Raw genomic sequence first — 139,634 nt, 5'->3', positions numbered from 1 at the left:
GCAGCAGGGGAGAAAGCCACAGCCAGGAAGAGTGGGCATCAAGTCATTAAGATTACAGTCCCTAAGGCACCAGGCCACGGGGGAACCCGGGAAGCTGGGCTGGAGGTCACGTGTCAGGGTGAGGGCTGAGTCACACCCGGGAACCCCAGCCTTCAGCGGTCGGAGGTCTTCCCCACTGCAGATATCTTCTAGGTGTCTGAGGAGAAGGGCCTCAGGGCAATACCTGGATACGCGAGGCTACAGAGGGTGAGGCGGAGGTGGCCAGGGAGACGCAATCTGCGTGTGCTACCCAGGAATGCCAGCAGCCAGGGAAGCGGGCCAGCCAAGAGAAGATGCTTCTTTCCCACTCCGCTTCCCCAAGCCAGGCTTGCCATCCACTTTTAGACCCTTGTGTACACACAGCACGGCAGAGAATTCAGAGGAGAAGGAGCTTGAGGGGTGGTAGGTGTCTCCTTTCCTTTGAGATCCTCAGCAAGTGAGTGGTGAGTTCAAATAAAGATCTAGGAGCCCCGCTGGTCCTGACAGTTGGGACCTCCACTGAAGGGTGGTATGCCATCTCCCGCCACTCCTATCCCTCAAAAGGCTGACCAGAAAGGGGGAGTGAGAGGGCCTGCAGCAGCTTGATACTTGCTAATGATTAACTCAGAGAAACCCAGCACCTTCAGAAAGCTCCACACGCCTTACTGCACATCTGAAACTACTACCTGGAAACAAGATTTTAATTCTCTCTCTGATGGGGAGTTTCCGGGCGAGTCCTACCGCAGAATACACTAACAGCACGTCCCTGGCTCTTAGCTTCCACTGCCTGCCAATTCTTATCCTTAATTCTGCCCAGTAGCCTCACAGAGTTCTCTTTGCCCAGGGCAGGTTCATGAAAGACAGGAGAAGAACAAAGAGGAGAGACAGTTCTGCCCAGTCCTGGTTACATTTTGTCCCCATTTAGGTCACATAATTAGTACTTTAAGGTCGTATCATGCCACCCCCCTCCCAAATCATGCCTCAGCTAGCATGTGCCACCTCTATTCCCCAAGGAGATTGTGTGAAGGTTACAGGCGGGTAAGGAACACAAAATGCCTTTAAGAACCTTCCCACTTAATTTGAGACCCTCCTGGCAGAAGGACAAATTCCTGCCCCGCAGGGGGATGGAGGGGAGACTTGAAACTGAGCTTTCTACTGGGGGAGAAAGCTTGAAACTGCATGTGAAGGAAAAAGAAAGCACAAAGAGGAAACCCATCTAACGTCTCCTACTGAGCTGGGCTCAGCAGGAATGTCCAGGAGGGATGGCAGGCAACATCCCTGTCTCATCTCTCTTCTTCCCAGCCTCCACTCTGGAACCGATTCTGCTTCTGTTAAGCAATACTGCCCTGACCACCTCCCTGGGGCTACTGGGCTTCCTCAAGGCTTCTGTGGAAAGTAACTAGACCAAGAAGAAACTGAACACATGTTCCAAAGGGAACCCGTATTCTAGGGAGCAGCAGCTGCTTCTGACAGGTGGGTGGAGAGAAAGCTCCAAGAGTCTGTTTCCCAGGAGGAAAAGGCGACCGACCCTGGCCTCATGGTCAAGAGCTGCCCTACCCGGGTCCTACCTGCACGATGTCCAGCACCATGCCGGCAGCCACAGTCCCAAACCCTGCCAGGAGGAAGGGAAACAGCACTTGCAGCCCGATGGAAAAGGAGGTCTCCTTGAGCGGGGAGGGTGGTGCGGGGCCCCGGTCCGTGCTGACATCATCACTTTCATTGCTCTGGCTCCCGTTCTCCAGAAGGGCGTCCTCCTCCCGAATCCCCTTGGCATTAGCCCGAGACTCAGTCACCACCACCTCCACCCCAGCTCCATCGGGCCCCAGGAACTCTGAGGTCCCAGCCAAAGGCTCTCGCCCAGGGCCATCCAAAGAGCCAGGGCCAGTCCCATTTAGCTGGTGGACGTCCTTCGGCTCTGGCTTAGAGGACATGACGGGAAGGGAGGAGTTGATGGGGAAGTTTTCCTCTTTTTCTTTTCTATGCTTTCTCTCTAACTTGGGAAAGAACTTAGTCTTGGGGTGCACCCAGGCTTGGGTGCCACAGGACCTCTTCCCACGGCTCTCCTCTCCTACCAGGCGCTGCAAAAACTGATCGGCCAACAGGCAGCCCCATCAAGCACCGAAGCCACAAGCTATAGGGACACAGGAATGTCCTCCCCAGACTCCACACCCAGCACTAGCGGGACGGACGCCTGATTCCAGCCGGCCAGCGCTGCTTAGGGAAATTTGAGCTCGCCTCTTCTCTTCTTTGGTTCTCAACAGCAGGCTCCTCAGAGCAGGGGGGCATCCAAAGTAGAAGAGCCCAGCCAAGTGTGGGGTGCCCTCTGAGATAGCCCGTCTTTCATGAAAAGTAAGCTGGAGTTTAAGTCTTTCAGAAGGCGGCCCTGTCCTGGGCCTGCAGCTCCTTCAGCCTCCCATAGCCCCTCAGGCTCTGCTGGCTCACAGGCAGTGTCTGCTGTCTTTCACCTTTCCAAGAGAGATTTCCTTCTTTCTTGGGAAGACCTCGTACCTCCCCAAATTCCTGGTCCTTAAAGTCACAAGAATCTGTGTGGAACACCTTATGTGGGAAGAAGACAAGAAAAAGAGAAAGTTATGACACGGCAAAGGACAGCTCATACTGGGAGAATTCTCCCACAAGGCAGGCATAAAGAGTCTGCTATTTGCTTCCTTTGTTCCACTAACATGGCCCACTCCTGTACTGGGACGCCCGGAGGCCGGCAGGTCCCCATCATTCTCCCAACCGGTGACCCACCAGCCCACAGAGCTCACCACCGTCGTCAACAGTGATGAGATGTGGCCGGCCTGGGATGGGATGGGAGATCTCAGCATTGTGGTCTCAGCAACTGGTTGGGGGCAGGGATGGACTGAGTAGATCCCTTCTTTAAATGCCCATTAAGAACTCAGGAGTATTTAGGTGTGGTCTCCCAGTGGGGTCAGTTACAAATTCAGTCACAAGTCCCCTGCCACACAGCCACCCTGCTACAGAAAGTGATTGTTTACAGTCACAAGACAGCTGCATAAGGCGTATCAACAGGGAGAATCTGATCACTGAGTGAAGGTCCCCAGACCCCTAAGGGCCTAGCCCCCGAAAAAGAAAACTAGGAAGACTCCCTGGGCACTGGGGCAAGCCTGCCAGACCAAGGCTAACAGCCAGAGGCCTACCCACTCCTGCCCTTGAGAGTCGACAGTGTTACAAAAAGCTCAGACGCCGACTGGCTGACTGACTCAGACCCAGGCCTCCGTCGCTCCTTCTCTCCCTCTGCTCTTGGCCCGTGAGTTTGTCCGATAGGACAAGGGAGTGATCTCAGTTTGAGGGGAAAAGAGGGTAAAACTATTGGTTATTAGGCGCACATTTCAGTCCCCTCATTCACCCTGTTCCCCAGGGTTACTGAGAGTTGGACATGTTGGCATTCTTAAAAAACAAAAACAATAAACAAAAGCGGCGACTAAAAAATAAAAAAGTAAAACAAAGCAAAACTTAGCCACATAAGCCAAAATGCACTTGCTCCCAAGTGATTGTTTCTTTAGCTGCAATGGCCTGCCCCCACTTTTCTTGCCGAAAAGAATCCCAGGCCTCGATCCTCCCCTATTCCATTGAACCAAAAAAGCTCTTACAAGTAAAAAATAAATTTAAAGAGAATTTTCCTAGGTACGATGAGCAGGTCCTTAAGTATGCCAAACACACAATTAGTCAACTCGTTTGGGAAAGGGTAGATCAAACTCCAGTAACTGGCCCACGGGAATTGTTTTCTCTTTCTATGACTCAAGTCACTCACCAGGACTCCCTTTTCCAATCTCCTTGAACAGTCTTGCGGTTCTTTCAAAGACCCTCACTAGAGATCCAGTAGGAAACCTCTGAACAGGAAAGTCCGTTGCCCTACGCCAGAAAAGTTTCTGAGTCTGCTAAAACATGGCCCTCCCTCCTCCTCCTGTCTCCCTGGCAGGCCACCTAACCTGAAAGGGGGCTCGCAGGACAAGAAGCCAGTCCCTCCCCCCACTCGTTCCAGTGGAGAGACGTCAGACGGGCCTAAGGCCCTGGGGTGGAAGTAAAAGTGAACCAGGATGCCCCGAGGAGGGGACAAATAAGACCCGTTTCAGGATCTCCAAACCCAGGGAAGGGGAGAGGTAACTGGCCTCCCCCGCGTCTCCCCGAATCAGACCCAGCAAAGGCGCTGCCCGCTAGGGCTCCAGCCCTCCGCCACCCACCCCAAGACCCAACAGGACTGACCTGCCCTTCTCTCGGGAGGAAGGGGGGCACCTGGCGATTGGCAGCGGGGACCCGTGCTCTCGGGGGGTGCAGGGTTCCCCCTCTTCTCATCACTCCTCTTCCTCGGCAGTCCCTCTTGGCCCCCGGCGTGCCCCCCCACACCCCAAACCGAGGCAAGCGTCCAGCCGCGACACCCGGCCGGCTACATTTCGCCTCTGCGTTGCAGCGAGGCCGCCGCTCCGCTTCCACGAAGGGTGGGTGGCCGGGGAGGGCAGGATACACCGCCTCGGGCCCGGGCGGTGGGGGGGGACCCGGACGGGGTACCGCGGGGCCGAGCTCACGCGCCCCCAATCGCGTCTTGCTCGCGGACTCGGGCCCGACTGGTTGGCTGCTAGCGGCAAACGTGATCTGGGGCAGACTGGGAGGGAACCCCCCTCCATCAAAAATAGATCCCGGATGGACGGCCGCCGCGGCCAATCGAGACCCGGGCTGGGGGCGGACTCGGCCTCGGCCCGGCCCCTTTCCTTCGCTTTGTGCCCCGGAGGCGGGGCGCCGGGGAAACGCAGTGCGAGGCGTGACGGGAGCCCGGAGCCGGCCGCGGATGCTGCGCGCTCGCGGTGCCCAGCGCCCCTCCGCCAGCGCCCGAGGTTCCCGCCGCCCGGAGTCCGCCGCAGCGCCGTCTCCCCCGGGCCGCCCCGCCGCGCGCGCATCCTCCCCGGCGCCTCAAAGGCGTGCGCGCCTGCAGCTGCTCCTGCCTTCGGGATGTTTCCTTGCGCCTCCGGCCTTGCGGCCGACCGGGAAGCCCCCCTGTGGAGCCAGCCAGCCAGCGGAGACCCCGGGGGCCCAACGGACATCCCCGCGCTCCTTCCCGCGCTCGGGGCCGGGACAGAACCGTCCCTACCTTGTTCTCGGAATGGCTCGTCGCCTCGCGCTTCCGCCAGATTCTGCGTCCTTCTAAGCAAATGGCTGAGCCCTGGCGGAACCGGCCTTAATATGAAGTCCCAGCCTTGAAAGGGGTGGGGATGGGCGGGCTGGAGGGAAAACAGGTCGGACTCACCGCCCGGTCCCCCGCGCACCACCTGAGGTGGGGGCGGAGGGGAGCGGGCTGTCTCTGCCCCACCGATCCTGGTGGCAGCCTGGGGAGAGATGTCTCCAGCCCCGGCTAAACGGAACCCAACTTTCCCTGACGCACCCTGTGGGACCAGAGAGGGGTGTTCCCAGCTCGCTGTTGGCCTCTTCCTCCCTGGGGTATCCGCCTCTCCAATGCAAACGCAGTACCAGTCCTCTTTGGGATGTTTTTGTGCAGGGGGTGTGCCTACCCTCGTAAAGGAACCGCCACCCCCACGTTTTCCCCTCTTGTCAGTGGAACCTGTGACCGGTGGTTCCTTCCTGCCCTTTCCTCCCGGAAAATGGCTTACTGGGCATTAAAGCATGGCCCTAGACCCCCGGATCGGGTGTGGGTGTGTCTGGGGAGAGGAGAGCACCGTGCTGGGTATGAAGCTCTTGGCTGCCCCTTCCTCCTTCCAAGACATACACACACACAGCAGACGGTGCAGGTAGTTCCTTTGGACAAGAATGACACAAGCCAGCCCCCAGCTCCCACCCCAGTACTCAGGATTAGTCCAGTGTCGCGGCTGGGGCTTTCGCATCAAGGGCCTACAGTCTCACAGGACCTAACAGAGGAAATGTCAGGGTCTCAGAACCCCAGTTTTGGCTTCAAATACTGGCTTTCTCTGCCTGGAGACAGGAGTTGCTACTAGACTAGGAAATGCTGGGCTCTGTCTGAAAGGATCTTTTTTTTTGAACAGGAGGGTGTAGGGTTGGTAGGGAATCAAGGCTCATGTATCTGGAGACTTTTCAGTTGGGCTGGAGACAATTCCTGCCCTGCTCTATTTGTCTGCCCTGCCCCCCTTTTAATCTTGTCACAGCTCAGCCGCTTGTGTGGAAAATCTCAGTTTACCTCCTGTTCCATTTTTTACCCGCCTCGAAACAGTTCCCCTCTTCTGTGTGTGTGTGTTTAAGTCTAAGTATTACCAGCTATAGGGGGAAAGTGCACAGAACCTAAATATAAGGTCAACAAATTATGACACAGTGAACATACTTATATAACCGCCACCCAGATCAAGAAGTAGATCATTACCAGCAACCCCAGAATCCCTCCTCATATCCCCCCCTGTCATTATTTCACCTTCCTTCCCAAAGGCAACCTCTGTGTAATCCCATAGATTTCGATTTTCCTGGTTTTGAACTTTATGAATAAGTGAAACCATTCAGTAGGTATTATTTTGTGTCTGGCCTCTCTCAGTATTATATCTGTGAAATTAATGGCAGTAGCACACACATTTTCATTGCTGTACAGTATGCCAATAATGAATATACCATGATTTATTCATTATTCTGTTGGACATTTGGGTTGTTTCCGGCTTAGGGTTACTGTAGATAATGCTGCTATAAAAGTTTTGTTTGTGTCCTCTGGTACACTTATGTTCCTATTTCTGTTGGATATGTACCTAGGTACAGAATTACTGGATCATAGAGTCAGTGTTAGTAAATGCTGCTAAATAATTGCCCAAAGTGGGTGTGTGAATTTACACTCCTGCCATCAGTGTCTTAAGAGTTCCAGTTGCTCCACATACTCATCAACACTTTGTATTGTAAATCTATAAAGATTAAAAAATTTTAGCCAATCTGGTGGATGGGTAGTAGATCTCACTGTGGTTTAAATATGAATTTCCCTGATAACCAATAAGGTTAAGCACCTTTTCATGTATTTATTTGCCATTTGGATATCTGTTCAAGTATTTTGTCCATTTTCTTTTTTTAGTGCATTTTCTATTAGGCTCTCTGTCCTATCGCATTGTAGGATTTCTTTAAATACTTAAAACATGAGTCTAGTCTAACTCCAGGTCCTGGGCAGAAACCAATACTTCTCTCTGTTCAATATGAGTTCAAATATGAGTGCAGTATAAATACAAAAGAGCTAGGTTTGGGGGCCTTCTGAAGCCTCAGGGCCACTGCAACAAGACTATGAGCTTTACGTCTGTTTTGATCACTACTGTATTCCCTACTCTTGGCACTTCGTAGCTACTCAGTAAATATGTTGTGTGAATGATGGATGAGATGCGTGAGATGCATCCAGGTAGTTTTTGCCCTGTGGTGTGCTGATCCCTAGGGTGAAACACCGTGAGGAGCTGGAGGGAATAGATTTCCTTCCGGCTCAGCCAGCTGTGACCTTGGGAAGGGGAAGACACCCAGCCCATCCCTGCTGAAATAGCTACAGTCTGTGAAGAGAGAAGCACGGATGTGAGGAGCGGAGGTCACAGATGAAAAGACAGGAACTAGCAGCAGGTAATTACCGCGTTCGCCCCTTGTGGCGGTGACGACAGCGATACGTACACAGACCTGGTTCACTTCAGTTGTTTATTGTTGCTCGGAAGGCCGGGAGAAGGTGAGTGAGAAGAAGCAACAGCCGGGGGGAGCGAATGAGAGGAAGAATGAGAGGAGAGAGAGACAGAGATTGAGAGAGAATGAGTGAGAGAGTGAGAGAGTGAGTGAGAGCGAGAGAGAGAGAGAGAGAGAGAGAGAGAGAGAGAGAGAGAGAGAGAGAGTGAGTAAGTGCTTCTCTTTCCTGCTTATGCCTTATATAAAGGAAGCTGGCCTATGGTGATCAAGATCATGCAAGCCTATAGGAGCAACTTCCTTATGCTAATGCCACCAAACCAGGCAAGGTGGCGCCCAGGAAGTGTGCGCCACCTTAGGGCATTGGTCAACTAGAGTGGAAGGGCGGTGTTCAGCCATAGTGGGACTCAGCCTCGGCCGTAGGCCGGCCCCTACAGGTAATAAGCCAGTTACATGCTTTAGAAGGAGAGACTCAGTTTGGGGGTGAAAGGGAAACAGTGAGGGTCTGTACACATGTCTGATATGACAAGATTCTCCAAAGATCATGTAGGCCCTCCTCCTGCCTCAAGACACGCCCACTCTTAAGCTTGTTAGCCAAGAGAGCTCTTGTACACTAGAAACACTTGCCCCTCTCTGAAGGAGGTGCCCCAAGATTTTGGTTGCAGGGTCTCATTCCTACCTCCCCATGGGGAAATCTTTCTTTTTCAGATCTGGCTTTAATTTCCTCATGGCCTATAATATCTGTACTGAGGGTAAAAGGGCACTAAGTCACCTCCAGTCCCTTCTCCAGGAAGTCTTTTCCCAGGCCTGGTACATTCTACAGCACTTGCTCCCAGTGTCCTCTCCTCCTCCTGCAGCTACAGCTGATCCAGCTCAGCTCAGAAGTCTCTGACCAGCCCCCAGGACTGCAGGAGACAGAGCTCTTCCGTGCGTCCCCCTCACAAACTCACAGCAGCCCTTCCGAGGTCCTCTAGAAGACAACGAGGCTAGCAATAGCTCCAGAATTTTCTCTATAGGATGAGCCTGGGGTAGTAGTCTAGTTGGAGAGGGGCTGGATGATGGGTCCTGAAGTGGCATTTGTACAGCAAGTGTGGTGTTTTCACTTAGAAGATGAGATTTGGGGTGGAAGTGGAGAGTTTGTGGAAAGAAGGAAGTGCTGATCTCTCCGGGGACCTGTGGAGAAGCCTGTGAGAGAAGCCTTTTGTCTTACTGGCACTTTTCCTAATATATGGTTCATTTAGCCTCTGTTTGGAGGTGCTCCAGGTCCCAGTGCCTTCCTTGAGGGACAGCTGCTATCTGCCAGTGCTTCTTCATGGACTACCTGGATACTCATAAATGCCATAAAATTCCAGAGCCCTGTAAATCCTGGATCCCCTAACCAGCATGGTATAGTCACAAGACCAGCCTGACATAGCTGGAAACTTTTCTGTCTTTTGTTTCTGCTGGGGAAGGGGTGCCCCCTCCCATTTTTCCCCTTGCTCTAACCCCTCCCCTGCTATCTCCCCCCCCAGAGGTCAACTTTTTTCCTGCCGCCTAGGGCTGAGGTGATATCCCCTTCCGGCCTCATTCAGTTCTCCGAGGATGTAGTGATGGGGGTGGGACAGGGAAGTGTGGCCATCTGCGTGCACAGCTAGTTGCTGTCACCATCCTCTTGGCCTCTCTCTAACTGAGCTCTCCTTTACCAAAGCCTGCTGGATACCCTCCCTGGGTTCCTCTAGGCAAGATGGCTCCAGGTATTTTGGAGCTGTGGCTCTGAAATTACTGGGTATAACTGGCAAGCCTTAACAGTAAGCAGCATGGTCTGGTGAACTATAACTGGTGAGAGAGAAGAAATCTCTGAGAGGCAGTGCTGTGGAGTGCGATGTGTCACAGCGTTGTAATCACGTGGTCTGAATCCACACTCAGCCACATGCCAGGTATGTGACCTTGGGCAAAGCTTCTTTATGTCTCTGAGCCATATCTATAAATGGAGACACTACTCTCTTTCTCAGAGCTGCTGTGAGGATTAGCGATAATACAGCATTTGGAACATTTCCTGCACAGAGTAGGAATAATACGATTTCAGCAAAATGGAAGAGGCATAGGCAAGAATTAGGCATCTGGAGGGGGCAGCTCGGGCTCTGCCTGGGACTCTCTTATAGAATAAAGGCTCTGCAAGCTGCAAAGGGTTAAAGAAGGAAGTCTCTGACACACAGATGCAGGTGGCGAGCTAGTCTTAAGACAGCATTCCTGTGGTGGGTCATCAGCCAAAGATGAGTTAGTCCTATCTCTCCAGTGTCAGATGCAAGAAGATCTGATTGTGCAAACCGCTGCATTTACTGCTTTTGATTTATCCACTAGCACAGGGCTTCCTAAACTGACCTGGTTATAGGAATCACCTGTGGGAACTTCTCTTAAAATATAGATTTCCAGGCCTCTCTCCTGGAAATTCTGTTTCCAAAGATCTGGTGCCAGGCCAGGAAACCCACCCTTTTAATTAGTGCCCCAGATGACTCCCGTGATCAGTGTCCCAACCTGGTGGTTCTCAATCATGGCTCCTGGGAGGCTTTAACACAAATATATACTGAACTTTGGGCAGACTCTGGAAGTCTTCAAAAGTACGGAGATGACTCAGTTTAGTCTTCGGGTGTGGATTTATACGTTTAACTCATTTAATCCTAGTAATTACCCTATGAAGGAGGCTGTTGCAATATAACAGTTGAAAATTTGAGTCAATGGATTAGGAACTGTAGGTGAGTTTAAAAATTGATTTAGTTTAGTCATTGGGGAAACACAAATCAAAACCATAATGGTACCAGTTCACATCCTCTAGATTGACCATGAAAAAATAAAAGAGCAAAACCAAAAAATAACAAGTATTGGTAAGGATGTGGAGGTATTGGAACCCTTGTATATTTGCTGGTGGGAATGTAAATGGTGCAGCTGCTGTGGAAACAGTTCATTGTTGCCTTAAAAAGTTAAACATAGAATTCCCATATCACCCAGCCATTCCAATCTTAAGCATATGCGCCAAAGAATTGATAACATAGGAAGAAAGCATTACAGTTAGAGGAAACAGAGTGAAATGGCAGGTAGGCAAGGGAGAATGTAGCACTTGGAAGGAAGAGCAGGTTTTGCAATATGTGTTTGAATGCATGTAGAGAAGTAGTAGGTGAAGGATGAAATGGAAATCCTTGATATGTTACATAGCTTAAGACTTACTGTACTTGAACTTATTGCTTTACGTGTTGGTTTTGCTTTCCCAACTTGAGCCTTGAGCTCACGGACTTTATGTTTTTAAATTTATATTCATTTTTAATGCCTTTTATTTTAAAATTTCTGCGATGTTTGTTGGCGCATTCTGATTTTTCAAAAAAGAGTACTTCTTGAACAAAACAGCAGCAGACTCACAGACTCCAGGAAGGGACTAGCGGTTACCCCAGGGAAGGAGTTGGGGAGGGTTGGTGGGGAGGGAGAAGGAGATTAAAGGGGCATTATAATTAGCACACACAATATAGGTAGGTCACAGGGAAGATGGTACAGCACGGAGAAGACAAGTAATGACTCTATAGCATCTTACTTCACTGATAGACAGTGACTGCAATGGGGGGGGGCTTGATAATATGGGTGAATGTTGAAACCACAATGTTGTTCATGTGAAATCTTCATAAGATTGTATATCAATGATACCTTATTTTAAAAAAAGACTACTTCTTTTAGAGAAGTTTTAGGTTTATAGTAAAACTGAAAGAAAGGTGAAGAGATTGTCCGTATGCCCCCTGCCTCTATACATGCATAGCTTCCCCCATTACCAACATCATTCACCAGAGTGGGACATTTTACACCAAGAATGAACCAACACTGACACATCATAATCACCCGAAGCCCATAATTTACCCTAGGGTTCACTATTGGGGTACATCCTATGGGTTTAGACAAATGTATAATGATGTATCTCTATCATAATCATACAGAGTATTTTGAGGGCCCTAAAAATCCTCTGTGCTCATAACTCCTGCTGCCCCACAACCACTGGTGTTTTACTGTCTCCATAGTTTTGCCTTTTCCAGAATGTTCTATAGTTGGAATCACTTAGCAATATACATTTAGGGTTCATCCATGTCTTTCCATGGCTTAATAGTTCATTTCTTTCTAGTGATGAACAATATTCCATTATCTAGATGTACCACAGTTTATCCATTCATTTTGGTTGCTTTCAAGTTTTGGCAATTATGAATAAAGCTGTTATAAACATGTATGCAGGTTTCTGTGCAGATGCAAGTTTTCAACTCCTTTAGGAGAATGCTAAGGAGCATGATTGATGGATCGTATGGTAAAAGTATGTTTGGTTTTGTAAGAAACCACAAAACTGTCTCCCAAAGTGGCTCTACCATCTTGCATTCCCACCAGTAATGAATGAGAGTTTCTGTTGCGTCACATCCTCACCAGCATTTGGTGGTGTCCAATCTTCTGGATTTTGGCCATTGTAATATGTGTGTTGTGGCTACTCATTTTAATTTGCATTTCCCTGGTGACATATGATATGGAGCATCATACACTTATTTGCCATCTGTATATCTTTGGTGAGGAGTCTCTTAAGGTCTTTTGCTCTATTTTTTAATCAGGTAGTTTGTTTCATTGTTTTCTTATTCTGTACTTTATCAGATATGTCTTTTAACATTCTAATTAGACTTACAAATATGGTTCTTCTTCCTCGATCAGACTGAATCTCTCTCCCTCTCATAGTGTCAGTTTACGATGCTACATTGATGACTCCCAAATATCTTTTTCTTAGACCTTTCTTCTGAGCTCCAGACTTGGCTGCCTCAGCACTTTCAACTTATAATATCCAAAATGGAGCACGTCATTTCTTAGATACCTGCTCCTTCTTCAGTTTTCCCCATCTCAGTAAATGGAGTCACCCTTCCATTCGTTCAAGTCAGCCACCTGGAAGTCATTCTTGATTCCTTCCTCTTCCCTCCCATCCATCAATCACCAATTGTTTCTACCTCCTAAATAACCTTTTTATTCTTTTGGAATGAAATTTTTTAAAGTAAAATTCACATAAGATAAAATTAACCAATTTAAAGCATACAATCCATTGGCATTATGTTCACATTGATGTGCAACCATCACCTCTATTTAGTTCTAAGATGTTTTCATCATCTCCAAAAGGAAACCTCTTGCCCATTAAGCAGTCACTCCCCACTCCCTCCTCCCCCAGCTCCTGGAAACCTCTAGTCTGCTTTCTGTCACTCTGGGTGTCCCTATTCTGGCCATTTCATATAAAAGGAACCATGCAATATGTGACCTTTTGTGTCTGGCTTCTTTCACTCAGCATCATGTTTTCAAGGTTCATCCATGTTGGAGCCTGTGTCAGTGCCTCATTCCTTTTAATGGCTGAATAATAATAATATGGCTATCATGTATTCTGTTTATCCATTCTTCTGTTGATGGACATTTGTGTTGTTTCCACCTTCTGGCTATTGTGAATAGTGCAGCTAGGAGCATTTGTGTGCAAACTTTTGTTGGAAAACCTCTTTCAATTCTTTTGAGTACATACTTAGGAGTGGAATGGCTGGGCAATACGATAATTCTGTTTAGTTTTTTGAGGCAACAACGAACTGTTTCCACAGCAGCTCTGCATCATTACATTCCCACCAGCAAGTGTACAAGGGTTCCAGTATCTCCACATCCTCACCAACACTTTTTATTTTCCATTTTTTGATTATGGCCAACCTTGTGGATGTGGATGTGAAGTTGGTATCCCACTGTGGTTTTGACTTGTTTTCCCTAATGACTAACCTAAATAACTTTTTAATCCACCTACTTTAATCTACTGACTCAATTTTTCAACAGTTGTATTGCAACAGCCTTCTTCATTGGGTAATGATTAGAATTAAATAAGTCTCTCTCTCTCTATAATCTATCTATCTATCTGTCTATCTATCTATCTATCATCTATCTATCTATCTATCTATCTATCTATCTATCTATCTATCATCTATCTATCATCTATCATCTATCATCTATCTATCTATCTATCTATCTATCTATCTATCTATCTATCTATCTATCTATCTATCTATATCTATCTATCTGTATTAGAAAGAATAAAAAGAACAGAAGGACAAAAAGATAGAAGGAAGAAGGAAAAACAAACTCAACTATTTTTCCCTTTCCCATTGTCCTTAAGTCAAAATCCAAAATCCCTATCCTGACTTACAAGACCCAAATAGGCCTCCTTGGAGTTTCCTGAATCATCATGCTGTCCTTTGCCTCTAGTCTCTGCACACTATTCTCCCTCTGGCACAACATCCCTGCACCCCCTACCCCCACTCCCAACTCTTTTGCCTTGTTAACTTTCATTCAATCTTGAAGTCTCAGCTTCTGCATGACCTCCTCACCACAGAGGCCTTCCTGATTTCCCAGACCATGCACTATGGGGTATGTAAAATAAGACCTTATTGTCTTAGACCTGGGCAAGAGGGCCCCCTATGCTGGGCTTCATGCTTTAGAAGACATGGTCTATTACAACCAGCAAAGAACTAAATTGCTTCTGTCACTTGGGACTCGGCATTCAGGGCTGGTCCGGAGCAGCTGGTCACCCTAAACACATATGCCTAAGGCTAACACAATTTAGGCTCTACAGAAGCACTACATAAGTTGCCCTATGCCTTCAGAAAAAAAAAATTATGTCTGAATGCCGTGAAGGTCTGTGGGTTGTGTCACTGTGAACTTTAGAGACAGACCAGGTTTTGGAGTATAGGGAGGAACTGAGCTGTCAAAGTGCTTAGCTCAGAGAAAAGAAAACTGACTTACCAAATCCTTGCTTTCAGATTGTGTGACTGCAATAGGCTTCGGCCTGACATGTTATTTCCCAGTGGTGCTGACTGCCCATTTTCTTGCTCCTCTTTGAGTTCCAGTTTCTGGTTCTGGAGGTACTCATGGATTAATGTTGCATTTGCAGCACTGCACCTGGTGGATTAATGTTGCATTTGCAACACTGCGCCTGGTGGCTGAGGGATGTTTTGTACAATTAAACGATTTGTATTATTCTTACACTTTCATGTTTGTAGGCTGAGATGTAACACGAAACACAATACTTATCCTTTTCATTGATAGCTACATGGACACTGGACACTAAAATTGTTAAGTAGTCTCATTTTTATAAAAATATTTAATTAGATTTGAATTTTTAAAAATGAATCAAGTGTTTAGGTGTTCAGCAGGAACTTTGTTTCTATTACCATCACTGGAAAAATAGAATACTGGATCTACAGTGTCAAGTTTATAGCAAGATGAGCTCAAAGTCAAAATTTCAGCCAAACTTTTCTCTCCTCCTTTCCCATTCTCTTTGCTTAGGAATATTTTGTCTTCCTTCTCACCTTAGGGACCGAGGTGTGGGTAAGAAGCTTGACTAAGTCCTTGATGGGATATAGGGTATACATGTGATTATCTGCTAGAGCTCTTTCCAGATGGATTTGCGGAGTGGTAGATGGATGGAGGTAGGGGTGGGGGAAAGTCCCAGATTCATTGCCCCATCCTGCCCAGACTCCTAGGGCTTATGTCCTGGCCTGGCTGGCACTCCTGGCTGCTCTCTCCAAAAGCCTTCAGAGGCTACAGGGCTGGAATACCTGCATTCGGGGAGCCAGGATTTGGTGCAGTTCTCTCTCAAGGGCTTTCCTTCCCACTCTGGGGACTTACACAACTACCCTTTCTTAGCTAGAAGATGGTGGTGAGACTGGATCGGGGACAGGGTCCCCTGATCATTCTTCTCCCAGTTATCCCATGGATTGAGCCCCAATTATCCCCAAACTTAAAAGAGGGAGAAGAGCTGAACCCAGAAGCTGAGGACTGGGGGGAAAAGGAGTGCTGGCAGAGATGTGACTGGGCAGAGGTCAGCCAGGGGAACACAGACAGCTTGAGCTGAGAACTAAATCCAACAGTGAACAGCCTTTGTCCTTGAGATCTCCTTGGACTGGAATGAATGAACCACATTCCACAGGTTCCTGGGGCAGGCAGTGTGGTGCAATTGCAGGAGCACTGAACTTGGGGATTTTTACCAGCATTTGAATTTTGGAGCTGCCTCTTAAGAACTGTATTTTCCTGGGCAGGTAACTTTTCTGAGTCTCAGTTTCCTCTTCAATACTGTTTCCACAGGCTTTGATTCAGACACACTCTGCCCTTAACACCTGCATGACCTTGGACAAATTACTTACCTCTGAGTCTCCACTGCCTCGTCTGTAAAACAGGGGCAATAACACCTTACAGTTGTCAGGATTATATAAGATAATCGGTGGGAAGTAGATTCCATCAGTAATTTAGGATCACGGAATAACAGTGAGTGTGGGGCTAGGTGCCATGCATTCGAATCTGCTCCCAGCTAGATGTGTAACCTCTCTGGGAACCCATTCCTCCTTTGTAAGAAGGGGCTTTCTCGTGGGGCTCCAATGAGATAAGGTGTATGAAAGTACTTTGAATGGCTCTGTACAAATGTGAAGGATTGTTTTTGTCCTTCAGCTCCCTGTCTAACAAAGGCTGAATAAGTACTGAATTAGCCAAAGAAGCAAGGGTGAGGGAAGGAATGTGAATCTTAGGGAGTAAGCAAAAGAGCTGCAATAATCCCCACACTGTTTCTAACACTTCCCATTAAGCCTGAGCTCCAAGGAACAGCTCACATCCATGGGAGGGAGGGAGGGACTGGGCAGGAGTGGGCAGGGGGGCTGCGAGCGGGGAGGTGCCACTGCTGTCAGGTCCCAGGAGGTGGGGAAGGTCCTTGGCTGGTGAGGAAAAAAAGAGGGAGTCTCTCAAGTCCCAACTCCCTCCCCATCTCCATCTGTGACCCAAGTCCCTTGTGATCCACAAGGCTCAGCTCCCAGCCTTGAGGCAAGAAGGGCTGCCGTTCCAGTGCCCCCACAACCTGGCAGCTACTGAACAGATTCAAATATGCTCAGGGTTGGACTGCAGAGGAAAAAGACAGGAGCTCTGGCATCCTCGAAGGGAGGGCAGCTTGCCCCTCCTCACGCCCCGCCAGCTAGGGCGGAACCCAAGCCAGTCCCCACCACCCTGTGCCCTCCACTGCCCTGTGCCCTCCACTTCCCGTTGCTTGGTCTGAGCCAGGGCACGATGCTGGGCCAGGATCCTGCTGATCCTGGGCTCCACTGAGACGCGGGAGCAGGACTGCCCTGCCCTTGGGAGCTCTGCGAGCCTGTGCCAGGGAAATGTCTCGGCAGATCAGGGCCTCCTAGGGTGGGGCAGTAGCAGCAGGTGGCAGGAATGGGGCAGCGGAGGGAGCAAAGCCCTGGGAGCCCTTGAGAGGAACCCAAGGACAGTCTTTCTTCTCCAGGCTCCAGCCTCCAGAACGAGGAGGTTGGGGGTTCATCCAAAGCCCCCCTGCCTCGGTTTCACCCCCCCAGTAACCAGTTGATGCTGCTGAGATCACTTTATTTGGCCAATTGTTGGGGTAGTTATGGTGGCATCACAGTTTGAGTTAAGTTCTGCTTCAGAAGTAGAATGAATCGGAGGGTAAAGGAAGGGTGCAGCGGCAGGAGAGGCAGATGAAGGGCCGGCGTAACATCCAGGAAGGGGGGAGAAAAGGGAATGGATTACAGTGAAAAGAAATGGAAAAGCCGTGGAGAAGCCAAGCTGGCAAATGTGCCTGAAATTAAACACTTCTGAAGGTCAGACCTGGCTGGGATTTTTCCAATCTGCATTTGTTAAGTCCAACCTTAAGAAGGAGTTGTTAAATAACCAGTGTAAGACAGATAAGCCAGATACCTACTAAGATAGGAATAAAGGCGATAAATGGCGGTCGGCAGAGGGATGGGGTTACCAGGAGGACCGGGGAAGGCAGAGTCCTGCTGGTGCTATCCTACTTGCTGGACTTGTTCTTGGGAAAGCTCAGGAATGATCGGTGTTCACAACGTGGTTTTGACCAAAAGTTTCGTCAGTACTGGCTTTCTCCCCTGGGTGACCTGTACCCGAGGTCAGGCACCCCTAATCCAGCTGCTCCTGGACCTCACAGTTCATGCAGGTGAGGAGCCGGCTCCTGGTCTCTGTCAGCGTTCTGGATAAACTCAAAGATGAATTTCACGTGGGTCTCATAGGCTTGCACTGGGATTTTCTCGTTGATCCCATGGATGCTGAGGGACAGAGATTTGGGAGAAGACAGTGCCAACTGCTGTAGCACAGGTGTTATTACACAGTAGCGCCCACCTCACATCCCCCGAAGCCACTGGCCTGTGATCCTCCAAGCATAGGAAGTGGGCAGCGTGGGAGAGGCCATCTGAGAGACACGAGCTCATCCGATATGCTGGCCATCTCTCCAGGATCCATGCCCACGGTTAAGAGCAGCGGGGGCAGACGGTAATAGACTCTCGGCAAGTTCAAAACCATCTCCTGCTCTGCAATCCATTCAGTAACTTCTCCTCGGAGGGGAAATTCTCTCTCTAATTCTTTCTCTTAGGCCAGAGTTCCCTTATCTCTAACCCACCCTCCCACTCGCTTCCACATTACTTAGGGGCACAGAGGGTAGGGAGAGCATCGGGGTACCCCAGGGGTTCTCAACCTCACCTAGGAATTCACTGTCATGCCCCCAACCTGCCTCCGCATAACACAGCACAACAATGAAACTACACGCGTAAGCTCAAAGATGAAAGGAGATAAAGGGTAGCTACCTGCCCCCTGCCCCATTCAGCAACAAAAACAGACCCTCCGAAGCCCTTAAGCTCATATTCAGGTATTTTCATTTTGTTCGCCACCGACTGACCGTGGGGAAATCCGGGCCGGATGTCATCGGGCACAGAGAAATAAATGGAAATCCTCCTCCACCACCCCAGGACTAAACATTTGCCGAAGAACCCATAAAGTAGTAATTCACACATAGTTACGATTAGGGATGGTGTCTCAGGTGCCTGTAGCATGTTTTCTTCTGAGAATTCATGTGCCTACCTTTGACCTCAAGTGTGTCTGCATTTCCCTGAGGGTTCTTGAGGGCTCTGGAGTCTCCCCTCTTTATTCGGGGGGTGGGAAATGATCAGAGGGCAAGTACTTCCCCAAAGGGAGAGAGAGCTGGGATTAGCATTATAGGGTCCTAATTCCACCAGGTTCTTGCCAATCATCTGATTATCTCCACCCGTGAAAAAGAGTAGCTGATTCCCACACATCCTGGGGAGCGGCAAGAGGAAAGCTAGCCAGCTGGGTTCTGTAATGTCTTTGTCTTAGTTTGTGAAAACCGCAGCTTTCCCCCATCTGTAGACTGTCAGAAGAATGGGGCGCAAAAGAGATAGGTCAGACAGATCTCCGCTCTCCCACATGCTGTTCAGCCTGTTAAATTTACTCACCTACGGAAGTTCTGAGGGTTCAGGTAGATGGGGTTGAACCGATAGATGCCAGTGGTGAGGTTTGTATAGTGTCTGCTGTCTGTGTTGCCAATACAAGTACCTAAAAAGGGCAGATCAAGAGGAAGGGGGCTTCATGTGAGCGACCAAGCCAAGGCGGTGGTGGGAGGTGGGCTGCCTGGGAAATTAGGACCCCTGGGTCACCACAGCACAATGCCTGGGCCCTCCTGGAAGCCTGCAGCTATGAATTTTTCTTTCAGGCTACCCATTCTCAAAATCTACTAAAACCCCACTTCAGCCATAAGCATGGGAATCTCCTCCCAAGGGCATTTGTGAGCTACCCCTCCAATGGCCCAAAGCTAAGTTCCACTCTCCCTGCCGACTAGGGAGGCCAATTATCTTCACTTCATACCCTACCAGGCCATTTCAGGAACCTAGATATCACTTCTTTATTGCCTCAGTTTTCCTTTGTATCAGCCTAGGTCAGAAATAAACATCCTCTGGGGAACTTTGCTGCTGTAAAATGTGATCCTCTTAAAGAGGAATATAGTTTCCTGTTATTCTCATCCTCTGAAGGATGGCTCTGTCTCCCCAGAGTCAGACCTCAGGTTTGCAAAGCCCTGGGACATTCCAGGTTCCCACTCTCCTGCAGGGAGCAGCTTGCCTGCTCCCCGCTGGGGCTGTGACTTGTCCCCAGTAGGAGTGTTCTTTGGGGACAGAACCCCTGGGGAAAGTGCACGGGTTGGTCTGAGATGGTACTTGGGGCTTTGTGTTTCCCCAAACACTGTTGCTCCTGGTTGCAAATGGGTAGGTATCTAGGCCCTTCACAATTCCTTACTTTGGGGATTTCTACCAGTTGATTTCTTTTTTTTTTTTTTCTGTAAAGGCCTAACCCCATTGACGGGATTACGGCAGGTACTCCGGAAGTGAGTAGGGTAGGGAGCTTTGAAGACCAAGAGAACAGAACTGGGGACTGTGAAGGCCAGGGTCCCTGGATTGTGAGGACCCAGGCTCTGGTCTGTGGCTGGAGTCCAGGGAGGTTGCAGACTTCAGAGGGGATGGTTGCCTGCTATATTCAGGGAGGTAGGGTCTTAGGTCTAGAGTCAAAGATCCCACTTCCTAAACAAGCCAGGCAATCAGAGGAAGTCTCCAGCCTAAAGTGACCATGGGGCTAGGCAATGGATACCTCAGAGGTGACCACAAGGACGGATGACCATTGGCCAAGGGACTCCAATACCATGTTGCTACATAAGAGCCTGATGGCCTGATTCAAGGTGGGGGTGGTGCTTCAAGGTCTCACTAATGTCTGAGGTTGAATTTCCCAAGAAGTGGGGCTTACAGTCAGATTTAGAGTGATTAAAAAAACAAGCTGCTTTTTCACACCTGGGTTTGTGGATGCAGAATTTCATATATGCTCTTTAAGGACCCAAGCCTGGCACAGGGTCAGGTCCTAAGTATGTGCTTAGAAAATGAGAGATTCCATGATTGAATCTAGATAAAAGGAAACTGGACACGCATTAGAGCATCTCCCCTTCACATGGCACCCCAGAGACCGTCACATCTTCTGGGTCAGAATCTGTAGGGTTATGTGTTAAAAAGGCAGATTCCAGGGTCCTGTCCAGTTTGGATTAACCTGAATCTTTGGGAATGGGTGCAGGTAATCTGTATTTTAATAAGTTCGTTAGGTCATCTTTTTCCACTCTTAAGTTTGAGAACCACTGTCTCTGTGGCACAGCTTTGGAAGGTACACTGGGAGCCTGGGGGAGGGGCAGAGAGGTGCCGCTGCTGGGATGGTCTGGGTCGGCGGTGAGGGGGTTAAACGCAATGGTAGGCTGGAAGGCATTTCTGGGCTGTGGGCTCTGAGCTCTGCTGCTGAGCTGTTATACTAGAACAGATCAGAGCCAAACTGGAGGGACACTGGCCACCCCCCTGGCTCCTCCAGAGAAGGGGGGATCTGGGCTGATCCTCTCCTCCATGCCAGAGCGGCTGGCCTAGGTTAGGCAAGGACCTGGGCTTGACTGACCTAATTTATTGTTTCTGCTTCTTTCCTGTTTGCTTTCTCACTTCCACTCCGAGGGGAAAATACAGTTCCAGTCCCATCAGGAGGGGAAGCAGCCAGATGTTTCCAGGCTGAACAGCTGGGGTGGGGGTGGGGCAGTGGACACCCAGGAGGAAACAGTTTCAGCCCCCACCTCTCTCCAGCCACAGCTGATGAAGTCATTACCTGGGGTAACAATGTTGACTTCCGGGAAGACAGACTGTATGGTCTGCCGGAGCAGCTGGTAGCCCAAGGCCTGATCATCAAAAGGGCTGATGGGTAGGGGGTCAAAGGCATCCAACACATGCAACTGGACCCGGTCATCAGCCACAATGTTCTTGACGAGTTCTAGGACCTTGGGGGGTGAACAAAGGGAGACTGATTTCTCACTGATCTGCTATCCAAGTACCATATGAATTGAAATCGTCCTGATTTTGCTCCAGTGAGGCAGTGCCCTGGAGTTTACAGAAGAGATGCTAGCAGTGGGACTTCAATTTTTCCTGGACTGGCTGAGGGGTATAGAAGAGTTAGGTTTTCCTGGAAAGCAACCTACAGCATGGTAGATTTAGGTTAAGTGTTTGGCAGGCTTGCCTTATAGCTATGAGGCAGGTGGAGAATTGGAAAGTCAGGAAATTGTGTCCTTCCCCTTGGGTTCTGAGTCATGGGCTGTGAATCATGACAGCAAATTGTAGAAAAGACAGCAGAATGGGAATCTCAACTATCTGGGGGCAGGGGAATAGATGTGATTACCTCACTTCAATCTGGGAGAGTCCCATACACCACCCTGTGGTGGAAGGGTCACATACTTTTTTTTCCCCCTCTCTGGGCATCCCTACTTCCTGTTTGTAACCAACTACACTGGTGCCAGGAAGATGAGCTCAACACAGACACAAAGTCAGAGTCAGGCAGCTGGTATTCAAGTTTTCTCTCTTTGCCTCCTTTCCTCAGGAAGGAACCTGAGGAAGCTCCCAGAAAATTCAGTCTGAAATGACTAGAGCTCAATCCCAGCAGAAGTCCTGGTCCCAGGCAGGATGCAGACCAGACCCTGAGCATCAGGTCATATGGAGCCAGGTGGGAATGACCAGGAGGCTGGCTTAGGATGGCCCACCCAAACCCACCCAGGAAAAGCCACCAGGGAAAGCTCTCGCAGTCTTCTCAACCCACATGATCAGCAGATGGTTTAGAACGGCCTCTGCCCTAGGAAGCAGGGTGTCCCGTAGCTGGGGATCATCTAAATGGGAGGCATTATTTCAAGAGTACCCCTTTTAGGTCAGTGTTCCCTAGAAGCAAGCTATGAGCTGAATCTAGAAAGGAAATGCAAGTTCCTGCTCTGGCTTAGAAATTACCATTTAAAGCCAAACCAAATTCCCTGCTAATTAGATAGGGTGTGTGTGTGTGAATTCACTTACTAGCGCTTATTTTCACTCTAGCACTTATGTCCTGAATACTCAAATATAAGAGTTAATATATAATCTTGATATATCCTTGACCCACTGGGAGGTTCCCCAAATCATAAGGGGGATTGGGACTGTGCCTGCTGCTCCCTGCCTCAAATTACTTGGATTCCTGTCCCAGAAAGTGAAGAGGCACACAGACTGTACCCGCCCCCAGTGAGAGGGAGCCCAGGTGAGCCAGGCCCTGATTCCAGCTCAGGGGCTCCGTCTACCTCATTCCTCTGTTTCCAGTACCAAGAACACAAAAGGGATGCTATGAATGTTGGACACCTGAGATTTAAAAGGTGTGAACCAAAAATAATAATAATGGGAGCTGTCTCCTTGAGGGACCTGCCCAGGGATATACAGTTAGTATTGCTGTGTTGGGTATCTAAACCTCGTTTGACTCCCCATCGAAGCTTTACTGCTTCCAAAGTCCGCACAAACTGGGGGGCACGGAATACAGCCAGAGACAGGGTGCCGTTCATTTAAGATGGACTCCTTAGTGTCTGGATGCTGAGCCAGAATTTGAAGGGAGGATAAAAACCTGGTGGAGAAGAGGGAGGAGACAGTTTGAGCATGGAGTGGACATGCGCCCTTGGGCAGGATCCTGGCCCTCTGTGCCTCAGCCTGCTCCGCTGTTAACGCGAGGATAACAGCAGCACCTGCCTGGTAAGGTGGCTGTGACCACCACTGGAATTGGGATGTGTGATGTGCTTAGGCGGGTTCCCGGCACATAGTAAACACTCAATTTATATTCGCTGTTCTTTGCCTGCTTAGAATAGAGGAACCACCCTGGGCAGTAATCCGTCGCCAGGGTGGGGCTAGGAGGAGGGTCTCGTCCATGGTAAGGGAGACCTCAAAGGTTCCTTCCGAGCACAATGAACTCTCATTTCTCTGAGTCCTTACAGCACATTCCCCAAACTTATGTTGTTTTCTATTTTATGTGTGTTATTTTCCTCTCAAGGGAGTGGTCCACTGGTTGAAGGCAAGGACGACAGACACTTAAAACTTGGTACCATCTACAGAGTTTAGCAAGTCTAGCTTCCCGTCCCGTGTAAGGCTGACAGGTTGTCACCCAGCCTGTCCTTGAATACTTGCAGGGGCAGGAAGCTCGTGATCCCGTGTTATAACCCATTCCCCGTGTGAGTAACTCGGTCATAAAAGTCTTCTTTACAGTGAGCTGTAGCCTCTAACCCCTCTCCTTGTTGTATCGTAGGCAGTGTACATGCTCTACAGATGCGCTCCAGTACTAGACACCTCAGCAGAACCTCACCTCTGCCAAAATTAAGAGGCCGGTGCTCTTGCTGCCTGGATGCTGTTTCTGAGATCTTTGCTCCCGCTCAGGTCTCAGCGTAAAAGCCTCCTCAGGGGACTGACCACAGTATTAAAGCTCTCCCCACCCCTACCCCGCCCTCCATCCTATAATCACTTTGTGACGCATCATCCTATGATTTTCTTTGTGGTACTTAAACTCTTAAAAAGTCACCTTGTTCTTTGATTTGATTACCTGCTCATTGCTGTCTCTTCCACCATTAGAACGGAAATCCTGGCTGTCTTGTTCACTGGTTTCCCAAGTGCTCAGAACAACGTCTAGCCCATAGTGGCCATTCAATAAACACTTGGCAGATGAAGGAAGGATGCAAGAAAGGAACCTTCTGTATATAACGCTCTAGATAGGTGGACACCCAGCCTCTGAGGAGCTCATTACCAGCCAAGATGCCATATTCTAAAAATTTCCTTTGGGTGGGGGCTCTCTGAAACTTCTCCCAGGGGCCGTATTTCTCCTCCTTGAGGCCCATTTGGAACAAACCTTCCTTTTTCCAGGATCGCTTTTACATTTCTGGAGACCCTGATCCTCACAGATAGGTGCTCGAGACCTACCTACATCTACAACATGGGAAACCAGTTGCAGCTGGAAGAAGATGACTCCGGGAGCTCTTTCTGTTCCGGCCGGATCCAGCCCAAGGCTCTGCACCCTCCACCCTCAGGCCAGCAGGGAGGGTGCCTCAAGCGTGGAGCTGGGGCTCTAGGGGAAGAGATGGCCAGGACAAAGGCGTGTGCTTCAGGGGTGACGGAGGCTTTCCATTCCTCTTGGAGGCAGGTGGGCAGGATGGGCCTTGGGTCTCCAGGGATTTCATCAGATAGACCGGGAAGGAAGGCCACTGTGGCTGGGGACCAGTGAGGAGGGCAGAGGGCCAGGGCCTGGGAGATGAAAGCCCCTGCTGGTGGGAAACAGCCCTAGGAAAGGGCATGGAGCTGGAATGAGGCTGGAAAAAAATGGGTGGAAAGAAGCTCAATGGGGGGAATTCAGTGACTTCCTGGCCCTGTGAGCCCCCAGGGGGAGGACAAAGGCTGGCACTCGATGAAAAGCAGCAGAGCCAGGGCTCACACTGGCCCCGGCTCTCCCTGCGTGCTGGTTGACTCTGGGAAGGCTGTCAACCCACTTCCCGTCCTCTGCAACGAGGGGCATGCCTCCCACCCTGTGTGGGGACAAGGGAAATCCTCCATGGGGAAGAAGTCGGGGAGAAAGGACCACGGAAGTCGGCCTGCGGCTGACCCTCAACGCTCTGCTCCGGAGACCAGAGAATGCCACCTGCCCGGACCCTGCTTGCCTCTGGAATGCGCCATTCACCTGACGGTTGGGTTGCATCTTTTGATCATTATTTGAAAAATCAGATTTAAAGTTTTGAACTCTTTTTAACTCAACCTGATATTTAAATATGCTGGCCTTCCCTAGTGACCCAAACATTTTGTGTAATTCTTTCTTACCCTTGTAGCTTTCAGTTCCAATGGCAGCTGCTCAGCCTTGCCTGACACCCCAGACAAGGCCTACATCCTCGTTACACTCTCTCACAGCCCCTTTTTGTCACTACAGTTTGCAATTATACATTTATTTTTATAATTTCGAATTGATGCTCATGGCAGGCCTTTGCAGAGTTCTGTCCTCAACCCTCTTCTCTCCTAATCTTACACATCCTTCCCATGGGATTTTACTGACTCCAGAGGTTTCAATTACGTTAATAATGCCCCAGCCTGTATCTCTAGTTCATTCTCTCTCTAGACCAGAGGTATTTATAATTGCTTACTAATACATTATAAGCTTCTTGAACCTCTAAACCATTATATTTCTCTGCGAACTTGCTCATCTTTCCAGAATTCCCATTCTTGGCTAAAGACATCAGCACCTGGCTAACTTCCCAGGGTAAAGGCCTTGGGGGCATCCTGCCTTTCTCCCCACATCCACCACATACCACGGCTCTCACAACTCCAGCACGTGCCCTCCTCGCCCCGAACCATGGCTTCAGTTCAGACCTTCCTGCCCACTGCCTGAGATGTTGCAACAGCCTCCTGTCTTCCTTCCCAGCTTCCCCTGCACTGCCAGCATCGTCTCCCTACAAGGAAGTCTGAGCGCATCATCACAGCCCTGTTTGAAGACCTCTGGCGGTTGCCTTCTGTCCACAGATGCGAGCCCAAACTTCTCAGCTCAGCATACAAGGCCTTGATCCCAAACTACAACCCCCGTCACCTCTCCCCAGTTTATCCTACTCATCAGCCTTACTTCACTTTAGCCTTACTCTGAATGCCTTACTTCTAGCCAAGTCCTATCTGTCCTTTACATCCCACCTCCAATTTCTAGTGGTCAGGAAGGATGTCCTTGACCCTCAGAGATAAACGACAGTCACCTTTTTATAGTCCTACAGCAAGGTGCTCAGCCCTGTTACAATCCTAGTGCAGTGTGGTGGCTAAAAGCACAGAGTCTGGAACTAGACAGCTGTGTGTGTGATCCTGGGCATGTCACTCACCTGCTCTGTTGATCTGTGCCTCTGTTTTCCCTGTTATAGGAGGATAATACAGTTCCTGCCTCATAGGGTTGTGGGGATTAAATTGCATATGTATAACTTAGGACAGCATCAAACACAAAGCAAGCCCACTCTTTGCTGCTATCATTATCAGTTATTAGTATTAGTATCATTTATTAGTATTCAAAGAAGTGAGAATGGCCAGAGCTCTGGTTAGAAGAAAGGCCCTTTATTACTCATTTATTAGTATGTTTTAGTACCCCATGCTCCCCCAAACCAGAGCTCTCCTATCCTAGATAAGTATCTGGTGCACAGGATATTCATCTTTGAAAAATATTGAACAAATATGATACTGAGACTCCCACGGGCTGCACCTCCCTGTTGCTGAACCAGTTGTCAGGAACGTAGACTACGTACCTCCCGGACTGTTTGTTCAGGGTGAATCCGGAAGTTGATTGTGGCCTGGGCCACCGGCGGGATGACATTCACCTAGAAAGAAAACCGCGAACTTGTCCTCAGCCAACCTTCAGTCCCCGCACCTGATCCCTGCCAGAGAAATGCCAACTACCACCAGCAGGGGGAGAGGAAGCTGGTTTGCCTTAAAGGACCAGGGCTTCATTTTTTTAAGTCAGCCCTTCGTCTTCTATGGGCCTTGTGATGTTCAGAGGGAGTGGTGTGTCTCTGCTTGGGCCAGCCCTTCATGTGTCTTGATTCTGAAGCGTGTCACAGAAGGCTGCTCAGGGCACGACTGCTTTTGCTGTGAGCGCCCTGGCCGCTCTCTTTCGGCCCTGTGCAGGGCTTCTGCTGTCTTCTGTGCACTCCTTCCGGGGCGCCCAGGCCATGTCTGCAGCACTGACTCTTAGCACTAACTCAGGACAGAGCACTTGGCACCTCTGCAGGCCCCCATCCGGGGTGTCTGATCCCTGAGGGTGACTATGGTGGATCTCGGGTGGGGGGCTTTCCTACATCCAATTGTGAAATCTGACTCTGTTCTTTGCCTGACCAGGAAGAACCCAGGACTAACTGGAGAAGATAGTTAAGCTGTGGAGGCATTCTTTCTCCTTGGAAGCCATAAGAGAACAGACTTACCACCAAGTGCATATCTTTCTCTGAACTATATGGTGCAAAAATGCTCGAGACTAGGGGCAGAAGAACAGGGCTGTTACAAATTAGCCGTGTGATTGTAAATAATAACAACCTCTTTGTGCCTCTGTTTCCCCAGTGGCAGTTGGGGCAATAATTCTCACAGAGCTGCTACAAGGCTCAAATGGGGTAACAAATGTGCCAGTATTCTGGGTGGATAAAAACAGCATTTAAATGCAAGGATATAGTGCTACTATTTTGGTAAACATTCTAGGCAGCCGGTGAAGACAGCTCAGGTCTGGCTGACACGCCGGACACCCCAGTCAGTTATGCCAGGAACTGATTCTCATACTCAACCCGGGCTGCAGATTACTATAGTGCCATAAGGCCACACTCTATTCTAGGCGAATGGTGCTCCTCAAAGATGCGCTGTTGGTACTAGTGGTAACTGGAGTGATCTAGAATAACAAGAACAACCCTTGGTGGTAGAAAGGTCAGGAACCTTTAGTCTACATGACCAGAATGCCAGGTAAATATTAACATGCTGAATGAGGATAGGTCACGAGAATTAACTCTCAAGGAACTCCTTTTCACACTAGTGTCATGGTTGTTTTTTTTTAAGGGGTCCAGACTCAAAGAACCTGAGGGGGGCCATGAACACCCCGGAAAACACATACGTAAAATTTGGCCAGCAGTTTCAGAGAGTTTGCCGACCTTAGCTAGAACTCTTGCTCTTGAGGCTTGGCTAATGAGCTACTTACCTACCCAGCCCAGGCCAGTTCAGCACTGGGCCTTCCTATTATTCAAACTATAACCTGAGAAGGAAGGAGGAACCAGGAGTTAAAGCCGAGGAATGGAGGGGTGGGCAGGCAGTGAGAAAGGGATAGCACAGGAAGGACCAGATGTTACCTTGACCCCGGCATTGAACATGGTAAGCGCCGTGGTGGTTCTGACCAGTGTGTTGGTTATGTAATTCTTCTCCATTAACCTAAAGCAAAAGGACTAAGGTCAGATGTTAGGAAGAACTGTCCAATGTAGAGAAAAATGGGTTGGAGGATTATACTAAGCCCTGAAGATCTTTAAGACTAGGAGGGACATCCCATGTATGAATTCAATGTCACATCTGGTGGCTGAGGGACAATTAGTTGGCCCCACTAAGCCAAGGAGAGGGAACTGGGGAGTGGGTAGGTTCAGGGTGGGGGGATATGAGGGAAGAAAAGATAAAATTTTACCTGCTTACAAGAGGCCAGAATAGCCACAGGTTCCTCAGGATTATATTGGTTGGGAAGGAAAACTGAAAGGCAAGGAACCAGATCAGCAGGATTTCAGACGGGCCAGCGTGGGGTCCCTGTGCCTGTGGCCTGGGGCTCCCCCTACTGTGGGTCTGCCTTGGGGCCCTCAGCAGGAGCCTTGAGGAGGGGGAACCAGCTCCAAAAGGGTGTCTGTGTGTATCAGGTCTTAGGGTGTCAGATAAGCACCACCAGGCAGATCTGTGGGTCTCAGCGCAGCCATTGGCTGGAAAGAGGTGAGAATGGCCAGAGGTCTGGTTAGAAGGGCCCTCTGATTACTCTAAAGGCTACTTCTCTGCCACCCTTTCTTCCTCCTTCCAAGCTGTCCAGGAGCATGGGAGAGTCCTTCCCATACCTCACTGGCCAGTTGCTGCAATGCTATCTTCAATGGCCCATCTCCAAACATGTTTGGCATTGGTGTCTGCTCCAGTCTGGAAGAGAAATGGAGTTCTCAGGACTTCCCAACCCCAGCCAAAGATCAACAGTCTGAAGAGGAGAAGGAGGAAGACAGGATGGCTCCACAGGCCTGGCTGAGAGGCCTCCTGTTCACCTCCACCGAGCCGCCCCTTCGAGGACCTCAGAGCATGAGCAGGACCAGCTCTACCCCCCCAGCAGGAGCTGCCCCATCTGCCAAGGCGGAGTCAGGGCGCCCGTCTCTCATCACCCGTGCACTGCAGCTGAATTCAGTCTCCTCTGCTCACTGAGAGCTCCTGGAGGAAAGGGGCTTTTTATCCCACCACCGCACACCCATGCTGGGCACAAAGCCTTGAATACAGTAGATGGTTAAATATTTAACTGAATGAATATTCTTTCCCCTTTACTATGAAAACTCAGTCAGAGGTGAATTCTGCTGGTACAGACCCAGCTCTCCTCACCCACAACCAGCAACTTTTATTTAACTTTGTCCTCTTGCCAGAGCAGGTGGAGACGTTAGAGAGTCCTGCCAGTCATTGCCAGCTTGTGTTTCCTCGCTGCTCTTCTGGACTTTGGACTACTCCAGCTGCCCGGCCTAGCTTCTGTCTGCTGGCCCCTGCTTGTCAGGCATAGACCCTCTTCTGAGTTCTGACCCTTGCCTGGGTATTGATGGCTCTGTCCTCCTTGCAGCTCCCACCGTGGCTTCTTAGCCCGGCTTCAGAGCAGGAAGCTTAGCCCCATCAAATTCAAACTGAGAAAGGGTCAGGCCTTCCACCCCACGTCTGCCGAGGGAGCAGGGCCGGGTGTCGCTTACCGGCTGACAGCGGCGGCGAGGATGCCAACACTAGTTTCCTTCGGAGGAGCTGAGGAGTGTCCTGGCGTCATGTTTACTTGCAGCATGAGGTTAATCGCGCCCTTCTCTGAGACTGAAACCCTGCAGGAGAGGGTCAGAGAGGGCCCTCGTGACTTCTTTCCACCTTGAATTACCCCACAGGCTCATCTGTGCTGTGGCCTGCGGGGCCAGGAGGTCAGCTTCCTGTTGCTTACAAGAGTCTAGCTAGAGGAGGAAGGGTAGGTGGAGCCCAGAACTGGCTGAAGCTCAGGGCGATGAAAGAAAGAGGAGAAACCTAAAGAGTCCTGTCAGCATGGCTGAGAGACAGCAGGCGGGTGTCATCCCGAATGCGGTGATGACACCATCCAAGGTGGGGGGCCGGGTGCTTCACTCACATGGCAAAGGGCTTCTTGAGGCCGGGAATGAAATCGTCCAAGACGAAGCCACACTCGTCCACAATGAAGGCCAGTTGGACGCCCCGTGCCTGTAGCAGGGCTGAGATCTTCTGGGCTCCATTTGTCCCCGACACCTGCCGACAATGAGCACAGAGTCATAGTCCTTTCCAGCCAGACCTCCAGAGAGAGCTAGTGGAGACCCACTCAGCTTAGCCAGGGTCTCCAGAACACCCCCCGTGCCCCTTAGTCTCCTTCCTGGGGCAGGCAGGGCCCTAGACAATCTGGCCTCACAGAATCCTGGAATGTCAAGACTTGAAGGGCACAAACCTCCTCATTTCACAAATGAAGAGATGGGGACCCAGAGGATGAAGTGACTCGCCCAAAGTAAAGGGCATCACTGGAAATAAAACACATCCATTGAGCTCCCTGTTAGTTGTCTCTCCATCAAAAGAACTAATGTTTCTCAAGGTGTAACTGACAGACCACCTGCCTGCCTCAGATATTTGCATAGTCCTGAATGAAAGACACCAACCTGAAAGGCTACAGTCTGTGATCCCAACTTTATGACATTCTTGCAAGGCAAAACTGTGGAGACAGTAAGAAGACTGAAAGTTGGAAGGGGTTGTGGGAGGGATGGAGGAGCAGGCAGAGCAGAGGATTTTTAGGGCAGTGAGACTACTCTGTAGGATACCATAGTGAGGCATATATGTCATTATTTATTTGTCTAAATCCATAGGCTATGCTACACCAAGAGTGAACCCTAATGTAAACTATGGGCTCTGGGTGACAATCGTGTGCCCAGGTAGCTTCATCAGTTGTAATAAATGTTCCACTCTGGTGGGGGATGTTGATAATGGTGGGGGGGGCTGTGTATGTGTACAGGTAGGGGGTAAAAAAGAAATCTTTGTTCCTGCTTCTCATTTTGCTGTGAACGTGAAACTGTCCTAAAAAGAAAGAAAGTCTTTAAAGTACAAATTCAGATCTATGGCTCAGGGCCCAGGAATCTGCATTTGGTAACAGTCCTTACATAGTTCTGGCAACAGGTACACAGAGAAGTTGGGAAACCTCCACACCATATCCTGGAGATGCTGTAGCTGAGGAGCGAACCAGACTAGGATGAAGCACCCCCACAAATGGCAGGGGTCCCCGAGATAGTATGGGACGAAAAGGCTCTACCTCCTCATCATGGCCCAGGGCAATGAAGAAAGACCTTCGGGGGATGTAGTTTCTGATCAGCAGGAGCTCCAAGGCCTGCAGGATTGCCTGGGGGACAGAAGCACAACATAAGAGAAAAAAGGCTTACTATGGAAGTGCGAGTCCCAGGGCATTAGACAGTCAGTGCCTGCAGCAGGGCTATGGCCTGGCTTTGGACAGACTCTTTAAAGAGAACAGATTCCAATGGGCGATAGGATTTGGGGAAGCTTAGCTCTGCACAGAATCTGTACCACCTGGAGAAAAGCATAACTTTTACCAATGTCAGGCTGAAAGGCTCCGTGGAGATTATCTACTCCTATCCCTATTTCTGGAGAAATCAAGGCTCAGAATAGGGAAATGACAAACTGGTGACTGGAATCCAGGTGTCCTGGAGCCAAGGTTCTTTCTACCATAATCGCCTGCCTCCCAGGGATCAGCTGAGCACCGGCTTCCTGGGTGGATCGTTAGGGCCCCAAGGCAGAAGGACTGTAGCATTTCAGACCATCACAGAGTTCTTGTTGTCCATGGTGCCTCGACCATAGATGAAGCCATCACGCTCCAACCCAGAGAACGGGGGCACCTCCCAGCCTTCAGCGGGGGCAGGCACCACATCAATGTGAGCCAGCAGCATGTACGGCTGCAAGCTGGGGTCCGAGCCTTGGACAGTGAACAGGTGGCTGTACTCTCCCACGACTTCATGTCGGATAAAGCTGGCTTTGAAGACTGCAGGAAAGACTAGAGGCAAAGGGATGAAAAGCAGAGAGAGAAAGCCAGATATAACAGTTTCGTTTGACTTTTCCTACCATTTGGTAGAAAATGCCACCCTCCCTTTTTTTAAAAAATGTGGCCTCCTTTAGGAAGCTTTCTGGGACAAAGCCAGTCTGATTCCTGTTTTGCCCAGGCAATCTCTGAAAATCCTCTTCCCCATATTTTAAGGTGCTATTACTACATCTAACATTTACATCGAGACTCCACCATTACGATGGTCAATAGTTTAAGATCTGGTTTGGTCTGACCTATAACATATTACTACAAGTACATGCTTCAGGGCTATGCAGACTAGTAGTGTGTTAAATTTTGAGTCTAATAGGCCTCAGGATCCAAATTACTTCAACCAAACACGACCTTTATATTAAGAAAAAGACACTTTTCTTTTGGAAAACAATACTCCCACTGTTTGTGTTATATGGAGATACAAGATTGTTCTAGCAAGTAGAAGGGCTAGCTGCACACTTGTGTGTGCAGGTGTGGATGTTCCCTGGGTCAGTTATTCAGGTTATAGATGAGTCTAAACAGGTGGCCTTAGATAGGCCGGCTTTTATCCTCCTCGAGGCCTCGAGGCTTTAGTGGAAGAATCCACATATACGTCTGTGGATTCTTGAAAACAAAAAAACCAGAGAAGAATATGCTTTTATCTTGTCAGCCAGACTTATCTAGTTCCCTGTCACTAGCATTTGTTTCCCTATTTTTATCTCCTATTTAGTAAGTCTTCCAGCCTGGCCTCCATCTGGCTGCTGGGGATGGCCCCAGACCGACTTGTCGCAGAGCACTGGAGGTGGGGCCACCTGCTGTGTCTATGCCAGCTTCTCCCCCACCCCCGACTTCCTGACAGCTTTGGAGGGGCTGTTTTTTATTTGGTTTAGGAAGATGGCCTCACTCTTCTCCATGAGCTTTTCATATGGGGAGGAGCCGAGTTCCAAGGCTCCTTTTTACCCTGGACTCATTGTTCTTGAGCTCGTGGGTGATGGGGGTCAAGGGAGAGGACAAAGCTGTTGATGCACAGAAACTCAGAAATGTTAGTAATGTATCTGAAGTGGGGTCTGGCTAGGTGGAGTGTGTGTGTGTGTGTGTAGGTGTGTGTATGGAGTAGGGGTGGGAGGATCATGGGACAAGTACTGGACACTTGCTTGGGAAGAAGGAATTCCCACTCCTACCATTTGATTATATCATATTTATTGACTGACACATGTTTAGGGCAAAGATCAGGAGAGGTCAAACTCCAACCCAACAGGTATGTGCCTTCTTAGTTCTCTAAGGGGAAAAATCTATAGTCCCTCCTTTGTTTCCATTCTAGCTCCTAGATTCTCCCTTCTCTCCCTGCCCACTGTGTACAAACTCAAAAGAGGGCCAGGGGAACTAGGCTGTCCCCTGGCCAGTGACACAGTCAGTGTCTTTATCCCTTTGTAAGAGAATCATGTCGCCAGTGCTACCTTTCCCACCCCTTTCCACAGCTGGCAGCTGACCTGTACGAATGTATTGTCCAAACTCTGCCAGGGCTGTTGTGTTCAACTCCTTGGGGCTGAATGACACTGTTGGAATCTGGATGGCACCTACCGGAGTCAGAGAGTCAGAGATGGAAGATCACAGATGATAACAACCATTCGTTTTCCCACAACCTTCTGCGCACAAAATGTTCTTTTGGATTCAGCCTCTTATTGTGGAGGGCAAAGCTCCCCTACGGGGTGGTTTTGAATTTTTCCTAATTCGAAGGTGAGCAAATAAGCTCAGACAGGTCAAGTGAGCTGCTCGAGACCGTCCTGGAACAAGTCACAGAACTGGGATTTACACCAAGGTCTTTTGGGTTTGTTTAGGCCAGTACGGTTCTTAAAGCAAAATAAAGTCCAAGATGGGGATGCAGAAAGATGTACAGGAGATTTTGAACCCTGGCCCTAAATGGGAAGCTGCTACAAATTGCTTCTACAGTATCACTCTGCCTTGAAACCATTGTCCCTTTGATGGACCCAAGGAGGCACGGCCCTGGTTCCCAGCATGAATGGGGCTCTGGGTGTTTTTCTGTGCAGTGAGTAGCCTCATCCTCACGGCCTGGCTCAGCCAGAGTCTCACTGATCTCTCAGCCAAAGCCAGCTTTTTGGGCACATGATGCCTGCAAAGGGGCGGACTTAGAAGCTCCCAAACAAGCTCTTCAGTCCTAGATAATCTCATCCACTCCACCCAGTTCTCTCAGTTCCTGAAATGCCACTAGGCTCATCCTTTAGCTGTGAAAGCTCTACATCCTTAAAGAGTTCCACCGTCAAATGCAAACACCACTGGGTGGGAAACAGTGAATTATGAGAATAATTGATTAGATATCCAAATGCACAGTGGTGGGGAGAGTGTCCAAGGTAGCAAGCAGCGTAGAAAGAGCCTGAGCCCACCTCCTCCCTCGTACACACCGAACCCTCACCTACACATGGAGCAGTTCATCCTGGGGAAGAACGGAGGCTGGGTGTGCAGCTGGTACACAATGAGGGATACAGAGACCGCATCAAAAGCGGCAGGAGGGAGGGAGACACAGTAACAGGGGAAACCCCACCCCCAGTGCGGACCTGCAGCAGGGAGGGGTATCACTGAGCTACCCAGCACAGGCTTGCCTTCCCCAGGGGCAGAGGAAAACGCCGTGAGCTGGAGGGTTTCAAAAAGCCCACCATGACTATAATGGAAGGAAGCTGACTTTCAGAACCGAAGCACCCATCAAATGTCAAGGTCACTGCTGGAACTCTTTCCAGGACTGGAGGTGCCAGTGAGCACCAGTGTTTACTTCTCCCCAACCCCTGGCCCACACTGTTTTTGCAGACGGGAATGGAGGACTGGAGGTGGGTGAGAACCCTTACGTCCCCATGCACGCTGACAGGGTGGACAAGAGCAGGAGCAGGAGCGGGTGGGTGTACATGCCAGCGCCAGACGTGACGAAGGCAGCCTCCCTGCCCACAGCCAGACGTGCCTGTCAGAGATTCAGCACAGTGCATGGACTCATGCACAGTGCTCACTCGGATTCATCCTGCCTACACCCTTCCATGTCTGGCTACCCCATCTGCATAGCCCCAGCTGGGCACCAACCCAGGGGATCCTCAGACTGCACCCATACACCCCTAGCCACCCCATTTATGTGACCTTGGCTGGCATCCACCCAGGAGACTCCTGGACTCTGCCTCTCTGCCCTGTCTGCCTGCCACTGAGGCCCTGGCCCGTTGCCTACCTAAGAGTTCCCTGGACCCATCCAGGAGACCTCTGGCCCATGCCCACATAGCCTCCAGCCAGCCAGCTAAAAACCACCAGGCATTTGCAATCTACTCAGGGGATGTTCTGCACAAGGTCACACCTTCATGAACTGGAGGAATAGCCTTTTTGCCTAATTGGTAGAAACAAATACATAAAGTCAAACAGAATGAGGACACAGAGGACTATGCCTGAAACAAAAGAACATGACAAGACTTCAGAAAGGGAATGAAATGAAACAGTTAAGCAATCTGCCTGACAAAGAGTTTAAAGTAATGGTTATAAATATGATGACAAAACTTGAGAGAAGAGGAGAGGAACTCAGGGAGAATGTCTACAAAGAGATAGGAAATATAAAAAAGAATGAATCAGAGATGAAGAATACAATAAATGAAATGAAAAAAAAAACACTACAGGGCATCAATAGCAGATTAGAGGATGCAGAAGAATGGATTAGTGATTTGGAAGGCAGAGTAATGGAAAGTACTCAGGCTGAACAGCAGAAAGAAAAAGAATTTAAAAAATGAGGATAGGTTAAGAGTCCTCTAATACAACACCAGACATCTTAACATTTCCATAATAGCAGCCCCAAAAGGAGAAGACAGAGAGAGAAGGGGGTGGAAAACTTATTTGAAGAAATAATAGCTGAAAATTTTCCTAACCTGGGGAAGGAACAGACATACAGGTCTAGGAATCACAGACAGCCTTAAACAACACAAACCCAAGGAAGTCTACACCAAAACACATAATTAAAATGTCAAAGTTCAAAGACAAGAGAGAATTCTAAAAGCAGTGAGACAAAAACAATGAGTTTACCTATAAGGGTTACTTAACAGGCTGATTTTTCAGCAGAAACTCTATAGGCCAGAAAGGAGTGGCATGATATAGTAAAATGCTGAAACAGAAAAACCAACAATAAAAAATACTCTATCCAGCAAGGCTATTATTCAGGGACTAAACTGGCTTAGTAAAAGGGACTTCTTTTAGAAGAAAAGGCCATAAACGAGGAGAAAGGAAAAAATTTAAATTTCATTGGTAAAAGCAAACAGCAAAGGCAGGATAGGAAGATTAATATTGTTAAAATAGACTCACTGCCCAAAGCAATCTACAGATTCAATGCAATCCCTATCAGAATACCAAAGGCATTTTTTAATGAACTAGAGCAAAGAATCCTAGAATTTATATGGAACCCCCAAAACACCAAATAACCAAAGGAATCTTGAGAAAGAAGAACAAAGATGGGCTACCACACTACCTGATTTCAAGCTATACTACAAGGTCACGGTATTCAAAAGAGTATGGTACTGGCACAAGAACAGATACATAGACCAATGGGACAGAATATAGAGCCGGAAATAAAACCACGCATATATGGTCAATTTATATATGACAAAGCAGGCAAGAATATACAACGGGGAAAAGACAGTCTCTTCAACAAATGGTGCTGCTCAGCAAAAGCTGGACAGCTACATGCAAAAGAATGAAACGGGATCACTGACTTACACCATACACAAAAATAAACTCGGAATGGATTAAAGACCTAAATATAAGACCTGAAACCATAAAACCCCCAGAATAAAACATAGGCAGTAATTCTTGAACATCAAACCTAGTAATTTTTTTCTGGGTATGTCTCCTCAGGCAAGGGAAACAAACGTAAAAATAAACAAGTACAGGTACTAGATGCTGTCACCCAGGGCTCTCTCCCTCTCTCCTGGGAAAGATCTTTTAACTGACCTAAGCTTCAATTTCCCTCCTGGGGAGATAATACTGAGATCATTTAGTCTTATTTTATGGCATAGAGATGTAACAGAAGTGAAAACTTTCTAAGGTTGAAAGTACAATTAAAGGCTGTTGCAATCCTCAAGGCAATCAGGAGGTAGGTCCCGTGGCGGCCAGGTCAGCGGCGGCGAAGGTGAAGCTTCTAGATAGGCTAGGCAGGGAACAGCAGAGTCCCCAGAAGCCAGTTGGGGGGAGGGTGGCGTCCCCAGGCCGGGGCACGAGGTGCGCGGACCGGCTGGGACGGGGCTGGGTGGAGGTGCGCCGGAGTTTTGAGTGTGGGTATCGAACCCTCTGCGGCGGGACAGGGGAGCCACAGGGTGGCCCGAGGAGAGAACCCGTATCTGAGCACAAGCGGGCCGAAGGGGACCCAGGCTCACTTTTCAGAGCTTCCTTCATCGCGACGCGCTCCTCCTGGCTGAACTGAGAAGGGATCCGGGGCGTCCCTTGATGCTCCTTGCCCCGCAGGCCCTTGGATCTGGAGACGGTGGCGACACCAAGCAGCAGCACCGCCGCCAGGGCCAGCGCGCAAACGGCCGGCCGGGCCATGCTTCTCCGCGTCCCGCGTCCCGTCTGCGGCTGCGGGCTGGACCAGCCGGCCCTCCTACCGGGCCTCTGCTTCAATCCCCGCAACGGCCTTGGCCCCACCCCATCCCCGGACCTGACCAATCGTCGCTCGCCTGGAGCTGCGAGACACTGTATCGAGCGGAAGGCCCCGCCCCAGGCCCGCAAGGTCTTTTGGGGGTTTGCGGTTTCTCGCCCCGCAGCAGGTGGACGCAGAGCCCAGATGAGCGTCCCAGGCCGGAGGCGGGTCTAGACTGCACTTGATCTTCTGCTTTGAGATACCCTAATTCCTTGTTATATGACAACAAACGAAATTTAAGGGGGAAAAGGGAAACAAAGCGTATCAGACCTTAATCTGCTTTTCAGTTCTTCGGAAGTTTAGGACTTGACTACCATTCCCCTAGATTCTTCGGGGGAGCTATCGGGGTCCCTGGGTTGATTTCATCTGAAGTTGGAGCAGTATTGCTCTATCTATAGACGTTGGTTGGAAATAATCAGCTCAGAGGCTTTGTCCCTGGTTAAGAGTTGGCCGAAAGTGTCCTTGATACTAATGTTAGCACTGCGATTTTTGCAACTCTGGGCAGATTAAGACTGAAGGGTTTTTAGGAAGATTATGTGTTAATAATTTTGATGTATTCAACAAACTGAAATATCATAGCTATTCCGAGTAGCGGATCATTATGAAAGAAGAAAAGTCTTGGGACACACAGGTATAAAATTATAGATTTCTTGCAGCCAGAAGAAACCATTCTTTCCAGATCCCTCGATGCAATTTAGTTTGGCACCACTCTCATACCTTAGAAATCTGTAGAAAAATTCAATAAAGGCTTTACAGGCAGTAGGGCCATGTTCTTAACCAAAGCTGCAAATTCACACTCGTGGTATTTGCCCAAGGTCGGGGCAGAGGAAGGGTGCCTTGGCCTACCCCATTCACTGATCCTACTTCCAACAAACAAAAACTACAAGCGATAGATTGCTACAGCTATTGCTTTTCAGTAGCAATCTAAAAACAGTATTTTGAAACACTTGACACAGAGGCTGTGAAGAATAATATAATGAACATTTCTGTGTTCCACCACCCAGCTTAAGATCTAGAACATTAAAAAGAGTCAAAATGAATTTTTTAAAGTGAACATTGGCAGAATTTTAAATACAAAATAGTTTAATTCCTACCAAACTTCAACATTTTTATGATTGTAAAATTAATATTCATTTATGCCGTGTGAATTATTTGGGGAAACAGGAAAGCATAAAGAAAAAAAATCATGTTTCTCTTAAGGTCAGTCCTTTTTGTTTTCTCAATAAGTCTTTCCCTATTTCAAGGTCATAATACATTTTGATATGTCACCTTTAAAAAGTTCTAAACTTGTGCCTTTTATATTAAGAATAAAAAACAATATCATTGATAGTCACTCATAATATTTTGATGTGTTATTCAACCTTTTTTTCTACACCCACAAATACATATAAAGTGTGTTTTTAAATGAAACAGATGCATACTATATACAAAGTTCTATATTCTATTTCTTTCCTTTCACATTATGTCATAAACATTTTCCTGTCTTTAAATATTCTTTAAATTCTCTTGCCATGTAATGTTTGATACTTAAAGGATACATGCAATGCATATGCAAGGCAAATAACATGAACACCGGTGACAGCCCCCCTCCCCACGCCTTCTATCCCACAGTAATCAATAACATTGAAGGGGTGTGAGTGTGTGTGTCCTAGTGCCTGTCCTTCAATTCCCTGCTCAAGGTAACAACCATCTGAAATGGTATGTATCTATGAGGGTTCTTTAACTCATTCTACCACATACGTATGATCCCTAAAATACATATAAGGAAAGAGAGTTTGTTTTGCTTGCTTTTCTAAAAATGACAGCATGCTGTGTGTAGTCTTAGGCAATTTGCTTTTTTCATTGTGTTGGTGGGGTTTGTCCATACCTTATATCTAGCTGTAGTCCATTTACATTCTCTATGCATGATACTGCACTTTGTGAAAGGCGTGTAGATGTAAATTTCTTTCCTTTATTAAAATGTATAATTCAATGGTTTTAGTATTTTCTCAGAGTTGTACCAACCATCACCACAGTCAACTTCAGAACGTTTTATCACCTCAAAAAGAAACCCCATACCCTTTCGCTATCATCCCCTATTTCCCCCCATCTTCCTTCCTCTTGCCCTAAGCACCCACTAATCTACTTTCTGTTTCTAATTGCCTGTTCTGGATGTTTCATATAAATGGAATCATAAAGTATGTGGCCTTTTGTGACTGGCTGCTCTCACTTGCTGTGTTTTTCAAGGTTTGTCCATGTTGTAGCATGTCAGTACTTCATTCCTTTCTGTGACTGGATAATATTCTATTGTTTGGATGTACCATATGCATTTATCCATCCTTTCATCCATGGATAGATATTTACATTTCTACCTTTTGGATACGTTGAATAATGCTGGTATAAACATTCATGAACAAGATTTTGTGTGAACATGTGTTTTAATTTCTCTCTTGGATATATACCTAGGAGTAGAATGGATGGCTCATATGGTAACTATATTTAGTCATTTGATGCATTGCCTTACTGTTCTCCAAAGTGGCTGCACCATTTTGCATCCTCACCAGCAATGTATGAGGATTTTGATTTTTCCATGTCCTTGCCAACACTTATTATCTGACTTTTTGACTTTAGATATCTTAGTGGGTGAGAAGTGATATCTTGTGGTTTTGATATACATTTCTCTGGTGACAAATGGTTTGAGGATATTTTCATGTGTCCATTGGCCATATGTATATCTTCCCTGGAGAAATGTCTATTCAGATCTTTTGCCCATTTTTAAGTTGGGTTGTCTTTTATTATTGAGTTTTAAGCATTCTTTATATAGTCTAGATACAAGTCTGCTACCAAGGGGGACTTGTATCAGTCATATGCAATCGTATGTAAAACATATGATTTGCAAATATTTTATCCCATTCTGTGGGTTGTCTTTTTACTTTGTTGATGGTGTCCTTTGAAGTACAAAAGTTTTTAATTGTGATGAGTCCAATTTACCTATTTTTCTTCTTTTATTGTTCCTGCTTTTGGTGTCTAAGATTCTTTGCCAAATTCAAGGTCATGAAGATTTACCTCTATGTTTTCTTCTCTCATATCTATTTTATTCTGATAGTTATTTCTTAAATAGATGTTTCTTCATTTACCATTTGCTCTTAGTACTATTTCTCGAGACTAAAGTGTTTTCTGTTCTTTTTTCTTAATTTTCACCAGTTTCACTAGGTTGCTGGTCAGCGGAGCTCCACACACTATCATGCCAGACATTGATCTCTTTACATCCATTCTTGATAAAAGTCTAAAATGATAAAGTATGTATTCCCAATGCTAAAGCTAGAATTATGTTTAATGAGAAAAAACAGAAACATTTGCATTAAAGTCAGAGACAAGAAAAGAATGTCAACTGTCACCATTATTATTTAATATTATTTTTCAGGTACTAGTCAAGGCAATTGGACAAGAGAAAGAGATTAGAGGTATAAAATTTGAAAAGGAGGCAAAATTATAATTATTTGCAGACATAGGAGATATAGCTGTCAAACCTGAAATAATCAACTGTCAAACTGTTACAAAACTATTACAACTGTAAGGGAATTCAGTAGGTAATATGGGTACAAAATTAATATATAGGAATCAACATATGCAAATGACAGCCAGTTATAAAATATAATAAAAGACTCCATCAAAAACTGTTAGAACTAATAAATGGATTCAGCAAACTTGCAGGATACAAAATCAGTACACAGAAATCTTTTGCATTCCTACATACTAACAGTGATCTTGCAGAGAGAAGTCAAGGAAACAATTTCATTTACAATTGCATCAAAAAGAATAAAGTATCTAGGAATAAACCTAACCAAGGAGGTAAAAGACCTGTACTCTGAAAACTATAAGACACCGATGAAAGAAATTGAAGAAGACACAAACAAGGTGAAAGCTATCCCATGATCATGGACAGGAAGAATTATATTGTCAAAATGGTCATCCTGCCCAAATTTTGCAGTTTACAGATTCAATGCAATCCCTATCAAAATACTAATGGCATTTTTTAGTGAACTAGAGCAAAGAATCCTAAAATTATTTGGAACCATAAAAGACCTGGAATAGCCAAAGCAATCTTGAGAAAAAAGAACAGAGCTGGGGGTATCACACTCCCTGATTTCAAACTACACTACAATGTTACAGTTTTCAAAACAGTATGGTACTGGCACAAGAACAGGCCCATAGATCAATGGAACAGGATAGAGAGCCCAGAAATAAAATCATGCACATGTGCTTAATTAATATGTGACAAAGGAGCATGAATATGCAATGGGGAAAAAACACTCTCTTCAATAAATGGTGTTGGGAAAACTGGACAGCCACATATAAGAGAATGAAACTAGATCACTGTCTTATACCATACACAAAAGTAAACTTAAAATGGATTAAAGACCTGAATGTAAGACGTAAGACATGAAACCATAAAACTCTTAGAAGAAAACATAAGCAAGACTCTGATGAACATCAGCATGAATTTTTTTCTGGATATATCTCCCTGGGCAAGGGAAACAAAAACAAATATAAACAAGCAGTACTATATCAAACTAAAAACCTTTTGCATAGCAAAGGAAACCCTCAACAAAACAAAAAGGCAACCTACAATATGGGAGAATATATTTGCAAATGATACATATAAGGGGTTAACATTCAACATATATGAGTAATGCATACGACTCAACACCAAAAAACAAATAATCCAATTAAAAAATGGGCAGAGGACCTGAACAGATATTTTTCCAAAGAAGACATAGAGATAGCCAGCAGACACATGAAAAGATGCTCCACATCATTAATCATTAGGGAAATGCAAATCAAAACTACAATGAGGTAAATGAGGTAAATGAGGTATGTCCTCACACCAGTCAGAATATCTACTATCCAAAAGTTGAGGAATAACAGTATGGGTGAAGATGTGGAGAAAAGGGAACCTTCCTATACTGTTGGTGAGAATGTTAATTGGTGCAGCTACTGTGGAAAGCAGTATGGAGGTTTCTCAAAAAACTAAAAATAGAAATATCATAAAACCCAATAACTCTACTTCCAGGAATTTACCTGAAGAAAACAAAATCCCTGATTCAAAAAGATGTATGCAGCCCTATGTTTACTGCTGCATCATTTACAATAGCCAAGATATGGAAGCAACCAAAGTGTCCCTCAAAAGATGATTGGATAAAGAAGATGTGGTACATATACTCAATGGAATAGTATTCAGCCACAAAAAGAAAGAAATCTTGCCATTTGTGACAACATGGATGGACCTAAAGGGTATTATGCTAAGTGAAGTAAACAAGGTGGAGAAAGACAAATACCATATGATTTCACTTATATGTGGAATCTAAAAAACAAAGCAAACAAACAAAAAGAAACAGACCCACACATATGGACAACAGACTGTTGGTTACCACAGGGAAGGGGGTGGAGGAATGGGTAAGATAGGTGAAGATGATAAAGAGGCACAAGGTGCAAAGTGTAAAATAAGTTAGACATAGGAATGGAAGTGCAACATAGAGAATATAACCAGAGAATTCTCTATAATAGAGGATCTTGATATGATAATGAGGTAAATACACTGATGTGGTGAGCATTTAGTCATGTGTATAATTATCAAGCCACTAGGTTATATATCTGAAACCAATATAATACTGTATGTCAACTTTATTCCAATAAAAATAGATTAAATTAAATTTTAAAAAAGTGAAGCAGAAAAAAAAGAAAATATAATAGAAAAAGATTCCATTTATAATGGAAAAGGTAGTTAAAAAGTTAAAAAAATAACTAGGAATAAACTTAAGAAATGTGTAAGATTTATATGAAGACACTGCTTCCATCATCAAAAGGCAATGTGAACAAATGGAAAGTAATAGCATATCCTTGAATAAGAAACTGTATTATCAATGGGGAGTAACCCTACCCTACTAGATACTAAAAATAAATACTGCCAAGCCTCTGCAATTATCTATCTTTGGCATGCACTTGATTCTTTATTTCAATGGCTTAAAATTCATCATTGTATTTATTTTGGTGCTCAAATTGTCCCACGTTTGGCTAATAGAAGCTACTTTAATCTCATTCATGTGACCTTGTGACATGCCTCCATCATTTTTTTTTGGGCAATTCCTTGCTTTCTGGCATGAAAAATTGTTTGGGATTCATTTTGTACCTACCCTCCCCTGGCCCTGGAATCAGCCATTTTTTTGGGGAGCCCTGATTCCTTTCAGTAACGTATCATATTAGAGACCATGCTTAAGAATTCACAGTTTTAAAAGTACCCTATCCCATTTAGAATGGTGGCTGGTTATCGTACACATTTTTTAAATGGAGATATAATTGACATATAATCTTATATTAGTTTCAGGTGTACTACATATGGATTTGATACTAGTATATATTGTGAAATGATCACCACAATAAATCTAGTTAACATCTTACAGATATTTTGACTTCTAAAGACTGCTAAAACCATATTGTAGTTTTATGACTAAAGGTAAAAAAGTGGGTTTTAAGATGAGAAGTTAAGGAAATGCATCTGACTTAGATGCTGCTTATTTGCCACTCACAGCTCTTCTAAGTCTCTGTTGGGGTAATATTTCTGAGCAGCCTTACCTGCTGGCGCCACCCTGGAGCCATGCACACCTCTTTCTGCCCTGGGTTGGGAGGGGGGGTCCCTGATGCCACGGCCTGGGGACACCTTGGGAACTGTTCTGCCCTCATATGCATGTGACCTGTAATTTGGTGGAGAGTAAATACCCTTGGTGTTGCCCTTGATCAATGGAAGATGGTCAGCTGTTTCTCCGGGACAGTCAGAGACGCACTGCTCAGGGCTTGTGGGAAGGCCAGTGGGGTGGAACCCAGCTGCCCTCCGCAGCGGCTGCCTCAGTGACTCAGTCCTGGGCTGGCTTCCCCTCCCTCCCTGGTTCGTGCCTCCTGCCTTTCACTTTGGTTCCCTACGATCATGTCCTAAATGCCTGTACACAAACTTTTGTCTCCGGGTCTGCTTTCAGGAGATTGAGGCTTAAATAGCATCATTAAAAAAATATAAAATTCAAATGGGAGGGATATCAATTCTAATGTACTCCATTCTTGCAGGGCAGTTGAATAGCAGAATAAAGCAAGATTAGTTTATTTTCCATAAACATCACTGTGGGGCTCTCTTCCCTGCCTCTGCAGTGGATCCTCCTCTCCCACCCGTTTCTCCTTTCCCAGCTCTCCAGATCTGTTTGTGCCCACAGATCTACCCCACTGACCACTCATCTCCCTTCCCTCTTTGCTTTGTCTTATCTCTAGTCCTTCCTCCCTTTCCCCTTTCATCATATTTGTCTCCTTCACGCCTTTGCTGTTTCGCGATGAATCTCCTGATTTCTTTCCATTTCTTACTGTTAGCAAACATGTTGGGAGTCAGCCTAGCATGTTGGACACTGGAGTTCTGTGGTCTTTGTTCCTTGCTTTGTCTCCTGAATGGGGGAGGGAAAGCTGAGATTAGGCTGTGAGCTCCCCCAAACCAAGGGGATTCTGAAAAGCTTTGCTGATTTTTGATGGGATTGGCCCTTAACAGACAGCTTGCAAATGTTGAAGAATTAGAGCATGAAGGATGTGCAGGAGATAAGGGGACTCGGACTCCCCAGCAGCCACAGAAATTATGAGTTGGCTCTGGGAGCTGGTCCCAGGTGTGTGGATCCCTTAGTCCAGTCTTCTCTCCGTGATCTCTGCTCTTCATCTGGCTCATGGAAGCTTATTCATTCCCAGGAGTGGAAAACCAGAACCTGGGGAGGAGCTGGGAGACTCACAAAAGTCTTAGCTCCTCGTTGCATCCCCCCGGGACAGCGCAAAGCAGGCCAGCTTTTCCTGGAGGTGGCTTGGGTTGCCCCTCTGTAAAACCTTCCAAACACATGCATTTGTTCATATTTCAAAACCACTTTATTACCAAAATGAACAAAAGGCAAATGGCATTTAAATTAAATAAATTACACAAATATCTCGAAGTCCCGGTCTTCCCAGGAACCACTTCATCACAGGTCAGTATCTCTAAGAACATTCAAAAGTGTTGAAATTCTGGATTATTTCATTACCTTGCCTTCCTTTCCTGCCTAAGTCCTGTCCAGAGAGTGGTCTGTATGAATTCGTACTCTTGCCAAAGTATTCCAAATGTGAGGTTTTCTTCCATGGCTCCCTCCCTGCGCATGTGTTTCCAGTTTTACCTCCACTGTTGGCTTTTCAAGTACTTGTACACTTGGACACGTTTTGGGATCCCTCCTTGAGCCCCAACTCCAGGCACTGTAAGAGAGCAATTCCCCTCTAAGGCTGTACCTGGCCTGGGAGTTAATGGCTGCTTCGTCAAGTCCTCAAGGGCTTAGATACTTGGTTCAAAGGGGACCTTTGCTGCAGCTGTCCTGAGGTTCTGTGACCCTCCCCCACCTGCTGGACCTGAGGTGGACTTAGAAGGAGGTGGAGTAGGGGAGGGGGAGCTGTCATTGGCTAAGGTTCTTGTCCTTCTTGTATTTGGCACTTCGGGTGCTGGACACAGTGAACTCCAGATAACATTGTCTTGTGCCTTCCACGTTTTGAGTTCCATTGGCAGCCAGATGGCATAACGAATTAACAGAAGGAATGCTTGTAGGCCAAGAATCTGTTGGTTCTTTGCCAGCGCCTACTCCTTTAACTCTTAAGAAGGCTTGCTGGCTGACCAGCTCACTCAACACACACATAATGCAAGTCAGGCTGAAGTTGGAAATTGGGATGTGTTTCCAGGCTGGGCCAGCCCAACCTGCTGGGCAGGGGTCATTAGGTTGAAGAAGCTTGGGAGAAGCAGCAGAGGGAGACGAAAAGGTTTTCTGAGCACTTCCATGGCCATTTCCCAAACACTTGCACACGGAACCTATTCATTTTCAAGTCTATAGTGGGGTTCCTCGAGTTACCTCCTTACATACATGGAAAGCTTAACCCCTCTTCTCATCTTTCCTGGAAGAAGATGGCCTTAGGCTCTGAGTTCATTCAGGAATCCCTGTGGAGGAAGATCCATGTGGACCAGCCCTCCAGCGCATTCTGCACCGGCCGCAGGACGCAGCGGGCCCTAGGGGGGGCTTCCTCCTCTGCCTGGCTGAAGGATTCAGCCCCATGCGGATAACGGAGAGTCAAAATCATTGGCTTTTTGCCAGATGAAGAAGGACGGGGCAAATTTCCCAAGTGGGGGAGGCACTTCTGAGGTCCTGGGGACTCTCGGGGCTCAGGTTCCCCCAGTGTGCCCTGGGTTGGCACTAGCACGCCTTCTGCCTTTAGGTCTCCAGGACAAGGATGGATTCCCAAAAGCTTTTATGCAGAATAACTGGTATCTGTTGCTACGTGGCCAGAGAATTCTGCCAGCCACCCCCTTTTCCTTTCTGTTCCCTCCCCTGTCTCCAGTGGAAGGGAGGAGCCCCCAAAGGGCAGGGAAAGTGATACGGTTTCAGGAAACCGGAGCAGCTCCTGTAGTGGGCTGCCCCTGGGGAGTAGGGGGTTTCTCTGGTGGCCTTGAGGGTCCTGGCCACTCCCCAGGCTCTAGTCCAACTAGCAGTGGAGGTCTCAGCAGCCTTGAGATGTGGAGGAAAGACGCATGATCACCCAGACAGAGATTCCTGAGTTGTCGAGAGCACCCGGCCCCAGGGGAGCAGAGCTGCCAGGGACGGAGGGGGCAAGCCACGGGGTCCTGAGCAGGTTCGTTCCCGTGTCCTGCGACAGCGTGACACTCTCTGGCATCAGCCCATGCAGGCCAAGGACACTTTTGAAGCTTGCCCTCTAGGTGAGCATGGTTGACCTTTCCCCTCTGTGCTTGAAGTCTGTGGTCAGGAGGTCCTGGTCAGCTGCCACAGGCAGGGCACAGGCGCAGGAGGCTCGCGCATTGCTGGCCGGGGCCCCGAGGGTCCCCAGAAGGGTGAGGAGGTGGCTCTCTGCTGCTGAGGTTGGCTCACTCTAGAGATGCCAGGGGGACGAGAGGGGAGGAGGAGGAGGACAGGGAGGAGCTGAAGTCCTGGTGGAGATGCATCCTCCACCCACCACTCCTGTGAGCCAGCCTCATCCTCCGTGGAAGTCTCAAGTGCCAGGTGCTCTGGAGGCAGCGTGGGAACGGCTGGGCCCTCACAGGGCTGTCAGGGTCTCTGTGTGAAACATGCTCCCAAACATCTCCTGCAGGGCCACAGGAGGGAAGGGGAGGGAAGGGAGAGCATTAGACCCGCTGAGTTCAGAGTGGCTGTAACCACGAGGTGATCCTATGAACCTTTGGCCAGAAGGAGGCATCATGAGTGTGTGTGAGTGTGACTGTGTGTGTATGTGTGTGTGTGTGTGTGTGTGTGTGCACGTGCATGAACGGGAGAGGCAGAGTCAGCCTAAAAGGTGAACTAAGAGGTCAGTCTAAGAGGCGGTACAGAAGCGACAAGAGAAGATGCTTGAAAACTGACTTTGCATTGCCTCTGGGGTGCTGTGGGGCCTTCACATGTCTCTCCCTCCTTCTTAGCTTCATTTTCTTCATTAGGTACAATGAGGGTTGAGATTAGACGAGCTCTAACTTCTTTCTTGCTCTGAGAAGCTATTCTGAACCTATCCAGGTTTTTTTTTTTTTGGAATATGGTGTAGATTCTACAGGGGCACAGACACCAGTCTGCCGGCTCTTGCTGGCGCTGGCTCTGTTTCCTATTGCCTCCCATCAGCTGTCAGCACTCTCGGAGGTGTGTCCAGAGGACCACGGGGCTCACGCCAAAGAGAATGGGAAGAGGCACAAAATGAGATTTTATTTCCAACTGACCCAAAGCCAGATCTCTCTAAACTGAGTCCTCTGGTCTCCTTGAACTCAGAGCACTGGGGTAGTGTGAGCGGTCATCGCGGGACCACAGGGCGCTATGCGGACAGCAGTATTTCACATCCGTGTGGCTCTTAGCTCTTAAGGACTGTCAACATGCAGTGACAGTTCTACCCCTCGAATTTGTAGCCCTGGAGTCCATCTGACCCTCCCAGAATGTCAATGTCCTAAGGGCAGGGGTCTTTGCTTGGTTCTCTGTGATATGCTCACCCTGGCGTTGTGTCAGGTGAGCAGCAGGCCGTTCTCAAATGCCTGGTGAATTACTGAGAGAACACAGGGCCCCCTGCTCGTCTTGAGAGGTAGAGGGGTGGGCATCACCCATACTTCCCGTGTTTCACAATGATAAAAACTGGGGCCTGGTGGGTTGTGTGGCTTGCCCTGGGTCACCTGTTGGATGTATTCAAGAGCTAAGAATAGATTATTAGCTCTCTAGGACTCGGCCCAGTGTCTCCCTTCCCCCACAAGGCCTTTCGGGGAGTGACAAGAATGAAGATTTGCTATTAAAAGAAAGATGAGAAAGAAATGTCACTGCTTTCAAGGTGACTGCTCTGGATGGGAGGAGACACCTTGGATCGGAGAGGGTCCCCCTGCCCTTCTCCCCGCTCTGCCCCTAAGCTTACCTGCTCCAAGTCCCAGTAGCTGGGGCTGTCCTCCTCCGAGTCGTACAAGGAGAGTTCAGGGTCCGCTGAAACCTGGAAGGGGGAAACCAGTGCAGAATGAGCCTCCTGGCCGAATGGCAAAGCCCCGTGCAGACGGTGGGCTGTGTGTGGACACCGTGCTTCCTGATGCATGACTTGTGCTCTCGGCTCTTCCCTTCGCTTTGCCCCCTTACCTGCCTCACAGAATACAGCTCAGTGGTGCTCTTCCCCCTTAGAGCAGAGGCGTGGGTCAGGGTCAGCCCTCTTTGGGGGGCATTTTGGAGGCAGGGAAGGTTTACCTAGCTTGCAAGGATGACTGGCGAGCTGCCTGACCCTGGGGAATCCATTTCTCTTCTCTGGAAATCTGTTTCCTCATCCGTAAAAGTAGAATAAGAAACTCACTTTGCTGGCTTTCTACCTCACCACGCCATTGAAAAGGGATGTGTGTGTGTGTGTGTGTGTGTGTGTGTGTGTGTGTGTGTGTGTGTGTGTGTGTAATAATAGGAATATAGTCTGTAATATGTAAATATATAACATAAATTATTTTAAATGTATATGTGGCAGTAACTGGACATTCTTTGTGCAATCACAAATGACGAGGGTTCTTCCAGAATGTCCCAGGCTTTGCTCTGCAGACAAGGTCCATGAAGTCAGAAAGCCCGTCGCCCCTGTAGTCTCCCTCTAAGTGGAGAGGGCGGGCGCCGAGGCCCGTGTTCTCCTGGGCGGTCTCTCAGCACTTAGAACAGACGGCTTCACCCTCACCAGTCTATTACAGCAAAGAGCAAATGGTTGCTCTGAGGCCAGAAACGCCTTTCTTTTGACCCACGGGAGGCAGGGGAGGTTGTTATGGGGGTTTGGAGTACAGAGTCTTAGGAAGCCAAGGGCAGGGGCTGAGCTTGGAGAGGCCCTGGGGAGGTGGGGGGTGTGCGGCTGGGGAGGGCTGGGCAGGGACCCTAGTGGGGTGGGCTTTTTCTTTCTCCCTGACTCTCTGGAGTCCTAGCCAGTGTTATTTGTAGCTCATTTGCATACCACTTACTGAGCTAGTAAATTAAATGTCAAGAAACTGAGACAAAACTCCTATCCAGCCCCTTTATCCATCACCCGCCTGAAATCTCCAAGCTCTGCTAAATTAAAATGGTCAGGCCTGCTCCCTTCCCCAAAGCCTCTTCTAGGAAGCGAGGAGGCCAGGCCCTATGGATTCAGGTCAGAGCACCGGCCTTGTAGGAAGGGTCGGGGCGGGGGTGGTGCGTGATGCCAGGACACCGGGCGTCTGTGCAACCGGAAATTAATATCAGTGAATGACTTTAGAACATACAAAGTACTTCTGAGTGATTGATAAGAGACAATTATCAGTGAATCCTAAAACAGAAAGTAAAGAAACCCCCTGCGAGGTAGGTCATGTTGGTCTGGGGGCCCATTCTATAGATAAAGAAGCTATTACATGACAGTTTCAGAGACGTTCAATGACAGAATTGGTGTTGGGTTTTGGGAACCCAAACCTTCCGTGTTCTTCCCATTGCCTCCTGGCCCTCCCTTTCAGTGCCCTGGGGTCCAAGATTCCCAAGGTGCAGGGACCTTACCCCTTGGAAGTTCCGTCCTGGGACCACTTCTCTGGCATTTTCCTGGGCAAAGAGGACCGCGTCGTGTATGCTGAGAAAGACATGGTCGCGCTCCAGACACCCATCTTCAAAGACACCTCCGTGGCTAATGTCATTGTACACCTGGGCTGGGAAGAGGAAAAGACCTTCAGAAAAGGCAACAGCCATTGCGGTTTGGAGCTGAGGCCAAGGTTGGGGGATTTGCAGGGGTGAGGTTGTGGGGGGCTGTGGACGGTGAGTGGGAAGGGAAGGAAGGGGAGAAGCCTGAGCGTCGGGCTCAGTGTTGGAGGACCAGGCCGGGCGTTGGCCTTGCAATACTGGCTCTGGACAGCAGAGGGCAACGTGAACCTCAGGGTGCTGAACCTTCACCCGAGGCAGAAGGAGGCAGTTTGATTCAGGGAGTCGGTACTTGGTGGCGATGGGGTGGGAAAGGCCAAGTCGCCTTAGGGAAGGCTTTGGGAACTCTGCCAGTTCTGCCCCTGAGGTCCATCCTTCCTCTGGTTTACCCAGACCTTTCGTGCAATCTCCAATATGGGGCAGAGCCCTTACTACTACCAAATCCTGGAGATGGCTTCCTGAGGAGTGTCCAGTGAGGGCGGGAGGAACGGCTGGTTTGAGCTCTGGACCACAGGCGTGGCAGTTACTGCCATCCCATATTCTCCCTGAGCAGAGCCTCCACAGAGCCTGGGACACGCCCAGGCCATTTTGAAGGTGGGCAGGCTCCCTTGGGAGGGCTCTGACCCTCTGCAGGAAATGAGGTGTCACGTGCCCCTTCACATTGTCTTGTTTGTGTGCACTTGCCATGTGCCCACGTCCCTCGTCCCTGCACTCTGCCAACGTGCTAGTGACGTGCAGCCCACTGCTCTGTGAATGTGTCCTTGCAGCTGTGTGTATGTGCCCTGGGGAGACTGCATGCATATAAACCTGCATTTCTGTATGTTTCCTGGACAGTTGTGCTTTATGTTTATTTATGCACTTGCAGATTTGGAGAAGATCTCCAAATTCATCTAGTCAGTGCCCTTATTTTATAGAAGTGGAAGTTGATCCCTTGACATCTGGCAAAGGCTACATGGCAAGTCAGTGGGGCAAACTAGAATCCTAGTTCCCTTTCTTAATGCTACGATCCCTTACTCTTTTACCGAGGACATTTACACAATCTGACCATGGTCTCTCCTGACTTGTTTCGAAAGCTCTCAAGAGCAGGCCATAATTTTGGGAATATTGGGGTGTTCTCATTTCCACCCCCTCACCGTTCAGCATCCCACTAGCCTGTTCCCACCCTGCTCCTGTTGCCAGCTGTTCAGCCCCCTAAATGCCTTCTCTGTCTTACCATGGATGTTCACCAAGAAGACCTTCACACCAATCTTCCCGTAGGTGGAGCTCAGCTATAAGTGTTGGGGAGGGTGTGGGGCAGGGAGACAAAAGGAAAGGAATGTTCTGAGTGGGTCTCAAAAGTGATTCACAAAACGCACTTCAGAGGCAAGCCAAATAAACAGGCAGCGCTGAGAGCTCTGGTAGCCAAAGATAAAAATAGCAGCAGAGCACAGCTCTTCTCTCTGGAGTGTTGGCTCACAGCTTTGCTGGAAAGGGGGGCGGAAATGGGGCTTTCCAATGAGGCGGGCACTTAAAGTCACCATGGCCCCTGCTTATGGGGCCAGGTTTTTCCTTTCAGCAGCTTAGATTCCTAGACTCCACCTCCTTCCCACCCATTCAGGCAGATGCTGCAGGGGGTGGACTGAGGCTGCAGAGGCCAGGGCTTCAGCCGAGGTCCACCTGGATGGTAGGTCCAGGCCTAGGAAGCAGGCTGAGCCCACGGTGGGGATGGAGCCTTCTGTGCACCCGGCTGATGGGGACACCAGCCTGGATGCTGTCAGTCTCCCTGGGCCGCCTGTCTGAGCAGCTCTGAGGTTTACTGCCCTTGGAGGTGGCCGCTGAAGAGCTCTCAGGCAGACACATCTATTCCAGGCATCCCATAGGCTGCGTGTTTGGCCTGAGGATCTCGGGCACTCATGTTACTTCTCCTTTTCTCGGCTGGCCAGGACCGGCTGATGCTAGAGTGTCTGGGTGAGCGTGGGGAGGAGCAGCAGACCATGAACCAGGGCCAGCGTGGATTCTACTCGGAGGACCCGGGGTGGGTTCCTGGTGGCCCAGGAGGGCACTCGGGGGGGCCTCTGCTAGAGACGGGTGCTAGGGCAGCCCGCGACAGTGGGGTCTAGAGCTCCAGCGCCCCTCTCCCGCTATTCCTCGTCTTGGACTGTCTGCTCTGCAGAGAGCGACCTGTCCCGGTCACTTCGGGGACAAAGCCTCTGGCCTTCTTGGCAAGCTTCCTCCCGCAGCTGGTCAAAGTGAGGGCCTCAAGGAAAGGGACTGTGGGAGAGCAAGGATGGGGGTGGTGTCGGGGGGGAGGGCCAGGGGTTCCCCTGCCCGAGGTCCTCACCTTGGCCAGGGCTTTGATGCCCATCAGGTCCACAAAGCTGACCCCACTCATGTCGAGGATGAGGGTGTGGAAGGTGACAAAGGGTGGGACGCTGGCCAGCATGTCACTAGGGTCACTGGGGATCTCAGCAGGGCCTGGTGGCTCACAGGGGGCTGCTGGGGAGCTGTCCTGGCTGAAGGTGATGTAGGACACGCTGGCGCCGTTAGCAGTTGTCTGATTGTTGTTGGGGTCAGTGGGGGAGGTGTTCTCAAAGTCCTGCTGGAGCTCCTGCAGGGAGACAGTCTGGAGGGTGGGGGCGGGGGGCCGAGTCAGGGATCATCGACTGGTTCAGACTTGGCTGCGGCTGGAGCGGGGCAAGGAGCGTGCCAGGGGTGGTGAATAACTGAACTTAGCCGTGGTGAATACAAGCCTCCCAGCCCCGTGGGAGAGGCATCTCCCGCCCCTTTCTCAGGCAGGGCCTGCGTGTTTGGTCTTCTACAACTCAAAGTTGGAGGACGCTTCCAAGAGGCACTGGAGCCTTGGCCCACGCTGCTCGGGAGAAAACCCCTTTGGAAACAGCTGAGCTTCTGTTAGCATTTGTCCGTGTCTCCCTGCTTCTCCCAGAACCCCCACACCCACATCCACCTCCTGCCTCTAGGTTGGCTGGGTATCCCAGGAAATCCACCGCCACTCCCCATCTGAGGTTGTTCATGGCTCATGGGCCTAAGGCAGAAAATACTGGGGTTCAAGGGAGTTCAGTCATTGCTCCAGGAGCCGCCATCCCCTCACCCAAAGAGAAGAATGCCTAGTGGCCACCAGGGTATTGCCAGAGAGACTTGATGCCTTTGCCATGAAGGGTGCTAGGAGGTGGGGCACTAGGGGGCAAGATCAGAGAAGGCAGGGGAGAGGGCATGGGCTGTTCCTAGTCTCAATTCACCTTGGTTTTCATAAATAGAGACTTCCGCTGTTGTGTGGGCCTCATTCTTCCCTTCTCCTGTTTCTTGAGGTATTTCTGCTTGGCTAGCAGTACCTTCTGGGGGTCCACACCTGTCTGCAGGGAGAGAGCCGACAGCAGCCTGAATGTCCGCCCTCTCTGGAGGTGGCCACTCTGGGCTCCCAGCCCCCTTCCGTCCATCTTCTGGCCGCTCTCTGTCCAGCCTCTCTGGGCACAGACTTCTGAGCCTCACCTTGGCAGCGACCTTTTGCCTGAAGATCTCTGAGTTGGCAAAGTAGAGAGGGGAGCAGTAAGTGACGATTTTAATCCCCTCGATTTCCTGGGCCTATGACAGGGAGACTGAGTTCAGGCAGCAGAAATGTCTTTGTTGGCTTTTCTTTTTTAAAACCCCTCTTTTTACTTGGGGTGGGGGTAGGGCAAGAGAGGGAAGTCATAAGCGTGGATTACCTACCCTATTGTAGGTCTTGGGATTCACATAAATGTCAGTGTCCATGACCTGGGCCAAAGAGCAGCCATTCCGACTGGATGAAGGGGGAGTAGAACAGCATAAGAGGATAGTCGCAGTGGATGGCCTGGGGGGTTGCTGGGTTGGGGCTGGGGCAGAGGCATGGCAGGAGAGGGGCCTTCCTCTCCCCGGGCTTGTGTTTGGCTTTCTGTCCTGGGGGCATGTGCCTGGTGGCCTACGGCTGAGCTGTAACTAGGGTGATGACAGGCAGGCCCTTGACATAGCTCCCAGACGGGGGCTCCGGGGGAGAAGAGGTGGGGGTATACAAGGTGACAAGCTTACGTGGCCCCAAAGTCACCACTTCCTAGTTCTAAGTTCTCAAGAAGACAGGGTTTCCCTAACATTCGGCCCGGCCAGGACCTCCTTCCTCTGGTGCCCCTGGCCTGCGCTACTTAATCTTTTTCTAGGAAGGACACAGCGACTGTCCTCCGGCCTGGTGTTCCCCTGCGGTGGGGTCCCCTTTGGTCTGGGGTCTGGCACTGCCTGCGGAAGGACTCTGAGGCTCACCCTCCCGCCCTTCCCTACTTTCTCTGATCCCCCCAAGACCACGATGGCTGCCTCTGGGGTTTTCAGGGTATGAGAAGTCAGACAGCCCAGTCTGTGCCCACAGTCCTGGCTGGGCTGAGCTCTTCTTGGGCCTGGTAGCACCCAGTGCCAGGCCCCGAAGGCAGCAGGCATGGGGGGCTGGCTGGGCCTTGGCATGGGGGCCTGTGCAGGCTGGCCTAGGGCCCCCCCTGCTGTGCCTGGGGTGGAGGGCCCGTTACTTACAACTGGGTCTGGAAGACCACTACCAGGACGGAGAAGGCGACGCCCACGGCCACACCGTACGGCAGGCTCAGGAAGAAGGAGGAGAGGAAGCTCACCACCCAGATGCACTGTGAGGAGAGAGATGTCAAAGCAGGCCTGGGGGGAAAACTGCTTCTTTCAAGAAGCCTTCCTGGATTAGCCAAGGCCATTCTCTGCTTGCACAACTTCAGACCCACCCTTTGCTTTTCATGGCATTTTTGTACTGTTTTATGTCCTTGTGTTTCGGTTACACTTGTGATTTCCCCTAGATTGAGGGTGGCTCCCTCATCTCCTCTGGTTGTTAATAGACAGCCCCGCATGCACAGGGAGTCAGCAGGGCATAATGATAAGAGCAGGGTCTCCCTGATACTCAGCATTCTTCCTGCCTGGCCTGGGCCCCCCTTTAGTCATATATGCCTGGGTTCAGAGTTTTGTTCTCCTACTTGATAATTCTGTGGGCCTAGTTGCCTAATCCCCAAAGCAGAAATAATACACTTGCTTCAAGAAACGATTAAAGAGTTATGAGATGTGAAGGTCCTAGCAATGGGCACCCCATGGGCGATCAAGAAACGTGAGTTCCCATTCTCTAAGAGTGAGCTGTGAGGGCCTGCCACGGGCTCAGTGACCTTCCTGGACGGATGGGTGGGGAGCAGGATTGGGTGTCATTTTGATAGTTGCCTCCTCTGATCCTTTAGAATTCCCCAAATTCCTCCAAAGGAAATAAATCTCCCTGCATTCCATTAGGGAATTGTGAAGATCAGATGAGAGTCCAGAGCATGCAAATACTGGGGACTGTCATGGCAGTCCGCTAAAAGCAGATCCTTAGGGTAAGAATTGGGACATCATTTTTCTCCCTATTCTTGTCACTCATTTTCTGGGACTGATCCTGACCACTCACCCCCTGGGAGACCCCAGAGGGCTGCTCACTTCTCTGGTTTTAAGGATTTCCTTCTTGAACCATGCAGGTGAGTCTCCTCCCCTGGGTGACAGGACAACCCAGAGGGCTGGAGTCTAAGACTCGGGGTTCCAGTCCTGACTGTACCACGTACTACCTTTGTGGCCTTTGAGGAGTTACTTAACCTCTCTGAGCTTGGTTTGTAATCTTGAAAGGAGGTTAGTAAATCCTCTCACAGGTTACTATGGGGCTCAAATGGGGATAATGCAGTGTTGTTAATACCACGCAGCCTCCTTACTGTTGTCCAGTGAGAGATGCGTTGGGAATGTGATGAATCATAACGATAAGTCTGTTTGCCGAGGGTTCTATGGTTACATGGCACTTTCCCACTGTGATCTCGTTTAACCCTCCGAACCCAAGTGCGAGGCAGCCATGACTAGCACCCTCATCACAGATGAGGAAATAGAACTCCAGGGAAGTCTGGTAACTTGCTCCAGATTCTGGCCTGCTAGTTTTATGTTCTAGGTTCATTTGTTTTAAAAGCTGTTTCTTTTTGCTTTTCAGGGAGCTATGAATCATAACAATAATAATTGCTAGGTTTTATTGAACACAAGATGCGATTCAGACAATGCACTCCCTACTTGTGTGATCTCATAAGCAGCCCGAGCGAGGTGGTCAATATAAAATACCCATTTCACAGATGAGGAGGCCAAGACTCAGAGAGGGTAAGGGACTGGCTATTGACTACAGAGCCAGTGAATGGTTGAGTTAGGATTTGAACATAGGATGTCTAACTTCACTACTTGGGCTTTTCACATTCAGCTGTGCTTACTAGGGAGCAGCTGAGCAGCAGGACCCCCCCCCACCCCGCCCAGAAGAACTGGCAGGCCATGGGGCTGGGGGAGAGGCAGGGGCACGGATGGGTGCTGAGAGGCCACCCAGTACCTACACAGTCTAGCTTGCTCCTCCTCCATAGGTAGTAGGGGTCAGCAAGTTGTTTGAGGGAGTTCTTGAGGTTGACAGCGATCAGGGCTCCTAGCACAGACTGGGGGAGAAGAACATTGTTCCTTGTCACCCAGACTGCCCCCTTGCTTCTGCCCTTCTTACAGACACATGGCCCTGGCCCTGGCAGGGCGGAGCTGAGGTTCTGGGACATCTCTGCAGGGGGAGCCCCCAAATCCCTGGAATCAATCTTTGGGTTAGAGGGAAGTGCTAGAGCAAGGAGGCCTGTCCTGGCCCAGTCTTTGCCCTCCCTCACCCCCAGATGGCCCATGCCTGGAGCCCTCCTGGCCAGGCACTCACAGGCCCTTGTGAACACTGGGGAATCAATTCTGAGGTCAGAGGCCTAGGGGGAGACCAGCCCTGTACTTGTGAGCTTTCTCACACAGACAGACCACTGAGACGCTCTCAGCCTCAGTTTCCCTCACCTGTAAAGTGGGGCATAAAACCTGTGTTGTCTACTTTGCAGGTTGTGACGAGGACAAATGTGACAATGATGGCACTTTGTAAAGGACTGCGCATTCTCAGTGGGGGTTCTTCCTGGCCTCTGTGCTCCTGCTGTACTCTTACCTTGGGGAGAGGGAACAAGTAGGATCCCAGGACCAGCATGGTGACCATCACCACTAGGGACACGCACAGGCTTGCCACCTATTCAGAGAAGGAGTTGGGAGATAGGTGACAATCTTGCCCTTGATTTATTGCCAAAGGCTGCCTTTGGAGTGGAGACGAAGGAGGGGAGAGGAAGGCTGGAGAAGCAGCTGACTGGGCTTGCATATGCCTGGGCTTCCGTGGGCAACTGTCCGGTTAGCCTCCCAGCCCCGCCCTGCTCCACTGGCACAGTGCTTACCTGGGATTTTCCTCCAGCTCCGTCCACCGCCAGAGTGACCGAGAGTGCACAGCAGATGACATGGATTTTAAAGAAGGAGCCGAAGAAGTTGCTGCAGCCCAGGGCGAGCATCTCCTGTGGGGACAGGGATGGGATTGAGAGCTGGGGCAGTGGGGTACAGACCAAACATGTTCTTCCATGCGAGCTGCACCTGGGCCTAGGCCTTCAGAGTGACCCTGCTGCTGTACACGCCCAATCGAGCGGAAGTCAGCGTCTGGGATCAGAGCCCCCCCACCCCCATTGGCAGGCAGCCTTCCTCACCTCACTGCCCTAAGATATCTCTTGTCAGGCCTCTGTGGGACCGGGCCTATCTCGCTTAGTCCTGCTGGGGGTGGCCGGACCTACCTGGTTAGAGTCCACGTCATAGCCGTGCTTGCTGGCCAGCGTCCGGCCCATAGCCAGGTTGATGACGTAGCCCACGATGGCCAGGGAGAAGGCTGTGCCAATCATGTCCCTCCACTGCGAAACCACAGGCAACACGGGAGTGGGGAACCTGCCAAGGAGCCAGAAAGGAGGCAGGGCCCAAGTGTGTGAGGAGAGAGAGGGCACCGTGTCCTTTATCAACTCACAGGCACCAGCTGGGCGCCACTGGGCGCCAGGGTCTTTGCATAAACTAGCCTTCCCGTCTGAATCCTTAGGACAATGCTGTAGGGCGCCTTCCGTCACTCCCTAGGCAAAGTAGGAAGCCGAGGCTTAGAGACCCTAAGCTGTCCAAGGTTACAGAGCTAGTAAGTGGTAGGGCTCCTCTGTTCACACCTCGATCCTGGACCCCCGATGCTCACTGGGCTACAGAGCCTCAGCCCCCAGTGCTGGGAGGCCCCCTCCACCACCTGCTCCCCCCCTGCACCAAAAGCGTCAGCCCCTGCCCCCCCGCCCCCGAGGCCAGTTGGTCCTAATAGCGTCCTTTCCAATGGATGAAAAAGAGCAAGGGGAGAGCCGGAAAGGGCTGATCAGGGACGGCTCGCTGTGTAACAGCCTCTCTGAATAAGGCTTCTGGAGGGGGCGGCAGTTAGGACTCGCTGTTCATAAAGCTGCTGGCATTGGCTGGCCCAGCGGCTCTTCCCGTAACAAGTAATAGGACTAAATCACATTTGGTGGGTGTCACAGACCTTCTAACATCTCAGCTCGGTCTCTGAGCCCAGCCACGTGGGGAGTGGGGTGGAGGTGGGCTGGACTTCCCACCCCCCGGGCTCACCCATGCTGGATCTCCCCCACGATCTGCATCTGATACTTTTTGGGCATCTTACAGCCCCCGGAGATAGCTGTCGCCACCACCACCTGCAAACCCCAAAGTGGAGAAGGGGGATTGGCTGTAAATCGGGGCCCGAGCAGGGTTCTCCCCCAACCTCCCTTTTCTCTGGGGACCCCAAACCCACTCCCCTGCCTCCTTGAGGGGGAAACAACTTGGGAAGCGGGCAGAATGGGAGCCATGTAGAGGGGGATGGGATGGATTCATCCCTGCCGTCCTGTTCTCCGGGCAGCCAGGGGAGGGGGCAGGGGGAGGGGCGCCCTTGGCCCTGGCTGGGGCTGGATTCCCTTTCTCATGCCCGCGGCCTGCCCCCACACCCCTGCCCTGGGCAAGGCCCTTACCACAATCATCTCCGTAGGAATGGGGAAGCGGATCCTGTGCATGTATCGGGCATTGAGCTCCTTCACCAGCACCAGGAAAGAACCGCTGATGAGGGCGAAGATGAGCGAGGCGATGTTGGTGTGGGGGAGGTTTTTGCAAATGTCAATGAAGGTCTGGGGGAGAGAGCGTCATGCTCATGGGCTCCCACCTCCTCTTCCCATAGGATCCCCATCCCTGGGTGTCCAGCCTATGAAGGGATGTCACCAGTGCTAATGCAGCACACCAAAGCAGAATCCTGGTCACGAGCACCATCCCATCCCCCCGCACCCTCTCCCAAAGGGCATGTTGGGAGCTCATTTTGGGATGGGAACGCTGATTCTTTCTCTTTTTCTTTAGAAAGAATTCAAGCTGAAGGAGGAGGGGTGGATATTAGACACAAAGAAGGACTTCCCAGGCAGGGAGGGGTTGAGGGACTGGATTGGGTAACCGATGGAGCGTACATCTTCTTTTCTGCAGGGATTAACCACGGAGAACCTCGGTGAGCCCTCAAGGTCATGTGCTCAACCCTCCCCCGCAAAGTGGTAACCCCCTGACAATCCCTTCTAAACAATGGGCCGGCCAGCCCTTGCTTGAGAACACCGTGTAGTGACAAATTTATAGCTTGTTAAAACAGTAAAGTCCCCTTAGGTGGCTGCCTGTTCCCCTCCCCATTTGCAGGGGTGTGTTCCTAGACTCACAAAGACGATGGACCCTGGGCCAGCATAGGAGGGGATGGTCAGCCCCAAGATGTACTTGAGCACCGAGATCAGGATCTGCAGGCCGGCGGCCGTCATGAAGCCCCGTATGAAGGACTCAGAGAGGTAGATGGCCACGAAGCCGAACTGCACGAAGCCCAGGCTGATCTGAGAGGAGGGGGTGGGGGTGGGGAAGACCAGGGAGGGTCAGTGGCTCCCACACCTGCCTGACTCCAACCCAGGGCTGGACCTCCAGGCAGCCCTCTAGGGAAATGAACCCTTTGTGATGGCGTCTTGCCCTCTCTACTGTGCCGCAGACCTTCAGTCCCTTTAGGGCATGGGCTTCTTTGCCACGTCGCCTCTCTGGCTTCAGTTTTCTTATCTGCAAAAGGAACTTGGTCCTCCCTGGTGTTTCCTTTCTCTAAAGATGATACCACTCTCTGCCCACTTGGCTAACCAAAAACTTGGGAGTCATCCTCCCTCACCTCCCACATTCAGTCTATCAGCAGGCCCTGTTAATGCTCCTGGCAAATGCTCCTTAAGTCCACCCCCATCTCTCCCTCTGCATAGTCTCCCAACAGGTCCATTGCTTTGATTTGAATCCATCTCCCACACATCATCTTTTCCATGACCCAAATGATCCTTAAAAACTGCCCATCGTACCCAAAGCTGCTACTTAGGGGCAGACCTCAGACTTCATTGTCTGGCCCCTGCTGACCTCTTCAGCCTCTTCCCTAGCCTGTCCTCCAGCCACCCCAGACTCCTTCCTGAGCCATCTCCAGGTCAGTTCACACTCTCCTAGGCCTCCATGCTTTGAGAGCATTCCCTCTGCCTGGACCGTCCTTCTGTGCCTTGTTCATGGGTTATTGGTCAACTTCTACTCATCCCTTAAGACTCAGGTCAGATGTCACCTTCTTTCTTTGAGGCAAGGCCTTTCCTGATGATCTATCTCTTCAGTGTGCCCACAGCTATTGGTACATAGCCCTATTATGTTGCTTATCTCTCTGCCTACAAATTTATCTGTTGACATGGCTACTTCCTCTGCTGGGCTCGGAGCTCCTTGAGAACTGGGCCTCTTTTCCTTATCGTTTGTCCCTGGGGCGTAGCCCAATTCCTGGCACAGCACAACAGCCCAAAACATTAACTGAACGAATCAATGCATGAAAGGTGCCTCTGAGGTTGCTTCCTGCTCTACATTCTGTCATGCAGCAGTCCTTTCACAAACCTATCCGAGTCCTTTGCACCACTGGGGACACACAATTTCTACCACGCAGGTGGTGTTCTGACTTGCAGCAGAGAAGCCTGGAGGGGGGTCAGGGGCATCAGAGGAAAGGGAGGACTGTGCTGGCAGGGAGTGGGGCCCTGCAAAGGTTAGTGGGGAGAGGCTGTGAGTCTTTTAGATGGTCTTTAACTCAGGACAGTTTTATGAGGTGCAGAAGTTGGTTCTACAGAACCGCTGGAGGCAGATGAGGAGATATTCTGCCTTTTCAAGCTCTTTTGAGCCCCTAGGAATGGGGAAGAGAGAGGAGGGAGTGCTCTATGTCAGCTTTAGTGTCAAAACCGGGCTCTGAGGTGGGGCTGGGGCGGTCTGATGCTGTACAGAAGCTGGCCCTGGCAGGTGTGTGGCTGTCCCCCTCACCTGGATGATGGCAGTCAAGCAGGCTAGTGTCGCTGACACATGCAGCCTTTCAGCCTCCATGGCTGCTGTATCCACGTAGGTCTCGTTGGTGGCGTTGTTGAAGACCCGGAATTTGGACTCTGGGGCTAGCTGCAGACAGATGTTACCCACCAGGATGCTGATAACAGCAAAGGTACCTGTGGGCCCACCCAACCGGCAAAAGTCAGAGGACTGGACCACACCCACGGAAACCAGCAAGGGGCTGGAATGCTCCCCGACCCCCGGGGGTTGGGTTCCCACACCTCCTAGGCTGCCCGGCCAGCATGATGACCACTCACATCTAACTGTGATCTACACTGTTCAAGGTGCTTTCACCTGAAAGGTTAATATTATTTCATCAAACACAGGAGGAAATGAGCTGGGAAACAGGCAGAGCCTGACGTAGAAGCAGACCTTGTGACCAGGCCCTTTGTCCCCATCTCAGCACCAGAGGATCCCAACGTCCCTGCCGTGGCCTGATGGGCCAGACTGGGAGTCTGACAGGAATTCCTCACATCTGCATAACACTTTTTGGCATAGGGTGTATCTTGCTCCACCAAATCTCCATATTCCAGGGAGGGAGACAGAACAGGTAAAGCTAAATGAGCTCAAAGAAACTAAGTGGTTTCTCCAAGGCCACAGAGGGCCCGGGACCGACACTCCTAGGGCCAGCCCCTCCAGGACTGACCAGCACCGACTCCGGGAGAATACAGACGGAAAATGCCGGAAGCCCCTTCGCCTCGCTGCCCATCCGTGTGGTCCGGGGCCCCCTGCCTGCCGGGAGGGGCGAGGCCTTACCTGGCACCATCTGGTGTATGCCGCCCAGGAAGAAGTAGGTCAGGAGGGGGAAGAAGGAGGAGTAGAGGCCATTGACTGCAGGGAGGTTGGCCAGCAGGGCAAACGCCATGCCTGCAGAGGACAGGGAGGTGGGAGGCTCAGGGGCACAGCGGGTCATGGAGGTCACAGAGGGCAGGGGCAGCTAGAGAACTGGGGAGAGCAGCAGGCCAGGCCTGGCGGGGTGGGGGGGACCCCTCACCTTGTGGGACCTGGATGGACCCTCCGCTGAGTCCGCCAAGCAGGTCGGGGATGATGTAGTCTCTGATCTTGTACTTAGGGAGCCAGGAGAGCACGGGGAGCAGCCCGAACACCACGGCTTTGGTCTTGGCTGAGGAACACCTGGGGGGGGATAGCAGGTGTCCGGTCAGCACTGCATGGCTTGGACACACCGAACTGGGGAGGGGTTATAATATTCTGTTCCTGGTCATCCACCCATTCATTCGTCTACAAAATTCAGTGAGCGCCCACACTGTGCAGTACACCAGGGAGACTGAGAAGAAAAGGTGGGGACTCTCTATTGGGAGCATCAACATGCTCTGGGCATTAGCTGGAGTTCTTCCAACTGCCGGCAGCTCATCTCGGAAGTCTACGAGACTTGGCTTAAAGGCCTGGATTTTCCAGTGGCTTAGCCTTCCGAGGTGCATCTAGCCCCCTTCCTAGAAGCCTTTCACCAGTTTAACTGAACATAAGCCTGGGCACCCTTGTCTGGGCTCCTACAGCTTTGTGAGCACCTGTGTTATCATCTCTCACTCCCACCAGACACTAAGTCCCACCATGGAGACAAGCCTGGCACTCTTGTTATCTTTATATAATTGTGCATCACACTGAGTTGCTTAGTAAATATTTGTTGAATGAATGAATAAGTGAAAGGATGGGCCAGTATTGAAACAGTCTGAGTGGGGGCTGCTGCCATCTTTCTTAGAACTTCCCTCCAAAGGAAGGCTCCACTGTCCCCGCACAGTGTGCCCCTGCTGCCCCACCATCCTTTGTGGGATGACTCCAATCCTGGAGTTCTTTCCACTGCTGATTCATCAGGGGCGGGAGGAGTAGGGGAGCTGGGCACTGGTCACTGCAGGGTGGGGAGAGTTGATTCCTGCCCTGTTTGTTGAAGGCCTTGAGGTCCTTTCATAGAAACGCAGGAGCGGTAGGAACAAGGGCCCGCAAGCTCAAAGGTGACAGCTGGTGGATTGATGACTGGAAGCGGGTGGGAGGCATTTGCTTTTCTTCTCTCAGCTGAGGGAACTCAAATACTCTGAGCCCATCTGGTGACTCACTGGCCTGCTCTGATTCGGTCTCCTTTCCTGCTCAGCACCAATGCCTGCTGTTTGCTGTTGCTCAACAATAGTTTCTCTGACACTGGGTCCGCTGGATGTCACCCAAGACTGAAATCAACACAATGCTTTGTGCCCTGTGAAGTCGGGGCAGATTTTCTGTCCGAACCAACACTTTGTGGAACAGCATCACCGTCAGTATCTGACTCCCTGGTCTCCTCTGGATGGTAGACAAGAGGTGGGCCAGGTGGTAAACACCTTAACGCATCTCCAAAGCCTTGTCCTAACAGAGAACCAGCCCTGCAGGAACCTTCTCAGGTTTGTCTGTGGCAGGGAGAACTGGCTCGTGAATAGAGAGTCAGCTAGGAGAAGAAAAACAACCCACTCGAGGGCTCATACATGCCCAGCCTGACTTTCAAGCCTGCCGTATGTTGAGCAAAGCAGTCAGGAGCCTGAGGGAAGAGCTGGAAAGAGATACAAACACCTATGCAGAGGCTCCAGAGGCCACATGGGAAGGGGACAGAGGGATTAGCTTTTTAGAGATTCATTCATTCCTTAAACAAATATTTATCAGAGTACCTTCTGTGTGCCAGGCACTGTTTAAGGCTCCCATGCCAGCCTCCTGGGACTTGTTAGTTCCCTACATTGCTTTATAGTTGTTTATAATCTTTTAGGACAACAGGAGGTACCCTCATCCCTCCAGCACAGAAAGAACCCAAACTCAAACTCTTTGGGCACCAAGGCTGGCTGAGCCCACCTGTCCGAGAGGACAGCTGTGGGTACAGTGCCCAGACCCTGGCACCCAAGGCCTTGGCTGCACCCGGGCAGAGATGGAACCTCCCAGGAGTAGGGCTGGGCCAGGGCTTTTAGTAAAGACTCAAGTGGGTGATTCCCCCGGCCTGAACCAGTTCCACTTGCATCTCCACTTCAGCCATTGCCAGTGACCTCAATCCCGGTAACTGAATCAGCTGTTTCCCCAGGGGAGTGAGGAAGAGCAAGCCAGCCACAGCGAGCACGGTCTGAGTGAGGTCTGCCAGGAGCCTGGGAAGGGGGAAGGTGAAGCGCCTGCCTGGCCTCAGGCTCCGGGAGCGTGGGTACGGATCGCCTCCTGCAGTCCCTCCTTGGGGGCGAGGTCTCGTTACCCACCCGAACAGCTCCAGGGACCTGAGAGCGGAAAGAACCCCAGAACTGGTAGGACCACATCCTGGTGGGTACCCCTTAGGAGAGCCCAGGAATTTATGGGCTGCTTTTGGGCATTCGCTGGTTCCAGAAGGAAGGAGCCTCTAGGCAGGAAAGAGAACAAAGGGCATAGGGTGGTAGCTTCCGATTTTTCTTGAGAAGGAGGGGACAGGACATGAAATAAGGGCTCTGATGCTGTATGCATGCCCCCCTCATGCTATAACATGCCCACCTGCAGCTCCCTTAAGAACCCAAGAGAGACTTGAATGGACCTAGAATATGGCAAGACCTCATCCAAGGGATTGGGGCTGCTCTACATCCCTCCTGAACTGTGGGTGGTCCTTGCTCCAAGTCCCCATCCTCCCTGGCGGTCTTGGCACGGATGAAGTTGTAGGATCTTAAAGTCAAGGTTCTGAACCTTTCCTCCCCAGGGCTTCCCTAGGCGCTGTCTTAGGCACATTGGCGCAAGAGCCATGCCCTGGCACAGGAAGGATCTTGGTGGGGAGCAGAGGAAAGGAGATGTTTGGGCTCTGAGCCACGTTACCTGAAGGTATGGCGAAGCTTCTCTCCCAGTGGGTACGTCCGGTTCTTCTTCTCAAACTCATCATCAAAGAGGGTGAGAGAGTATGCGGCTCTGTCTACCACGTAGCGGGGCCTGGGCTGGCTCATGTCTGGGGCATTTACAAGCTTTGGGAAAAGCAGAGTAGGGGCAGATGAGGGGCATCCCTCTCCGGGGCCAGCCTGGGGCTCTTCTCGCTAACCCTCGCTGCAGCACGGTTTTATTCTGGTCTTCCCCGCCCTCATCCAGCAAGGTGCCTCCCTTCCCTCTTTACAGCCTTTCTACCAGACTCACTCCTTTCGGTGGCCTTCCTTTCCAGGCACTGATGATACACACACTGATGATACTCGCCCTGGCTGTTTTGCTTGGCACCTAGCACGTGGCTGACACTCCACACCCGTGACATCACTGTCACCCCCACCGAACACCAAGCAAAATGAAGGTGGGAGTACAAGGGTAGGAGTTGCAGCTGGGACTCAGCACGATGGGCCCATCCCTTGTCCCTGGTGCCCCTGACAGCCCTTCTCCCTCCCCAGCCCTCAGTTTCCTGGCAGAAAGCCTATGCCATTTAGGCAGTCACCTTGGAAGAAATAGAGAAAACAGCCCGCGTGGAGGCAGGTGGACAGTCGAGGGGACCTCAGGAGGACCCTTCTTGAAGGAGACGCCTAGGGCTTCACCAACAGGTTCCTGGTGTCGGGGAGGGAACGGCGGAGTGTTTGGGGGAAATCAGGATGGTCTGTGTTAGACAGCTACGGGTCCTGTGCCTATCCTTTCCCCCACCCTTGTGTACTGGTGTTTCTCTCCTCCTTGCTTTTTGCACAACCTTGCTGGTGTTCCAGGAGCTTGAGATGGCCAGAGCTAAGTGCCAGGGCCCAGAGGAGCTCCCTGTGAGAGCATTCTCCCTCCCTCCGGCAACTACTGGTCCCTGTCCCCTGCCCCCCAGAGCTGGGAGATGCCTACTCAGAGGACCTTAGAGGAGAAAGGAGGGAGGGGAAAGACCTGGAGCAGCTTAGAGGGAGACTTACGTCTCGGAGGTGGGGAGCATGGGCTGGCTATGGCCAGTCTGGCAAAAGATTGGAGATGCGGTTGAAAGTGAGAAACCACTCAAGGGGCTGGAGATGTCTCCTGACTTCCTCGGGGACAACCTAGGTGCAGGGGAGGGTATCAGAGGGGAGCCGAGCAGGCTGGCTGCTGCCTCTTCTGGACGAGAACATGGGGAGAGATGGAAAGCACATCAGCTATGGGTCCAGACACCTGGGTGCTGGTCCTGGCTCTACTGCTGAGGCCCAGCACGTGCTGTTCCTCTGTGACCCTCAGATTCCCCATCAGTAAGTGGAGGGAACACATCCATCTCCCAGAGCTGTTGTGAAGGTCCAATGAGTTAACGGACAAGAAAAGGTCACGTAAAAATGTAAAAAACAATCCAAATGTGAGTTGTTATTATTAAGATTGTACCCATGTTGATTAAGGTGAGCTGGTGCCTCCCATGCATCTGGTCACGGGACCCTGAGGGCTATGAGGACCTAGAAGCAAGGGCCGGAGGCCTGTCAAACCCTGAGGATACCCAACCGGAGGGACGTAGGGGAACGAGCCTGCCCATGCACCTGTGCCCAGCCCCTTGCCGGGCGCTTAGTATGTGCTCAACAAATGCTTGTTGAGTGAATCAATAAGCGATGTTTTGGAGATGACATGGGTAGAAATGCATAAGAGCCGTGGTATGTGAGACATTTCAGTGGGAGAAGTGAGAGACAGAGTGGCAGGAGGAAAACAGAGTAAGTTTCAGGGCCAGAATGACCCGGGTTCAAAGATTCAGTTTCTTCATTTGTAAATGGGGATAATAACCGTCTCCGGTAGTCGCGATGAGGATTGAATGAGATCATATGCGTGAGGTGGCTGGCCTCCCCAGGGCCTCCAGTAAATGGTAACGGCGGTGATTACTATTATTAAAGGGGAGGGAGCTTCCTTCCTCTTAGGAGACTGTTCAGAGTCCTCCAGCCCTTCACCCTCTGGAGAGGCAGGCTGGCCTCACCGCTTCTCTCCCTTCCCAGCCCTCCAGGGCCTGGAAGGGTCTAGCTTTCCAAGTGATTTGCCTGCCGGGCACTTTGGGAGCAATCTCGGGAGTGTGTGACCCTTCCGAGGAACCCAGAGCTTCAGCCTGGCTTCCGAGAGAGGCTCATGGTTTTGGAGTTGTGGTAGGGGTGGAGGTGGGGGTCTCTCCCAGGCCATCAAACAGACCATTTGCAAAGGAATAGCCAAAATGTTCAGAGACCCCCTTGGGAGAAGAAGGAGCCCCTTGGGAGAGGGCCCACGGGAGGTACTGCTTCTATGTCACCTGGTAGGCTGTGATTCCCCAGACCCCTTTCCAGGCTGCATTCAAAGGCTCTCAGTTCTAGCAGTCATTTGTGAGAAGGTGTTTGTTAACATCCAGTCCTACTGACCCAGCTCCCCACGTCCCCACACCCCAGCGGTACCTTCTCCTCGTCACCCTTTCCCCACCCCGTTGTCCGCCGAATCTCGTCTTTGCTCTGTCTCCTACCCCCCAGGTCTCATCTCACACCTGGACTGTTTATTGCGTTAGCCTCTAACCGACTTCCCCGGATCCAGCCTGCACCCCTGCTCAGAAACCCTCAGCCTCCTCATTGCCAGGAGGCTCAACCCCACGCTCCTGCATGTACTTTTCTTTCACCGTCTGGCTCCGTTTTGGTGGGCTGGCTAGACTGTTGGCTGGGCCCCCAGCACTGCCACATGAACTTGGCTCTGCTTTCCCTCTCAGGCTGCGTCCACACGTCCCTCCTTACCTGAGTTGCCCTGACTCATTCTGCCTTTCTAGACCTGCCCACCCTAAAGACCTGCTCAGGTTCCTCCACTTGCCCGCCCCGCCCTTTCTTCCTCGTCCCTGCCCTCCTCTTCTTCGTGAAGCCTTTCGTGACCACCCTGGCCGGAGATTCCTCTTTCTCCTCGCATCTCCTGCACTTGGACCTCCGCCCTGTGCAACAGTGGTGCTTTGGCCACTCGTGGAGGTCACTTCCAGGGACGCCCAGGAAGAAGGCTGGTGCTGGTGGTGCCCTCTGAGAGCACGGGAGGGTGACTCACGACTGTTTCTGCCCCTGTGGGCAGGTGTCCTGCAGACGTTAGCAGGTGCTGGGGGAGTTCCAGCTCACACAGGCTGACAGAGGAGGAAAGGCCCCTTGCTTTACCTCGATGCAGAATCTGTCCCTTTCCCCGTATGCTCTGCCCATTTCATTCCAGGCATGGAGTGTTGAAGGTGAGAAGACTCCAGGAGTTCTCCCAGTCCTAGGTTTGTACCATACACACAAAAGGGGAATCCGGCAGCCAGCCAGAATCAGGACAATTAGTCTAGAAAGGGACTTGGGGACCAGGCTGGCCCAGTCCTCCCGTTTTGTGGATGAAGAAATGGAGTCTTCAAGAGACAAGGTATGGGAATTTCAGACCTTTGAGTCGAATTCAAGTGCTCCTGTTGGAAGGGCCCCAGACCTTCCAGGGATGACCCTGACCCTGCTCGCTGGGGGTTTTCTCCTGTGTGGCACACAGAGACCCCCTTTTAGACTGCCCTGATGACCTTTCACTCCAGCTGGCGAGTCAGAACTTCTGAGTTCTGTTCCAAGAACCTTCTGCTGTGGATTCTGACTCCTCTCCCACCCCCGGCTCTCCCAGGACGATGACAGACAGCGGCAAATCTGCAGCCACAGGAGCTACCCCGGCTCCTGGTGAGGAGGCGCCCGGTCACACTTCCTGATTCCCAGAACAGGGGTTGAGGTGGGGTGGGGCTTAGGAGGGGGTTACTTCATCCTCAGCCAGTCCTGCAGGCCGCGGAGGAAAGGGGAATGGGAGAGGCCCTACAGGGTGAGCCAGCCTGGCAGGGAGGCACCGCCTCTGCCAGACAGGCTGCTGGGGCTCTCGGGGAGTTAAGGGGCACCCAGGGACCCCCAGAGCGGGCTCCTGTAATGCCAGGCTAGGCTGGGATGGTGAAAGACGGAGCAAGGAGGGGAGGGAGGTATAGGGGACCTGGCGACCTAAGTTCTAGTTGAATAAACAGCAGCCCTGCCAAGTGATGTCAGCATCTCTGGAGAAGGTCGAGGGCTCTCCTGCCCGTGGACCCAGGAGCCCTGCCTCCCATCCACAGTGTCAGCCCCTCTACAGCCTCCCACCCCCACCGGATCAGGGATAAATAGCAGCTGCCATGTGACAACAAAAGGGTGCCGCTGCCCCCTCCCCCACTGTGGAGGAAAGGAGGGGCAGGTCCCGAATTGCTGGAGACACCGAGGTGGGGGGCTATGGGGCTTGAGGGAAGTAGAAGGCAAGCGGGGGAGTAGAGGGTAAGAGAGGCAGTTGTAGGGACAGTTCTCAAGGCTTAGGGGAATGGGGTCACATATGGGGCGAGGGGGAGGCAGGAGTTTTTCTGAGCTAAGGAGCTAGTGGGGTGCAGAGTAGGGGGAACAAAGGGGAAATAGAGTCTGTGGGGAGGGCGCCGGGGCCAGAGCAGACCCCCGTGGTCTCCTCATCAGAACCCTAGTCCCCACCCGCCCCCCTGCGGCGAGCTCGTGGGAGAAAGCCCGCAGGTATCTCCGTCCTTCTGACTAGGTCTGTCTGCATCACAGAACACTGTGGGCAGAGATGGGCTTGGGCAGAGCGCCCCGGTTAATGCGTGGAAAGGCTTGGAATGGTGCCAGGCTGTGGTAAGCATGCAAGCAATTCTGACTGCTGTTATTACTGTGATTAACCTCAGGGGCAGTCCTTTTTATTCTACAACCTCACGCAGGTTACTCTACCTTTCTGGGGCTTCCTTCTCCCATCTGCCCGCATACACCGCCCCCCCCCCTCCGTGTCCCACCAAAATCTCCCAGGACTGGTGAGAAGAAAAGCAGGAACTCTTTGTGAGAGGGCAGGACATCTGGGGAGCAGCGAGGAGCGGGGGACTCTGCAGGTCAGGTCTGGGGGTGACCCTGTCACTGGGACTGAGGCTGACTTCCTCCCCAGCCCTGCTGGGCTGTGCATGTGGTGGTGGTGGGGATTCTTTACTGTGCACATGTGCCAGGCACGGGAGCAGCCCCAGCCTGGCCGGCTCAGCCCGGCGTTATCGCTGTCCCCGCCAGGGCGGTCGCTCTGCTCTGGGGAAAGGAAAGTCACTCTGAGGTTCCCCCTGTGCCCTAGCTGCTCGTTTCTCCCACCTCATGTCAGGTGGGAGCCGCAGGGAAAGGGCCTCTGAGTGGCCGGGGTGGGGGTGGGAGCCTGGGACAGGATAGGAGGGCTGGGGTCTCTGCTGGGGAGCCTGCCCCTGGTGGGAGTCGGTGCAGAGGCCAGGGGGTCTCCAGGGCATCTCCTCGATCCTCGTTTTCTTTCCACCCTCCCCAGGCCTCATGGGCGCACTCTGCCCCCCTCTCCATCCCTCATCATTACTGTGGTGGTGGGGGGCTGAGCTGTCCCTGAGGCACCTTCTTGCTCTCTGGCTGTCCTGGAGACTGGAACCCCCTGTAGGGGAGGGACTCCCTGCTCCCACCCCCAAATCCCACTCCTTACCTCTAAGCCTGTTCTCCCATCCCTCCCTGGGCTGGGGGTGGGTGCTGGGCGGAGGAGATAAGCTCCAGGAAGAGGAGTGGAGGCTAGACTTTGAAAAGCACTTTCCAACAGTGAGGCCTGACCAAGGTCATGGGATCCCTGAAATGGACACTCCTGGTCAGGCTGTGGAGGTCTGTAAGTAGACTGGGGTTAGACTCCCTTGGAACGTTCCAGACCAGGGAAGGGCCCGCCGCTCTGGTCCAAGCTGAGCCTTGTGCCTCATTCCCTCAGGGAGCAGACTCTGGCTTGGTTCATTCAGCACACCCTCACTGCCTACCTACTGTGTGCTAGTAATCCCTAGGAAGACTCTAGGCATTAAGAGATAAAGAAGAATCAGCCTCTGTCCTCAGGGTTTCATACCGATGGGCCTTCAGAACAGGCTGCCAGGCCCTGGGAAGTGCCTGGGAAGGTGGAGGAGGCAAGTGTGCCGCCCCAGGCCGCTCGCTCGGGGAGGGTCCTTCTGGATTCTGAGGTCCTGGGGGAGCGGGTGGGAGGCCCTGGGGGCTGTGGGAGGCGGCTGCTGTGTGAGGGAAGCCATCCAGGGGGTGGCCCTCTCTTGGGCTGCCCTCCCACTCTGAGGCACGCACCCTTAAAGCCGGGCTTCTTCCTGGTGCTCGGGCCCAATGGGGCCAAGTAGAAATGGGGGGTTTATGCTAGAAAGATAAAAGATTTGCTTGACCTGGGCTGGGGACCCTGCGGACTGATTCTGAGGAATGGGCCTACTGCCTGAGGGTGACCTGGGACCCCCGCAGAGGTGCAGGGTGAGAGTTAGGAGGCCGAGAGACAAGGCGGCTGGCCCAGGCCACTGTCTTCGCCCAAACCTCCCTGTGCTGAAGCCTTCACCTGGGAGTCAAGTCCCCTGGCTCCTGTTCCTTCCAGATCCCTTGCTCCCTCTCAGAATCCTTGGTCTCCCCTCCTTCTGCTTCTTCCAACCTCTCAGGATTAATGGGGACAGATGGGATTCCATGCAGCTCATGTGGGTGCCCCAAGCTGGTGAAGAAGTGAATGGGGGAAGGAGGACGTCCGGGGAGACGGGGAGCGGGGGGCAGCCACATAGAGCAGGCTGGTGAGCCAAGCGTCAAGAGCTTTCTGCTTCCAAGACTGGAAAAGAAAGGCGAGAGGTACAGCCAGTGGCCTCAAAGTGGCACCCCGAGGAAGGTCCAGTATTTTTGTTCTTTCCTTTGCAAAGGAAAGAAGCCCTCGCAAAGAAGCTTCGCTCTGTGGTGGGGTCTGGCAGGGAGGACCCCCTGGGCTCCTCAGAGACCAAGGGCTGGGGGCTGCTCTCAGACCAGGGGCCAGAATGTCCTTCCCTCCTGTGCTCGGGCTGGCAAACGGCCCACCCCAGTGACCAGTCGGTTCCTGTCATCTCTCCCCCAGTGCCACCCACTTCAAGGGATGACCCCGGGCCCAGTGGGGTGGGCTGGGTGGGGCTTACCGGTGGGTGAGCAAAGCTGGCTGGGCAGGGCCGCAGGTGTGTCTGGGGAGCGGGGAGCTGAAAGGTGTTCCAGAGGTGTGCTAAAGGGCTCTGCTCAAATAATCCAGGGAGGCGTTTATAAATAACTTTACCTCAGGGCCACGGGGTGAGCCCCGGCTTCTGATTGGCTCCGAGGGGAAGTGGTTTTGAACACTACACCATAGCTAAGCCTGAAGAGATAGGAAAAGGAGATAAGGGGGAAAAGTTCCCAAATGAACAGCCCTTTTTTTGTTTCACCTGAGGAGCAGGGCTGCTTGATGGGAGCTTGGCACTTCCTAAATCCACTCGGAAGACAATAGGTCACATTCAGCGGGGCCCCTGCCCCACAGGCTCCCCCAGGGCGGCTAGCAGAGGCTGAGGAGGGGTCAAGGCAGACCCCTCTCTGAGCTCGCTGTCCTGCTGCTTATGGGGCTGGGGTCAAGCCAAATAGCCACTTGGACAATGGGACCCATTGAGGCCCCCCAGAGGGGTGGGGTCCTGGGGCTGCTTGCTTTGAAGGCTGGAGCTCTGGAGGTGTGTGGGGGGACAGTAGACCTCTGAACACCCCTAGGGAAGGGGATGAGCCATGTCTGGAGGCCCTGAGGGCCTTCGGGAGATCTGGGGCTAGAGTGGCTACCTATTCCCAGTTCCACCCCCAATCCTAAATCATCTGTAGGCCCCGTGCCTTGGTCTAGCCACCAGTGTGTAGGGGAAAACTTGCCTGGCCCTCCTGACGCCCAGATAGGGTGCAGGGGGAGCCTGGTGGTTTGGGATATGGTGAGCAACTCAAGAAACTAGATTTAAAGCTATTACGTGTAAGGTGACCTGAAGGCCAGTAACGCTAACTCACAGGCCTCTGTCACTTTCAGGAATTCATGTCCATGTGGGTCGTGGCTCTGCTCAGGCCGCCTCCTGCCTCGTGGGTTAGAGCTGCCTGCCATCCGTGCCCACGGAGCACCATGGGAGAACCTCAGAAAGGGTGGGTGGCTGGGTTGTGGGAGTTTCTTGACATATTTCCTGGGAGGAAGAGTCCCCACCTGATGCCAGGAGCCCTTTCCTTTGACATCTGGGGCAACACTGTCCATCTCTCCGGGAGAAAACAGACGCTCTGATGTAGGCTGGCATCAGTACAGGGGGCGTCAGTAGGGTGCCTTTGAAAGTTAGGTGAAAAGCCTCCTGGGAAGGTGAAATAAGCTAATGTCAGCACATTACAGGGACTCAAGAAATATTTTTTGAATGAATGAATGAATGAATTGTCTGTGAGCCCAACCCAAGGGAGAGTTTAGAGATGCGTTGCTTGTGGTGACTCAGGATACGGCCGAGGTCACTCAGAGTTGTCAGGGTGTAGCCAGGGGCCTGAATGGCTTGAAGAAAGCTAGAATGTAAGCCAGCCAAGCATGCCCTGCCACCTGCTGCAGGAAGGATGTGTGCGCGGACACTTCCTCCAGGCCCCTGCTCTGGCTCAGCGGCCATGCCCCCACAGCTCATTCTGCTTCACCATGGTGATGACACAGTGATCACACGGATGCTAATTACGCGTTCAGCTGCCAGTAGTGTGTCTCCAAGACTTAGAACTCTGTGAGGAGGGTTGGCCAATGCCTATTTTGTTCACTTTTGTATCCCTACTACTTAGCCCAGTGCCTGGCACCTATTGGGAGCTCAATATAGATTTGTGGAATGGGTGAATGACTATATGATGGAGTCTTTAAACAGAGCAGAGCCAGAGAGCAAGGATTTGTCCATGTCCATCTTTACCATTGTCCAGTGGCATGGATAGCTGGGCCTGTTCTAAACTTTGGGCAGGCAATGCCTAGAAAGCAGACGAGTTATCAGGTTCTCCTTATAGTCTGCGTGACAGTGGTCATCAAGGTCAAACAACAAGGAGATTCTCCTTGGCAGCAACCTACTTCATCCTCACCCCAGGGCTGAAAGCCCTATTCATTCATTCATTCACTCATTTACTTAAAAACCCTTATGGCACCTCAGGATCCTATCCTAGGGATACTGAGATACATAAGACACAATCTCTTCCCTGAAAAGACCTCACCCTGGTGGGGAAGACAGGCAGGTCAGGGAAGACCACCCCCAGGAGGGGACACCGAGGGAGCATGGCCAGGGCCTGGAGGCCAGGGCTCTAAACCCTAGAGTGGCCACTCACAGGAGGACGCTGGATGGGGCTGCCCCTGGATGCATTATTTGTAGAAGCTTGTCCCCAGGCCTTCTGACTTCTGAATCCAAGGTTCTCTGCCTGTGCTCGCCTCTGCGCCAGAAAGTGGTCATCCTCTCCAGCCCTATTTTCCACACATCATGACGCTCACTCACACCAAAGAGGCTTCGGGGATTTACTGAGTTGTGCAGGTAAAGCCAAAGCACCCTCCTGGCAGAGCTCATCTTCGAGCTGGTCCAGCTAAGGAACGGCTTGTTTGCAGTTGAGCAGACTCAGGCTAGACCCCTAAGGAAGAAACCAATTCTGCCACCCTGTCCGTCCTCGGGCCTCTGCCCTTATCTGCACCTGCTGGCTTCTCGCACGTGTGCCCTGTCTGGGGCCTGTGCCAAGGCTGTGGGCAGGAGCATGTTTTGGGCAGAGCAGCCCAGTGACTTAAGCAAACACCTCAAGGCTGCAGACAGAAAAGTCTACACCACCCTGCCCTGCAGAGGCGGGATCTGACCCGGCCCCGCAGCTGCCGGTTCCTTGAGTACATGGGAACTGGCGGGGCTACAGAGATACCCAAGGAGAGGCTCTCACCTCTCTCTCCAGGGAAGCCGGGGGCTCAGTGCCCCAGGTGTGAGCATTTTAGGCTGGTCAGGAGACAGGGGAGGTAAGGTGAGGAGGGTGGTGCCAACCTGTGTCCAATATTTCAACTCAGGGAACCTGAGCTCCTGTCATGTGCCCAGTACTGCGCTAGGTGCCGGGGACACAGGACCCGTGAGGCCTAGTCCTTAGGAGGTCAAGACTCTGAAAGGAGCAGGCAGAGGGAGGCTTCCCGGGCACATGATGACACAGTGGGGGGACAGAATGTTGGCAGGAAGCTACGGGAGGGCTCGGAAGTGCGGAAGGTAAGGCATGGACAGAGTCAGATGGGGAGCTGGCCAAGACCTCTGGGGCTGCAGGGAAGGGCATGGCACAGAACCACAGAATGGGGAGAAGAGCCTTTAGGGTTTGTTTGAGTCATCCCCCTATTTTGCAGATGAGAAGCGTGCGGCCCCAGAATCAGAAGGGACCTCTGCCAGGTCCCCAGAGTGACAGTGGCCTAGCTGGGGCTGGTGCTCGCCCCAGGGCCCCAGGACCCCAGGGCCCCAGCCTGGCCCTGAAGCGCAAACCGAGCTGCCCCTCCATTAACGGGGCAGGAAGTTGCTTGGGGCCCTTGCCACTCCCCGTTCTCAGTATCACCCAGAGACACAAGGCTCTCCCAGGGAGGGGCAGCTGCAGAGAGACTGTCCTGCTCACTGAGCCCCAGCTGGCCGTCAGAGGAGAAGCTGGGAGGAGGCAGGTCTGCAGTGCCAGGGCCTGAGCGCCCAGGGGCTGTGGCTGCCGGGGGGACCAGACCCGCAGCTCCCAGACGCAGGAAACGATTCTGCTCAGAACCGGACATCGGTGGACTGAGCGAGGGCGTTCAAGGAAGCACACACTGCCCTGGGAATGCTGAAAAAGAGGCTGCAGACCGGAGGGGGTGAGTTCCAGGCTATTCGTATTGACTGAAGGGCGCCCAGTGGCAATGCTGGCTGTGGCCCTGACGCCAAGTACATGTTCACCTGGATGTAGAGGCTGCCTCCTCTAAGGGTGGGGTGTAGAGGGCCTAGATCCCCAATTCAGAGAGAACTGAGATTGCTGGAAAAACATGAAATTGGTCATCTCGTCTTCCACGCCCTTCCCCCATCTCCAGGGCCTAGCTTGAGCACCAAGAGGATTTGGTCAGAGGTGTTGTTTTGTGACCTTGGGAAAGTCAGGAAAATGAGGCCTTCCTTTTCTCTTTCCTATTCATATTCTCTCCAAAAGAGTAAAACTGGAAGGTGCCCATCATCCACCACCCAACCCTTCCTCCCCTGTCATCCAGACCACGCAGGCCTCTCGTCTTTGAGCGCTGACAGCTGGGCTCTGAACCCCATTACTGGGGGAATGTGGGCTGCTCTAGCTCTTCCAGGAGGGTCTCCCCAACAGCTCCCCGTGGTCAGGTCACATGCCCTTGAGAGGCACCAGGATAGAGCAGGAAGAACAGACTTCAGGTTGAATTCCTGACTCTGCATTGCTAGTCATGTGACCTCAAGCAAAGTAGTAACCCGAGGCTCAGTTTTTCACCTGTAAAAGCGGCACAGGGCAAAAGGAAGTGCTTTTGTATGGTGAGTTCCTTTCCTTTGGGCACACATGTGCCCCACTGTTGGCTGCGTACTGCAAGGCCATTTCCTTTTCTCCATCATTTCTCTGATGCGCCACTGTTTCAGTCCTTCAGCCACAGCCCAGTCGGGTGACACCGTTTCTCGCCCTCCCCAGTGAAGGGCTCCTGCCCCCTTGTTCCGAGGAAAGAGGCGTGTCGGGGGTGCTTGCAGGTCTTGCCTTTGGTGTCTGGGGTATGCTGCCAGTTGGCAGCACGAGCAGGGAAGGCTCTGCCCCCCAGCTGCTGCAGCAGAGCAGAGCGGCACAGCATGGCCTTCCGCATCCAGGCCTCGGAGCCCTGGCCCCCTCTGTGCTTTCTGCCTCCGGGAGGCGCCAGGTGGAGAGGGTGTGAGCGTGAGTGCGTGGTGGTGTCTGCGGTGTGGGTGCTGATCAAGAGCGGGGACGCTTCTCTAAAAGGGAGTGGGACTCGGGACAGGCATACCCCCTTCCTCTTGCCCCCTTCTCGTCCCATGCCCTGTGCTGGCCCTCTGCCCGTGGCCCTTTGCCCAGTGGGCTATCTCACCTTCTACATCCAGAGCCCTGCTGCCTGAGGAAAAAACTGGACTCTTCAGGGCTAGACCCACACTAGGTCCTAGGAGGGCAGCCTTTGCAAGAACAGTCTTGTAGCTGGCAGTACCCTCCGTTTAAGGGAGGGTGGAGGGGAAATTGTCTACCCTGAGTGTTTCCCAGGGGCTTTGTTTGAGGGGCAAGTCTGGGAATTTATCAGTGTCCCTCCCCAAAGGCAGTCTCTTATTGCTGTTTTTTTTTACCTTCCAAGGCCAGGGCACTTAGCACCCTGATTCCTCCCTCTCCTTTTTTCCAGTAAGCTGCCCCAGAATGACTCACCAAGGGCTAAAGCAAAGGTGGGAGCGTGGTCAGGGACAGGTTTTCAGCCCTAGAGAAGGGCTTGTCCTCTTTGGGTAGAGGACTGTGATCAAGCCATGGCTTCAGCCTGGGACACGCTCAGTGTGCCTCAGTCTCCTCAGCCCTGACCAGCCCAGACCCCATTCTCCCTCTGGGAGTCAGAGGGATGGGAGATGTGCGTGGAATTCCCTGGGAACTTGGTTCCAGGGGGAGGGTGCAAAACAGAACCAGGGACCAGCCCACTGGGACCCCAGCTGCAGCCACGTCTCTGGGTCTCCCAGCACCGCAAGCAGACGTGGGTATGATGGAGGCTCGCTGTGTGGCTCTGAGGTCCCAAACTCAAGAAGTATATGTCCTAACCCCCAGGAAACAGGCCACAGCACAAGTGGGTTCTGAGGCCGTGGGACGCCTCTGTCGGCCGGGGCTGGTCCTTGCCCTCCATCTGGGACTGTGCTCGGGCCTGGGCCACTGACAGAGCCACATTGTTCCCCAGGAGCCTCCTGAGCATTTAGCTCATCTCGTCATGCTGGTACATTCGTTGGCTGGGACTCCCACTGAAGACATCGCTGGGGTCAGGCAGGGCGCCAGGCTTGCAGGCAGGACCCAGACTGCTCCACAGAGCGGGGAGCTGCAGGGGCTCATCTGCCTGTGATGTGACCACTTGGGCTGTTGGCCAAGGGCAGCCACAAGTCTGCCTGGGAAGTTCTGATGCCACTGTGGCCCTGGTGAGGAGGCTGAGGGCAGACTCAGCAACCAGCGTGTCCAGGGATCGGCTCTGGCTCCCCAGGCAAGTTACAGAACTTCTCTGAGCTCTCACTTTCCTCATCTGTAAGATGTGGGAGATAACAGTACTTAGCTCAGAGTGATGTTGAGAAGATTAGATAAGGTGATGCAGGAAAAGCACTTCGCACAGCATCTGGCACTTTCCAGAGGGCCTACCCCACCAACCCTGTCCTTTCTCTTATGTCCTCTCCCTGTCCAGCTTGAAATGTTCTCCCTTCCCTTCTCAGTTCTCCAAGTCCTTCAGTTCAAGCCGCACCTCCTCCATGAAGCCCTCCCTTTTGCTCCGATTGTTTCCATACTCCTGTAGTTCTCTCAGGTGATAACCACACCTAGGCACTTGACCACGTACTATTAGGGACTTGGCTCTAAGGTTTACAAGAGGCTACCTTCCTGGAGCGCAGGATTTGGTGTTTTGTTTCTATTATGTCTGGCATGGACCAAATGTACTGAGCATACTAGCACAAGTGCTTCCCCCTGCCTAAACATGCCCGTCCTGGGTCCTGCCCCAGGGCAATGAGCAGAGCCGTCATTTACTGCGGTTTCAGCCATGCTCTGAGGAGGTCCAAAGTGTCCAAGGGGTGCTTCGTTTGCAGCCACACCTCCCAGCTGGTGAGCTCACACTGCTGTGACTTACCCACATTTTGCTGTCTTGTGCCCAGGGCCTCTAACGCAGACGCCGAATCCCCTCCTGGGCTGCAATTTCCCATAGTTAGGTTTGGGAAACTCTGAGGGCCTCTGGGTAGGTGTTTCTGCTCCAAACTCACTCTTACTGTCTATTGCTCACCTCCATGGAGAGAGGTCCTGCCTGAGAATTCAGTTCTTCTGCCTCCCGGACCTCCAGCCCCCAGGGTCAATGTCTCAGGGCACACTGTGACCGGCAGCCATGCCCACGTCACACAGAAGCATGAGTGGTGGCTTCTCTCCAATCTGTGTCGCATTGTGTTGTCCCAACCTGGTGGTGCTGCGGTAGACTGTGAGCAATCTACCATCGGGGACGGCATTCTGGTGGGGTACAGTGTGGCCATTTCCCAGCCTCCCTTATAAGGTGTGCGGCCACGTGACTGAGTCCTTACCGGTAGCATGTAGAGTGAGGTGAGCCATTTTCAGGTCTGGGGAGGCCTCTTCCACACTCTCCTCCTCCTGCCAGGCTGGCGACCCAGCTTCCACCAGGCATGATGACAATGGCCTGGCAAGTGGGAAAGCAACAGAGGGAAGAAAGCTGAGCCTGTGAATGACCTTATGAAGCCAAGGGCCCCTCCAGCCTGACTATTCACTCTGAGACTAGTGGACGAGAGAAAAACCCCTATGTTCTATAAGCTGCTGTACGGGGCTTCTCTCTGCTCCATTGGGGTTTAGTCTGTAACACACACGTGGGTGCGATGACAGCACAGCCCCTGTAGCTTCTGCTGGTAGTCCTGTACCCCCTCTCTCAGGGTTGGCCCTGTCCCCAGGGCTGGGCTTGGGAAAGAGCCATAAAGGCCCATTTCCTGGGTTCTCTGTCTCTGCCCCAGAGCCTGGACCACAGAGCCTCTCCCTCTGGAGGTTTGGAGGGCCTTTGGTTCACAGCGCATCAGACACACGCTGCTCTGGATCCCAGTCTAGGGTCGGCTGGGGCCTCAGCGCTGTGCGGCTCCAACAGCAGAATCTTCACAATGGATGTCCCCAGTTAAGGCGAGCCTCCCTGGGTGAGGGCTCACCTGCTAGGCTCACCTCTTTTTCCTGCTCAGAGTGAGGAGATAGGGAAAGAGTTGGGGGGGTCTTTAGGGTCAGGAAAGCACTCTGTGGGTGGGTAACTCGTAGCCCTCTTACATTCTCCCTAGGAATAGCAAGTAGGTAATGAGTGAAGTTAAGAAAAAATAGTGCTTTAATAATGCTTTGCTTTTGTATAGTACTTCCAGTGTATAGAGTGATTTCACATGCACTCTCTAATTGTTGGCCAAACCCTGTGATGTGGATTGGGGCTATTCATTCCTATTTTACTTTCATGGAGACTGAGGACCAGTTATCCACACCTGGGGTATGTCCAAGCTTGCATCAGACCTGAGGATTCCTGACTACTAGCCTTGTCCTCTCGTTTCTGTATCCTGCCAAGCTGAAAAATGATGCATTTGACTTATGCTCAGAAAGTGTTGGGCATTGAGGGTGACACAGAGAAGAAGGCATTGTATAGACTTTGGGTGAACTGCTTCACCCTCCCAGGCCCCAGTGTCTTCTCCTCTCAATGGGAAGGACATTCCTGCCATTCCCAGACCAGGTGGAGGGCTTGGTGTTCTTCCCACACCAGCTGTCCCCAGCCAGTTCCTGCCCTGACTCCAAGTCTGCAAAGTAAATTGGTCTGCAGGCCTAGACTTGTCTGGGGAAGTTGGGGTCTGGGGAGGAAGAGCCATCTCAGGGCTGCTGCCCCAGATGGGCCCACCTGGGGTGAACCCCACTAGGCTGCCTGCACAGAATCTACTGCCCTGGGGTTCTCTGAGGCTTTGGCTGAGCGAAGTCCTCAGCCCAGGGAGACTGGGGGGATGGGGACTCGCTCTTTCACCTCCAGCCGCCCAGCCACAGCAGGAGCTTGGGTGGGGTGTAGGACAAAGGGCCAGAGGGGAAGAAAGGTTAGTTTGGCCCCAGTGCTCCTGAGTTTGCTGCCCCACCAGTTGCCAAACACAGCCCTGTGCACCTGACATGAGCACACCCAGGTGTGGAGAGCGAGGGACGCCAGGTAGCACGCAGGGTTTAAGTTAGACACAGAGGAGAACTTCCTGGAGTGAGGGTATAAGGTCAGAGAAGGGACAGTGTGGAATCTTCTAAAGGAAGTATGATGGTCTCTATAAAGTGTAAGCAATGTGTATCCCTCTGGTTGTGGGGATGAGAGTGGGGGTGGGGAGACCCTTAAACTGGATTTGCCCAGAGGCAGCCAGGTGAATAAGGTGTGTGTTCCCTACTGATGAATGCCTTCAGGCCCAGGCAGAAGGAAGAGCAATCAAAGAACTGAGAAGTACACAGGGACTATACCCTGGACTTGTTTCTGTGGCTGGGAATGGGAGAGAAGGAGGGAATTCTGGCCTGGAATATAGCGGGGAGGGGCTCACCCACTTGCTGGGCATTACATTGCCAAGGAGGCAGAACTCTGGTCCTTAGAACAGGGAAATTAGAGGCAGCATTTCCCTGTGTCCAGAGTACCCCTGACATCTGGAGTGGTCACTGTGCCTGTGGAAGTGAACTTGGGGAACAGAGCAGGGGAAAGCGGGCAGGAGTTCCTTGTCTCTCTGCTCACTCCCAGAATCCACCCAGTCAAATGAACCCCGACCCTGTGGGAGGGGCTGGAAGATCCTAAGGAAGTAGGATGATTCCCTGACACTGAAATTCTTTTTATTTCCACATTTTATAATGAAAAACGTAAACAGTGAAACAGTTGAAAGACTTCTACAGTGAGTTCCATGTGCCCACCACCCAGATTCCACCATTAACATTGTGTTTTATGTGGTCTACCACAGGTCCGTCCAACTATCCATCCCTCCGTCCAGGCATCGCCCCCTCTCATTTTTGAATGCATCTAAAAGTACGGTGCAGACCTCAGCACCCACCTAGAGAATACTTCAGCACCGTATCATTAACAAGTGTTCAATGTGTTTGTTATCTATTTTATTTGAGATAAGTTTTACATACAACAGAATGCAAGAATCTCAAGTGTACTATGTGTGACTTTGGACAAATGCTGACACAAGGTACAGAGCATGGTGATGACTCCAGAAAGTTCCCTCTCGTCTTACCCCTTCCCAATAAATCCCCACCTCTCCCACACCAAACAACAGTCCACGATTGATTAATGTTGCCTGTTCTGACTTCAACTGGGTGGATCACATGATGTGTGTTCTTGGGGAGTCTTTCCCTCATTATATGACTCCCATACTCTTAATATAAAGTCAGACCTCTTTTTTTCTTAGCTACCAAAAAGCACGTCTCCACAACTAATCTTCATTCAATTAGGGAAGCCATGTTTACATACTCAGCACCTCAGTGCACCCATTCTGTTTGTCCTTGACCAGCTGAAGGTAACCAGGACGGCACCCAGCGAGATCTGCTCTGCGGGGCTACAGGCTCCTCAGCCCCCAGCCTCCTCTTCTGCCAGAAGGTGCCCTCCTAGGTACCCCTGCTCCCACTCCGGCAGGGCGGCCTCTGCCTCCTCACACCCCCCTGCTGCCTGCCCCAGCCCAGAGGATCTGACGGCCAGTCACTCACACGCGATGACTGATAGGATGACTGATGGTCCGGTTACACGGTAACCGGGCCTCCTTCCATTGGGCAGCTGCCTCTCCCGGTGTTGACTTGTTCCTGTTTTTATCTCCCAATGGGGCCGATAATCTCCCCACCCTGTGCTGCTCTGACTTCCACGGAGGCCCCCTAAGGACAGGGAGCCCGGACATCGTCCCTGTTGAGGCCTGAAGGAGGAGCTCAGCCCTTCTCAGTGTTTCTTCAGAAAAACAGCGGAGACTTTCAGCCATTCTTAGAATCAGCCCAGAGATACCGCGCAGAAGGCTTAAAACGTTGATGATATAAAAGTGACGCTGTGTTGACAGAAAGGGGAGGGGGTGGAATGTGTCGGGTTAATGTCCTTCCCAGAGTGGAGGCCGTAGTCACTATGTAGAGCTGGCACAAAAAATAATTATGATAAATAAAGGTTTACAGTTTTGATGGAGCCAAAGGCAGCTACCAGATGACCCCAAATAGCATAAATTAGGAAAAGGGGGAGGGTGGTGGGCACAGTTTCTGGGCAGGAGTCACGGAAGAGGTGTGTGGTTCCTCAGAAGTGCGCGAGTGAGGCATCCCTCCACACAGTGTCCCCCTCTGTTTGTAACATGAAATCCCCCCAGCCCCCCTGCCAAGTCTCTGAGTAAAAGTGAGGCTCCAGCATATGTGCTACGTTTTCCCTCAGCCTGGGGGTCTCCGACTCCCCCGGCCCACCCCCCCCCACACCTTGGGTTGAGGGGCATGACCTCTGGCAAAGTCGTTGTAGTTGACGCTGGTGGGAAATGGGAAATGGTATGTGGGGTCCAAGGGACCCAGAAAATTACTCTAAGGCCATCCTGCTGGCCCTGCTTTTACCAGGATGTTGGAGTGGGAGGGGGCGCTAAGTGGGCTGGAATCCTCTCCTCAGCCCCCTGTGTCCCCGGGCACCATCCCCTTCTGAGCTCCTGAGCAGTGGAGCTCATAATGCTTCCTTGCGCACCTGCCCCCAGCTATCAGGACCCCACCCCTCCTGACCTTGCCTTCCCAGGGCATTTGTAGTAGAGACCCCTGCCCCAAAAAAGAGAGCTATAGGAAGCACGCAAGCAGTGCCTAGCCCCCAAATAAAGCCCCAAACACCAGTGAAGGAGAAGTTATTCTGGATTGGGGACATAGTTGGTGTCCCTCAAAGTGCAGCCACTCCCTACAGACCCCACTGAATGGCTGAAGAAACCGTGTATTTGAATGATCCACCTGAGGAACGGCTCACAGGTTCCTTCCCCCTCCTCTGGCAAAGGACAAATGCAGGAACATCCTATTAATCCTGAGGGGGTTAAAAAAAAAGTGACGTCTGTAGAAAATTCCTTTGAAAGGTCAGCAAGATCAAAAATATTTTTTGCAAATGACCTTGTTCAAAGAGCTTCAGGCACTTTGTCCTTCACTGGTCTGACCCAGGTCCAGCCTGGGGAGCGAGGTGGTGGAACAGAGGAGACAGGCGGGGAGAAACATGCCAACTCAGAATCTGGAGCCCCCTCCCCCCACGCGGCCAGGGAAGCCACCTCTGCGCTTCACCTCAGCACAGTCCCCAGCCTAAAGGAAAGTGGGAGCTTTAGCTGGGGGCTGGGGGGAGTGGGGTGGGAACCAGAGCCCCAGAGATTTGCTTCCTTCCTGGAGCTCTAGCTGGAATACATGAGCTCAAGCTGATGGACATTCCCCCTGGTCGCCCTGAGGCTTTCCTGGGTCAGACGGTCCAATACTGGGCGCTCTGGCCACCGCCCGGGGCCGAGTCAGACGCGCAGCTTCTCTAGGCCTTGAGGACTTTCCACAGCTCCCTGTATTTTCTCCTCTGCTACTCACAGTCCCCATCTCCAATTTTAGGCTCTTAAAGTTCCACCACACACAGGACACTGTTTCTCTGCATATTGATTTTTTTTCTGCTTATGAAAGTAGTTCATGCTCATTGTAAAAATTTCAGACAAAATGGTAATGTGCAAATCAGAAAGTAAAAGCGTCTATAATCTAAGCAGTTAAGCATACATTCTTCCAGGTCATTCTCTAAGCCTGAAGTTCATTCATGCTGCGCTATTTGTTTCCCCACCCCTTTGCTCATGCTGTGTACCCCTGCTTCCTCGAATACCCTTTCTCCTCCTTGGCTGGGCTTACTTCTGAACTCAGCCCACATTCTCCTCCCATCGCCCTCCCAAGTCTGGACTGGGCCCTCCCTGGGCTCCTTGAGCCCCTGCACATAGCACATCACTCAATTCCTTGTTGAGGGAACTGTGTCCCCTACTAGGACATAGGTCAGTGACCAAGAAGTCGGGACCAGGTCGGACCCCAGCCTCACCAGGAGCCCCATCCCCTCTGTCTCTGCTGGGTTGTCCTATTGACTTCAGCATCCTTAGTGCCTAGCACACTGCTTGGCACCTGACAGGCACTTAGTAGGTGTTTGTTGAATGAGCGGGTAAGTGAAATAAGTTCTGGGCCACAGCAGCTCTCCCCATCACGGGACTTCTACATGCAGGCCAGGGGCAACTGTCTAAGAATAGAAGATCTTCCTGTTGCCTGGTCCCAAGGGCTGCCACTAACTTACAGTAGTTGCGTGACCCAGCACGGTGTGCGGGTAAGGCTTTGTGACGTGAGGTTCCCTCCCACCGCAGACCGCGGCCTCCGGCCCACTCCCAGTTAGGAGGCCTTTTCCCTCAAGCCTCATGAAACCCAAAGAGCTCTGCTCTCTATCAGAGCTTGTCAGGATCGGCTCCCCAGGGACAGAGCCCCAGATGTGCCAGCTGTGTGACTTTAGGCAGGGGCCATAAGCTCGGGTGCGACGTCAGCTCAGGCGCCTCTGAACTTCCACCATAGTAAAATTAGAATGCTATGAATAAGACCTACCTCCCAGGTCAGAGAAGACTAAACAAACACGACAGAGTGCTGTGGAAATTCCGCAGGTCTTTATCCTGTTCCCCTCCCTGTGGGGTTCAGAGTAAGAGCAGGGTGCCAGGAAATCTGGGCTTTAGTTCTGCCCTTCACTCCCAAGGTGACTTTGGGCAGGTCACTTCCTGTTCCCTCATCTGTAAAGTGGAGGTGGGAGGGGCACGTGGGTCTACATGGCCCCTATGGCCCCTTCCACCTAGAACACTCTGTGAGCTCTGAAAAGCAAAATACATTGCAAAATGCCCCAGTTCTTTGCACTATTATTTGACTGTGAGCACAAAGGTCTTTACTAGTGGTCGGCACTATCGAGGGGAGTCTCTCACCAAAGCGCCTGAGTAGGAATGGTGAACACTGCCCCTGGCAGGCCACCAACTGGAATGCCCTTGACCCTGAATTTCTCCTGGCCACTATGCCACCGCCTGATGCTGCAAAATCCTCAGCTAGCTGCCAGGTCCCCAGAGAGAGATGGATTTGAAGATGGTTTGTGTGATGTGTCTTTTGACATTTGACTTCTTTGGAACCTGATCATTTAAGGTTGGGATCAAATAGACAAGTCCTAGAGTTTGGGGAGTTTGGGGTCTAGGTGGGGAGAGAAAACTGATAGGCAGCCCCGATTTGGGGAGTGATGGAAGAATTGGAGTCTGCAGGCTATGGGAGATACTTAGGGTTTGGGTTTGTGGAGGGAAGGTGTGTGAGCAGACGCAGAGGGTCGGGCGTCTGAGGGTGAGTAGGCGATGTCTAGTCCACAGAGCCTGCCTTTGATTGATCAAGCACTCCCTTTCTGGAGAGTACCGGACGCCTCCCAGACGGAGGACAATGGAGAGGACGCCTTTGCTTGGAAGTCACCTCCCTGAGTGGAAGAGAAGTCCCTTTCCACTGTTTCCCCAGGCAGGGCTGCCGCAGGAACACAGGGGCCCCCAGAGTGAGTGTGTTCTGGGCGCCTCCACGTGGCTTATCTCCTTTGATGCCCCCAGGTACTGCGGGACGTGGGGATCCTTAGCCCCACTGTACAGATGAGGAAACCAGGGCTCACAGATGCCAGGAGCCTGCCCCAGCTCACACTCCCAGTTAGCCCAGAGCTAGAATTCGCCGACTCAAAGTCCTGAACACCAGGCCGCCCAGAACCCCCCGGAGCTCCAGGGCCAGTGTGCAGCAGGTTTGCACAGAGCCTGACTGAATGTAGGGGTGGGGACTGCAGGACTGGCTGAGGGAAGGGGCCACGGGGAGGCGTTCACTGCTCATTTTTGTGCTGAGGGAAGCTCAGGAGCCTGAGGTGGGCTATCAGTTTCAGGGGCTGGAATGTTCTCAAGAGACAGCAGCAGACACCAGACAACAACTGGACAGTCTTCCAGGTCAGTGAGGGTCCACTCAGTTGGGCAGAGGAGGACTCAGGGTCCCACCCTTTCCCCCCACTCCCCAGCCAGCCACCAGGCTTCCCCAGCCAGGTAGCCCTCTCTGCCCGCCTAGTGCCCTGGGACCCAGTGAAACCTCTGTCACTGTATCATTTCTTCTCCTCTCTGGGGCTTTTCTGGCACCCCCCCCCCCACTTCCTGCTACTCTGGGCCCTGAGTTGGGGGATGGTGGGAGAGGGCTTCATTTCCTTGTGGCTTGTGTCCTGGTCCCCTCTCCCATCTGCCTCCTGCCTGGAGTGGGCAGCAAGGCCAGGTCTCTGTCTCCTTGCAACAGCCGTGCCCTTCTCACTGACCCTTTGGTCCCCAGGGGAAGTGGCCCTTGAGTGTTGTTCCCAGACCGTCAGCATCTGGAAGCTCGTGAAGAACAGGCTGATCGGGCCTCACCCCAGACCCTTGGAATCAGAACTTTTGAGGATGGGGCTCGAGAATCTGCATTCTAACAGGCTCCTTGGGGGAGTTCTTAGAAACAGTGAAGGTCAGAGCCAAGAGCCACCGCATGAGGTCATCAGGCTGTGCCTTCCCGGGGAGAGACTGGCCTTCCAGGAGGCCGGGAAGGAGTGTGGGTTGGTGGCGGTAAGATAAGACCGGCTGAATGAGCAAAGTTTCAGAAACTCAGGCAGGAAGGCAGTCCCCTGGCTGGAGGCCCTTGAAGGGGAAGGCCGCTCTCGCCTCCCGGTCTCCACCCCGCGTACAAGGGCTCTCTCCTCCGCAGAGCCGGCCAGGAACGCTCAGGTTTGGGGCCAAGAAGGAAATCTGAGGAAGGGCTTGGAGGCGAGCCAGGAGGAGGGCCAAGGAAGCGGTGGAAGATATTTTTAGGATTACTTATCCAGAAAAGGCCGAGGGGGACCTTATCGGCACCCGAGCACTTGGAGAGGCTTATTTATTAGACACTCGAGCCAACAATCAGAGATTAAATGACAAGAAAGGACTGAGGTGAGATGACAGGAAGGCCCGGTGAGGTGCTGATGGTGGGGCCGGGGAGGAGGCGGTGGGAGCGTCTCTCCCAGTGCCTTTTGAGGACAGTCCACGCAGCTGTTCCTCAGGGGTTGTCGTGTGCCTACTGCGTGCCTGGCACTTGCTCAGTCTGGGGAAGAAAACTGTGACAAGGGCATGATCTGTGCCCTCCTGAGCTGAAGGTCAGCTGGAGACCCGTTTGCCTGGAAAGCCTTTCCCCTGTGCCGGTCGGGGGCAGCCGTCTGCGTGGCAGGGGCAGGCGAGGTGTGGTTTTACTCAAACAGCCGCATGGCTTGGATCCACGAGGGGCGGGAAGGGAGGAGGGGGTATGCCCAGAATCCTGGGTGGGAGTGGGAAATGGTGCTTGGAAGGCTGAAATGCCCTCTGTGGGGTCACCCGCTCCCTGCGGACACCCCTCCCCCGCCACCTGCTTCCTTGCTGCTGCAGGGACATGTCCAGAGGTTGCCTGGCTGCTGACTCCCAAGCATGTCACCACATTTCCACAGGAGCCGCTTTCCATAGGACTAAAAGTCTGTCAGCAAGCTGAGCAGCCCAGGCTGCCCTTGACCTCTGGCTGTCCTGTGGGGAGAGCTCCTGCCTCAGAACCATGCCCCCAGCCCGACCTGCCCTGAGCCCCATGGCTGCCAGAGCCAGCAGGGCACTGCCCCCCATCACTGGACACCTGGGCCTCTCGGACACCCCTTTCAGCACGAGGCTCCTTAGTCCGGTTTGGGCTTGCCCGGGAGCCTGGAGGGACCAGGGAAATGCTACCGCTTGGCCCTCTGTCTCTCCATACCTCAGCCACCCCACTATTTATTTTGCGGGGTTTCTATAGCCCAGCATTGCCAGGGGGTAAGCAGGACACAGGGGGAACCTCTATCGCAACCTTGTGGGATGGACTGGCCTGTGCACATGAGGTAATGAGACAGTAATTCAAGTCCAAAACCACAAGGAAACCAGAGAAGAAACTGGGGCACCCCGGCTGCGTGTCCAGCTCCCGTTCCTGAGTCACTGGTAACCTGGGGGAAGTTCCGGAACCTCTGTGTGTTCCCCCTCTGTAAAATGGGAGGATGGTCTCTCTGCTTCCCAGAACCGGAGCGTGGGTGCGGGTGAGGACAGGGGCGGCCTGGGACACCCGGGGTTTGCGGAGTGCTCGCCAGGGGCCAGCAGCGGTGTTAAATAGTGTACGCAGTTATCTCATTTAAGCTTCTTAACAACCCTATGAGGCAGCACTGTTATTATTTCTACTTTATAGAGGGGAAAGTGAGGCAAAGAGGGATGAGGAATTGCCCACTCAGTGGCTGGACTCAAGCCCTGGCCCGTCTGACCAGGCTCCTTGCTTAGCAGCTGGGAGGCTGAAAGGCCAGTAGGAAAGGGGGCAGCTGACTTTCAGGCCCCACGCCTGCCTCCTGAGGCTCCCAGCCCAGGATGCCCGCTCTGCCATCAGACCTGGAAGCAGGACCCTAGGTCTCCACCCAGCACTGGTGACAGGTGGTGGCTAGGTGACTGTGGGGCCTCACACCCGCCCTGAACTCCTCTGTTTCCTGCCTTGAGGACGTCCCCTCTCCCTGTGCCAGGGTCCTTCAGCCTTTGCTGTCCTCAGGACATTCACTCCATCTTTCCAATGTTATTGTTCCCATTAGCCAGATGAGAGGACTGAGGCTCGGGTGGGATCAGAGACTTGCCCAGCGTCCCATGTTTGGTAGACTCCTAGCCCAGTACTCCTCACTAATCTGGGGAGTCCCACAGGAGGCCCTGAGAGGTCACCCTGTCCTCTCAGGTGCCTTCATGACTCAGTACCACTTCTGTCAGCATTCTGAGGACTCACGGACTGGGCAGAATCCACACTTGTGGAAGTCACTCAATCATTTATCCAACTACATTTACCTGCCATTCTCTAGGAGCTGTGCTGCATGTGGGCACAATGATGAACTGTTCTGGGCAGCACAGAGGCTGTGGTGTCAGGGAACAAGGGAAGTAGACAGTTATAGTACCAGGCTTGAGTACTGAGGAGGGACACCTAAGTTTGGGAGGCAGGAACGGCTTCCTGGAGGAGGTGATGAAGCGAAGTATAAGCTGAGACCAGGATGAATAATACCAGCTCCTGAAAATTAGGCTGACGAGTGGGAGGCAGGACTGTTCCAGGCAGTGGTAGGAGCCTTGGGAAGGCCTGGCAGAAGGAGCTCTCGGTGCATCTGCCACTGTGTGTCAGACTGTGCAAGGAGGCTCCTTCACTCCCCATTTCTCCATCTCCCAACTGCCTGTAATGCCTGCCCATCCCCAGGTGCCCAGCTCCCCATGTCCCCTCTGATGGGCAAACCCAGGTGTGGACACCATTGCATCCGTCTGCCCACTGCCCTGGCACAGAGACGCCTGGTGTGAACGTGGGTTATTTCCCTCTGGGGGTAGGTAACTGGAGAAGCAGTGGCAGGTGAAGGGCAGGCACAGTATCGAAGAACATCCTGGCACTGGCTCTGCCTGGAGACCCATGGAAGGCCTTTGTCCCGACGGCCCGTAATGGGTTTCAGGAGAGAGGTTCAATATTTGCAGCAAACAGAGGCACAAAGGATGTGGAGGGCCATTGTGCGCTCTCCAAAGAGGAGCTAATCCTCGGGCAAGCTGCCTTGGCCAGTAGGGTGGGCCAAGCTGGGGGGGTGTTGTCATTTGTGAGCAATTGTAGGAGATAATAGCGTGATGGGAGGGGACTGTTTTGAGACAGGTGGAGGGAGGTAATGAGAGGGCCTCCCCGTTGGGGCGGTGGTGAAGGGGCTCAGCACCTGGCATGAACGCTCAGACGCAGGTGACACTCCCCTGACCCCTGCTCCTCCTGAGCTCCATGTCTGAATCTGCAGCTTCCTCCAGGAAGCCCAGGCTGCCTGCTTCCTCAGCTGTCCTTTGCCCTGGGGCCAGCGGGCTGTGGGCCGTGTGTGTGCCAGCCAGGGCCCTCTGGCCTCTCTTTCTCCCCTTTCCTTGTCTCTCACTCTCTCTCTGGGCCTCTTTTTGGTCCACTGCACATAGACAAGTCATTTCTTGCCTCCAAGGGGCCAAGGGGGGGGAGAGAGAGAGAGAGAGAGAGAGAGAGAGCAAAAGAGCTGTATTTGCATGTCATTAGCATAAAGAGACTATTTGCATGAGTCTATTTTCAGTTCGTCCCTCCTCCAAACCTGCCAGTCATCTCTAAGTATGGCACACAAATGCCCTGCCCAGTCACTAGGAAGAGGGGGAGGGTGGGTAACGGCCCACCCAAGGGCCCAGGGATGCCTCGTGGCCAAAATAGAGGGCAACAGAGCAGAAGTAAGAAATCTGCTATCCTAGGAGTGGAAGAAGTTGGAAAACTCAATTCTGCAAGTGTTGCATTAGCATAGGGGTTCTACCAGGATCCCCTCTCCCCCAAACACCTCCAGGGTTACAAAAAGCTGGGACTGGAAATAAAGAAGAGGAAATGTCCACTGATTCACATTACAATCTGCATAATTCCAGGTAATTTGCATGGGTGGGAATACTAGAAAAATTTGCAGACATTTTCAAATTCGATCTTTTTACTTCCTTGGAATTTTCTTCCCTTTGCTTCCTGTCAGCTGCCTAAGATGCTAATCTGCTTCCTCTCCAGGAGGCGATAGAGGACTGGCTAGGAGCCTGGCAAAGGGGATGTGGAGGAGAAGACGGCAGTGCAGGCATCTGAGGTCTCCGCCAGGACCCAAAACCCAAGCACCCAGATGCCTTCTTAAAGCGGTGCCCCCCCACCCTGGCAATGCTCTGTGGCAGGGTGGGGGCTGGGGGGTGGGCCTGGTTCCTAACACAGGTGGGGGATGTGAATAGGGGTAAGGTTGGGCTTCTGTCTTGCCTTGAGGGTTTCAGCTCCAGGCAAGTTCACTACACATTCAGTGAGACCCAGAAATGACATGGATCATTCTTGGGGTAAAAGGGTTTATACCTGGCTTTGTTCTGACAGTAGGTCAAGCACTAGAATCACGTCTGTACCCAGCAGTCTGCAGGTCCATGATGCACCACTGTCTCTGCCTCTGCCCAGAGCCCTGGGCAGAGCTCTTTATATAGTGACTCAGTCAATACCAGATCATTGCCTACGGGTGTGGGAGCAGTAGCCTAGCAGGAGGCCAATTACATCATTAAGTAGTTTAGGGTCAGGTGAGGATCCTGGCTGCAGGGACTTCTATTTTCCCCCCAGTTTGCCCATTTCCAAAGTGGCAGCCAAGGCTACACAATAGGAACCCAGAGAGCCTGACTCTCAGGCCACATTCTGGCAGAGACTGAATGGCGTGTAGAAACCAAGAGCCTCCCTTCTGGGGAGAGGGGGCTGGTCTTAAGAAGCGTCCTTCAAATAGATGCTGTGCTCCAGGCAGCTGCTGGTGGGCCGCCCTGCTCCCAGGAGTGGGAAGTGAAGGGGGAGGAAATCTGATCCCTCTCATCACAGAGCCTGGGAAACCAATTCAGGTATTTCCATTTACAGTCCATTACTATTATATATAAGGTAAATGAGGATTGATTAAGCTAAAGCTAAGCCTAAGGGAAACACCTGCAAAAGTCATTTGCTGGCTGAAGGGTGGCTCTACTCCCACCCAACCTACTGCCACCTTCCCTTCTTTTTCATTTTCTCTATTGTCTTCTAAACATGTTTTAAAAACATTGTTATAATTACTATGGGCAAATCCTAGTGCTCAGAGCTCAGCGATGCAGTCCCCTCCTCAGAAAGGGCCCCTCTGCCTCCCCACCTAGATAGGACTCCTGGTGCATAAAGCAGGGCCACTCTTATTTGTTATTTGTTTTGTCTTCCATATAGACAGACTCCTCACCTACCTCATCCATCCCCATGTCTCCAGAACCTAATAAGATGCCTAGAGCATAGAAGGCACCCATGAAATCTTTGTTGAATTAATAAGTACGGAGAATAACCCCCAATGTCAGCTTGGGGTTGGGCAACAGGTCAAGGATTTTGGAGTTAGGGGGTGCAAGTTCCTACCCTGGTTCTGTCACTCACTGGTGAATGGCCATGGGTGAGGTACTCACCTGTCTGGGCCTCTGTTTCTCCTCCCGGAACAGGGGTAATGATAACTTAAACACTGAAGATTAAATTCAGTATTATATATGAGTGTCTGCTGGTGTCTGGGACTAACAGGGGGTCATTAAATAGTGATTATTAACATGAATAATTATACCTTTGTTTCATACTTACTCTGCACCGGGATCAGTTCCTGCCCTCAAATATTCAGTGTCCTCAGACACAGAGACCTTTGTGACCAACTGTGGGACAACGTTGAATGTACTACACAGAGATACGGACCAGGACCCACCGTGACAACGAGGCAAGAGCAGTGAATCCTACAATCCCTGTGTCGGGACAGCATTCTTCAGGTCGTGGATCGTGTGTCCCTCCACAGTTCATCTGACTGCCTCCCAGGCCTTTAAAGTAGGCAAGGCAGGCTTCAGTAGCTGCATTTTACAATAAGAGAACAGAGGCCCAAAGAGGTGACACCATAGGACCATAGTCACACTATAGCCCTTCACCCTGCTGTTTGTGCACACCCCAGATTCATCTGCTGAATTCTAACCCCCAAGGTGACAGTATTAGGTGGAGCCTTTGAGAGGTGACTAGTCATGAGGTTGGAGCCTTCATGAGTGGGATTCATGCCCTTATGAAAGAGGCCCCAGAGAGCACACCCACCCTTTCCACCATGTGAGGACACAGCGAGAAGTCAGCAGTCTGCAGCCTGGAAGGGGGTCTTCACCAGAACCTGACTATGCTGGCACCCTCATCACAGACTTCCAGCCTCTAGAACTACGAGAAATACATTTCTGTTGTTTATTAACCTCCCAGTCTCTGGTGATTTGTTATAGCAGCCAGAATAGACTCAGACACCTGCTTTATTCTTCCTCCACTGCACTTAGCCTCTGGACACCCGATGAGCTTTCTTGTGTAGGGCCCACCTCCCACACTAGAATGCAGGCTCCCTAACAGGCTGTGCTCCTCCCCAGTTCCCAGAACAGTGCCCAGCACATAGTTTGCACTTGGTAAACGTATGTGGAATGAATGAATGGAGGATAGAAGAAAGCATCAGTGAGTGGCTGAGGTAGGCTTCAAAGCTCTCAAGCAGGAGGTGGAATAACTGGTGATCTGGAGCCTGGATCTCAACTTTGCCACATGCTAGTGTGCAACTTGGACAAATTACTTAACCTCTCTGTGCCCCAGTTTCCCCATCTGTCTAATGGAGATAATACAACACCTAGTTATTGGACTGCTGTGAGGACTAAATGAGTTAACATCCATGAAGCACTCAGAGCAGTACCTGGTACGTAATAAGCTCCAGGACATATTTGGTGACCTAAAACCAACCAACCAAGGTATCTTAACTCCAAATGCAGTATTCTTGCTCTGTACCATGTTATATAGAGTTTCCAAGTCACCAACATAGTTATGATTTTCTTTTATCTTTATATCATCCTTGTGAAGTGAGCAAGAAATGATTATTGCTCCCATTTTACAGAGGGGAAAATTAAGACTAGAAATCGTTCTGGCTCAAGATCACACAAAGGCTTGCTTATGATGATCTGAGTGCAAATATACAACTCTGCCTGTGGTTCCACAAGTAATTCCCTCCCCCAGATCTAGTCTGAAACAGCAAAAAAATAAAATAAATAAATAGAATAGAATCATTCGGAGACTGGCAGAGACTCTTAGAAGGCCTAAAAACATCAGTCTCTGTTTTCGGGGTTTGGAAATTCAATTACATTTCTTCTAATCATGGGCTGTCATTGTATACAAGACAAATGCTGCTGAAACTTCTACAGATCCCAGAGTGACGGATCAGGGAGGCCAACGCCAGGGAGCTCCCTGCCAGCCAAGGGCTTCTCCTCCCGAGGAGCAGCTGTCTTTGTGAACGGCTGTTGTGGGCGCAGACCTGTGCCATGTGCAGTGGGGGCAGGAAGGACATGGTGTGTTCCTCCTGCAGGGATCTTTGGTCCAGTTTGGAGGGCAGAGATAGTATCTTCCTGGGGCTAAGCTCACCAGCTGCCTGCCTCCAGCGACTCCGCGTAGGTGTGAGAACTGTTATTTTAAATGTTGTTATAAGTGATCACAGTGCCAACCAGATGATTTGGTCCCAGAGGTCACTCGGGAGGAATTGTGGAGGTAGGAATAGAATGAATGAGCTCATTCATTTGTTCACTCACTCATTCATTCATTCAGTTCTCATTTATTTCACTCTTAGCCTACAATGGGGATGCCAGCATCCTATGCCTTAATTCCCAAATAGATTGAAAACACTTGTGCAACTGTTCCTGATCCAGTACTAACTGCCATTTATTGAGAATCTACTATGAGTTAGGCACCATACATGGAGTAGCCCCCTGCCCCATATCCGAGGTTTCAGGAATCTGTGTTCCATGGGGGTCCAGAAGCAGATGATCCTCCTTCTGATGTGCAGTCGGAAGGTCAGCAGTAGCCTAATGCTACGTCATATTGCTCACACCCTTGGTCTCATCGTGGACTTTATCATCTTGCACCGTCACAGGAAGGGCGTCCACAGTATAAGACAGTTTGAGAGAGGGACCACGTCCATGTGACTTTTATTACAGTATATTATTATCACCGTTCTGTTTGTTCTTAGTTATTGTTGTAAATCTCTTACTGTGCCTAATTTAGAAATTAAACTTGATCACAGGTATGTATGTCTAGGAAAAAGCAGAGTGTATGGAGGGGCTGATACAATCTGCAGCTTCAGGCATCCACCAGGGATCTTGGAATGTATCCCTTGTGGATAAGGTGGGACTCCTGGATGCAACTAGAAACCTAGGTAAGCATTATCCCCCCATACAGGTGAGACAATGGGAGCTCTCAACAGTCAGGTGACACGCCCAAGCTATGGAAGACAGTCAGGATTCAAACAGGTGGGATGGAATCCAAAACTCCTGGAGTTTTCTTTATGTACAAGCTAAAAAGAATACAAAAGCTTACTTAAGCCTCTTATTATAGATTAGTATATTATACACATGATTCTGCCATTGCCTTTTCATGTAAAGATGCATATTGAATATCTATCCCATGTCATTGCACAGAGCATTTCATCAATTAAAAAAAAATAGCTGTGTGGTATACTATTGTATTCCACAATGTTTACTTATCATCTACTATGTACCAATCTCCATGCTGAGTGCTGGGATTACAATGATGAATTAAAACAGGCTCTGCCTTTAGGGAGACTTCAGTCTAAGGGCCTTTAGGCAAACAATCGTGATCAAGTATGACAGGAGCTGTTCCATCCAAAAATATTTGAGTACCAACCACTTGTCAGGCATTGCTCTGGGCATATGGTGAATGAACTGCGTGGAATACCTGCCCTGTGGCCCTTCCACCCTAGTGGTGCTGATGTCAGGCACTGCAATATGGGGGCTGTATAGGGGCACATGTCAGGTCCCATAACCTGGTCCGGGGGTCAGGGAGGCCTTACTAGAGGAAACGATGTTTGAGGTGATACCTAACAGCTAAAGAGGAATTAGCCAGGAGAAGGGCCAGAGGGGCCAGTGACCCCGCATCCCAGGGCCCCCACTGGCCAGGGCAGGGAGGGGAGAGGCATCTCTGGGGAACCGAGAGGCGTTCCTATGTGGGGAGCCTTGAGGGAGGTTGTGGCCAGAGCTGAGGCCTGATGAGCAGAAGTGGTGATGGGAAGGACCTCGTGGACCACAGAAGGATTCTGTCCTCCGGGGTGCCGCTGGACGGCTGGCACGTGGAGTGACTAGGGAGGGGACCAGTGGGCAGGCATGGGGCCTGCGGGGAGGGCCAGGTGGGCTGGGCTCCTGCTCCAGGCGCGGTGGACGGTCGCGGAGAGGGAGTGGGCTCTAGCGAGGTGGCGCTGACGGGACTCGGTGGCAGGTGAGGGCAGGGAGAGGAACCTCGGTCCTCCCACCCGACAGAGGCAAACGCCATCCTCCACGTGCTGCTCCGGGCTTCACTGAGGTGAGGGAGGCTCTTGGCAGTGTCACCACCCAACCCGGAACCCCAGCACCCTGTTTGCTCCCCTCCAATCTGCTGAGCTCATTCATAGTTTTTCTGTTCTTCAATAAGGGAAACCTACGCTGACCCTACTGTCCACACCACCCCCCATCCCCCACAGATACACACACACTCCACAGACACACACATACACACACGTTGCACCATGCATACACACATGGAACACTTTACATACAAATACCTCACACACACAGCAAACCACACATACCAACACTCCATACCTCACACACACACCAAAGTACACACACACACACACAGTCCTGATAGAGGCCATTGCTCTTACTTGAACTGAATGAACTTTTCACCTAGCCTGCCCTCCCCCCACCCAGAGGGCGCCCCCGGGGTGTGCACACTGCTGGCTTGTCCTCGTGTCCTCAGCCCACTGGCACAGCTGGGCCTGCCAAGCACAGCTCTTAGATTTGGGTGCTGCTGCCCCCGGCTGTTCTGTGGCCACCCCGGACTGTGCACTCCTGGGAACAAGCCCACAGGGCGGGTGTCGGAAGCACCTGCCTCTGCTGGGAGCTGCTGGTGGCTGGCGTGAGGGAGCCTCTGCTGAGTGGGGCAGACAGCAGAAAAAGTCAGCGTTTCCCAAAGTCCCCGTGGGCAGTGTGGCACCCAGCCAGGCCCAGCCCAGGGTATTTGGTGATAAGATTTGATTTTGTTTTTTTCCTAAGCCCCGAGGGCCTGGGCCACCCAGAGCCCTGGCCTGCATCCTCTCCGTGATTCGTTAGCAGCCGGAGTTGCCCCTTGGCAGGTACAGGACTGGCCAGGGTCAGAGCGTCTCCTTAATCTGGTCCTCTTCACTGAAGGGACAGCAAGGACGGGCCCCCAGGCGGTGCTGCCTCACTGCATGCAGGTTTGGCTGCTGCACTTGGCCCAGGTCACAGCCCCCACCCACATGCTATCCCCCTCTGCCCATACCTGCCCTCCTGGGTGGGTTCCCTGGGCCGTGTGGGACTCAGGACTGGAGCGTGGGGGTGGGGAGAGGGGGGTCTGCCATCTGTCAGCCCAGCTCCCTCTGCCCTGGGGATTGGTCAGCAGCCCCCAGTCCTGACGGGAGGGACGCTGTGGGCCCTCAGACCCCCACTCTCCTCCCCCACGTGGAACATTCTGTCCTGGTTCCGACTCTGGGGAAGATACAAAACATTCAGTCTGGCTGCACGTGGTCCCCGCAAAGGCAGCCTCTTTCATCTTTAAGTGGGTCTGGCCAGGGGCCCTGTGATGCTGGCGGGCACTGAAAACACAGCCGCCTACTCAGGACGTGTGCGACCTGCCCTCGGAGGGACCCGGTGCTTGGTTCAATGATCTCTCGCTGACTTGAAATGCTTAATAATTACTGAGCAAGGGGCTGGGCGTTTTCATTTGATACGTGGCCCTGTCCGTTAGGTACCTGCTCCTACTCTACTTTCTCTTGTTTTCCCTTTAATGTCTTTTGAATTTTGAACTATGGAGATTAAAAAAAAACATAGTAGCTAAATACCATAAAACATAAAAACAAAGGCACATTTATTATTTGTTGCTCACATTTAGCAACAGTCCGTATATCCACTTCCATGCTGGAGCTTCTGCATACACACCCGACCCACTTACCACCCACCACCCATCCAATCCGCAGCCCAGCCGGACTCCCAGGGGAGCCCATGTGATGTGCAAAACGCCACGTGGAGGCCAGAGAGACAGTGGAGAGCTCCAGGCCACCTGCTCCTGTGCCAGGCCATGCTGCTGCCCAGGACAAGCCCGTTGCTACTCCATAGCTGGAAGGGGGGAAGGGGATCCCCAAACTCTCTTACTGAGCCCCCTCCTGTCTCTGGGTGTATCTTTAGAGTTGGAAGTCATAGGCTAACATCCCCAGCTCTGCTTGGAGCTCAGTGAAGAATACTTCTTTGCAGACAGGAGGGCATGGATGTGGCCCTGGGAGGCCTGGGAGGTCATCCACCCCTGCTTGCGGGGCCCTATCCATGCTGTCGGTTGCAGGAAGGAAAAGTAGATCATGGCCTTGGAGTCCAAGGGAAAGGGAGTCCATTAGTCCTCCAGGCTTCTCCTTGTAGTATTTGTCACCAATGTGGATTTCTTGCCTGAATCCTTGATGTTGAGTATTTGCCCATGTATTACTAGGCTTAAAAAATTGGGATCTTCCTGCCCCACATATCTTGAAGGGCTGAACATACCCAGGGCCCAGGAACAAGCTTTGAGCATCAGCACAAGGAGAACAGTCCCTCGGGTCCAGGAGCAGGCCCTGTCCTCAGCCTGGGTGGGAAGGACACTGCTGCCCCCTGGTGGACAGTCGGCAGGGGCTCAAGGAGCCATCCAGGGCGGGTGTTGGGGGGCCTCTTTGTGTGTCTCTGGGCCAGCAGCTTTGAGTTCCCAGATAAATGAACATCCTTTCACTGTCCCTGGAACACAGCGAGCTTGTCCTCGCCTCAAGGCCTTGGCAAGGGGTGCCCTTCATCCGGATCTCAGGAGGCAGTCACTGTCTCATTTTCTAGCCAGCCACCTGTCACCTCCTCAGGGAAGCCCTCCTGGACCACTTTGTCTGAAAGAGCAGCCAATCTAAGCACCTGTCTCTCTCTACCCCATTACCTTGTCTCACTTTGTTCAAACACGTATCTGCTATTTGAAAATATCTGTTTAAATTCAGTGTCAATTGCCTTTTTTCTCACCAGAATGTTGGGTCCAGGGGAGCAGGGTACTTGACTATGTCGTTTGTCACTGGACCTCAGTGCATTGCATACAGTAGATACTAAAAAATACTTGTTGAAGGAATAAATAATTGCATATCAGCAAGAGCTACTGAGATTAAAGCAGAGCTTCTGGTCCTCAAAACCACACTCTGACATGGGTAGGGTGCATATCGCTCCCATTTGACAGGTGCACAAGCTGAGGCTTAGAGAGCTTTACAGGAATTGGCTGAATGCCCAGCAGGGAGGAATGAGCCAGACCTAGTGGCTTTTCCTGGGCTCCCTCAGTTCTGCAGTCTGGAGGGGCAGAGGGGTGTCTCAGGCCTGAACAGCTGCTGCTGGGGGCTGATATGGGCCTTCATGAGAGGTCCAGACCCTTGCTGCCTGGCCCTGATTACAGAGGGAGGCTGAAGTGCACCCTCGTCCAGAGCTGTGGGGTGGCTCTGGCGGGATGCGGTGGCATGAGTGGGGGAGGCTAGTCCGAAGGGGAATGTAACAGGGCTCCGGAGACAGTGGCCTCTCTGCACACATGTGCGTTCTGCAGCATGAGTGTGTTTGGAGAGGGTGGTGGCAGGAAAGCTGGAGCCAGTGGGGGGATTGTGACTCGTCCAGGGCCAGGATTTGGCTGTGACATTCTGGGTTTCATCCGGACCCCTAAGGGCCCAGCCCTGTCCTCCACGCTTGGCCCAAGACAAGGGCTGTGCCGATTCGTGTGCAGACACGCGGGGACTGGAGACCACAGAGCCCAGGCTGCCTGGGCTGAGCTAGGCAGGTGCTGGGGCTGGTGGGGGCCCTGGCTCTCCGTGTCCAGAGCAGATGTCTGGAGGTTCAGCAGCATCTACCCCGGGGCTGGTCTTCTGGTGAGAGCTTGATGGAGTCAGTGAGGTAACTCTCTAAGACGCTCCGATACTGGGGAAGCAAAAAAGAAGTCAGAGTTCACATCCGCAGAGGCAAAGAGCACTGTTGGCCCTTTGTTTTGATGGCGCTTTTTGATCCCCCCATTGTGCTGGGAAATTGAGGCCCAGAGGAGGAGGCCAGTGGTCTTGCCTGCTCACCTCCTTCCTCTCCTCCTCCAGCTTCTTCTCTGGAGCCCAGGGCCCTCGGATTAGGGGTCCAGGTCTCCTGACTTCCAACCAGGTCCCATAACTGTCCAGGCTCCAGAAATGATGACTGAGTGACGCCTGACCTCGGGCAGAGTTGACGACAACCCAATTCTCATTTGTGGTGGAGACCTTTTCCGACAAACATCACACACCCCGTCTGCTCTCACCGTGTCTGCCCCCAACTGCGCCACCCACGTCGTGGCTCCTGAGGAAGCCCAGTCAATCCCCTGTCCCTCCCTTGTCCCCAGAGCCCTCCCTAAAATAGACTCAATGCTTCTACTGGGCTTTTCTGCTTCTGTGCCCACCTCCCAAACTCTCCTGTCCCAGGAAGGTCCAGAGAAAGCCCCTTCTCAGCCTGACAAGCCCTTCCCCACCCAGCTGGCTGCTTCTCGCCTTGGACCCACCCCATTTGGTTGGTTGGGGGTCCCCCCTTCCTCCAGGAGATGGGTTCTATAGGCTGAAGAGTCTGTAGACCCTTAAAGGGATCCCGTCTCTTTACTCTGCCACTCAGCCACTGAGCTCACAGCGCTCCTGTTCCTCCTACGGCTGGTACTGCATGAGAGAGTGGGTGGGCGAGCCCTCTGTGTGTAAGCGGCTCACAAGGCATGGGTGTGGGCCGAGCAGGGCACAGCCCCTGTGTGCCTGCTGGCCTGTCTCAGGCGCCCCTCTGAGGGGATAAACTCCGGGACAGTGGTCATGCCTTCCAACTTTCTCCTCCACGGTTCCTGAGCTCTGGCCGGTCACCCAGTTGCTGAATGTCAACTAAGCCCTTCACACCGGTGACTCCGGGCCCCACGAGCTGGTGTTAGGCCCCACGTGCTGCACCCTGAGGATGGTGGCCCCCAACACACACGGAAGGTCCCTTGGAGCGCTGTGCATCACTGCCACCCGCAGATGGAGTGGTAATCAGCCCGACACGCAGATCCCATGGTCTGGGCCTCAGCCCTGTTGTTCTCTGCATAGTTTGCATCTTGGAGAGCCCCTGCTTCTTGCCCCCTCCCAGGCAGGGTCGTGGGGCCAGTGGAGCACCAACTAGGCTTAGCCAGCCTGGATGACATGCCCTGAGGATCCCTCAGCATAGTATTTAGGTTATTAATATTTTGTTATACATGTATATGCTTTTAATAAGAAGGATTAGCCCTGGGGGCTGGGGGGCAATCTGTGTTCTCCAGTTGAAGGTCTACCCCATGGTGGAGTCTCCACCCCCAGAGCCATTTCCTGGCTCTCCTGGGGAGGCACCCAGCCCACTGCCCCCCAGGGCCTCCCCGGCTCCCACCCTGAGAGACCAGATTCCTACCCCGAGGCATCTGAGGAGAGCAAATGGGGGAGCGACTCCTTATCGCAGCAGGCTGGCGTGCAGCCTCTGGCCGGCAGGGTCATCGTCCAGGCCGCCAATTGGCCCCTTCCGCTGGGCGCAGGGCCCTCTCACTCCACTGAGCTAATCCTAGTTAAAATCCGACATTTCTGAGCTCCCAGGGAGGGGCAAGGAAGAGCGGAGCATCACCGTTTCAGTCCCTTTTATACCGACTGAACCTTCTCTCCCCTCAAGGCAGGTTTTGAAAGGGTTCTCCTTCTTTGGCACTTTCTGGGTCCTTCTCTCGCCATGAAAGCCAAAGAGACCTCGGGGAGCAGGGAATTTCCTGCTTGGGTCTTCGGATCCAGGAGGCAGGGCCTGCCGATCCCTCACCCAGCTGGTACCCTGGAGCTCCTCCTGGACAGAAAGCTGCCTCGTCTCATGCCCAGACTATTGCAGTCCCTGCTTACCGGCCCAGAGAGCTCACCCTCTCTAAGCATGAAACTCCCCTGCTGAATAGCTCCCATTCAAAAACACTACCTTTCATTCAGTGCCTTCTCTTTGCTACAATATTACTTTGTTTCGCCCTTGCAACAACCCCATGAGGAAAATATTATTAGTTGTACTTTAAAGAGAAAGAAAGGGTAGCTTAGGGAGGCTGCACGACTTGCCTAAGGACACACAGAGAATAGAGGGAGAACCGGGGTGGAAAGCCAGATCAGTCCGGCTCCAGAGCCCCAGCTCCCCCCATCCCAGGCCAGGGCTTTCCCCCTTATTACAGCTGCACCTCTCACGCCTTCCTCTCCAAACCCTCTGGGCTGCTGGGAATGAGTGCACAACCTTCCTGGGAAGGAGAGGAGAGATCCTTGCAGGAAATGTCTTTGAAAACTCTTGTTGGACCTTGAAATACAGATTTGCAAACTCCATTGTCACCTTAAAAATCCACATTTTCCATTTTATGCCTAGTCAACTAAGTTTGTTTTTATGTGAAAATGTTCCTCTTTCAAATTTCTGAGTAACACAGACATGGTTGAAAGACTGGCCCTGGTGGCCCTCAAGGTCCTGGGGGAGCCCACAGGCCCTGGGGGTCCAGCAGCATAGCCTGGAAAGCATGGACCTGGAGCATGAGGCCCCAAGTCCTAGCTGGGGCTCAGCAGCCTTCGGGACCTGGGGCTGTTGACCTCGTGGGCTTCACCACTCACTGTGGCTGCCGCTGGTTGCTTTTTCTCTGGCAGGTGGGACTGGTTTCTTCATGAGCCCTGTGGACCCACTCCAGGGCCTCTGCCCGGGCCCTTCTCTCTGCCCTTCTGCTGCTTGTGCTCAGACCCCCAGTGGCCTGCCGTGTCTGCTGCAAGCTGCCAGTCATCTGTCAGCACACATGCCACTTCTTTGGCGGGCACCTTGTCAACCCTCTCTACCGGCTGCCTCTGAGTCACCTCTGTGCCTTGACCTCCCCCTCTTTGTGGCCTCACCCTATGACAGTCCATTTGTGAGTGTCTTACACTTTTCTACTTGACCTGGAGCTGCTGAGGTCCAAACTCCAGCCGTAGCCTTGCAGTTCAAGAAATGTTTATGGGATTGAATTACAAATGGGGAAACTGAGGCTCAGAGAAGTCACATGTCTTTCCCAGGGGCCCATGGGAAAGAACTGGGGAAGTGTCCAAATCCAGGTCGGTCTGGCTGCGGATACCCCTGCTGTGCATCCCAGACTCGTCCCCAGTAAATTTCCCCATCCACATGAGGGACCAATGTAAGGCTGCCAATCCCTTCTTCCGCCAAGCAGGATGTTAAAACAAACAAAATAACAGGCAGATAAGCTGCCATCTACTAACACTACCATGTCATAAAAGTGACATAGCAGGAAGGGCATACTTTAAGAATAAAGGACCCTCTTCCTCCAGAAAAGGACAGGTGCTAACCGCATATGACCCCGGCTACGGGCACCTGGGGTGGCCCGGTGGCTATGCATTTGGCAGTCGTTGTGCTGTATCTGTGGAGACTCATTTGTCACATATCATCACACAAGGTCAAACGACATCCTTCAGCTTTCTGCTGCAAAGGCATAAGACGGAGCGTCTGTAATTTGGAAGCCAACGTGATGGACTAGGTAATAAAGCCACCGAGTCCGCAGGGGCAAAGCCTGGGACTGAGGCCTGGAGGTGTGAGGCTGGCAGGCCTGAGCCTTCTCGTTGGGCAGCTGCTAGAGGAGGGCAGTGCCCAGGCCGGGCCCTGAAGCGCTTCTCTGCAGGGCAGCGCGGGCCAGGCAGGCTGGTCACCTGGATGATGGCAGGCACCGCTACAGAGGGAAAGCCTCTGCCCTCCCCTCCTCCTTTGCTCATCTCCACGATTCAAAATTGTTTCCACGATGGCTCCTCCACTTTCCTGAGAAGCCCACCCCCATTCCATGCGGCAGAATGACGCACCAAGCCGAACCCTTCCTGCAGTGATTTCTCGAGGACTCTCTTCTGAGCTTCCAAACTCCACATCAGAATGGCATTAAAACCCTGCCCCTGCTGCCAGCAGCCTCCGCTGGTCTTCCACTCCTCTCTCCTTCCTCCTTTCCCCCCTAGTGTGGGCTGTGTCCCCTCCTCTGGGGTCCCATCGCCGGGTCCTTCCCCACCGTACAATGCCTGTACTGCAGCCGTGCACGTGCCTACAAGCACTGCCTCCCTCACGAGAGCAAGGGGCCCCAGTGCCCTGCCCAGCGCCCGGCCCACAGGGCATGCCCAACATGTCCTTGTGGAGTGACCAACCTAAGGGGCCCACATCTATCCATCTTTTTGATTGGCGGATGTCAGCAGCCCTTGCAGGGCCGATATCCCACTTGGACAGATGCTTGGCCACCACAGGGCTTCTCGCCCACCAGTGAGGAAAGAACTAGATCATCACTTCTCAAACTCTTACTAAATTAGAATCTCCAGGGATGAAGCACAGAATTGTGTATCTTATAATCAGCCAGACTGAGGGACCACCGACTGTCTACCCTAAGGTAGCTTTGCACCCGTGGCAATCTGTGGTCCCAGACCTGGAGGACTGTTCGGCCCATTCAATGACTAAATAAGACAATGAGCGGCCCTGTCCCTCCCACATCGCCACCTGTGCCCTGGAAGCTCCTGGGCTCCCCGTCTGCAGGGGCTGCCCCGGCTGGGGCTGACTCACCCGTGACAGAGCCCGGCTGGCCAGCACCTCGAAGGCTTGTACCACATTGACGTCATTCTTGGCACTGACCTCAAAGTAGGGAATAGCCTTCTCTTTACACCAGCCTTGGGCTACCTCGCTGGGCACCTGGATGAGGGGGAAGAAATGATCACCATTCCTGTATCATCATCCCCACCGTCCCCACCACCCCTTCTGTTTGTTGAGAACCTTCCATGTGGCCTTAACTTTACATGTGTTGCTTCCTAACATGCACCTATGAGGTGACTTTTGTTCGCTCCACTTTCCAGCCCGCTTCCCTCCCCCAGCATCCCCCCTCGCCCTGCTAACCCCGGCTCTTCTTGAAGTCACTGTCCCGTGTTGCCCTCTCCAGGGGGCTCTTTCCACATCGTGCTCACTACGCACCCCAGAGGGGGCTGGGCTTGTCCAAGCCTTTATCCTCCTGTCTGTAGAACAGAACTCGTACCTGCGGCTGGGACTGGACGCCTCCCCGCCTTCAGTGATCACCTGAACTCCCACCCTGCCTCACGGATGGGGCGCTTTCAGTGGGGTGGGACTTCCGCTCCCCCTCACCACGCAGCCTCCACCTCTCATGGAGCGTCACAGTTCCTTCCCCAGTGACAGAATTCACCCCTTCTCTCTGCTTCAGCCTCTGCTCCCCAAGGGCCAGACCTAGGCCCTTGCACAATATCCCATCCGGTCGCCCATTCTGGGACAGCCTCCTTCGCCTCACGCCCCCCCTCCTTCTGCCCAGCTCTTCAGCCTCTGACACCCCAGCCCGCTGGCCCTTCGCCCCTCTCCTTGTTGCTCTTCTTCCCTTCGTGGTTTCTGAGTGTCCTCACACCTCTGTTCTTCAGCTACTCATGTCTGGGAAAACCTTCTTCCTGGTCCCTCATCCCTGGCTCTTACCCCATGCAGGGCTGCTGGGGTAAAACCATACAGAACCCACCGCACGCTCCTGGTCTCCTCCTCTAGCTGGGCCCCTAGTGTCACCCCCCAGTGCTTGGCTTGGTCCTTGATTTCCCTCCACAGAGACTGGCAAAGCTTTATCATGGTTCTTGGGATCCTGCATGCCTCCCCATCCCCCAGCAGAAGACGGTGCCTCATTTCACTGAGAAAAGTCAACCCTCTGTCTTAAACTCATAACTTCCCACCCTATGGCTCCCAGACATACAAAGTGGGATGCCACAATGGAAGTTTCCAGAGAGGCACTTCGATTTGATAGATGACAGATATAAAGTGGGGTGGGAAACAGACCACTCCTGGGACCTTGCCCGTTTCCAAAGGGTCATGGCTAAGAATCTGTACCCTGCTCCCAAACCCACAGCATGGATATAAATGGATTGAAAGGAGGATCAAAAAGGATTTCTTTGCTGAGAATTGTGTCGTGGGTACACTTCACACAACAGGGAGAACAGGTATGGCCTTACCTCTAACCAAAGGGAGGCTTCAGGGAGGCCACTTGGAAAGCTTAACATAGGACCCCTGGAGTTTGGGGGACAGTGGACTGGTGTCTGACATGCCCCTGAGTGGGACCTAAGGCAAGAGGCACCGGGCAGAGAGGGGACACCTTCCCTGAGCACTGATTACCCTCACCCCTCTGGTGAGCCAGAAGGCACGCTGTGACTTGTGACGGAGATGTGGGCCACACAGAGAGCTTTATAAATCCCGTCAGGAGGACTGCCTGCAGGAGGAGGTTGACCTCAACAGGGTGGAGGACGGCTGAAAAATCAGGCATTGAGGAAGGGAAGAGTTGAGGAGGAGGACGTAGTCAGAGGACCCAGAACATGCGTAAGCTAAAGAGAAAACATAGTACTATTTTTTCCAGAAGATTTGTAGATTCAAGAATTTATAACTGGGGACCCTTGTCTGGGAGGTACAAGTAAATGCTCCCAGTGGAGGCTTTTTAGGGACCCAGAGGAGTGACCCACAGAAGAGATGACCTGAAATATCTGATGGGCCCAGAGAACATAAACCACCTTAAGACAGAGCCTGTCAAATATGGATTGTCCCGCTCTCTTGGCCTCTTGTCCTTCTTCACGCTTCATTCCCTACAGGGGCTGAGACCAGAATTTCCCAGAGAAGGAGGAGAAGTATGGACACATAAAGTTGGCAATGAGATGCAAAGGACCACAGCGTTCTCGGCAGCAGCTGGCCCTGCGGGGAAGAGAGAGGCAGACACCTCGCCTTTGAATGAACTGAGGAAGGTTACTATCTGAGATTGGGTATTTGTAATTAGAGAATTGACACTGAATGTACAACCAGAAGTGACCATAGAATTGATGACTTCTGGGTTTCTATTTCCAGCACAGACTTCACCTTTGAAGTTTCATTCTTTTTATTCTACAGCCCACTGGTCATATCCAACTAATTGTTCTACAAGTTCCTCAAACTCAGCATGTCCAAAGCAGACTCATCTCTCCGAACAGGAGGCTCTTTTTTATGTGAGGGATAGCTTAGTTGGAAGGAACACCATCCACCTCTCCATCCCTCCATCCCTCCATCCCTCCACCTATCCTCTTTCCAAATGATGCCTCAGCTCTCCCACAACGTTTCTCTGTTTGAACCATTGTGAAAACATAGTTCAAATATGATGCTCAGTTCTCCACTCCCTCCCTCCCCCGTTTGAAACACTAAGCCAGTCTTGTTACAGTGGTTCCTTTTGGTGTCACTGGGCTTCGCTTGGTACAAAAGCATCTTCCACAAATTATGTGTCCCTCTGTTCTTTTCTCATTAGCAGGCAGTGACGGAAAGAACCCTGGTCAGTGAACTGCGTGATTAACACCTACGCGAGTGGGTCACTCTAGCCATGGAGCAGGCCGCCTGTCAAGTAGTTAGCCGGATAACCCAGAATGCACTTAAGCTACTAAAAAACATATTACAACTTTTCCAGAAAAATTGTAGATTCAAGAATTTATCACTGCAGTTTCCCTACCTGACTCTGGGTAGAAATACTGTTCTATAGGTAAATTCAAATACCACTTGCCTACCTCTGATCCCTTAATTCTTCTACTCCCCGTCTCTAGACAAAATTGCCTTTGGTTCTCAGCTTCCATGATTCTGCTTCCTGCCCGTGCTGTTCCTTCAGGCTGGAGCCAACCTCCCTGGAAACACTCTCTATGTTCTGGGCTCGAGTAGATGCCCTTTCGCCATGGCTCCCAAATACCCAAGGTGTTTCTCTACCATTGTGTTTACCATACTGTATTGTAATTGACTTTAAAAAGCACCCCTATATACTTCTAGAGTAGGAAGTTCTTAAGGTAAGGACTGTGCCCGATTCAGCTCTTTTTTGTGTGAGACCTCACAGTTCCTGGCATATACTTGGTGCTCATGTAATGTTTGGTGAATGAATGATTGACTGGTACCTGCCGGTCTGCCAGATCGGTCTTGTTCCCCAGCACCACCATGGGGTAGGACTGCTCCATTGGGATGGTTTTGGCCAGAACATCGCCCCGCCAGGTATCCAGGGCTTCAAAGGACTCCAGGTCGGTGACATCAAAAGCTAGGATGCAGCCATCAGAGCCTTTGTAGAATGTGGACACCATGGAGCGGAATCGCTCCTGTCCACCTGTGTCCCAGATCTGGAGGGGAAGAGCAGCCGCCCCATGGGGCTGTGATGAGTGGTTGATGGTAGGCCCAGTGGGTCACATCATGTCAAAGCTTCATTTCCTGGGCAGGAAGCAGACAGCCCCGGCACAGGTACACGAGGCCCTTTTCACACACAGGCATCTCGGCCCTGTCACCATGTATACTACAAGTATCTTTTTACTAACAGTTAGTGTCCCAAGGGTACTTTCACATCTGAGCTCCCATTTTCCCCCTGGGTCATCAGGACAGGCCTCATTATTCCCATCTGATAGGTTTGGACCTTGGAAGTGACTTGCCCAAGGCCACTCACCGAGTTTTCTAGGGAACCTGAGACTAGGAGTAGGGCCTCCCAATTCCTGGAATTAATGCTCTATTTTCTAGATTAGAGATCAGCAAAAAATTATTTTATAAAAGGCTACATAGTAAATGTTTTAAGCTTTACAGACCATATTGTCTGCTGCAACTACTCAGCTCTGTTGTTATAGTACTAAAGTAGCCACAGACCGTAAGTAAACAAGTGGGCGTGGCTGTTGTCCAATAAAGCATTAGTTACAAAAACAGGTGGTGGGCCAGATTTGGTCCATGAGTTAAAACTTACAGATCTCTGCTCGAGGGCCTCCTGGGGCACATTGCTGTGTAAGGGGCTGTGGGATGATTTTCAGGTATACACGTTGAAGAGGGAGAGGGAGGCCTGCTCACCTGTAGCTTCAAAGTTGTGTCATCCAGTATAATAATCTTTGAGAGGATGCTGGCCCCCAGTGTGGTCTGGTAGTCCTCGTAAAATGTCTTGTGCACATATTGGTGGAGAAGGGAGGTCTTCCCTACGCTGGCAGGGAAAACCCAGACGCAGTGAACACATGTGTACAGGCACACACACACATCCATCTATCCATACTCAGAATCTTGCCCCCCTCACCCACGGTCTCTTCCCGAGAATCTGAAATTCTAACATTTGGAGTCCAAGGACAACACTTCGAGTTGCAAGGGACTAGGGGATGGATTCTAGAAATAGGGGCCAGTTCAAGTGAGCAGAGACGTTGGCAGAATGCTGGGTGCCCAGAAAGCAACAGGCAGGTCTCTCCTGTATGTGGGAGGAGGTGGGAGGGCAGAAAGATGCTAAGTGGCTTGGCTAATTCACACGGCTGGTTCCTGTGGAGTTACCGCAGAGCTGGGACCAGAAACCAGGTAGCCTGACTCCCAGCCTCTTTATCCCATCTGAGCTGCCTTCCTTGGGGTTGGAATGCCTTCCCTGGTGCTACTCTGAATCAGGAAGGGACCCGTGGGGGTGGGAACACATCCAGGAGGTCTCACTGGGGCTGCTTCCCAAACCCCAGGCCCCTGGAAGAACTTGGCTTACCCTAGGGCTCCAATGATGATGAGTTTCAGGTCCACCTTCTTCTGGGGTTTCATGGATGGGCCTCAGAACCTGTAGGGAAACACAAGGCACCCACATGCTGACTGGAGTTCCCTGTGGCCACCACTGTCCCTGAGGCTGGCCTCTCCTTCCCCCTTGATGTGCAGATCACTGCCTGGAGCATAGGACTGAGGTGGAGTTGTTCTCCAAAAGGAGGTGGATGACTCGGAAACCCTTACCCACCCTCCCCCCACTTTCCCTGGGGGCCTTTCCGGGGCTGGAAGGGCGGCTGCCATGCACACAGGACAGGCACATTTCTCACCCTTCAGTTCTACCAATCCTGCTTTGGGAGGCTGCCTGGAGCGCCAGGAAGGCTGGACGGGATTGAGCAGAGGCCCGCAGCCAGTCCAGCCCGGAGCCAGGGATGGAGGGCAGTGCTGGAAGAGGAGATGGGGGCAGGCGGAGAAGAGGACAAGGCGTCCATTGTGAGGACTGCGAGGAGGCTTTGGGTGGGGGAGCGCCCCTCCCGCGGGCGAGGTGTGGCTGCAGGCGCAGAATCAAAAGGCAGCTGGTGCGGGCGAAACGGGTCCGTGTTTCTGGAAAGCTACTTGGCAACAAGGCTGGAGAGCCTTAAAAATGTTCCTGCCCCCCACTTCTAGGAATCTGTCCTAAGGAAATAATCCGAAATGTGGGCAAAGACTCTGGGAATATTCTCCACAGTATGATTTATAAACACCCAACAATAAAGAAATGGTTTAAATAAATCATTGCACACAAAGATCTGTTAAGCGGTCATTAAAATGGAGTTTCTGAGCATGACTTAATAATGTGGGAAAATGCTTATGCCATAGGAGCTGAATGAAAAAAAAGAAATATTAAAATGAGTTCCTACTTGCATAAAAAAAGTTCTAGAAATAAACATAAAAAGCTAAAGTAGTTGCTTCTGGAGTAGGAGATTACATCATTTTAATCTTTGTTTTTAGTATGTTCTAATTTTTTTTCCACAAACATGTCACACAGGAAAAGTTCCTATCAGAGAAAAATACATAGACGTGTGTGTTTTATACGTATATATAGCTATGTAAATTATATGTTTGTTTATTTAATTTATTTTTTTAACAAAATGAAGAGAAACGGTCACAGGGGATTATGCCCAGCTGGCTGCTGAGTCCCGCCCTGACACGCACACGTGCGTACACTCTGTTCCCAGCTACGGGGTCTTCTCTCCCTGGATACACTAGGCTGCTGGTCTGTAAAGTCCTCAGGAGCTCCCCAGGTGTGATCTGAAACTGGCCCTCATACTCGGAGACCAAAAAAGGAGGCAGGTGGCTGGTTTCTTAGGCCAGGGAACTTATGAGGCTTGTCTTGGGTGGACACGAGGTGAGTACCTCCCCACACCAGCCTGCCAAATCTTAACAGATTTACAGGAGCCTTAGCTGGGTTCCGTCACATATACTGTCCCGATGGCCTCCACACCAGATCGTTATCGAAGGGCAGCCTCTGGGAGAGGGGAAGGCAGGCAGAACCCGCATTCCAAGGGCAGGGGAGGGAATGAGGAGCCTCCGATTGCTGGGGTCCAGCTCATCGGTCGGCTGGTGGTCATGTCTTCTTGAGGACGGTCCCCAACGCAAGCAGAGTGAGTAAACCTTGATCTGACTCTGCCTGGCTATGGTGTCAAAAGTCGGCCAGCTTGAGTTTTCCCCCAGTACTTGGAAAAAGATCCAAATTGGATGTCCTAAGGCCTTGGTTCTAGCTCTCACTCTGCTACTGTGTGACCTTGGGCCAGTTACATCCCCTCTCTGAGTCTTGCCTTTCCAACTAGAGAAGGAGCCTGTTGCGCCCAAACGAATCAAGGTCCCTTCTGGTTGAAAACGCCTTATTTACTGGAGCTGTAACTCACTTCAAGAGCCTTGCCTGGGGGTGCCTAGTGAGTGCAGAGTTAAAACAGAAACCCCAGAGGCCTAGGATTGTCAGTGCCCGCCTCCCAGCCACCCCCCCATGAGGCAGGTTACTGCCCAAAGGTGATTTGACGCTCTGCTCAGAGCTGCTTGTCCCAGGAGTCAGGGTTAGTGGCACTGGACCTTCTGCTATAATTCAGGAGGGCTGGTGGCAGGGTGGGCAACAGCCTCGGATGGTCCTTGTGTTCATGCAACAAATGCCTCCATGCCTACTGCATGCAAAGCCCTGCACTAGACACTAGGAAGAGCACAAAGAAGCAAATAGGGCCCCATCCTAGGGAGTCGTCAGAGGAGAAAGGACAGGGCTAAGCGATCACACCCGAGGAAGTGTGAGTGCCCCAGCAGAGAAAGTGCTGTGGGAATTCGGGGTTGGGGGAGGGGACTTGCGGGAGGCGGGCAGCCAGCACTGAACTGGGTCCTGAAGAAATGAGACATGTGGTGGTTTGGGAGTGACATTTCAGAGGGAGGAAAGGAAGCAGTCAAAGCCCTGGGAACAGGTGAGTGGATGGTTTGCTTCAGGGAAGGTGAGGTGGCGAGAGTGGAGAGAGGAAAGCCTAGAGGAAGGTCAAGGCCATGGGTATCAGACCAAGGACCCTGTCATCCCCACCCATCCAGCCCCCAAACATTTCCTGGGCTCCAGATATGCAGAGGAAGAGAACGCAAGTCATTGACTAGGGCTGACATTTTGCAGTGGGTGTCGCTGCCCGTAAGGAACCAGCCAGGGAGGAAGCGGCTCAGAAGGTCCTGAACGGCTCGGGTCTCTGAGCATCCGGTGCCCCTGTGCAGGGAGAGTGGGGGCAACGGCGAGCTCTTTCCTGACGAAGCCAGAACTGAAGGCCAGAGATGGCTCTTCTGCACCAAGTTGATGCCCGACCTCTGGAGTTTGAGCTCCCTGGATCTGTGTGCATGGGGCTCGGGGTGGGTGAACCCCAGCAAGACCCTAGTAGACCCAGAGAAAGGAAGTACAGTGGGAGCAGAGGGAGCCGGGGCTGCTGAACAGGAGCTGTTTGTGAGGTGCAGAACCCAGCAAGCTAACATCTGTCTGCCTGGCGCCTTGTAGAGGACTTCAAATATGCAAATAAGCAATATGCCTATGGGTGTGAGGCTAAATGGGTGAATCCATTATTGTACTAATTTAATACATTTTTATGATACTTTTACTGGCATACATGATGGGTTCGAGAGATCTTAGATATTTTACGACTATTGTTAGCACACAGAAATAGCTATGGGGTTGACATCATTGTCTCCTTTTTACCACAGAAGAGACAGGTGTTGAGAAAGTTACAAAGTCCATCTCTAAAAAGCCTATATGTGGCAGAGGCTGGATTTGGAGCTGGGATTTGAATCCAGGCCTAACACCAGAGACGACCCTCTTAACTGCTAGGTTCTACTGCCTTATGCAAAACTAGAATCAGCCTCACACACCTGCCGCTTGGTGCCCTGTCAGAGAGGCCCGGGGGCTGCATGGTGTGGGCTTGACATGGTGCCACAGAGCTGGTATGCCATGCACAGAAAGTTGGGGGCCATGGCGGGGAGGTAGGGAGGACATGCATTTAACAGAGGGTCAATAGCCACTACGCATAAAGCTTTCTACAGATAACCAAAGACAATATACAACATAGCAGTGGGCAAAGGATGTGAATAAGTAACCAATAGAAGTCTTATAAATGATAAGCAGTAAGTTGGAAAAGATATTCAACTGTACTGATTCTTACAGATGTGCAAAATTTTTAAATACCATTTTTTGAAATCCACCAGAGTGGCAACAATTTAAAAGATTGATGATAATTTTCAGTGGTGGCCAATGTGTAGGGGAACCAGTTTTGAATACTGTTGACAGACAACAAATTGGCAGTCTTTTTTGGGAGGGCAATTTGAAAATATCAAAGTAGAATATGCACATATCCTAGATTCTAATTCTAGGAATCTATCCTACAGAATTGTACAAATGCTCAAACATGCATTTGGACAAAGATGATTGCTGAAGAGCGTTACTGTAACCCACATATCCATCAGTAAGAGACTCTCTGTGTACACCATGATCCATTTATACTCCGAATCCTAGGCACTTTAAAAAAGAGTGAAGTAATGAAGTGGAAAGACATTATAGTTTATGTAAAAAAGACCATCACTGAACATTTTGTATAGTATCATCCCAATTATATAAAAACAGACAACCTTATGTCTGTGACTATATATTTAATATTATATTTGTGCTTTTTCTGTAATACACAGTAAGCTACGAATAGATACACACTAAATGATTAATAGGAGGCGGGGAAAGGTAGATTAGAGGCTAGGGTTTGTTGTTTTATTTTGTATATGTCTTGTGTTAAAATTTGGTACACAAGGCTGAGTTGTGAATTAAATTTAAAAAATACCAAATAAAGACTTATCATATAAAAAGAGCACATGGATGGATGGTAGCCCAGTGTCAGCTGAGGGACTTGCTGACAGGATGGACCACTTTTGTGGGGCAGGAGAGGGGGGCTGCCTGGTACCACAGAGTGACCATGAGCTTTGGAGTCAGACTTCTCATCCCACCTCCATACATTTGTGACTTTGGGGGAGTTCCTTAATCTTGGTGAGTCTGTTCCCTCGTGGAATGGACGTGACTCATTCTGCAGGGCGGCATGTGTCATGTTCTTACAGCACAACAGGCTCCCCAAATTGGGCGTGACCAGATAAACAGCTAACAACTTGGTGGGGGGCAGGGAGCAGAGACCCGGCTCGTAGCGCCTGCTGCTTTCTATGGTATAAACCCTCCCACCATGGCTGATTTCCAGCCACCAGTGTGCAGCGCGCTCCAGCGCACTATAGGAAGAGGCTCAAAGGTCGTCTGGCCTGAGCTCCCACCCAGGACCCAGGGCTTGAGCCACCTCTACTGCATTCATGGAAAGATGGCGCCAGACCTGCCCCATAGAGCTTCTTCTCCACTAGGGGTGGATTTCTCCCAGGGGCTACACAAAAACTGCTCAGTGTCTCTGCCACAGGCCAGCCCTCTTGAGGCTTAAAGTCTTCTCTGAGTTTTACTTCTTTTTTCTCTTGCAGAGCCTTCTAACTCACCTCAGCCTTGACTGAACTCCCCCGCCCCACCACTCCCTGGTCCCCTTCCACTGGATATGCCCCTAAAGTCTGCCGCCACTGCAGATTGCCCTGCAACACTCCCAGAAGGACAGGAATTTGCTGAGGCTGCTCCTTAAAATAGCTTGGCCCGTGGGCCCAGGATAACTAGCAGCAACAAGAGGGTGACCAGGATGGCGTCAGGACCACGGGAGGGTGGCCTGGGGACAGACGCTGGCTGGGTCACCAAGAAGGCATATGCAGATTTCAGACAGTGGCTGAAGTCCCTCCCCACGTCCTCTGGGCCCCGCCCCTGGCTGGACTTAGGTAGTAGCTGTCCTTTGAAGCCTCCTCCCATCCATTCAGCTGACTCAGAATCTTCAAACCGGGCATCCTCCTAGAAGCCAGGCTGAGTCATCACCCTCGACTGTTAAATAACAGTGAGAAAGCAGGCTTGGACAGCAGGGCCCTGCCTTCAGCCAGCCCAGGTCCACGAGAGCAGAATCCGCAGGCGAATCGCTCTCCACTGCCTGTGACTAACTCTGCTCGCCCTCCGGCCAGGCAGCCCTTCTAAGCCCGGAGCCCTGGCCCTGCCCATCTGCCAGCGCTGCAGGGCAGCTCAGTCCCTGGGGAATAAGAAAGAGGGCGTTAATGCTCCTTTACAAAATATAAAGGAAAGAAATAAAGAGAGAGAGGCAGAGAGAGGGTGGAAGAAAGGAAGGGAGAAAAGAAAAGAAAACAGAGAGCCCTAGCTAAGGCTGGGGGCCAGTCTTATCAGGACTCTTGAACCTGCTCTTCTCTCCCTGCCCATTTCCCTTCTCTCTCTGCCCCGCTGGCCCCACTGGGACCTGGGCATAGCTTCCTGCCTCCTCTGTGTGCGGGGAGTCATTTCTGAAGACAAGGAGGAGGGAGGAGGGAGACTAGTGAGCAAGGGCAGATGAGAGTTCTGGGGCAGGTGAAGCCACCCCCAGCCGACCCCCACTCGCTCACCCACTCTCTGAGCCCCCTCCATGCTCCCAGGCCCTAGGGAACGACAAATGCATCCACCCTAAAAAATAATGGAACTTACAGTCTTGAGAGTGAAGTTAGTCTTTTGAAAGAGTCTGTCTAGGGAGCACACGGCTTATGGCCTCCTGTGAAGGCTCATATCTCTGCCACACCCACACAAACCCTAGCAGGTCCGCACTTGCTGCCTCCAGGGAGCGCACCCACAGCCCTGGTTTCAAGGGGATCAGCGCTCTTGCACTTTATTCTTTGGGAGTGTTAGTCCTGTCTCCCCAAGGAGATGTCAGTGCCCACAGAGCAGGACAGAGCCTCACAGCTCTCTCTCCCTCCACAGAGTCTTGCACCTGCTGGGATAGCCCATAAATAAATAGTCGTATCGATAAATAGTCATCCACCATCCCCATCCATCCACCCAGCTATCTGCCCATCCATCAGTCCATCGAACGATCAACCAATCCATCCCTCTGTCCATTCATCCAGCCCATGTACTACGTGCCCAGTATGCGCCAGCTCCATGTATGTACGTCTGAGGATACAGACAAATAACTATCTCCATGGGACTTGTGCAGTGGGGGATTGATCTGTAAGCCCAAAGGGAAATTATTTTTATTATCTATAATACCTAGCAATTATAGGGCACTTGGCAATTTACAAAATTCCCCATTGGATTCCTGAGAACAACTAGTTGGGGGCAAGCTGAAACAAGAACCCAGGTCTGTCTGACTCTGCTCGTTGGCCGCCCTAGCATTGCAGAGCTGGGCTAGGGGGCATATTTATGATTTAGAACAAGAGGGACCCTTTCGTACTCCTGTTTCCTCCTTCCCCAGTGGGACCTCTGGCTGACACAGTTCCATCTCAGAAGGAACCCTGTGGATGGGGCAAGGGGACCCTGGGTGCTGGCCAGACTCCGGTTTCTGGCCAGCCCCCCTCTGAGTGAGCTGCAGCTGCGGGGTCCCGCCCAGACTGACAGCCCCCGCGGAGCCCCAGCCTGGGCCGTAGCAGGCTGAGCTGGGCGGGGAAGTCCTTTCTGCCCGACTGGGTGCCACACCCTGGGACTTTCTCCTGCGTGGGGGTCTTTGGGGGAATCTAAGCCCTACAGCTGCCAGAGTCTAAGCGGCATGCTTGCACCCCCAGCCTCCCTTCCTCCCCTGACAAAACCCAAACAGCTCTGGAGCTGGTTGGGAGACACAGAAGAATGGAGAAAAAACCTCCAGGGCACTTACAGCTGTGGCTGCTCAGCCTCCGGCCTCCAGGGGTGGCGGGAGCTCTCTCTGAGTTTGGGGGTCTCCTCTTAGAGCAATAGTCTCAGCCAGGTTAGAGGAACCAGGCTTTGGGAGCAAAAATAAGTTTGCTGACACCAGGCCACTTCCTTCTGAGTTTTTCTCCTCTCCCTTTCATGCACGGACTTGGGAAAGTTGCAAAAGAGGCTGGGCCAAGGTGACCTCAGCTGTGTGGGTGGAGAGCGGTGGGTGGAATGGGAAAGCCAGGCCTGGGAGCCAACTGGACTGGGGGCCCATGAGCAGTTAGTTGACAGGGACTCTGGCCCAGAGGGGAATGAGGAGCAGGAAGCTTTGAAGGCAGGAGCCTGTGGATCTAAGTACCTGAAGGTAATGAGCCAGTTTGTAGGCACCATAAGGAGTCTCTGGCTGGTTTCAGGAACTTTGGCCTCTGCTGCTGGAAGCCACCCAGTGAAGGTGCCCTTCTGTCTGCTGAAGTAGTAGACACGTGTGTGATAGATCGGGTCTTACCATCAGCCTGCTTGAGAGAGGTTCTGGTCCACATGCCTGGCCATAGTACGGTACACATATCACATCATACCATACAAACACACCTATGCGCACATATGCATACACACACAAGCGCGCGTGCGCGCGAGCATGCGCACACGTGCACATCAGACCTGTGAGATGGAGGCAAGTCCTGATATTTCCCTGGGCCTCTCAGGTGAGGATCTGTGACAAAACTTTGTGTACTTAGGAGAACACAGCAATTTTAAATGCTGGTTGCATGAGGCTCAGTTTGTTCTCTCTTTGAGCTGCAATCATGCCTTGGGGAACTCTGGTTCGCAGGTGAGAAGGGAATAAAGTGAGTTTAGATGTGCCCAAATTAAGTGGGTCACCAGTTCCCAAGGGATCCCCATAAGGCTTATAATGCATTCAATGCACCCTCCACCCCCGCAGTCCTCCTGAAATGGGAGTTTTCTTCTTTGGTGACCCATTCCTCTGTTTAATCATCCTTGCTATCAAAAGGTTCTTACTTGTGTCCAGTATGAGTCTCTGAGGCCGCCTCATTGCTACTGTCTATGTCCAGTTGGTCCACTAGACTGTACATTCCTAAGGCCAGAGTCAGTAACCTTGGGCCCCACAGCCCACACTCAATGCCAGGCCTTGGATAGGTGTTTTGGTGGACCGGAGCTCCAGTCAAAGCTCATATCCTTGTTTCAATGAGCCATTCTGCTGGAGGGAGGGTGCAATGGTTTCCATGAAGTGTAATAGTGGATGGGATACCCTGAACTTGGAAACTTCCAGAACATGTTTACCCAGAATATTCTATTTTGTCTTCTTGGGAAAGGGAAAGGGTGCATCAGTCCACCCTCAGGACTCACTTACAATGGTTGATTGGTTCTTAAATGATTCCCCTTGAGGAGCCCTCCTCCCACGGTCTTCTACTCTTCTGAGACCAGATTTTTAAAAGAACATGTGTGTGCGCACACGTGCAAGAGAGAGGCAGAAAGAGAATGAGAGTGTGGAGGTGTGGAGAGGCACGTTTGAGCCTCTTTCAGAGAACATGTCACAGCAGCCGCAGGGCTGCTGCAGGGGCACTTTCGGGTAGGAGAAGTGAACTGTCCCGGGCTAGACCTTACAGCCTCCGAACACGGGACTGAAACTAACACTTTGGGGGATGTTTGCAAAACTACCCCGAACACCTTGGAAGCCAAGTCACCAGTGGCCCTCAGGCTCTCGCCCCACTTCCTCTGCCCACGTGGGCCAAGAGTCAGCAGCCTCCCTTCCCCTGCTCTGACACATGCTCCTGTGGAGAACGATGAGGCGCCTCTGTCCTGCGGGGAGGCCCTGACCCCTGGCGCTGCCGTCACTGAATTTCCTTCTTTTCTTCCCTCCTGCATGCCTTCCTTCAGTCATCTGAGTATGTCAGAGCCTTTGGGGGGACTCCAAACCGCTAGCTGGAGCTCACCAGTGGATGTACGGCACAGTGCAAACAGTGATGTAGGAAATATGGCTCAAGGCTTAGGGGGTCTTAGAGGGTTTGGAGGAGGAAAAGGCCTCACGGGGAGGAGGGATCTGAGTTGGAGCTTGAAGGAAGCTTGCAGGGTGCACGGTTGTGTGGTAAGTGGAGGTGGGAGTCAGGTTCAGCACCAGAAGCGACCCAGGGTTGGGGGGTGTCTAGCTGCAGGGGTGCGGGGTGCGGAATCTCTGCTTGGCAGAAGACAGTGTGCACGAGAAAGGCTCCCCGTCAGGGCTGACCACCTTCACAGCGTGCATCTCACAGGACTGCTATTCCAACCAGGTTTCTCCCGGCACTGCATCTAATACCCCCTCACTATAATTGGAACGATTGTTGGAAAGGGACCATTTGGGGAACCTTTTCCTCGGGTGAACAGGGGCAGAAGGAATCCTGGGAGCAAAAGTGTGCGAGTGAGAAATAGGGGTGGTCAGTTTGGCCCAGGGGGGAATAGATGTGAGTGGAGGACAGGAGGTCAAACTGAGGCAAGACCCTAGAGAGCTCTGAAAGGCATGTCCGCTTGGGTTCCTTTTGGGGTGCTCCAGGGAACACTGGGAAGCCTGGAGCATAAGGGGGGTGACTGGAGCCGGGTTTTGGAAATGTGTCTGGAAGGAGGAGAGACCAAAATCAGAGCATGGGGATGTTCTTGAAATACTCTTGGTGAAAGGTCATGAGTAGGGTGGGGAGAGGGGAACAAGGCAGGGAAGCGATTCTAGGGCAGAACCACGTGGCTGCTGTGAAGCCCAGACTTGTCTGGACATTCAGGGGATGTTGCAAAGGGCGACTGAGCACCAGGCCTGAGCTGCACGCTGCATGTGCGGCGAACAAGACACGGTCCTCCTCTCGCTCCCATGTTTGGAGGGCCTCAGTAGGTACTGTCTGAACCACAGGCTCTGGGGGCAGCAAGAGGTGGATGGAGGAATGAGTCTCCGCTCTGCAAACTGAGCCTGTGTGGCTGAGAGGCGCTGATGCCCCTAACTGACAGGGGGACGCAGGGAGAAGGAGGGGGGCACGGGAGCTTCTGTTTTGTCTAAACTGAGGCTGAGGTGGCAGCAGGACATTCCCATGACACCAGTTGAGCTCTGTGAGGGCAAACTGTCTTGTTCATGATTCTGTCCCCAGAACACAGCAATAGTGCCCGGCGCAGCTCGGGGCCTGGCCACGTACCCCGCCACCCCCAGCTCTCTGTCTTGCTTTGGGCCTGAACAATCTGCTGGTGGCTCAGGCCATTTCCCTGGTCTCAAACCTATGAGAAAAGAAGCCCGCAGGCAGGGAGCTGACTGAGAAGAAGCAGGTGCTGGGCCTGTACCCGGGCTGCTGGCATCACAGCTTCCTGGAGAGGCAAGAACGCAAATCAGAAGTGCAGGGACTATGTGCCCACAGGCAAGACTCTGACCAACTGAGACCGGAGAGAAAAGAGAAACCAGCCATTCAGACTTACCCAGTTGCTAGCACGCAGCTATCCCACCCTTCTGAGTGCACTGGGTGCACACAGCCTCGCTGGAGAGGCTCCATGGACCTGAGCCCAGCTGGGCATGCAGCAAGTCTGTAGTCAACCTGGAAATTCATTTCTACTCCTCTCTCTTCCTCACTTCCCTTTTTCCCTCTTGCTTCCTCTGAATTGAACTGTGAAACGAAATGTTAAATATAAGATTCTGACTCAGGCATTTCAACAAAATTTCCCCTTAGGGAACCTGGACCAAAATAGGGCTCCATAAATATTTGCTGGGTGAGTGAATGAAATGCTGGACTCAGGTCAGATAGTGCAGGACAAGAGACAAAGATACAGGAGTTAATTGGAAAAGGTTATAGTTTTGCAAATCACCTACTTAGACATGTTGAATGGGGGGCTGTCTCCATAGATCACACCTTATTTCCTAAGTGTGAGAAGGAAGGGGATAGAGAGTGGAGAGAGGAGAGAGGAGGAGGCTGAGGCCGACCTTGAGACACACTCAGATCTAAGAAAAAGATCCATGCAGGTGTGTAAACACTGATCCCGTTTGTACGCCTGTGCTTGTCAAGGCACCAGACTTTCACTCAGCGCTGGCAAATCTCATAAAAGGCAGATGGCCCTAGAGTAAAAAGGCCTTTTGACTTTTCCTCTAAAACAAAGCTCCCCGGGAGTTACGTGGGAGCCTCCTGTTAGATGGCCCCCCTGCAGGCCTTCTCCCTGAGGCTGGTTTCCGTTCCACCCGAGCTGCACTGATTTGGGGAAAGGGTGCACTGATTTGGGGAAACGAGATGAGTATTTACACACCTGCATGATGTTATTGAATTTGCATAATAGCCCCATGAGGTAGTTACTGTTACAACGTCCATTTTACAGATGAACAAACCGAGGTGCAGAGGCCCACACCTGGGGTCAGGAATCGGGGATGCTAACTACTCTACTACTCTGCTTCCCCCCACTCCTTTGATAACTTATTTGGATCAGGCTGTTCTGAATTAACTCTGAAAGCAATAGTTTAATAAAAAAGAAAAAAAGTAAAACAAAACAAAAGTGTGTGTGTGTATGTGTGTAGCTGATCAACTTTGAGCAAGATAGTGAAAGGGGACAGGATGCTAACATCGGGGCCAAGTGTTTCCGTCCAAGTAGGCCCATTGTCTCTTCCCAATGGCTCTGTGAGGCGGACTCCTCAGAGACATGAAGTAACCAGCCAAGGTCATCACACTGATGGGGGGAGGAACCCAGATGTGAAGCCTGGTTATCTGACTGTGAGCCTGCTGTGATTTCCAGGATCCCTGAGCAGGAGCAACAGCCCAGGCCTGTCCCAGTTACCTTGTAGGTCTTAAGAGTCCCTTGCTTAGCATCTGGCACAAAATGAGTATTTATTGGACTGGGCTGAATTAAATCCCAAATGAACATAATGTTCATTAAAAGAGAATTTGATAAATAAATGGACCCCGTGCAGATATTAGCAAGAATGAGATGTCTGTACTGAATCTGCTGTTTAAATGAGCAGTTTAGAGATGAGTGTGTGTAGTGTGGTTCCTTCTGTTGTAGGTTTCCTTGCAAATAGCCACCTCTACTGATATATACAAAGAAAAGAGTTTGCATAAAGCAGCTTCGAGTTGGTAATGAGGCTTATCTCTGAGGAGGATCATGGAGGACTTTCACATATTTTATCATAATAAAAATGCTGAAAGCTCTTCCATTTTGAAAAAAGATGTGTTGTTTCTGGCAGCAACAGGCCCCACCAGCTGGAGGATCCATCTCACACCCGAGTCTCCATGTCAGCCCCTCTCCAGATGGGCCCTGGGCCCCCCCAGAATGAAAAGGGTCCATTCAGAACCAATCTCTCTCTTTCTCTTCCTTTCATTCCCTTTCTCTCTCTCTCTCTCTCTCCCCACCCCTCTTCCTTGTTCTGTGAAATATTTTCATGAGCAACAAACATATGAGCCCCACGGACCCAGGACTCCTTGGGAAAATGGGCCTGGAACGTATCTTTGTATTGAAGTCGAGTCAAAATTTCACAGAAATGAACTCAAATGGGTGCCCACTGGCTAAAGGTGAGGTGACTTGAGCATCAAAAAGTGCAGTAAGCTGAAACACTCATTTTCTGAGAACCAATAAAGGGAATTAAAACAAATAATCTTGCCTTTCCTATATGAGCTATATACCTCATGGCGAGGAAATAGTTGATGAAAGGGTTTTTATCCCTTCCTCTGGGTCATCACTCTATCGGTCTATCTATCTATCTATCTATCTACCTATCTATCTATCTACTTCTCTATCTATCTATCTTGGTGAATACTGAATTTTAAAAAGTATTTTATATTGAGATACATACAATATGATGCACAAATCTTAGTGTAAAGCTTGGTGAATTTTGACAGAAAGGGTTATTTTTTTGTAGAAGAATTCCACCTAGCAAATAAAGGAGGAAAAACAGAATTAGAAAAAAAATCCTTGTTTTGCGACCCCTAATGACAGTCTGGATCTCAGCAATGGCCGTCTGTGGTTGCTGAAATATTGAATGAAACCTTCAGATACACAGAAGGGAAATTCATCGTGGATGGATAAGGCTGACAGCTCCGGAACCCACTCGTTAGTCTTAACCTTACAGATAAATACCAGGTATTATCTGCCTCCTGATGAGATACGATGTGAGGTGCCCAGCACCATCTATAAGTATTCCTGTCACAAAAATCAGGCCTCTAGGTCTAACTCATTTTATAGGAAAGGTGGGCTCAGAGAACCATGTTACATGACACCTCTGGATTTGGGCCAGTGAAATCCAGAAGGTGGTAAAGTCTATCGATGAAAAGAGACATAAGAGATTTTTCAAATAAACACAACCTGTGGACTTTGCTGGAATCATAATACAAACAAATAAACTGTAAAAATGACCGACAATTTTTCAGACAGTAGGAAATGTATGAATTCTGACTGCATATTTAAGACTATTAGAATTTATAGATAAATCCGAGACGATGCTAAGAGTTTGCTTCAGAAGAATCTAGTGGAGAGAGGGGTGAAGGTGGTACAGATAAAACAGGCCTGGCTATGTGCAGGTGGGTGGTGAAAGCTGGGCGGGTGTGCACAGAGATGACCGTACTATAATCTCTGCTCATATACATGTTTGGAGATGACCATAATAAAATGTTAGCAAAAAACAATAAAGGTATGGGCATACAGCTCGATTCTTCCATCACGATGGTGTGCATGTGGTTATGTGCAAAGCGTGTGCATGGGTGTCCTCATGCTATTTGGTCCTAATTCAAGGTGCAACTCTGACTGCATTCTATTGAAAAGGCCTTTTTGACAGCAATGAAGAAGCCCCACCCTAACCAGCCCAGCTGGACTTCCAAGGGATGTCAGGGCAGCACAGACACAGGGCTCCTACTTAGGGCACTGCTGGGGCCAGACCCACACGGTTATTCCCACGGTCAAAGACAGAATAAAATTGTCTGATGAAGACATCGCCCAGGATCCAGGAGGGACCACCTAGAATCTCGTTGTCATCACCTTGAAATCCACTCGTGCAGAACTGCATTCCACCCACGTCATAATCCTCGATCTGGAAAGAAGAATGTCTGGGATTAGGGGAAGAGGGCAGTGGTGGTGGCTATACTGAATGGCCTTGGACAGTTGCTTCACAATTTTGGCTGATTGGTTCTTCCTCCTGCTTCATACATTCTACACATTTATTCCACAAAGTGTTTGCACAATTTCATATATATGGACCTGGGCTTCTTAGTTCTACAATTTGGAGAACTGTTCATTTGTTATACAACCCCACCCACCACCACCATTTTACAAGTGGGAAAATGAGACCTTACTGCATGGCTGGAAGAGCAAAAGATTTGGCGTCAGAAGATCTTGGCTTCAGTTTTGGTTTCTTTAAATTGTAGCGCAGCTCAACTTAATTCTTTTAAGGGAGAGAAATTGCTCTATGAGTGGCTAACCACTGCTGTTTTCTTACTGATGGTCTGAGAAAGGTCATCTGAGCGGCTCCTTTTAGGTGTAAAGCAGGTAGGCACCCATTGTTGTGGGTACAATGGGAGAGAAGAGTGTAACTTCCCCTAACCTTGTTTTTCAGTTTGCAGAGTCTTGGGGTCTACTGGGCAGGTGTGGTCTTTCCAACGGCTATTTGAAACTTGAGGTGGCTCATGAAGGTATGGGAAAATTCAGAAGGGGCTTCAGGAGAGGAAGAGGATACAGGTGCAATGTTGTTAGAGCAGCCTTGAAGTGATGAGACGGTAGAACAGGACAATGACCCCGCCTTGGGTAGAGGGAGCGGCATGGGGGTGAGCAGGGCCTCCCGTGGGGTGCAGGTAGGGGAGGGTGGGGGTGCTGGAGTGGCGACGGTTGGACAGACCCATGAACTTGGTGCAGTTGGGATACCTAGCTCCTCCTCAGTCTGGCGTTCCCAGTGACAGCTCCAGAAGTCCTTTATGGCATGAAGCTGGGTTTTAAAGCAGAACATTCGTTTTCACTTGCGTTGCCCATTTACAGTTGGTGGCTTTGGGAAGGAATTAGTGGAGATCACGGGGTGGGGGTAGGTGAATGCCTGGAGCTCTCAGTCTGTACCTGAGAGCTTCCATCTGGCACAGCCCCCGATGCTGCGGGAGTCCCCTTTCTACTTCACCTTCTGAACTTACAAATCTACTACAACAAGAGGTTTTCTTGTTTGAAAAGAATGTTAATGCAGATGTTGGAAGAGATATAACCTTCTACTGTGTCCCTGCCTCCCAGCCAAGCAGCTCCTATTCTGAGCCACTCAACTCTCTGCGTTTCAGTGTCCCCCCCTGTAACACGGGGTAATAATGTCCCCAGTCTGTCTTGGTGGTTGAGGGGATTCAACTTTGTGAGTTGAAAGTCCTACACAACAATGTCAGAAAACCTCATTAAATGGCTCGTCCAAGGCTCGCTGCTGCTTCATGGTGGAACAGGAAATGAATGCCAATGTGGAGTCTTTGCACCGCAGGCAGTGGCGTCCCTCCCGGAGGGACCGCAGCTCAGTGCAGGATCAGCTGGCAGCAGGGCTTGGGCTACATGCTGAGTACAGGCGACTGTTGGAAAAGGGGAAGTGGCGGGCGCGTGGGGAAGGCTCTGTGACAAGCGGAATAAGGAAACAGTTCTTACCGGCAGGGTGTAGGCAGTTGGTTGGAGGGTGTAGGGGAGTCCATTGATGGTGAAGGTGATGTTCGGCATGATTTGGAGGTTGACACACTCCACAACATACTGAAACAACACAGAGGGTCCATTTAGGGCTTTCGTCTCCCAAGAAGGGGCCCAGTTCCCCTGCCCCCAGCCGAGGCAGGCACGCACTTCTCCGTCCACAGGCTCTGCCCCAATGCCCTTCTGCAGCTGCTTGATCTTATACCAGGGGCCTACGATGAGGGAGGTCCCCGTGTCCACAATGGCCTGGCAGCCCTTGGAGCAGAACATCAGGGCGTCTCCCACCTGGATTCTAAGAGCAAAGGAAGCATCATCAGCCCCCTCCCGGTGCCGCCTTCCGGCAGCCCAAAGCTACCCTGGCTCCCAGCCACATAGCTGAACTGAACTGAACTGTAGGCTGAGCTGAAACTTTAATTCCATTTCTTTGAATTCCTACATTGTCTAGTACAGGGTGGGGCATGTGGCTGACATCTAGTTACACTGGCCCAGTTGCTCCATGTCCAGCTGCTTGTGTGTGTGTGTGAGTGTGTGTCAAGACTCAATCCGTGACACCCTCGAGGAGTCCTGCAGATGCAAGCTGTCAGGCCCTGTCTGCCGGGTCCCTTTGATGGCACATCACATGGAGCCCTGACTCCCTCCCACGTCACATGGTAGTAGTTTGTGTGTATGTCTCATCTTCTGCACATGCTTCATGAAGGCAAAAATCTGAGTCTAGTTTCCTTTTGGGCCCCCATGTCCCCTGGCTTTTGCCTTCTATGTTATTGTTGAATGAGCAGTGGGTTCACTGGCTCAGTCGGCTGAGTGCTTGTATTTACTGGCTGTTGAACTGAAGCACACCATGCATCGGAGGATGAACCTGAGAGTCGGTACCCCAAGCCCCTGCTCTGATTCCCTCTGCATCTCTGCTCAGCACCTTCATGCCCGCAGCCCCATGCAGCCGGTCCTGGCGTCCTCTCTCAGTGCCTAGCAGTTTCATGCAGGTTGGTTCAGCTCATCCTATTTCAGTTCCATGTGTTATGAGTTCTTCCCTCCTACCACACTGCCATGTGGAGGATACTCACTTGTCCAGGGCAATCTGCCAGTAGCCTTGCTTGGTGACCGGGACCCAATTCAGGCTCCCAGAGAAATGGGAGGAGTCATAGCCTCCGAATACCAGCTCACTTCCTCTGCCAGTTTCTATGTTGCTACATAGAAAGAAAGGCAGACGTCAAAGACAGGCTGCTGGAAAACCCCAGGAATGAGCTTTAGCTATGACTCTGCCTCTTGGTCTGGTCACTCACACCAAGTACGTAAATAGGTAGAATTATCAGCCTGGCTTTGAGACTAGGGCTTCCAATGGCTGCAAGTTGATCAGCCTGAGCCTTTATGGGCAAAAGGGTAGAAACAGTTCTGTTCAGTGATTTTGGCATGTCCTCCTGCTTCTTGCATAAAAGGGGTAGGGAGGTGGGACATGGGGACAGCATGTCTGGTGCTGCAGAACTGAGCCCAGGCCGTCCTGCTGCAAGCATGCCATGTGACTCGTGGAACACCCACCAGGCACCTTTCCCCCAGGTATCTTTTCCACAATTGTGGTAGTGCCTGGAGCCTCCACATTATTCACTCCTTGGCATTAAGGCAAAGAAGCTAATCCGAACACAACATGGCTTACTAGAGCTTGAATATTTATTAATTTTCACTAGTGTTGATTTCTTGGATTATGTTCTGGCACCTAATGGGATCCTGGAGAAATAGGACATAAAATGGATTCATTTTAGGAAGAAAGGGATCAGAAAAACACAAAACTTGTGGCACCGCAAAGTGGGGTACTATGGGAATGGGAACGATATTTGTGGGAATCTTAGGAAACTGGTCTTGAGAAGCAAGGAGAAAGGAACCAATGTTTTGCTGGTGGCCTTTCTGCAGGGCATGGCGCCAGGACTTCTCCCTTCCTAATAGTGTTTAATTCTCACATCAACCTAGTGTTCATTTGAGGAAACTGAGGCTCAGGGAGATGAAGAAACATAGTGGTAGGATGTAAATCGAGGTCAGTCTCACTGCAAAGCCTTTGCTATTGCACCATAACTCATGTCTTCCCAGCAGGGAGGGAGCCAGGAACTCTGAAAGAGGGAAGCAGAGGTGTCCAGACAAGCTGCCCTCCTAGCTCCCAGTTCTGCCAGGGCTGGGGAGGCAGCATGGTTAGAGGAAATGTAAGCCTCTCCACAGGGAAGAGGAGAACATGCGAAATGGCCTTGTGCTAAAGCAGTGAGCTCAGGCCAGGTGTCACTGGGGTAAGAAATCTCCTGTGTAGGAAGAAGGTGAGGTGACCCTTTCAGGACCCCAGACAAGAACACCCAGAGGCAGTAGAGCCTCATGACCTGTGCTGACTACAACATGCAATTAAAAAAAATTGTATACGTTGATAAAATACACGTAAAATTCACCATCTTAACACTTTTTCAGTGCACAGCTCAGTAGTATATTCATTCTGTTGTGCAACCAGTGTCCACAACCTTTACATCCTGTAAAACCACAATGCTATACTCATTCAATAACTTGCCATCCTTCCCTGCACCCCCATCCCTAGCCCCCAGGCACCATTCTACTTTATTGTTTCTGTGAATTTGGCCAGTCTGGGAACCTCAGGTACATGAAATCATATAGTATTTGTCCTTCTGTGTTTGGCTTGTTTCACTTAGCATGATGTCCTCGAAGTCCATCCACCTGTAGCCTTGTTAGAATTTCCCACCTTTTTCAGTCTGAATAATATTTTATTGCATGTATATACTACATTTTGTTATTCCATCCATTAACATGCAATTACTTTGTTATCCACTTTGTTTTTTCCCTGCCTCTCTGCTCTGAAATTGAGCTTCCTAAGTGTAGGGAATGTATTTCCCTGTGTTTCCAGTGTATAGCCATATATCAAGCATATGAGGGCTGGATAAATATGTATTCACTGTATAAATGAATATGCAACCCAGAGATTCCTTAAATTAGTCCAGCATGGTGCAGTTTCCAAAGTGCTTTTCATAATGACTTATGAGGCAAGCCACATTTCCTCAACATTCAGAGAGGGTAAGTGTTTTGCCCAAGATCACACAGCTGGTGTTGGATCTAGTAGACTAGAGCGCTAAGCTCTTCCAGCTTTCCCCCTGTAGTTGTAATAGACCTTAACCTGGTGAGCTTGATGGGCCTTACCTGCTCAAGTACACAGAAAACATGGGTACACCCACCAGGTTCTGGGCCATCATGTTGTCAAATACTGGGGTCACCCCTCCAACAGCCAAGGTGGGGTATCCCAGGCCCAGAATTCCATCAAAGGCCGCATCCGCAAAGGTCTTGCCAGGCTCCATAACACTCTCTCCAAACTGCTGGCCTAACACAGTCAGTCCTTCCACCTGAAGGGAGAAAAGCCAACGGAGAGCTGCACAGGAGATCTTTGGCAAAGGCTCTCAGATTCCTGAATTCTCCCTCTTTTCTGAAGGTAATTTCTCCCCACTTGTTTTAGTCTTCACATTTATACCTACAATTTAAGGGAAGTTCAATAATGTATGAGGTAGGAGTCAATATTCCTTTAAAAAAAATGATATGGATATCCAAATGACCTAGTACCATTTAATAAATACATAATCAGGTCCTCCACTGAGCTCTACGAGCATGTTCGACCTAAGTCAGGTGACTGTGTGAACAGTTTCTGAATTTTCTGCTTTGTTCCATTTGTCTACTTGCTTATTCTGGCCAATATCACATTATCTAAATTATTATAGCTTTTTACAATAAGTCTTAACATTTGGCAATGTTTTTCTTCATCTGGATTGTCTTTGTGTATTACATATCCACATACATTTTAGAATTAACCAGTCAATTTCTAATAAAAATTGCCCTTGTTTTGGTTGAGGGCACATTGAATCGATAGATCAGTTTGGAACACTTTGACTTACTTATATTTCTGAGTCATGAGAATGGTTTACCTTTCAATTCATGCTTAATTTCACTCACTAATGTTTTGAAGTTTTCTGAGTAGAGGTCTTGCACATTTTTTGTTAAATTTACTTCTACATATTTGATGTTTTTGATGTTATTATAAATAATGTCACTCAAGTCTATTTTCCATTGGCTTTTCCTGATGTATAGAAATTCAAAGGATTTTGTATGTTTCTCTAGTACCCAGCACTGTTAAACTCACTTATTAAATCCCAGTAGTCTGTTTGTAGATATTTTTGGGTTTTCTGCATACAGAATCTTGTCATATGTGAATAATGACAACATTACTTCTTCCTTTACAATCCTAATTCATTTCATTTTTCTTGTCTTATTGCACTGACAGTGAGCATCCTTGATTCATTCTTGATCTCAAGAATCTCTTAACAATTCATGATTAAATATTGGTTTTGCAGTGGGTTTTTTGTACATGTACCTTAACAGACTACGAAAGTTACTTTATATTCCTAGTTTATAATTTTTTTTTAAGTCATGAGTAGATGTTAAATTTTATCAATAAAGATGATTTTATGATTTTTTCCTTTTATTGTCTTCAGTGATAAATTCCTGGAAAAAAAACCCTTCATTGGGATGTCTTACCTTTTTAAAAATCACAGGATTTCATTTGCTAATATTTTGTGAGACATTTTTCATTTGCTAATATTTTGTGAGAACTTTTGCACCTACATTCATGAGAAAAATTGGCCTGTGGTTTTCATTTCTTAAACATCTTTTTCAAGTTTGTTATAAATTTATGCTGGCCTCCTAAAATGAGTTATAAAGGGTCCCTTTTAATTTTTTTTAAATCAATTATCTGCAAGAGTTTAAATAAGATTGCTAGAATTTCTTCTTCAAATGTTGGAAGAATTTACCAGTGAGGCTACCTGGGCCTGGTGTTTTCTTTGTGGAAAGGTTTTTAATAATGGAGTCAATATTTAAATAGATATTGGAATATCCATATTTTCTAATTTTCTTCTTGTGTCAAGTTTTTAACTATATGTCTCAAGGCATCTGCCAACTTAAAAAATTGTCAAATTTATCAATAGAAAGATACTCCTGATATTCTCTTATTATCATTTTAATGCCTATAAGGTCTTTAGCAAAGTATTATTTTTCACTTCTAATATTGTTAAGTTGAATTTTTTTCTTTTTGTGGATTAATTTTGTTAGAAGTTCACTAGTCTTATTAATTTTTGTGAAGAGTTCATTCTCGGTTTTGTTGACTTCCTCTATTGTGTGACTTTTCTACTTTATTGATGTCCCATTATTCTATCTATTATTTCCTTCCTTCTACTTTCTTTGGGTTTGATTTGATGTTGTTTGTGGCTTGCTTGTTTCTTCTTGTTTATTTATTTCTTGAAATAGAGGCTTAGACCACTGATTTTCAGCTTTTCTAATAGAGGCACTTCAGGCTGTAACTGTCTCTTTAAAGACTGCATTAGCTACATTCACAAATTTTGGCATGCCCTATCTTCCTTATCTACATCAGGGTTTGATAAGAGAAGCAGAGCCGTTAGGAGCTATCTTTTGAAAGGACTATATTCTAGAGATTTGACTATATGCCATCATAGATGCTGGTTAAACCATGGACGTTAGGATGTTGATCCTGGCCTGGTGCAGCAGCCTGAGGTCTACGGTTTTGGCTGATAGCAAGGGAAGACAGATGTCAAGAAGGAGAAGGGTGAATTAGAACTTTGGGGTTGAGGGTGGACTGGAACCCTTACTGCTTTATCACTGCCTCCAAGCCTCATGATGGGGGTGCCCCGCAGCACAAGCTGACACTTGCTAAACATGCAGCTGGCCCGGAGCCAGGGCACCTGAAGGGGGAACCAACTGAAGCCACAGTTACTGTGGGCTTGGCTGTTGCCACATAACACTGAGGTGAGCCAGGAGATACAGGCGAGCTAAAGGCAAAAAGGCCCCTCCCTATGCCTATTTCAGTCCCTTCTCTGCTTCCCTGATGAAATTATGATGACCAGTTTGGGATGTTGCCTTCTAAGTAGTTATTTGTAATTTTGCATCCATATACTCTAATAGACAATATGGTGTACTGTTTCATCTGTATGTAGTATTTCACATAGCGTATTTTTTGCTCCTGGCATTTTTTTTCACTCAATATGTCTTACTCCCACCCACTTTAAAGGGATGTTGAAGACTGGGCCCTGCTGGCTTCAGGACCCCCGCAGAACGGGAGGGATGCTCATCGGGCATGGGTCAGCCTCTATTTCCCCCCAAAGCCTGGGCATGTACCGCAGCCCATAAGCCTGAATAAAATGGCCAGGCGGGACCAGGGCCCTCCTGGCTCTGTCCCCTCACAGATTTGGGACCTGCAGAACCTTTGGTCAGATGGAGGGTGAGCAACAGCTCATGACAGCAACACTGAGCTCAGTACCGACCTTGGGCTTTTGAGTTAACCCCTGGGATTAGGGCTTATCTCCATGACTACACTCTCACCTCTTGCCCTCTGCCTTATTTCAATAACTGAGTTCCCATCTTGACCTCCGGCTTAGACTTCTTTATCTTTCAAGACCAGGAGGCCCGGTGTTGTGTCCTCGGTGTGCTCGTGCGGCTGGAGACCCAGCTGTGAACCCTGCCACCAGGATTTCTGCCCTAGCCACTGTTATCCTGCAGATATGGCCCTTGCAGCCCCACGCAGACTGGCCCAGCGCCTCCACCCCAGGCAGGGAGTGCTACCCCTGCCTGGCCCCCTCCCCCTTTTCCCTAGGAGCCAGTTCCTTGTTCCACCTCTTCCTGGCACAGATCTGAAACGGTTCGTCCAAGAGCTCCGAATAATATTCTGTCTTCCAAGTTTCTGGCCCAGAGAGAAAAGCTGGAGGACTTGTACTCACAGAGACTTGGTCGGCTCCGATGATCCCAGACATGTTCCCAGTCCCGTATTCAATGAAGAAATGACTCCCCTGCGTTCTGTATGTGCTGGACCGGGAAGGGTAGTACTGGGTGTGTTTCTCTGGAAAGCAAGGATGTTGTTCCTGCCTGGGACATCAGCTGGCTGCCCTCATCCCTGCTCTGGTCTCCCAGGGGTGGAGGGTCCCTTCCTTCACCTCCAGCATTACATGGGGACCTCTGGAAGGGTTGGCCGTGCTCATCCCTGGTGAGCTACTACATGCCCCTCTAGCCACATGTGTGCCCAAACTGGGGACCGAATAGCTGTCCCTGGGCAAACATGATCGCCTGCAGTGACCTCATGAGACACACCAAGACTGTGCCATGTGTGAGTGGCCGGCAGCAGTGTGAGTCAGGGCCTGGAATTCAAAAGACACGTAGGGATAAACAATTGCCGTTCCAGGAAATTACTCCCAACTCCCCCACCCAACCTGTGCACATATAATTTTGGGGTTTCCTAAGACTTTCTCTCTCTAGATCTTGTCCAGCATAGACGAAGCCATCTCTCCTTAGCTCTCCCCTTTCCAGTCCTCACAAAGACCTCCGACTTATCTCTGGCCACATGGACCCACCCACACAGTGTGCCCCACCAGCCCTGCCTCTGGTGTCCTGGGACTAGGCCACCTTGAAGCTTCCTTGAAGCAGGTGAACAGTCTGCGTGAGAACCCCACCCGTGTGCCTGCCCAGAAACAGCCATCTGAATGGAATTTTCCCTCACATTTTCCTGGGTGTCCCAAAGGGAGTTAGTCATTCCGTATTCAAAGGTTTGTCATTTTGGTGGCTGAGCTCCCCCTGTTAATCTTCGTCAGTAGGGAAGTTGCTAGCTTGGGTAACAGTCCAGTTTCAGCCCTCTTCCTGGTCCAGCCCCAGAGCCACCTAGGCAGGCCCAGGGCAGACTCAGAGGTGGAGAGGGGATGCTGGTGTAGCAGGGGTGGTCGATTTCTGGAACCTGGACCCTTCCCCACCCCAAGCTCCAGAGCACCAGGCCGTCTAGGGGTCCTGGCCCCACTTACTGCAGGCCGGGCTGGTGCAGTACACAGAGGGCACCCAGAGGTTGGCGGAGCCCGTGTCGAAGATGACGGTAAAGTTCTGCGGTGGGGAGCCAATGGAGATGGTGCCGAAGTATTCCATCTGCAGGGAGGGGAGGGGAGGGGGCAGGGAGTGTGTGGTGGGGAGGAGTGAGGGTGCCTAGGGGCCTAGGGAGAGCAACCTGGGGCCAGAGCCTGGGAAGGGGCAGCAGAGGCAGAGGGAGGGTCCGAAGGGGGGAATCAAACCAAGCCCCGCCGCTTCTGTAGCTTTCGTGGACATTATTCCTCATAACAACGTAGTGAGCAAGGCAGCGGAGCAGTAACGCCTCTGTTCTGCAACCAGGGAACTGAGGCTGGGGGACGTTAAGTCCCTCGCCGGGGACACGCAGCTGAGAGCAGAAGCAGGCCGTTGGGTTCGGCCGCTTGTCTTGCTCACCCCTTCCTCCCGCAGAGGGCCCTACACACTCGGACGCCCGGGGGCTTGCTCCGCCAAGTCCCGGGGACCAGGGGGGGTCAGTCCACATGAGTCACATCACAGTAGAAATCCTCACTGGCCTTCAGTGCTGCTGGCCTGACACTGGCCATGCCCAGAGGCCAAGCCTCCCTCCCCTGTCCCCTCCCCGGCCCCTGCCCACGGACGTCTCACATCCAAATAGTTGATGAGGGGCTCGTTGACGCTCCGGTCCACTGGGCAGGACTCGGGGAACTGCATTGTGTCCAAATTCCAGAATTTCCAGAGCTCAGAGAGCTGGCCACGTGCCCGTAGCTTCTTCCGGAGGGACTGATACCTCCTGAGGGGCACCCTGAGGACGAGGGCACGTGAGGAGGAGAGGGGCCGTTCCTCTCTGACCCTTCCACCTCCCACCCTGTTTGCCAGAGGTTGATAGGGAATCACACAGGAGGGGATCTGGCAGGAAGCGTGCCAGGCTTGGCCAGAACCAGCGCCCTCCCAGCCCCGTGTCCAGGCTGGTCTCTGCCCCTTGTGGACTCAAAATCTTAGACTTGAAATATCCTCCCTCCCAGAGACAGGCTCTTAGGGATCTTCTAGGAAAATGAGGGAAGTGGGATGGTCTGCAGTTTTCCATGAACCTCATCAGGGGCCGATTAGAGAGAGAAAACTCTTGGGCGTAGCCTGGTCGGCCCCTCAGGCAAGAATGTGAGTCCTTTGTGCTAAAACCACAGCCACAGGTTCCTGCTGTCTAACATGAGAAAGGCCTTCCCGTCCTGTCACAGGCCAGAGATCAAGGTCAACACAAGGTGACCACATGCTGAACCTTCTCCAGCCCTCTTCATTGCCCCATCAGCCGTCCTCTCCCAGGGGGCCCTACGCTGAGAGCAGGGAGCTGCCCCTGCTGGACACAGTGCCGGGGACACAGTGCCAGGGACAAGGCCTCACCTGTGAAGCGGGCCTTGGGCCTGTCCCACGTCCAGGAGAACCAGCAACAGGAGAACGAGTGTTCTCATTGTGGGCCGCCAGCAGCCTCTTCCTCGCTCCGCTGGGACTTGCTTCTCTCTTCTGTCCCACGGGGCAGCGGGAGCCCGGTCTCCTTAAGTCAGGCTGCCCTGCCCAGCCCAGTCTGAGGACCCAAAGATAAGGCTGCTGGAGCAAACAGGCAGGCCCAGAATAAACACAGCCTGCGTACCAGGGCGTTCCTCCCCCAGCCGCACTCAGTTCTCCTGCCAGGCGGGTGAGGCTCTGGGGTGGGACTCTGGGGTCTGTGCTCCTCTAAGAGTAAGAGGAGTAGGAGGGTGGTCTGAGGCTCAGCTTCTCTCGGGGTCGTTGGTGTCCTACCCTGACCCCAAGAAACCCTGTATTGATTAATTCAGAGGGCAGTGTGCCCCCGGACACTAGGACCCCCCCATGGGCTTGTTACCATGCGTGGGCTGAATGAAGACCTCCAAGGGAAGGAGCTCAGGGTTCTAATTCAAAATATCAATCAGTTTGCTTCTCTGTATTTCCTATTCTCATTCCCCTGGGAGCCACAGGGCGTTTCACCCCTCAGTCCACCTCGAAGCAGAAACCACAGGCCCCGGAGCCCGGGACAGGGGAAGGCTTGGCTGTGGGTCTGTGGAGCCATGTTTTTCGGATCCCACTAGCAACTACACCTGCCCTGGCTTCAGGTTAGTGGGTCCTCCCAGGCTGGAACCAAATATTGTGGTGGATGATCTGAACACTTTCTCTAGGGAACAAGAGCCCTTCGGCACTTACATGACTGTGTGTGTGTGTGTGTGTGTGTGTGTGTGTATGTACATGACTCTGTGTGTGTGTGTGTATGACTGTGTGTGTGTGTGTGTATGTACATGACTCTGTGTGTGTATGTACATGACTCTGTGTGTGTGTGTATGACTGCGTGTGTGTGTGTATGACTGCATGTGTGTGTGTATGTACATGACTCTGTGTGTGTGTGTATGTACATGACTCTGTGTGTGTGTATGACTGCGTGTGTGTGTATGTACATGACTGTGTGTGTGTGTATGTACATGACTCTGTGTGTGTGTGTATGACTGCGTGTGTGTGTGTATGTACATGACTCTGTGTGTGTGTACATGACTGCGTGTGTGTGTGTGTATGTACATGACTCTGTGTGTGTGTGTGTACATGACTCTGTGTGTGTGTGTATGACTGCGTGTGTGTGTGTGTATGTACATGACTCTGTGTGTGTGTGTGTATGTATATGACTCTGTGTGTGTGTGTGTGTGTGTGTGTGTGTGTGTGTGTGTGTGTGTGTGGTGTCTGTTCTTTAGTAATAGGGACAGGAGGAGCACTTGGGTGAAAAGGTTCTATATGGGCCAAACCAGGACCTAGTATAGGCAGTGATCCAATCTCAGTACTGGGAGAGGGTCTTTGGAGACAGGGAGACCCTCAGGGATGGGGTTGGAGGCTGGGGGGACACAGAGGCTTCGTCTCTTCCCAGAGCATTTGAAAGCTGTTGATGGAGACAGTACGCAATCAACTTTCGCTCTCTGGAGCTTCAGCTTCCAGAAGATGAATTAATAATAAGGGGATGGTGTTCAGTGCTCTGTGGACATCAGCTCGATCAGGGCTCGACAGCTCCAGAGACAGAGGGTGTCACCGTAAGACACCAAGCTGCTGCTGCTTCGTGTTCCGCTGGCCCCTGATCACCAGGAAGCCCACAGTCCAGGCTGCTCTTGGCCCCGGCTCTGGGGTCATCACCAGCTCGGCATGAACGTGACCAGCTGGGGAAGCGTCCCAAGCCCATTCTGCTTGAAGTCGATGAATGGAGGAGAATCGACTATGCTCTGTGTGGTGTAGTAGAAAGAAGGGTGGCATGGGTCACCTAGACCTGGTCTTGGCTCTGCCACTAAGTGGCCCTATGACCTTGGATACATCCCTTTTCTCCGAATCTAGCTTCCTTCTCCGTTCAATGAAGAGGGTGGGGATTGGGTGATAACAACAAGGAACATTTTGGGGTTATCGGCTCTGTGTCAGGCTCTGAGCTGACAACCTTAACAAGCATTCACTCACTCAACCCGAACACCAGTCCTTCCAGGTGGTATTGTTTTTCAGTCCAATCTACAGATGAGGTGATTGAGGCACAGAGGGTGTAAGTAACTTGCATAAGGTGCCATAACCAGGACTCAAGCCCAGGTTTGCCTGACTTTAGAGCTGATTGTGTTGGATGAGCTCTGGAGTCTGACATTCAAGAATTTCTCCCTGGAAGAGAAAGATGGAGAGAAGGGATTGGAGGGACAGGGACAGGGAGAGAGAGAAATTAATTTCCTGCATGGTGGAAAATTTGTGGTCTTTTTATTGTAAAAAGAGAGAAGGGTGTGTGCAGGGTAGAGTGTGGGGTGAGAGGTTATATGATAAGAAATCTTTTTTTTTTTTTTTTTTTTATTGAAGGGTAGTTGACAACAGTATTACATTACATTAGTTTCAGGTGTACAACACAGCGACTCAACATTTATATACATGATATTTCTAGGTACCAGGTATCACCATACCAAGTTGTTACAATATTTTGACTATATTCCTTATGCTATACATTACATCCCGGTTACTTATTTATTTTACAATTGGAAGTGTTTTTATATATATATATATATATTGTGAGGGCATCTCTCATATTTATTGATCAAATAGTTGTTAACCACAACAAATCTCTGTATAGGGGGGTCAATACTCAATGCACAATCATTAATCCACCCCAAGCCCAATTTTCGTCAGTCTCCAATCTTCTGATGCATAACGAACAAATTCTTACATGGAGTACAAATTCTTACATAGTGAATAAGTTACATGGTGAGCAGTGCAAGGGCAGTCATCACAGAAGCTTTCGGTTTTGTTAATACATTATGAACTATACACAGTTCAAATATGAATATTCATTTGATTTTTAAACCTGATTTATATGTGGATACCACATTTCTCTATTATTATTATTTTTAATAAAATGCTGAAGTGGTAGGTAGATACGAGATAAAGGTAGAAAACAGAGTTTAGTGTTGTAAGAGAGCAATTGTAGATGATCAGGTGTGTGCCTGTAGACTATGTGTTAATCCGCGCTAGACGAGGGCAATAAACATCCACGTATGCAGAAGATTTCTCTCAGAACATGAGGGGGGAGGTTCTAAGCCTCACCTCTGCTGCTCCCCATTTTCTCACCAGATGGCCCCCTGCGACTGTGCCTGTCTTAGGTTGTTCCTCCCTTGAGGAATCTTACCCATCTCTGGCTAACCAGTCATCTTCCGGGGCCATACAGGGAAATGTTAAGTTGGTAAGTGAGAGAGAAGCCTTATCGTTTGAAAAGGTTAGCTTTTTACTTCTTTGCATATTTATGCCCTGTGGCTTCTATGCCCAGCATTTGTCTTGAGGTGTCTTTACCACTTGGAAGAATTATGATACTCGGTAAATTCGACATGTGGCACGAGAAGAAATCTTGTTATTGTTTCTTGTGCAAATATT

The 139,634-nt window shown here is 51.1% G+C and overlaps 5 protein-coding genes and 1 long non-coding RNA gene across 10 annotated transcripts in view; 1 reads left to right on the top strand and 5 right to left on the bottom strand.

The window, feature by feature from the left end:
• The window catches only part of SLC41A1 (solute carrier family 41 member 1), a 21,446-nt gene extending 16,111 nt beyond the window's left edge, over positions 1-5,335 (bottom strand). For 2 of the 3 annotated variants that reach the window (XM_036909755.2, XM_057508055.1), the window contains exons 1-2: positions 4,246-4,642; positions 1,587-2,574 (exon numbers count right to left, since the gene is read on the bottom strand). In XM_036909755.2, the coding sequence (XP_036765650.2) occupies positions 1,587-1,949 (363 nt within the window). In that variant the 5' untranslated portion in view covers positions 1,950-2,574; positions 4,246-4,642. Of the gene's footprint in view, positions 1-1,586; positions 2,575-4,245; positions 4,643-5,125 lie in introns of those variants that run through there. The other variant, XM_036909757.2, reaches the window with a different exon arrangement.
• An 11,697-nt stretch (positions 5,336-17,032) lies between these two features.
• PM20D1 (peptidase M20 domain containing 1) lies at positions 17,033-37,834 on the bottom strand. The gene is made up of 13 exons (XM_036909758.2): positions 37,581-37,834; positions 33,669-33,755; positions 31,928-32,160; positions 31,408-31,494; positions 30,232-30,365; positions 29,819-29,938; positions 28,946-29,021; positions 28,534-28,595; positions 28,211-28,289; positions 26,636-26,707; positions 21,169-21,337; positions 18,948-19,047; positions 17,033-17,747 (listed from the first exon to the last, which is right to left on the bottom strand). Exons 1-13 carry the CDS (start codon positions 37,747-37,749, stop codon positions 17,624-17,626), a joined length of 1,512 nt encoding a protein of 503 aa, XP_036765653.1. The 5' UTR covers positions 37,750-37,834; the 3' UTR covers positions 17,033-17,623.
• A 7,909-nt stretch (positions 37,835-45,743) lies between these two features.
• Positions 45,744-73,342, bottom strand: SLC26A9 (solute carrier family 26 member 9). The gene is made up of 21 exons (XM_036909759.2): positions 73,175-73,342; positions 66,148-66,290; positions 63,353-63,492; positions 63,115-63,225; positions 62,299-62,474; positions 60,663-60,827; positions 59,946-60,098; positions 59,551-59,633; positions 58,701-58,848; positions 58,317-58,430; positions 58,040-58,117; positions 57,420-57,515; positions 55,558-55,664; positions 54,736-54,805; positions 54,517-54,609; positions 54,267-54,380; positions 53,351-53,632; positions 52,244-52,298; positions 50,896-51,041; positions 49,298-49,369; positions 45,744-48,007 (listed from the first exon to the last, which is right to left on the bottom strand). Exons 2-21 carry the CDS (start codon positions 66,270-66,272, stop codon positions 47,960-47,962), a joined length of 2,376 nt encoding a protein of 791 aa, XP_036765654.2. The 5' UTR covers positions 66,273-66,290; positions 73,175-73,342; the 3' UTR covers positions 45,744-47,959.
• Positions 65,415-94,538, top strand: LOC118924706 (uncharacterized). Its single transcript, XR_008999438.1, has 8 exons — positions 65,415-65,615; positions 66,035-66,219; positions 69,412-69,460; positions 70,765-70,859; positions 92,334-92,406; positions 93,067-93,175; positions 93,931-94,207; positions 94,298-94,538. It is a non-coding gene; the product is annotated as an uncharacterized LOC118924706 (long non-coding RNA).
• Positions 94,539-99,232: 4,694 nt separating this feature from the next.
• Positions 99,233-118,371, bottom strand: RAB7B (RAB7B, member RAS oncogene family). 3 transcript variants are annotated; one of them, XM_057508053.1, is made up of 6 exons: positions 117,015-117,090; positions 110,925-110,993; positions 110,267-110,393; positions 109,345-109,590; positions 105,983-106,108; positions 99,233-101,335 (listed from the first exon to the last, which is right to left on the bottom strand). In XM_057508053.1, exons 2-6 carry the CDS (start codon positions 110,975-110,977, stop codon positions 101,255-101,257), a joined length of 633 nt encoding a protein of 210 aa, XP_057364036.1. In that variant the 5' UTR covers positions 110,978-110,993; positions 117,015-117,090; the 3' UTR covers positions 99,233-101,254. The 3 variants fall into 3 exon arrangements, with proteins under 3 accessions (XP_057364036.1, XP_057364035.1, XP_036765657.2); XM_057508052.1 differs by lacking the exon at positions 117,015-117,090 and adding an exon at positions 118,174-118,371 and having other exon boundaries at positions 99,236-101,335; XM_036909762.2 differs by lacking the exon at positions 117,015-117,090 and adding an exon at positions 118,174-118,369 and having other exon boundaries at positions 99,242-101,335; positions 109,345-109,560.
• A 6,100-nt stretch (positions 118,372-124,471) lies between these two features.
• CTSE (cathepsin E) lies at positions 124,472-136,281 on the bottom strand. The gene is made up of 9 exons (XM_036909764.2): positions 136,104-136,281; positions 135,354-135,510; positions 134,693-134,810; positions 133,625-133,743; positions 129,993-130,192; positions 127,877-127,999; positions 126,966-127,107; positions 126,780-126,878; positions 124,472-125,211 (listed from the first exon to the last, which is right to left on the bottom strand). The coding sequence occupies exons 1-9, from the start codon at positions 136,169-136,171 to the stop codon at positions 125,038-125,040; spliced, it is 1,200 nt and encodes a 399-aa protein (XP_036765659.2). The 5' UTR covers positions 136,172-136,281; the 3' UTR covers positions 124,472-125,037.
• Positions 136,282-139,634: the final 3,353 nt, after the last annotated feature.

This window comes from Manis pentadactyla, chromosome 9, assembly GCF_030020395.1.
Source record: "Manis pentadactyla isolate mManPen7 chromosome 9, mManPen7.hap1, whole genome shotgun sequence".
NCBI lineage: Eukaryota > Metazoa > Chordata > Mammalia > Pholidota > Manidae > Manis > Manis pentadactyla.
Note: the sequence above shows the minus strand (reverse complement) of the source record. Positions and strands in the feature narration are given on the sequence as shown.

Coding starts and splice junctions, on each gene's coding strand:
- PM20D1 (XM_036909758.2), bottom strand. CDS start 37,749: ATGGCCCGGCCGGCCGTTTGCGCGCTGGCCCTGGCGGCGGTGCTGCTG. Junction 32,161..33,668: donor TGGACAATACATTCGTACAG/GTCAGCTGCCAG, acceptor CTTTGCCTCTAG/TCTTTCCTGCAGTCTTCAAA. Junction 30,366..31,407: donor CCCTGGGCCATGATGAGGAG/GTAGAGCCTTTT, acceptor CATTGTCGGCAG/GTGTCGGGGACAAATGGAGC.
- SLC26A9 (XM_036909759.2), bottom strand. CDS start 66,272: ATGAGCCAGCCCAGGCCCCGCTACGTGGTAGACAGAGCCGCATACTCT. Junction 63,226..63,352: donor GTCCATCCAGGTCCCACAAG/GTGAGGGGTCCC, acceptor TGTCCTCTGCAG/GCATGGCGTTTGCCCTGCTG. Junction 54,381..54,516: donor GGCAAAAGGTCGCTGCCAAG/GTGAGGCTCAGA, acceptor CTCTCCCTGCAG/ACAGGTGTGGACCCCCAGAA.
- RAB7B (XM_057508052.1), bottom strand. CDS start 110,977: ATGAAACCCCAGAAGAAGGTGGACCTGAAACTCATCATCATTGGAGCC. Junction 109,591..110,266: donor ACACAACTTTGAAGCTACAG/GTGAGCAGGCCT, acceptor CACTCATCACAG/CCCCATGGGGCGGCTGCTCT. Junction 101,336..105,982: donor CCAGCCGGGCTCTGTCACGG/GTGAGTCAGCCC, acceptor TTGCTTCCCCAG/TATCGGAGCGTCTTAGAGAG.
- CTSE (XM_036909764.2), bottom strand. CDS start 136,171: ATGAGAACACTCGTTCTCCTGTTGCTGGTTCTCCTGGACGTGGGACAG. Junction 128,000..129,992: donor TTTTCTGTGTACTTGAGCAG/GTAAGGCCCATC, acceptor CTTTCTATGTAG/CAACATAGAAACTGGCAGAG. Junction 125,212..126,779: donor CAACTGCCTACACCCTGCCG/GTAAGAACTGTT, acceptor TCTTCTTTCCAG/ATCGAGGATTATGACGTGGG.